At 43.5% G+C, this 144,179-nt stretch overlaps 2 protein-coding genes, 1 long non-coding RNA gene, 1 other non-coding gene and 1 pseudogene across 4 annotated transcripts in view; 3 read left to right on the top strand and 2 right to left on the bottom strand.

The window, feature by feature from the left end:
• SACM1L (SAC1 like phosphatidylinositide phosphatase) overlaps positions 1-47,667 on the bottom strand; it is a 60,105-nt gene extending 12,438 nt beyond the window's left edge. The window contains exons 1-13 of the mRNA XM_012470772.3: positions 47,566-47,667; positions 28,819-28,916; positions 27,201-27,275; positions 25,776-25,903; positions 23,407-23,556; positions 19,348-19,407; positions 18,471-18,504; positions 13,401-13,502; positions 11,170-11,255; positions 10,230-10,316; positions 9,642-9,710; positions 1,958-2,037; positions 1,119-1,217 (exon numbers count right to left, since the gene is read on the bottom strand). Coding sequence (XP_012326195.1) covers positions 1,119-1,217; positions 1,958-2,037; positions 9,642-9,710; positions 10,230-10,316; positions 11,170-11,255; positions 13,401-13,502; positions 18,471-18,504; positions 19,348-19,407; positions 23,407-23,556; positions 25,776-25,903; positions 27,201-27,275; positions 28,819-28,916; positions 47,566-47,597 — 1,100 coding nt within the window. The 5' untranslated portion in view covers positions 47,598-47,667. The remainder of the gene's footprint in view (positions 1-1,118; positions 1,218-1,957; positions 2,038-9,641; positions 9,711-10,229; positions 10,317-11,169; positions 11,256-13,400; positions 13,503-18,470; positions 18,505-19,347; positions 19,408-23,406; positions 23,557-25,775; positions 25,904-27,200; positions 27,276-28,818; positions 28,917-47,565) is intronic.
• Positions 47,668-47,890: 223 nt separating this feature from the next.
• Positions 47,891-48,897, top strand: LOC110569360 (uncharacterized). The gene is made up of 2 exons (XR_002479472.2): positions 47,891-48,043; positions 48,691-48,897. It is a non-coding gene; the product is annotated as an uncharacterized LOC110569360 (long non-coding RNA).
• Positions 47,992-48,064, top strand: TRNAR-ACG (transfer RNA arginine (anticodon ACG)). The gene has a single exon. It is a non-coding gene; the product is annotated as a tRNA-Arg (tRNA).
• A 6,469-nt stretch (positions 48,898-55,366) lies between the features above and the next one.
• On the bottom strand, positions 55,367-143,745 carry LIMD1 (LIM domain containing 1). Its single transcript, XM_012470771.3, has 8 exons — positions 141,886-143,745; positions 101,375-101,476; positions 70,196-70,263; positions 67,575-67,637; positions 63,094-63,224; positions 62,391-62,442; positions 61,490-61,558; positions 55,367-59,703 (listed from the first exon to the last, which is right to left on the bottom strand). The coding sequence occupies exons 1-8, from the start codon at positions 143,291-143,293 to the stop codon at positions 59,566-59,568; spliced, it is 2,031 nt and encodes a 676-aa protein (XP_012326194.2). The 5' UTR covers positions 143,294-143,745; the 3' UTR covers positions 55,367-59,565.
• On the top strand, positions 86,109-86,805 carry LOC105729830 (large ribosomal subunit protein uL6-like; annotated as a pseudogene).
• Positions 143,746-144,179: the final 434 nt, after the last annotated feature.

The raw sequence follows: 144,179 nt of genomic DNA, 5'->3' as shown, positions 1-144,179 counted from the left end.
AGTCACCAGTGAAAGCTCTGCTCTCCCTGTGGATCACAGTGAACGGCAACGAACACACTCTGGAGTCAACCCTCCTTTCTTACACTCTTGTACAGCCGCAGTTAATGGGCGAACCCAAGGAACTACCTCCTCCAACAACATGCCAGGCCCAGCCAATGCTTTCTCTAATTGCCCAACAACAGTAGGTCAATTTCCGTTCTGTGTTCATGACAAAACCTCACAGAAAAAAAAAGCAGATTTAAATAACTGTAGTTGATTACCTAATGTATATAAAAAGATATTTTTGAAAACTGAGCAAATGTCTATCAAAGAGGTTTTACTATATTATTGTGTAACTAAAATTTAAAAGTACATTTGGGTTGCCGGGTTTAGAACTATCACACACAGGCAGAAGAAAATGATAGTATGGTTTACAGATTTCTTCTTCTGGCTTTAAAATCGGTCAAGACTGACACACATCGAGTACAGTAAACCTGAACCAATATGAAAAATAATACAGTACTGCAAAGACATTCAGACCTTTTGATCCATTAATACTACTCCGAAAATTTTTTTTAAAGAAATCAATTTAACAGATGTAAAACAGATATAGTGATTTGTGGCACTACAATCTTTCATGACAGAAAGAGGAAATGAAATAATCCAGATGCTCGGTGTGAAGAAAAGCACTTCCTTAGAACTATGTTATGACAAAACAGAATACAGAAAAGCCATTAAACACCATTATTACAAACACTGCACAGGTTAGCAACAAAGTACCTGTGACAGAATGTCTAGTGGAAACAACATAAGTAGTAAACCAAGTTCGATTATATAAAAAATTGTAAATGTATGGTAGATATTTTATAAAAATATGAAAATACCTGGCCTTAGGTCATTTTTAAGAATTTAAGAAATATTTTAAGAATTTTTAAAGAATATTTTAAGAACTTAAGAATAATTTAAGAATATTTTAAGTCTCATCTTTCCAGTAAAGAAATTAAAAATAATCAAATAGTACAGACAAGCACTGACAATCCAGTGAACTGTATTTGTAAGTCTGCTAGACTATGCATAATAAATATGACTGATATATATACCTCTTCTCTCTACCTTCATAAGGCAATAACATAGCTTACCTTAATTCATCTTGCATTTCTGCTACCTGATCCAATAAAATACTTAGTCGATCCCATCTCATATTTTTACATTCCTTATGGAAGTCAAAGGCAATGTATCTATCGAAAGAAAAGATATTCAGAAATTGACCAGAGATCATTCATTTTCCTTCTATTAATAATACCTTCATAAGCTGATTTTCCCCTTTATATCAGTGCATATATATTTCTTGAGAAGACTGGAGCTTCCTTCACTCTGGGTTTATCACTATACATATACTACACACATGTACATGCATGCATGCACCTGTGCGCACGCGCGCGCGCACACACACACACACACACCTCTTCTTATGCTCATACCTATCAGAGGAAAAAAACATATATATGATATGTATGGTGATATATATATATGTATACATGAAAATACATGCATTTATCTATCCTCACATGTTCTTCTGGAGCCCTCAGCAAGGAGCAGAGGAGAAGCACAACAAATGCTAGTGAAGTAAGCTCAAGTACAGCAATCAGGTATGCAGTGCAAACAGGCCTAGTCCACATTCCTCAAGACACTTCCAGTGGCAAAGCATTATCTATGGAAACTCTCTGGGGCACAAAGCCTCAATGAGGAAATCTTAATCAGACACTAAATTTAAATTAAAATTTGACTGAAAAGAAGTTATTCTACAATGTACATTATGCTAGAGAAATTTCAAGCCAACAAAATATCTTGCTTTGATCAACTACTGAAAAAAGTGCAAGCTGAAATATATATGTCTAGTGAGCTCTATATAATCATGCACATATTTAAGTACACATCTGATCTGAAAAGACCTGCAACAGATTTCTAGTGAGGTTACCTCATCAATCCACTTCCCAAAGAAGACACCATTGTTGCAAATGCCTGTTCAAGTGGCTTCTCTGAGCCCTTCTGGTTAATCTGTAAAAAATTTCAAACACCATAGTTTTCAGTTTATTTCAAAGGAGAGAATGACATCAGAAAAAGGCAAACTAGGAAATTCTATGCTCTCATTCTCCCACATAAACATCAAAAAACACCCAGAAGCTAGCTGAGCCAACTTTGTAGCAGCTCTGAAAAATGATAAAAGGTTTTGTAACCCACCCAAGCACCCAATAAAGAAAAAGTCATTTTCAAATGGTGGGAAAGTTTTGTGGCATTTACCTTGTCCTTGACCCAGCCCCTCCACAGAGTGGTTACAACCTGTCTTACACGGGAATAACATGGTTCTTAGTTCCCCTCATCAAACTAGAAGAGACAGACCAGACCTTATCCGCAAATAAGTGTGTACATCTGCTAAAGGACTAACTCACTTGTGTCTGTCCCATATAACTCTGAACACAGGCAGTAAAAATGGTGACCACTGCTTGTAAAAGCTGCAAGAGGATCATAAACCAATAGATGCCTGGGGCAAAAAATTATGGATGGAGACATACAACAGACCACCTAAAGACTGGAGAAGATCGTGATATTCTTTGGGAAATTAGGACATTCCAAAACAGCCATGTATATGAAGGAGTTTTGATGGCCACCCATATAACCAGGTAAGATGCAGGCTCAGAAGAGTCCTGAGAAGACAAGCCTTCACCTCAGACTGATGCCTAGACTCACAGCCTGGCTAATTTGTAAAGGACTGCCCCAGCACAGAGCTTTTGCCAAAACTGTTTTTGAGTTTGGAAAAAGTCTCAAAATAAATGGATTAGTATAGTCTTTAACAATCAAACAAAATTTAAAAACCCACCAAACCCTAGGGGAAAAGGAGACTCTGACTTCCAGAGTTATGATATTATAATAAACAAACATACAATTTAAAAAAAAAACACAGGTACACAAAGAAACAGAAAAACATGGCTCATTCAATGGAACATAAGAAATTGACAGAAACTGTCCCTGTGGAAGCCAAGACATTAGACTTATTGACAAAGACTTTAAAGCAACTGTCTTAAATACACTCAAAAGAGCTAAGGAGAAATGCAAACAAAGAGATAAAAGAAATCAGAAAAACAATATATAAACAAAATGAGGATATCAACAAAAAAAATTTATTATAAGAAGCCAAAAAACAATTCTGGAGCTAAAGAGTACAAAAACTGAAATAAAATATTTTGCACTATGGGAATTCCAGGAATAAAGAAGCAGAGAAATTATCTGAAGAAAACAAAAAATAGCCAAAACCTTCCCAAATGTGATAAAACATACCAATCTGCAAATCCAAGAAGTGCTCTGAACTCTAAGGAGACCCACACCAAAAACATTATAATCATCACATAGTTGAAAAATAAAAACAGAATCTTGAAAAGCAGCAAGAGAGAGGAGACTCATTACACACAAGAGATTCTCAATGGGATTATCCGCCAGTTTTTTATCAGAAATCTTGGAGGCTGGAAGACAGTGGGATCATATATTTTAAATGCTGGAAGAAGAAAAACTGTCAGCCAAGAATTCTATAGCTGGCAAAATGGCCTTTAAAAATGAAGGAAAAATTAAGACATTCCTAGAGAAACAAAACCTGAGGTAGTTCATTATCATTAAACCTGAACTATAAGTAATGCTAAAGGGAGGTCCTTCAGGTTGAAATGAAAGGATGTTACACAGTAATTTGAAGCCATACAGGGATAAAAAAATTTCCAAAACGCCGGGCGCGGTGGCTCACACTTGTAATCCCAGAACTTAGAGGCCGAGATAGGTGGATCACCTGAGGTCAGGAGTTTGAGACCAGCCTGAAGCAGGACAATCACCTGAGCTCAGGAGGCAAAAGTTGCAGTGAGCCCAGATCATGCCACTGTACTCCAGCCTGGGTAACAGAATGAGACTCTGTCTCAAAAAAAAAAAAAAAAAAAAAAATCCAATAAAGGTAAAGACAAGGGCAAATATAAAAGCCAGTATTACTGAAATCTTAATCTGTAACTCCACTTTTTATTTCTACAGGTTTAAGTCAAATGTGGTCAGGAATGGTGGCTCACATCTGTAATCTGAGCGCTTTGGTAGGCTGAGGCAAGAGGATGGCTTGAGGCCAGAATTTCAAGACCAGTCTGGGCAACATAGTGAGTGAGACCCCATCTTTATAAAAAACACAAAAAAAATTAGCAGAGCATGATGGCATGTGCCTGTAGTCCTAGCTGCTCAGAAGCTAAAGGGGGAGGATTCCTTTAGCCCAAGAGTTCAAGATTACACTGAGCTGTGATTGTGCCATTGCATGCAAGGCTGGGCAACAGAGCAAGACCTTTTCTCTGAAAAATAAATACATACATACAAAAATAAAAGCCAACTGCATAAAAATAATTATATATTGATGTTACTGGAAACAATATACAAAGATGCAATTTGTAATGTTAATAACATAAGAAGGAAGCATGAAGGCTTTACAGGAGTAGAGTTTTCGTATACCTCTGGTATCAATTCAAATTAGATACTTATAACATTAGGATGTTATATGTAATCCTCATGGTAACCACAAAGAAAACATCCATAGAATATAAATAAATGAAAATGAGAAGGTGGCTGGGCGCAATGGCTCACACCTGTAATCCCAGCACTTTCGGAGGCCAAGGCAGGTGGATCATGAGTCAGAAGATCAAGACCATCCTGGCTAACACGGTGAAACCCTATCACTACTAAAAATACAAAAAAGTAGCTGGGCATGGTGGTGGGTGTCTGTAATGCCAGCTACTCGGGAGGCTGAGGCAGGAGAATCGCTGGAACCTGGGAGGTGGAGGTTGCAGTGAGTCAAGATAGCACCACTACACTCCAGCCTGGGTGACAAAGTGAGACTCCATCTCAAAAAAAAAAAGAAAAGAAAATGAAAAGGTACTCAAAATGTTATCACTACCCCAAAAAAAAAAAAAAATCAACTAAGCACAACGAGAGACAGTAATGGAGGAAATAAGGAACAAAAATCTATAAGACAGGCAGAAAACAAATAGCAGAAGTAAATTCTTATCAGTAATTACTTTAAATGTAAATGGATTAATTCTCTAATAAAAATAAATAGACTGGTAAAATGACAAAAATATGATCTAACTACATGCTGTCTCTAAGAGATTCATTTTACATCTAAAGACACATATAGGTTGAAAGAAAAAGGATGAAAAAAGATATTTTGTGCAAATAGTAATCAAAAAAGAGCTGGAATAACTATATTAGTATCAGACAAAATATACTCTAAGTGAAACAATGTTACAAGAGACAAAGAGCATTATTTATTGATAAAATGGTCAATATTCCAAGAAGATACAATTATAAACATATATGCAACAAACCATGACAGCCTGAAAATATAATGAAGCACACAGACAAAACTGAAGGGAGAAAGAGAAAATTATGTAATAGTAGAAAACTTCAATAGCCCACTTCCAATAATAGACAGAAAAGTCAGACAGAGACAAATAAGAAAATAGAGAATTTAAACACCAACATAAGCCAATCAGACCTAACAGACATATACACATTACTCTACCCAACAACAGCAGAATACACATTTTTTATAAGTACACATGTAATATTTTCTAAGACAAACTATATTCCAGGCCACAAAAGAAGTTTTAACACATTTAAAAATACTCAAATCACATTAAGTATATATTCTGATCACAATAGAAGGAAGCTAAAAATCAAGAATAGAAGGAAAACTAGAAATTTCACAAATATGTGGAAAAAAAAACATACTAAACCACTGGTTCAAAGAAGAAATCCCAAAAAGAGAAATCAGAAAATACCTGAGACAAATGAAAACAGTAACACAATATACCAAACATATGAAATAAAGCAAAAGCAGTGCTGAGGAAAAGCTGTCGCTGTAAATACATACATTAAAAAAGAAAACCTCAAAGCAATAACCTAATTTTACACTTTAAGAAACAAGAAAAAGAAGAACAAACTAAACCCAAAGTTACCAGAGGAAATAAGAAAAATCAGAGTAGAGATAAATAAAATAGGAAATATAAAAACAGTCTATAAAACTAAAAGTTGGACTTTGAAAAGATCAACAAAATTAACAAACTTCTAGCTAGAATGACCAAAACAAAACAAAAGACTCAAATTACTAAAACCAGAAATGACAGTGTGGATATTACTACAAATCTCTTGAGAAATAGAAAGGATTTAAGAGAATACTATGAGCAACTATATGCCAGCAAGTTGGATAAGCCAGACTGGCAAATTCCTAGAGACACATAATCTGCCAAAACTGAATCATGAAAAAATAGAAAATCTAAATAGACCAATAAATAGTAAGGAGATCCAATCAGTAATGAAAACAAACAAACAGAAAAAAAAAGTCTCCTAACAAAGAAAGTCTGTACTAGATGGCTTTACTAGTGAACTCACTAGTGAATTCTACCAAAATTTAAAGAAGAATTAACACCAGTCTTCCTTAAACTCTTGCAAAAAGCTGAAGAAGAGAGAACACTTTCTAACTTATTCTATAAAGATAAGATTATCTTGACCTCAAAACCAAACAAAGATACTACAAGAAAACTACAGGCCAATATCCCTCATGAATATTAATGTAAAGATCTCCAACCAAACACTAGCAAACCCCCTCTATACTATAAATACAAAAATTAGCTGGGTGTGGTGGAGTGCGCCTGTAGTCCCAGCTACTCGGGAGGCTCAGGGAGGAGAATTGCTTGAACCTGGGAGGTGGAGGCTGCAGTGAGCTGAGATCACACCACTGCACTCCAGCCTGGTGCCTGGCAACAGAGCAAGACTGTCTCAAAAAAAAAAAAAATAATAATAATAATGTATATACCATGACCAAAAAGATTTATTCCCACAATGTAAGGCTGGTTCAATATACAACAATCAATCAGTATAATACACCACATTAGTGGAATGAAGGAAAAAAAAACAAAATGAGCACCTCAATTGATACAGAAAAGTATTTGACAAAATGTAACTCCCTTTCTTGATAAAAACACTCAACTGAATAACTTAGAAAAAGAAGAAAAGTTCCTCAACATAAAGGCCATTATGTGAAAAACCCACTAATATCATATTTAATGACGAAAGACTAAAAGCTTTTCTCCTAAGAAAAGGAATAAAACAAGGATGCTTGCTTTCACAATTTCTGTTCAATATAGTATCAGTAGTTCTAGCAACAGCAATTAGGCAAGAAAAAATAAATAAAAGTCATCCAAATCAGAAAGGAAGTGTAAGCTTATCTCTGTTCACAGGTGACACGATCTTATATATAGAAAATCCTAAAAATTCTGCAAAATAGCTGTTGGAGATAATAAATTCAATAAAGTTGCAGCATACAAAAATCAAGACACAATAATCAGTTGCATTTCTATATACTAAAAATGAAATATCCAAAAGGAAAAGTACAAAAACAATTTCATTTACAATAGCAAAAAAAAAACAAAAAACCACCACTCAGGCGTACAGAAAATACTCAAATATAAATTTAAACAAGGAAGTGAAATGCATGTACACTGGAAACTACAAAATAATGCTCAAAGAAATTTTTTAAAACATAAATAAATGAAATGACATCTGCATTGATGACCGATGGACTGACAAACAGTATTATTAAGATGACAGTACTACTCAAAGCAATCAATCTACAGATTCAATGCAATTGCTACTAAAATCCCAAAGGCATTTTTTTCAGAAATAGAAAAACCAAGTCTAAAATTCATAAGCAATCTCAAGGGATCTCAAGTAGCCAAAACAATCTTGAAAAAGGAGAAGGAAGGTTGGAATTCTCACACTTCCTGATTTTAAAACTTACTACACAAAGCTGTAGTAACCAAAATAGTGTCATCCTGTCATAAGGACAGGCACAGAGAGCAATGGAGTAGAACAGAGCCTCAAAATAAGACCCTGCAGATATATTCAATTGATTATTTATAAGGGTGCCAGACTATTCAATAGGAAAAGAATAGTCTTTTTTACAAATAGTTCTGGGAAAACTGGAAATCCACACGCAAAACAATGAAGCTGGACCCTTACCTATATCATATACAAAAATTAACTCATGTGCATTGTTAAGAAGTAATACACACACAAAACAAAAATTAACTTGAAAGATACAAAAAAACAAACTGTAAAATCTAAAACTATTAAGACTCTCAGAAAGAATATATAGGAGTAACTTTATGTTATTGGACTTGGTGACAATTTCTTGAATATGACACTAAGAGCAGAGGCAACAAAAGAAAAACTAGATAAGCTGGTCTTAAACATTTTGTATACCAAGGACATTGTCAACCAAGTAAAAAGTCAACCCAAAGAGTGGGAGAAAATATTTGTAAAGCACCTATCTGCTAAGAGATTAATATCCAGATTTCATATTAATAACTACAACTCAAACAACAAACAACCTGATTAAAAGATGGGCAAAGGGGGGGTAGACATTTCTCTAAAGATACACAAATGGCCAATGAGCACATGAAAAGAAGCTCAAAATCATACAAATTATGAGAGAAATGTGAATCAACATCAGTAGACACCACTCCACACCCATCAGGATGGCTATAATTAAAAACATACACACATACACAGAACAGAAAATAACTGTCAACAAGGATATGAAGAAACTGGAACTCTGGTGTATTGCTGGTGGGAATGCAAAATGGTGCAGTCGCTATGGCAAACAGTATGGTGGTTCCTCAAAGAGTTAAACATAGAATCACCATATGATCCAGCAATTCTACTTCTAGGTATAAGCCTAAAAGAACTGAAAACAGGGACTCAATCAAATACCTGCACAACACCAATGTTCATAGAAACATTATTTGTAATAGTCAAAAAATGAAAACAAGCCAAATGTCCATCAATAGATGAATGGATAAAAAAATGTGGTGTGTATGTATGTGTGTGTATATACATATACAATGGAATATTATTCAGGAAAAAAAAAAAAGAATGGGGCAGGGCGCAGTAGCTCATGCCTGTAATCCCAGCACTTTGGGAGGCCAAGGCGGGCAGATCACCTGAGGTTGGGAGTTCAAGACTAGTCTGACCAACATGGAGAAACCCCGTCTCTACTAAAAATACAAAATTGGCCAGGCATAGTGGTGCATGCCTGTAGTCCCAGCTACTCGGGAGGCTGAGGCAAGAGAATCACTTGAACCTGGGAGGCAGAGGTAGCGCTGAGCAGAAATCGTGCCATTGCACTCCAGCCTGGGCAACAAGAGTGAAACTCTGTCTTAAAAAAAAAATAAAAAAGGAATGAAATTCTATACATGCTACAAGATGGATGAACCTTAAAAACACTAAAAAAAGACAAATAATGTATTATTCCACTTACATGGGGTACTTAGAATAGACAAATTCAGAGAGACAGAAGTAAAATAATTACCAGGGGCTGTGGGGAGAGAGGTAATAGGAAGTTAACTGGGTAGAATTTTCCTGGTACGATGAAAAGCTGTAGAAACAAACAGTGATGATGGAATATTATTCAGTTCACATTATGAACTACTTAATGCCACTGAGCTGCACACTTAAAAATGGTTAAAATAGTAAATTTTCTGTCAAGAAAGAGTTAAGTTTTTTTTGTTTTTCTCCCCTAAGAAACATACCAGATTGATTATGACTTGTTTTCCATAAATAATTACTTGGGAATCAAAATGCCTTTGGAAACCATCCATCTAGAAGGAAAAAAGTTACATATTTTACTGGAGTACATTATGTAATTTATAAACATAATTTAAATATTTATAATATTTTAAAAGGACCTCCTTAAATGTCTTATTTCTATATTCAAAAGAATGATGGGAGGATGTGGACTATGTCTTCTAAATATTCTAAACGCCATCTAGTAATCATAAGCTATTTTACTCTGAGCTGCAACACTACCACTTTAATTCTGAATACAATCTCAGTGGAATATATTAAGTACTCTAAAAAGCATAAAGTTACAAATCTTACTGAGATCTCTCAAATCCTTACTTGCCATGCCATTCAATCACAATTTGTTTTCCTATATTTCTAACATGTCACCTACACACCTTTCAGTTTAGGGGTTTACTATGTGCCAGAATCAAAAAGAAGGGCCTCAAAGATGCTGAAGGCTGACTTATGGGGAATAAATACATTCTTTATATGCAAATTATAATGCTTTTAAGCTTCTACTTTTAGCCAACAAAAAAGGCATGCAAGATACACACATGATTTGCTACTTTGCTGATCTGTGGCCGTGGTTTGTACTTGAGGTTTGGTCTTTGGGACCAGAAAACAGGTATTGATCCTCGAGTCTAAAAGAAAAGACAGAAATGTGAAAAGAAACATAAACATACTTGTTTTTATCACCTTACTTACTGTCAGGGGTATACATATTAATGATTATGCAAGGAAAAATTTTTATCACCTTACTTACTATCAGGGGTATACATATTAATGACTATGCAAGAAAAAAAATACCAACTATTTTAAAAGTCCATGTTAAAAAAAAAAGTCCACGTGCATCTGCTCCTAAAGTTCTTACTTTATGAGAAAACACTTAGAGTTTTTTCTCCTTCTAGTTTTATATAAATAAATTCTTTATTTCCTTGAAATTCTAAATTTATCTATGAGTAAAACTTAACAGATTACCTCTGTTAATTTGGCATTACGAAAAAATTAGAAAATTGCTTTATTCATTTTCAAATGCAAATGTTTATGAACAGATGAATATATCTGGCCACTAACGCTCTGAAGCAGCAAGCAGTCCACAACTCCAAAGGCAACAGAAGGTTGCAGGCGCAACAGAAGAGACATCTCACAGTGGCCAGCAACGACAATCATAAGCCATCAGCTTGTCCTATCATCACTACCTTGAATACGTGTAAAGGGTTCAATAGACGGATGGCTCCATTTCCATAACTCTCTTTGCAACTCCTACCCTACCCTCTCCTCTAGGGATTTAATATAAGGGCAGGAAATGGCAGCAGGTTAGTGCCAGATTAATGGGTTTTCCTTTTTTGGGGTGAACTTTTTCTACACTGTAGATAAAAATATTACATAAGAGCAGAGGGGAAGGGAAAACAGGGAAATTTCAACATGACAGAAAATTACAATCCAAGCAGAAAAGGCCAACTCGCTGACTGCTTAACAGACATAACAACTTGCCTGTACAAATGACGCTTTGCTCCCATTGTAGTGCACAATTTGTTCTGTTTCTACAAAGTTAGCTGCGTGGCCTTCAGAATCAATTCCTAAATTGAAAAAAATTTAAGAATTAATTATATTTATTATGTAAGAAACAAATTAGAAACCCACTAATTCAGGTTAACTTGGAGAGAATTAAGTCAGTTCAAATTAGTGGAAAGTCATTATGAAAATATAATTCCAACAAATTCATTATACATGATCAGAAAACTAACAGAAGCTCAGTCACTTTAAACAGGCTTAAAGAGGAGTATTAAAAGCCTATTAATAAACAGATGAAGTTGGTTGCTCTTAAATACATTGATTGTTACTACATACAAAATTCCTCTAAAATAGTTTCTCAAACTTGAGACATCTTTTAAAGAAAAAAACAAAAAACTTCTCAAGGACCCCTGAGTAAATGTTTTAGATCCTAATTTGAAAAGTACTAGTCTGAAAGGTAAAACTATCAATTTAGGTAATCATATTTAGTGACAACACAATACTCAATGTAAATATAAGCCAGTTTATTAATAATATTTTGTTATAATAATGCAAATGGTCTCCAGCAGATGCTTAAACTGATTTTAATTATCTAAATAAAAACACAAAACTGTATGTGATCCTCTTTAACTTCATGAATATGCTTACAAAACCTAGTTTGAAAAGCAGTGTTTGGATTCTTGATACTGTTTAGTTCTTTCAAATATTTGAAGCATGCCTTTAAAAATTTGTTTACATAATCTATTTTTACTAAGAAAAGCTTGCTAAGCAAAGGCAACTTTCAAGCTAGTCCCTGACCCAAATTACCAAATAATCAGAAAGAAATCAATGGATTTTTAACTGTGCCAAATATTTCCTAACATCCTTTCTGACATGTTTCTCACATATAACATGAAGAAGAATACTGTAAAGTATCACTGTTTTTGTTAACATATCACCAGAAGGGGCCAAAATTATTGAGCCAAATCAGCAATGACATGACTCCTTAATACTCTATGAGATTACTTTTCAGAAGCACAGGTTATGCTTGCTTCCTTTCGTAATTCCCGCTAAGTAACAATATCCAATTATTTTTAAAAGTGAGAGAGTCAGAGTTAGACAGTATGTGTTTGTGTGTATAAAAGAAAGATCTTTATGAAAATATTTGCAAAATATATTAAGAAAAAAAGGGAACCAAGGTGCAGAAAAATGTTCATAGAATATAATCACTGTCTAAAAAAGGAGGAGGAGGAGGACACATACCTGTATTAGCATAAAAATTATCCAGAAAGATAAACAAGAAACTAACATCTGATTAACTGGTAAGGGGGTAAGAACCGAGCAGATGAGGTCAGAAATGAGAAATATTTTTTATTGAATTAAAAAAAATACTTTTTGATATTTGAAATATGTAAATGCATTACTTGTTAAAAAAACTTAACCAAAAACTATGTTCCCATCCAAGAAAACCTAGTTATAAGGGAGTTGCTAACTTTAATTTTGGTTTGTGATACTGGCCAGTTCACTCACTCAATGTTATTCTTCCTCTGCTAGGAGAGAGATTAACCAAGTAATTTCTACAATTTTCTGGCCCCATGCTACAATTTATTTAATGGCTAATATATTAAATATTAAATAGTTATATTATTAATTATATTAAATAAAATATGCTGATATATTCTGGTTAAAAAAATAGAAAGGTTGGAGAAACTCCTTTTCACAATGACAGTCAGCTTTAACACATTTTTATACATTGAATACAGCTTTACTATATTTTTAAAGTTTAGTTTAGCAAAATAAGCAGGTTGCTAGTACAAAGCCTAGAAAACAAAAGGTCAAAATGTAAATGTTTACAAAGTTGAAGGCATAAAGCCAAATGACTAGCTTCATGCATGCAGAAAACCTAAAACCAATACAAGAAAATACTTTAAGTTACTGAAAACTACACTGAGTTCAGCTGTACTTTCAGACATCCAGCAAACAACATGATCAGTTCCTCTTCAAGCAGTAAGAAGCAGCCTACAAGTATTACACTAACAGTTGCAATATAATTACAGTAGCCGGAGTAAAGCACAGAAGACCTACCTAATTATTATAATGAAGCAGGAGATAAATACTTAGCAAGGCTATCAAACGATAATGAAAACAAATAAAATACAAAAGGTTACATTTATGTCACCATAAGACAAAATATTACAGATATGATCCATGCTGATAAAAATTAATCTCACCTCTTACATAATAGCGTACACCAGCTCTGAAACAACTCCTCCTCGAGATGAGAATCCAATCAAAATATTTTCCATTAATAGAACATGAATGCATGGCAATAACTTAATCACATTAAGAAAAATATAACATATAATAGAAATCATATGCACTGTTTCTAGATTTAGTCTGAATCTACCTATCCTAGTAAGAATGGTCTTTAAGAGAAAAAAACTGACAGAGTATACAAATCTTCATGAATATTCATGAGCTGTTAGTACTATAATCTTCAATTGTGAAGTTCTGTCAAGTTAATAACCCTATGACATATAAGTAGTGTGTTTAAGAAGTTCACTATGGTGTTCCTATTTAAATAATATGCTTCTCTTTTCCTGATATCCTCAATCACTTTCTAAAAGCAAAGAATTATTAACCACATCATTGCAAAACCTACTTTGAATGAAGAACATAAATTTAAAATAGATTAACTTTCAAATAAGAAACAAAAAAAGGGAGGAGGCTAGGCTACTGCAGTTAAGGAAAAAAAAAAACCAGAAATACATGAAACATAATTACAAATTAGCCATAACCGCTGGTAAGCATATGAAGATTCACAGATCAAAGTGAATTAAACAAAGGTTATCTAGAAATGGAAATTTTCACTCTGTCTTTTCCTTGAAATAGAAAAGGTGAACCTCAATATAAAAGACTGTATCGGCCGGGCGCGGTGGCTCAAGCCTGTAATCCCAGCACTTTGGGAGGCCGAGGCGGGTGGATCACGAGGTCGAGAGATCGAGACCATCCTGGTCAACATTGTGAAACCCCGTCTCTATTAATACAAAAAAATTAGCTGGGCACGGTGGCGCGTGCCTGTAATCCCAGCTACTCAGGAGGCTGAGGCAGGAGAATTGCCTGAACCCAGGAGGCGGAGGTTGCGGTGAGCCGAGATCGCGCCATTGCACTCCAGCCTGGGTAACAAGAGCGAGACTCCGTCTCAAAAAAAAAAAAAAAAAAAAAAGACTGTATCTCCCCAAAAGGTTTTTTAAATATAAAGTTATTTCCCTTATTACTGATAATAGTATATGCTATATGACACTTCCTACACCATTCAGTAATAGAAACAAACAGTCACATACCTAGAAATCCTAAAGGCTGATCTCTCCACTTCATTACCAGAGTAAAGGGTTGCAAAAGCCTTTGGAACTGACATACCTCTTATATTAAATGTTTTTACTATGAAATACAATAAAAGTAAAGTATAATGTATGCAACTATTTACAACAGTTACATACCCATTTAGTATGGGGAGTTGATAGTAAATGGGCAAGAATTTCTTACTGGAGTGATGGAAACATGATGCTGGTTATACAACACTGTGAAAGAAATTAATGTCACTCATTGAACTGCATGTCTAAAAATTATTAATAAGGCAAACTGCATATTAAATATATTTGATCATAATTTTAAAAATTACACAGACACACACCCCTTTGTACCTACCGGCACGTTTGAAGCACCTCTCCATGTGGCTCCCTTACTCCCCTCTAAGAAGTAACTACTATCCACTCAGCTCATCATTCCCTTGTCTTTCTAGTTTTGCCACTAAACAACTTATTTAGTCTGAAAAGTTTTGAACCTTTTTTTTTTTAATGTAACAGGAATTAAACTGTATGCATTCTTTCAGTTTTATTTTCTCATCATTATATTCATGTGGTTCATTTGCTGCTGCTATGGCTGTATAATATTCCACTATATGATTACAGTTACTTATCCATTCTAATGTCCATTCCAGCTTTACTATTATAAACAGTGTTGCAACAAACATCTTTGTACAGAATAAGCAGAAGTGGCTCTAAGGAGCAGTACTACTGGGTTAGAGAGTCTATTCCTCATCTGGTATTATTAGGAAATTCCATATTGTTTCAAGAGTTACTTTGGCTTCTCACCTTACCAAAACTTGATATTGTCTGCTTTAAAAAAAAAATTTATTTATTTATTTTGAGAGAGAGGCTCTTGCTGTGTTACTCAGGCTGGAGTGCAGTGGCACCATCATGGCTCACTGCAGCCTCAAACTCCTGGGCCCAAGCCATCCTACCGCCTTGGCCTCCCAGGCAGCTGAGACTATAGGCACATGCCACCGTGCCCGGCTAATTTACTGTCCACTTTTTTAATGTCTACCACGCTGGTTGGGGAAGAAGGGGGGCATGACAGAAAGACACGTTTTATTGTTTCAATGGCCTTACTTTTTCTCCTTCCACATTTGTTTGGGTTTGGTTGTGGTATTTTCCATATGCAACACTTTTTCTTAATGTGCATCCATTATAAAGCATAACAACATAATACAATAAATATGTGTGAACCTACCATCCAACTTCAAAACAGTACCAAAACCCTGAATCTATTTATCTGCTCCTTCCCTATTCTATCCAACTGTGTTCTCACCCAGGAGTAACTATTTACTCCCTTACTCGCCCAAATTATCTATCTTGAGCCAAGGCACAAAAATGAGTGGGACAGATGAGCCTATTCTAGAGCCCAAATCTAGCAGAGAAAATGACTGACTGCTTTACGAATCCTGTTCCTCTGACTGCAAGACAAAAATACATACACACTTTAGAGAATCCAGAAAGCATGGAAGGAACAAGAGTAAAATAAAAACTGAATCCCATCAGCATGAGGTAACTTTTAAAATGGGAGTGTATTTACTTCTAGTCTTTTATCAATGAGTTACTCCCAGGGCCATCCACACCTTCTCTCCAGGATGCCCATTTCACATACTCCCCTCAACCTGCAACATTCCCCCCTCATCACACTCACAGCCCATTATGTCACTTTCTATGTCACTGTAAAATAAAAGCCCCCCACAGGCTCCCATCACATTTACACACCCACCAGCATCCACATCCATCTATTTGCTTCTCTTCTACAGTGGCAGGTGAGCAGTCCACACCAGGCCCTCTACCTGTGCACTAATCCCCACCCCCCTCACGCATTCTTGGACATCACTCTAGCATGCATCTTTACCAATTTTTCCCTTCTTCAAAATCTTTTGAGTTGAGGTCTTGCTCTGTCACCCAGGCTAGAGTACAGTGGTGTGATCATAGCTCACTGCAGCTTCAAAATGGGGTCAAGTGAGCCTCCTGAGTAGGTGGGCATGCCTAGGTTTTAATTTTTAAAAAATCTATAGACAGGGTCTTACTATGTTCTCCAGGCTGGTCCTAAACTCCTGGCCTCAAATGATCCTCCTGCCTCAGCCTTCCCAGGCACTGGGATTACAGGGATGAGCCACTAGGCCTGGCCCTACCACATTTAAAGTAAAAGTCACAGTCCTTCCCATGGCTTATAAGGCCCTGAGTCCTCTGGGCTGAACTACTTCTCTGAACACAGCTCCCGCCTCTCCCTGTCCACTCTCTATTCCAGTCATGTTCCTGTCTTGGGGTCATTTTACTTATTAATGTCTCTGTATGTGTGTGAAACATATAACTACTTCTAGTCAACAAACTACATGAAAGAAAAGCTCATTTAAAGCTTTTAATTTAAAGGTAAATGAGTAAGCTGCTTCTAAAATTGCCTAGAAAAAAAAAGGTTCTATAATCTCAATATTATTTGTCCATTCACAGTCTCATTTTGAAAAACAAACAAAAAACACCAAAGTTGGCCCAAATCACTTAAGGCATTAAATAAGAATGAACACATTTATTCTAATTTTAGCCTTAGGAGAACTTGGAAAGCTCAGAGTGAAGGGTGGGGAAGCAAAAACAAATAAGCTTTTATCCTGAAATTTTCTAATTTTTATTCCCCCACAACTGTGGAACGTGTTTCCTCCTTTACTTTTTGGGTTTTCTTTAAGTATAACAAGTATAATAATTTAGCGAAATCATATTAACAAAATGAACCAATAAACAATAGACTTGTATTGATAAGCTTCTTAGGTGTGCTTGATAGAAAGATGTCATCACCATGTTCTTCAGGGCAGAATCCTGATTAGTCATGCATCACTGAACAGGGGTACACTCTGAGAAATGGATCGTTATGCAGTTTTATACATTATAGTGTACTTACACAAACCTAGATGGCACAGCCTACTACAAACCTAGGCTACACTGTATAGCCCATTGTTCCTTAGCTACAAACCTGTAGAGCATGTTACTATACTAAATATTGTAGGCAATTGTAACACAATGATATTTGTGTATCTCAACATAGCTAAACATAGAAAAGGTACAGTACAAATACGGTATTATAATCTTATAGGACCACCATCATACATGTGGTCTGTCATGTACTAAAATGTCATTATGTGGCACATAACTAGATAGGCACTCATCAGCATCTATTGTGCTTATCCTTTAAGAGCCAGCTCACTTGGCTGCCTTACTTTTATGATGATGTCTATGATACAGATTTGTTTTTAAAATGAACCTACCATTAAATAATCAATACTCATTTTGTAACTGTACTCTGATTTCATCCCTAGGCATTATTCTTTGTACTCCACCTTTCTCATCGATCTGTCACTACTTCAAATGACAAATAAAATTTTTAATGGTAATTCTCCTCTCCAAGTTGTTACCCACATCAGTGTCTGAGTCTCACTTTTTTTGACCCTGTCGCCCAGGCTGGAGTGTAGTGGTGTCATCATAGCTCACTGCAGCCTCAAATTCCTGGGCTCAAGTTATCCTCCCACCTCAGCCTCCTGAGTAACTGGGACTAGAGGTACGAGCCACCGAGCCTGGCCTAAGTCTAAATTTTTAAATTATATACTAAGGAAGGTTTTCAACACCCAGGTCCAAACTACTTATGTGTAATTTACTGAGACAAGATAACATCAAATAAAGGCAAAATACAGTATACGTATTCCTTCTCTTTAAACAAACAGCTCCAGAAACCTTGAACAGAGAGAGAATCACATTGTCTGAAAGGTTCATTCTTAAAAAAACAAAATAGCAATGAGTTTGATTTTCTTATCAACAGCAATTTCTATTAATTCTGAAATACTCTCCTTATGGAATATTTGAGACTATCTCTAAATCTGCCTTATAATAAAATTTAAATAAAGGGATCTAGAAACTAAAAATAACATGTAAGGATACAGCCATGCAACACTGGAAGGGCAAACCGATGAACCTGAAATGAAGATATATATTTAGAATAAGTATACTTTAAAAATAAATAGGCATTATATAAAAATATTTACACAAAGGGAAGTAATATACAAACATAAAGTAGTAAATGTATGGGTAATATAATTTTTTAAAAAATTCTCTAATGTAACATTAAGTATGCATTACAATCATTTGAGCTTGAATATTCAAAGATTTTGGAACACTAATAAAGCTACATGAAGTTACAGAATGTTTACCTCCTTTTCAGTCTTTGCCTACAACAACTTCACTCCTCCAGGGAAAAGATATCCCATGCTAATTGTTTGCAGCTCAAACTACTTTTCCAAAAAAAGCATAGCAAATGACAAGAAATAAAGCAATTAGACACATCTATTTACCTAGATTCAATAATATATCATGTTTTCCTAGCTGGGCCTCCCTGTTTATACCTCTTATGTGTAGACAAAGGACAGAAGAAGGTGATGCCTGTGCATGTGTCTCCTGGGTAACTGAAGGGAGTCTCATCCCCAAAGGATGACAACAGAGTTCTCCCCTTGGCCAGGGAACTTAACCCTGGCCCCTCATTTCTCCATTATTCATGTACCAAGACCCACCGTACCTCTCCTAGTTAGATAAAGCTGTGTGTTTTTACTTAAGGCTTCTACAGAAGATCAGAGTAAAATAATTGGGCTTCAACCTAGAATGATGTAACAGGGAAGATCTGATCAAAGTTTGTAAGTTATAAACAGAGTTAAATTAGAAATGTTTCTCAAAATACTTGGTGATTAGGAAGTCATTTTATAACATACATTGAATTAAACCTTGGACTGTAAAAATTAAGCAGATTTTATTTAGTATACGTTACCTCTGGCTGTGCAGAAAGTTCTCTTAGAAGATGACCATTCCATACAAACCGCTGATCTGCCTGAGAGAAGTTTTAAAATTTACTAAAATATCTCCTGCCAAGCTTGTTTTCTACAGAAAAAAAACTGTTATCAATCAATGTCTCCATCTGATGGCTAGAAGCAGGTTTGACAGGCCTCAAACAAAATACATCTCCCCCTCAAATCTGTACCTCCTGTGGGCATTCCTGTCTCATTGTCTCAGGCCAGGCAGAAATCTGGGAGAAGTCTTAGGGCATTTCTTTCCCTTACACTTACTTAATTGTCAAGTACTAGTTCTCCTTCAAAATCCATCTTTTTTACATTTCTATTCCTACCATCCTTGACCAACATTTGACTCTAGCCTAACTACTAAAACAGCCTCCCTTGCATCCAGTTTAGGTGTTAACCCTCCCTACCCGTTTGTCCGCAACACTGCCAGAAGGAGTTCTCTAACATGTCCTGTCTCCTATCTGTTTAAAATTCTTCAATGACTGTCATCTAAAGAACCAAATCTCTGCATGGCCTAATCAGTCCTAGGATCTGGAAACCCCTAATTAACTCTCTGATCTCATCTCTGGCCACTCTGACTTTTATACATACAGAAGCAGCTCCCTCAACAATCTATATTTGATCAACTCTACTTAGGGCCAGGGGTGGTGGCTCACGCCTGTAATCCTAGCACTTTGAAAGGCCAAGGCAGGCAGATCACATTGAGACTTAGGAGTTCGAGACCAGCAAGGCCAACATGGCAAAACTCGGTCTCTACTAAAAGTACAAAAATTAGTTGGGCGTGGTGGCACGTGTCTGTCATCCCAGTTACTTGGGGAGGCTAAGGCACAAGAATCACTTGAGGCCAGGCACGGTGGCTCACGCCTGTAATCCTAGCACTTTGGGAGGCTGAGGCAGGCAGATCACGAGGTCAGGAGATCGAGACCATCCTGGCCAACATGGTGAAACCCCGTCCCTACTAAAACACAAAAAATTAGCCAGGCATGGTAGTGCACACCTGTAGTCTCAGCTACTTGGGGGGCTGAGGCAGGTGAATTGCTTGAACCTGGGAGGCAGAGGTTACAGTGAACCGAGATCACGCCACTGCATTCCAGACTGTGTGACAGAGCAAGACTGTCTCAGAAAAGAAGAAACAAAATAATTGACTCTACTCAGTAGATAATCAATTCTATTTATGAAGTATACCAATTGAACCACCCCACACTCCCAACTATAAAAGTCACAAGGAATGGCTTTTGCACTTGGCCACAACCAGCTGAATCTCACTTCCTGAGATTCAAGTGTGTGTTTCTGAGTGGTTTGTGCCAGTCATTCTTATTATTCATCATTATATAGTTTAACTAAATATTTTATAAACCAATGTAATAAGACTAAAAACAGACTGCTGTTTCTATAAAGTTAAATAATTTGGAATCTAACTTGATAAGTGGCAAGTTGCTAAAATAAAACTGCTGTTGAATTCGGAGTGGGAGTGGCAACTAAAAAAATATAAGAATCTACAGGATTCTGCACACAGATTTTTCCGTAAGTGTCAAAATCTTTAAAGTGGCCCAAAAGGGAAAGCCTTATGGATGTAATTTACACAAGGAAGACAATTCAGAATCAAGGAACCAAAAACAAAGAAAATCCTATGGCTGTATATAAAAACATTGACCAATGTAAAATTTTATGTTTTAAGTTAAAATGTTTAGGTATAGGCCGGGCGCGGTGGCTCAAGCCTGTAATCCCAGCACTTTGGGAGGCCGAGGCGGGTGGATCACGAGGTCAAGAGATCGAGACCATCCTGGTCAACATGGTGAAACCCCGTCTCTACTAATACAAAAAATTAGCTGGGCACGGTGGCGCGTGTCTGTAATCCCAGCTACTCAGGAGGCTGAGGCAGGAGAATTGCCTGAACCCAGGAGGCGGAGATTGCGGTGAGCCGAGATCGCGCCATTGCGCTCCAGCCTGGGTATCAAGAGCGAAACTCCGTCTCAAAAAAAAAAAAAAAAAAAAAAAAAAAATGTTTAGGTATACATGTTCCATTTATCACTTTTATGATTCCCTAGGTTAACTTTTTTTTCTTAGGCAGAGTTTTGCTGTTGCCCAGGCTGGAGTGCAGAGGCGTGATGACAGCTCACTGCAGCCTCTATCTCAAGTGATCCTCCCACCTCAGCCTCCCTAGTAGCTGGGATTACAGGTGCATGCCATCACATCTGATAAATTTGTAATTTTTTGTAGCGATGTGGTCTCCCTATGTTGCACAGGCTGGTCTCAAACTCTTGGACTCAAGCAATCCTTCTGCCTCAGCCATGCAAAGTGTTGAGATTACAGGTATGAGCCACCACACCTGGCTAACTGACTTTCTGATTAGCTGACAAAAAATTCCCATCTCATCCCAACAGATGGGATGGCTTTTTCTTCAGCTTAGCCTCTGCCACCACCTCTGCCTGGCACCCTCCCTGGTCCACTGTCACCTGACCAACAAATCTTCAAGTCTCAGCTCAAAACCTTCCTGTGTAAAGTTACTGTCCTCTGTAGATACCTTTCTTTATAAAGTTGTCCCTGACACCCCGAGGCAAAGACCCTCATTCCTTCAGGATCCCACCTCACTTTGGTACATTATCTCAATTATAGCAACCATTCTCTGACTACTGCTTCCCCAGCAGACTGTAGGCTCCCAAAGACAGGGTCCCCAGCCTCATTCTGGGTCCCCAGAGGCTAATATAGTACCTGGTACAGGGCTGACATTGTAGAGATGTTTCATAAACAAATGGAGAATGTAAAAACTGCTTTTAAAAGCAACAGTCTCTTTGCAGTTAAAAGCCAAGTTTCTTGATTGCTTAGCCTGCACCTAAACTTCCATCTAAGCCTACATGCAATTTTACTAGAGTGTTAAATCTTGGCCCCAAAAAAAAAACAGTCAACTAAATTACTAATTTAGGTTGAACTACTTGAAATTACCCATTATTATTGGTCAAAAATGGTCAATTACCAGCAACTTCATATTGTCTAATCTAATAGGTAACATGCAGCGACCTTTTAAATTCTGTCTTCTCATTAAACATCTAAGGTATGCCAAAAAAAATTAAGGCAGCAATTATCCAGGGTCCTCAACAAAAGAAACTTTAAGTTGAGACCATCTGCAACCTAATTTTAAAGACATATTCATTATATATTAAAAAAAAAAAAAAAAAAGCAGACTGGGCAGGCACAGTGGTGGCTCATGCCTATAATCCCAGCACTTGGGGAGGATGAGGTGGGCGGATCACTTGAGGCCAAAAGTTCAAGACCAGCCTGGGCAACATGGCAAAACCACATCTCTACTAAAAATACTATAAATTAGCCAAGCATGTTAGCACATGCCTGTAATTGCAGCTACTTATGAGGCTGAGACATGAGAATCGCTTGAACCCAGGAAGCAAAGGTTGTAGTTAGCTGAGATCATGCCACTGCACTCCAGCCTGGGTGACAGAGCGAGACTCTGTCTCAAAGAAAAAGAAAGCAAAATTAAAAAATCTTAAACAGACATTTTCCATGTTCTTAGTGACTTGTTACTTTTTTAGTTATAAAAATTATAAATAACCAACACTACAGAAGAAATATCAACTGTTAGAACACGAATTTTATAAGCCTAATTATACTGCCAATGTAACTGCCACACTATAGAACACTGAGACTTAAGAAATTACAAATTAATGCAATGCTAGTTTGAAGATTTGACATTCGAGAGTTAGCACTTGGTAGCCTGGTAATATTTATGCAGAAATACAAATTCTGAAAGATTTTCCTGTAATAACGTACGAATGTGTTTACACAAAGACTTCTGAATATCTACAGCAGTGGGTCTCAATTCTGGCTGTATACATATACAGATTCCAGGACTCTCATGCTGGGATTGTGATGTATATTTAAAATAGGGTATGTTTTCAAAGCCTCATACGTGATTCTAATATAGCCAGGACTGAGAAAAATATGAATTTTTATGCATGAAATAGAGACATGTCCCTTTTACAATCCTAAAAATAAAAACAATTGAAGATTAAGCTTACTCTTTCCAAGAGACTCATTTCTTGGAATTCTGGACTAGTGTTGGATAGCCGCTGCAAAGTATGGGTCAAATCATATGTTGTCGAAAAGTAAAATCCATCCACATTCAAGACATGGTTTAGCATTGCTAGGAAGGTTTTATTATCCTGTAACTGTAAACAAAGAAAAATCAGTATAGCTTATAACTGAAAAGGAATCTGAATAAAAATAAAAACCTTTAAGCCCAGCCTCGTTAAAGACTACTGGCATAAGAACTGGGTCAGCAAGAGGGATGTTCACCATTTCCCTGGGACATAGGACAGTTCCTGACACACAGAAGACAGACACTCAATAAACACTGTAGGGTACTATTAGGTAACTTGATTAGGTAGGACCCCCTCCCCTTCACAAATTTTATTCTAAAGGGCAGAAGAGTGGTTTTAACAAAACATCACCTTTGGTTATGACCTACTGTGTGCCAAATATTTTCCAAAGATTCTCTAATCCTCACAACAGTCCTGCAAAGTTAGCATAGCTACACTCAACTGACAAATAAAACACATAAATTTATGAAGGGCCCAATAACAGAGATATAGCAAATAACAAGATACTAACATCAACCTCATTCTCAAGAAACTTCCCTGGTTTGGGATGGATGAGAAGTAAAATGGAATTGTTTTTCTTTAAAACAAAGATTAAAAAGTCAAGTAAAAGCAATATTTATCTTTATTTTTGGATAATCATTTTAACTAGCTTTCCCAATGAATACCAAGATTGACATTTGTCTTTATCCTTGTTTTAAAAAACAATTGTTAATGTTTAGTAACGTTTAATGATTACCAAATGATTAACCTGTTAATCCACATGTTACAAATCTACATATACAAAATTTTTGACTTGTGCTCAGACATGTTTTTAAAATTAGCTACACAGCTTGACAACAAAGTACAACAATCAAGAAGAAATTGTCTAAATAAATATGACTGGTCTATTAAATGAATACAGCCATTTTTATTTCTTTAAAATATGGCTAGCAGAGAATAAATATATTGATATATATTTCTTGAGATATATATATAAAAGAAATTCTAAAGTATATATATTTATATAAATACATATATAATAGAAAATATATTATGTTCTTATACATATCAACAGTCAGTTGTAAAAACTGATTGTTCCAAGACCTTTAAAAATTTTTTATCAAAACATTAAAAACTCTATTGTAAGTTACAGATATAACTTATATAGTTGTAAGTTATAGATAATAACTTGTAAGTTATAGATATAGTAAATTATAAGTATAAAGAAATGAATGAATTATAAAACTAATATTTAGCACACTGTAATTTAAAACATTAGAAACACTAAGAATGAAAAATATTTTATTTCTTTGTAAAAAAATATATCAAGAGACTTGAACACTGCTTGCCTTCTTGTCATATAACCTAAGATACAGAATAGGTCTTCTATCCCTGGTGCCTTGTCATACACCTTCCTAAGTCTAAACCAACTTCTGACATTGTATCCTTTGCACTTTCAATGTTGTGAAATATCTCCAAGGTTTCCTTTAATGGGAAGTTTTTGCAGGCATCACTTCCTCCGGGATACTGCCATCCTTTTCATCACAGCCACTCCATCATTAATGTTGATAAGTTCGCCTGCACTAAGACCTCTACAGTCCCTTGAACGGTGATAGTGTCAGCGTTCCCATGGTCAGCTACTTCTTCTATGCTCCATTTATGTTCAATTTCAATTTCTCTTCCAAAGTTGTTGCTTTTTGTTTCTTTGCACCTTCATCTTTGGTGGGTTAATTCTTCAGTTAATATATTGTAGTAACTGAAATTTAAGCCATGTTGTTTGGGGATTGGTGTCAACTAAACCATGGTTACTTAAATCTGTGCATACAGCAACAGTGCAAAAGGAAAACTGCCTGAAAGTGTATATACACATTTCATAAACACACATACATGCTTACATTCACATGTGGTAAAAATAAACAAAACCTCCCTGGGAAAGAAGGGAATGAGTTAAGAGGAGTAGAACTTCAAAGGTATTTATATTTTATTTCTTTACAAAGAGGATATGAAGTTAAATCTAGTGTTGAGTACATGTGCATTTTCTGTTTTCCCTTTTCTCTCCACATTAAATTTCATAATTTAAGAATTGAATCTCTTAAAAAAAAAAAAAAAAAAAAACAAGAGCAACAAAATTATCTGAATGATTTAAAAAATATTTTTTTATGCCTGGGTAGAAAAGTAGATAGAGTGAACTCTACAGGTTGTTTAAATAATTATAGCATTCTCTGTATTCCATAATACCCTTGACCTCCTCTACCCATTCCATGCTACTGCTTTGGGCTTTGCAATTAGTAACAATTTCCAGTTCTTACCTGAATATCAGTTAAGTGCAACATTGTCTTCTTATAAGAAAGGACATCAAAATCTGTTGCTTTCCAGATTACATGATTGAAAAATTCACCTACTTTTGTCTTTTTGGTAATGACTATAAGATAATTACCTGCAAAAAGCAAGCCAAACACACATAATTATAAAAACAGTAACTCTAAAGGTAGAAATTGGAGTCCTTATTGTTTAACTTTAAAGACTAGTAGAATAAGACTATATTGTGCCACTCAGATAAAAAGGTCCATTTTTAAAGCAACCTTACAATTTATGACTAGAAAGACCAGAATATTATTTAGAAAAATTCTTACTGAAAGGTCACATTTTTCTCAAAAAAGATAAAAGCAAATGCTTTTCATAATCAGAGGATTTGTCATAGTAAATAGAAAGCAGAGAAAGAAAATACTTCTTTCTCTCTTTCAATACCCCCAAGGCATATAGGCCTCTGCTAATCACTTCCCAGCAGGTAGTTTAAAGCATCAAGTCATGAGATCTGACACTACAGGGCAATGTCCCTTCTACACCACTCCTAAGTTCTTCATGTAACTCTAAATGGTAGAGAAATGTGCTGGGGCAGTATACCTAACTGGCTGCCGCAATATTACAAGGATAAGTGGTCAGGAATCAAGGAGTCATCACAACATTATGCACAATACACCAATCCTGACCTTGCCACCTCCTCACTCCCACAAATATATAAAACAGAGTAACCCTTTCCTACTCAATTAATTCTTCAGGTCTGTTCAACACTCTACCCACAAGTGCCCTCTCTGGAAGTTTTCCCACGTACATGTCTCTCTCCTAGAACTTGTCACACAGTACTGCAGTAATTCACTATTTACACGCCTCTCTCATTGGACTGTGAACTGCAGGGCAAAATGGACTTTCATCCTTTATAACTCAGCATCTAGCATGGTGCCTGAAACAACAGGAACTTCAAACAAGCTCAATGAAATTAAATCTAAACAAAAAGCACCTTCTTAACAAGTCAGAACCAAGTAATATCCGCTAACGTGCACTATGCCCTATTAGCACAGGGCTGAAGGTGTAGAATACCCTGGTCCATTGATGCATTAAAAATTGTGTTTACATACTCGGAATTTGTGAAAAATATCTAGCTAAGGATTTCAACTCTAACTGAAACACAACAAAATACAAAACCTTTTTTAAAAAAAAAAAAAAAAAAATTTTTTTAAAAAACCTTTTTTTTTAAAATACGAAACCTCATGCTGATAAATTTTACCATTTGGGGAGTATTTCTTTCAAAAGTTAATGACAAATACTTAACCAAGAGATTTAATGCCTAAAACATGATAGAAAGTATTACTTCATCATATGCTCACTCTAATATTGTCAATTTAACTACCTTGTTTAATTACCTTCTTTGCCCATCTTAGCTTATTTTCTCTTACCTGCCACCAGATGGATTGTGCCCAGTATACCAAATATTGGTCTTGTGACAGCTGAAGGAGGAACATCTTTCTTGACTTGAAAAGAAAGAAAGAAAAATCACATACAAAAAGCTTACCAACAGACACAAATTTAGTCTGATTTCAATAGTTACTTCAACTAAATCAATTTGCATGATTTGTTCTAAGAAAAGCAACATTCCTCAACTTAAATGCACTATTCATAGAGCTGTAAGTTATGTAAACTGGAGAGTAACAGCAATGAAACTGTGATAACTCCTAGAATATATGTTAGGTTCTTTAATGGAAGAAAAAAACCATCCTATTAGAAATGGCATAGTCTGCATTCCCAATGATGAAAAGAAATTGGCTAAGAAACTGTCAGCAAGTCAGTCTCAACACTGACTTTGCATGGAAGTATTTCATTGTATGTCTTACTGATGACTGTTTGGCATCATTATCTTTACATTCAAACTATTCATGACTTTTAACTTTTCAGTCTATTCAAATGGGTCTGCAATCTCAACCTACAAATAAAATGTTACTAAAAGATCAAGAACAACTGAAAACATACCCATGTTAAAGCTCTTGAAAGACACTAGGTTATATCAACATGGTATAAAGAAGTAGTATAATTTAAACTTTAGGAGAAGTGTACTAACACTGGTTAAAAACAATCAGCTATCTTGCAACAAGCAGCCACCAAGCAACAGACAAATAGGAAATCTCAAATTATCATACTAAAACAGAGCTCTATTTCCATTTGATCAAAGACAAACTATATGTAGTACCTATCAGAATGACCACATAATCAAAAAACAGAAATTTTATAGCCATAATTTTCTTACACCCCATTATTCCACAGAACATATTTTCATATTTCACTTTATCCACTGAAAGGCTATTTACCAAATGTCTACTCTATGGTTATTCAAATATTATACTTTAAGAAGAAAACAAATATAAAACTCTGGAGGTAAATTAGAATCTTTAAACAAACAAAATATGAAATTCCAAATATTATAACACACGGTACATTAATTTGTCACCAAAGTTATTTCATATTTATCTATTCAGAAGTCAGGCTGTTCCACACAAGTGAAAAAAAGTTTGTTTTCCACATCCCAGAAAAGCAAAACCAAAATATAACTGGATAGGTAGATAAAACTTAGAAACATCATTTGCCTAAGAACACCTACAAGTTTTAGTCAGTGACACATATTTTATTTTTCATTTATTAAATTATCTAAACCAATCCTGTTAAAATACAGTTAAGGGAAAAAATAAATAAATATTATGTTTTTAAATCCTTACAGACAGTAAAATGCTATCTAAAATTTTCAAGATCAGTTCTCCTTTCACAAAGGAAATAACATAAAATTGAAGCACAAAAATTACAGGTTGGTGCAAAAGTAATTGCGGTTTTTGCCATTACTTTTCACGGCCAAAAACCGCAGTTACTTTTGCACCAACCTATAAATAAGGTAGCAAGAATTAAAATTTTAATAGGAATGCACTCAGAGATCCACATATTGACATACCTCTGATCTATGTTTTTTGATTATTGTCATTTATGTATAAAATCTTTCTCCCCAAACTTCTAAATCTGGCTGTAAAATACCTGCAAGGGTAACCTCTGTGGATACACGGTCAATGATGAGTACATCATCTGCTCCATCATCACAAGCTTCCACATAAAATTTTTCAGGAGTGATATGCCTAAGAAGAAATGTAAAACATAAATAACTAAACCAAATGAAATGAAGACTCCTAAAAAACTACTTATTATAACAATTACGGAGTAGAACTTTGACATCATTTTCCCAGCTTCCCAACAGATGAAGCTGTTAAGTTTGCTGTCCTTATGAGTTCACGGCAACTCTTTTCACTTGTATATTTGATGCTGACAAGGTTTTGATTTGCTACGAAACCATCAATTTAACTTACACAAAAATATCACAATCAAACCTAGTTTATAATATTCAACAGGGTACAGAAGGCAACATAGCATAGTAGGAACACTCTAAAGAACCAGACCACCAGTACTGTGTGACCTTAGGCAAGTTACTCATTCTCTCTGAGCCTCTTATTCCCTTAACTGTAAAATAACGGTAATACCAGATTCATCACGCAGCATCATGTGAATTAAATGAGCTAATCTTTGATAAGCACTTTGAACGTCTGACACATAGTAAGCAAGCAGTATCAGCTAAAAATAATAAGAAATGCATTTTAAATAAAATATTTCCAGGAAATTTTAAAAAATAAACTACTTTAACATTCAGGTGGGGTGGTTTTTTTTGTAGAAACCCACATATATGTTCCTGAAAAAAATCTTCTCATTCTGCAAAATAAAAAAGGAGGTAGAAATAGGGTTGAGAGAGACTACTTAAAATTTATGCAACTTTGTAATTAAAGTCTAACAAAAGTTAACAGTTGGTTTCTCAAGAGATAAACAGTTCAGGCAAGCAACTCAGCGTGGTCAGGGACTAACTCAGGATATAGTAAATATTAACAAAATAAAATGCGTTTGAATTTGCAGGCACTAAAATGATGAAGACTGAAGTAGACAGAACTCCAAGCCACTGATTGAGAGTGTTGTGAAGGTAGGCACAGGGGAAGATATGACCTTTCAGAAGCTGAGCAAGGATAGGAGGGGAGGCTGAGTCCAAGAACTATTTCTTTTTCCACAAACTAATCTTTATTGTTCATAAACAAGACTTAAAAGAATTTCCATCTGTTCTATCTGTGCAGCAGCCAATCTGAGGGTTTTTTCCTTTCCTTTTTAATTTTACTCCCACTTGCCTATGAAAAACCTTATTCAAACCCACACAACCATCATGGACATCATTTTCTATTTACCAATTGTGTATAAGCTATTTGGTATTATAGAAAAATGTCCTGTAGCAAAATAAACTGCATTGACTATTTTTGACTGTAAGTTCTCTGAGGAATAATCAATCCTTAATTATCCAAATATAATTGACAACCTTTTACTGTTCATCTGTAACTAACTAAACCTTAGGCTAGTTTCCTTCATTTGGGGGGATATGCTAAGTGAAAGAAAATCAGTACAACAAAGAAAGCAAATCTGCTTCAAATACAGCAATCTTCAATTCAACCTAAATATAACAGTTCATTCTTTTTATTACTGAATAGCATTCCACTGTATGGATATATCATCATTTGTCCATCCATTCATTTGTTAATGGCTATTTGAGTAACTTCTGGTTTTGGGTTACTACGAACAAAGGAAAGGTTCTAGGAATATTTTTGCAAAAAGTCTTAAGGCACATGTTCATGTATCTTGTATCCTGGTTAACTCCCTAAAAGTGAAACAGCTGGATCATATGGCATATATATGTTTAACTTGTGGAGGAAGTGAGAAAAAGGAGGGATTATAGCCATGAGGAAACGTTTCAGGGTGACGAATACATTCACTATTATAATACTGGCAATGGTTTCATGGGTGTAAATGTCAAAATTTATCAAACTGTACACTTGAGATGTGTGTACTTTATTGTATGTCAACTAAACTTCAATAAAGCTATAAAAATAAAACAAAGTGAGAGGTCCTAAAACAAAAGAAATATAAAGAACTTCCAGTCATCTAGTCTTACACCATTTTTTAAAAATCCAATATTTCAGGCCATAACTACAAAAGATGTTTTATGGAAGCATAAGTTGTATTCCAAGTGTAAGTCAGTGACATGTACTGACAGGCTACCACTTACTAAGCATTACACAAGCACCAGGACCATGTGGCAGGTGACGAATACATTCCAGGGACAACTGAGCCAGGAAGTTTAGAGGTTTGGGGACTCACTGATAGTACACATGAAATTGGGATTCAAACCAGTTTTGTAAAAGGATAAAAGTTATAATTTTTTTCACCATACTATATTACTAGAATTTGAAGACATCATCCTTTGGTAGGCTGGCACAGATACATTGTTGTGTTCAAAACAGTCCCTGGTTAGGGGAAAAAAAAAAAAACACTTAAAGAAATGTTTAAAAACCCTGGTTTAATAAAATTTAAAGAGTTTCCATTTAAAAGAATTTTTTAAAAGTTTTGTCACCTCGACACCCAAACACTAAGGCATCTAAAATTTCATTCAAGGAAAGGATTTCATTCCTTGCTGCCAGTCTCAGCTTTCTCTTCATTAAAAAGAGATAGAGGCTGGGTGTGGTGGCTCATGCCTGTAATCCCAGCACTTTGGGAGTCTCAGGCAGGTGGATCATTTGCTGTCAGGAGTTCAAGACCAGCCTGGCCAACATGGTGAAACCCTGTCTCTACTAAAAATACAAAAATTAGCCAGCCATGATGGTGCGTGCCTGCAGTCCCAGCTGCTCAGGAGGCTGAGGCATGAGAATCGCTTAAGCCCAGGAGGCAGAGGTTGCAGTGAGTGGAGATGGCGCCACTGCACTCCAGCCTGGGCAACAGAATGAGATTCTGTCTCAAAAACATAATAATTAAAATAAAAAGAGATAGAACTGATAGGTGAGGGTGGATGATAGAATACACATGATATGCTCAGCACTACGAGGGGATTCCATGAAATATAGGCATTATTTAAATTTTACTAAATGGTTTCAGACCACTGGGTTTTAATGTTGTTTTTTTACACTTCCACCATCTTTAGTCTCTTGACAAAGCCATCACCACTGCTCCTATTTGGCTGCTTTACTTTTACATCTAGGACAAAGTTACAGGTTTCAGATAGGAAGGTGACACAGTTTTGATCACAGAGTAAAGTCCATGACCTTTATTACATCCATTTTCTTCATAATACTCAGAGGCCTAGTCTCATCCGGTCGCCCAGGCTGGAGTGCAGTGGTGCCATCTCGGCTCACTGTAAACTCTGCCTTCTGGGTCCAAATGATTCTCCTGCCTCAGCCTCCCAAGCAGCTGGTATTACAGGAGCCTGCCATCACGCCCAGCTAATTTTCGTATTTTTAGTAGAGACGGCGTTTCATCATGTTGGCAAGGCTGGTCTAGAACTACTGACCTCATTGTCTGCCCGCCTCGGCCTCCCAAAGAGCTAGGATCACAGGTATGAGCCATTGCACCCGGCCAGGCCTACATCTTTTAAGTTCAAAGCTGCATTTTGGAGGACAGAGTTGCCATAATTTATGTCTCCACATAAAGGGTGTGTTATCTCTTCAATAACTAATGCTACTTTTAATATAAAAAGATGATTATTCACCAATCTCAGAAATCAAATTCCTCCACTTTTTTTTATATTAGGCACAAAAACACAAAGTTTGAATCTAAATAAACAGCTAACAGAGAAATGCATATTGCGTGCTCTGGAGAGCATACCCCTTCTACACTCTGACCACCTATATTTACATAAATGCATTTAAACTCCTTACCTGTAAGACCTTTAAAATGAAAATTATTTGGACAAAAATCAATGAACTGAAAAGTCACACTTGTTTCAACATACAAGGCTGGGGATATAACCTAATAGGTACATTTCAGTCAGCAATAAAGTATTTATTATAAAATCAAGTGTTTATAAGACCACTTACATACTGTATTAGAGTAAAAAAAATTTTTTTAATTAAAAAAAAAAAGCACGAAGTCATATGCACACACAGAAAAAAAACTACCTCCATTAGAAGCAATTACAAGTTTTTCTTGGCTGGGCACAGTAGCTCACGCCTGTAACCCAGCACTTTGGGAGGTGGAGGTGGGCAGATCATTTGAGGTCAGGAGTTCAAGACCACCCTGGTTGACACGGTGAAACCCTGTCTCTACTAAAAATACAAAAATTAGCTAGGCGTGGTGGTGCATGCCTGTAATCTCCACTACTTGCTAGGCTGAGGCAGGAGAATTGCTTGAACCCAGGAGATGGAAGCTGAAGGGAGCCAAAATCACACCACTGCACTCCAGCCTAGGTGACAGAGCAAGACTCCATCTCAAAAAAAAAAAAAAAAAAAAGATTTTCTCAATTTGGCATTTAAATTTAAAACTGATTTGGAAGTGTGTGAGATTAAAACATACATCTTAGATTAGGACTTCAAATAATTTACCAGATATATATATCCAGCTATAGAACTAGGCCTTTAGTAATTGTTACATTCCTAATAATCACAGTCAAAGTTTATGACTTTACTATGTGCTCAGAATCCCTAAAATTACAAAGTTAGATAATGAACCTTATTTTAAAAAGAAATATATGATACCCCCTAATCTGGATAGACACATTTGAAATAAGACAACAAATTAAAATTTTAATTGAGGTACAATGAAATGAATTTCTACAGTGAAAACCCTCCACAGAAGCCTTGATCTTCTCTCAGAAGATGGAATCTGGGGAGTATTAACAGGTGGGTGCAGGCTGTAGACAGATACTAGCTACTTAAATGCAGGTTTGGAAAAGAAAAGTGCTTGGAAATAGACTAATTAACTCGGATACCACAGAACTGAATTGTCTACGAGGTGAGAGTCAACAAAATAAGCAGATTCCAGTAGCAGAATGCTGAGATGCTTCAAGAACTAGAGGGAAAAGGCAATAAGAACTAGTCGGAGGAGATGTGTGGAATAAGGGGTTGCAGGGGTGGGATCGGGCAAGTAAGGTAGTGACACTGACTTAAAAAGGGATGTAAAGGCAGTTCGAAGTTTCTATCAGAACACCACCCAAACCCAGACTTTCCAGACACCTGTCCTCCTTGACTCAGGGATTTAATATTTAGAACAGTTCGATAAGACAGTCTATGGATTCCAGACACCAGGCACAGCTGAGTACTAGGTGAGAGTGTCAAGTGAAGTCTGAAGACAGAGAAGGTCTGCTTACAAACTGGTAAAACCCCTCCAACCTGCTTCCTCTGCCAGGCTCCCACAATGCTGGTGCCAAGCTTAAATCATCCTGCCCCCCAACCCTGCCCACAACTCCCATGCGAGTTTTTAAGACTGTGTCTGAAGAAACTGATTGGTCCAAGGTCAGGTGACGTGGCTCACACCTATAATCCCAGCACTTTGAGAGGCCAAGGCCGGCAGAGCACTTGAGCCAAGGAGTTCAAGACCAGCCTGGGCAACGAATCAAGACTCCATCGCTACAAAAAATGCAAAAATCAGCCCAGTGTGGTAGCTCGTGCCTGTATTCCAAGTTACTCAGGAGGCTGAGGTAGGACTGCTTGAGGCCAGGAGGTGGAGGATACAGTGAGCCGTGATCACACTACTGCATTCCAGACTGGGCAACAGAGCTGTCAAAAAAGAAAGGAAAGGGGAAAGGAAAAAACAAAGAAAAAGAAAAGAGGGAAGAAACTGGCCCAAGAGAAAAACATTAGAAACTGCTGACATTTAGGGGTCAGCAATGAATTTCCACACAATCACTCTACAGTGAGGGCCATCAGTTGACATAGTACCTCATTCTTAAAAATGAAATGACAACCAAGGATCAACCAGGTATTTGAAAAAAGGATTTATCACAGAAGACAGACCAAAACAAGCAGAAAAAAATAACTTTGGGCAAATAAAGTATGCTGAAAACAGAATAAAACTCCAAAACACATTTATAATTGATAGCCTCAGAAGATACTGCATTCATGAAACAAGAAGAGGGTAAAAGCATGCATTAACATGTTCTTGGACTGATCATAGAAATAATATTTTGAAAATTTAACAGAAGGATTAGAAGATAAAATCGAAGTACTCTCCTTAAGAGGCTAAAAAGAAATGCAAAGTAGGATGCCATAGGAAGGAAAGAGAGGAAGGAAAGGAAAGAAGGAGAGAAAGAAGGAGGGAGAGGAGGGAAAAATGGGAGAAAAAAGGGGGGAAAAGTAAGAAAATAGTACAATCCAGGATGTTCAGCATCCATGCAGCAGGAATTCCAGAAGAATATATAAGAAAAAAAGGAAGAAATTATCAAAGAATACAAAACAAACAAACAACAACAAAAAACCCCACTCAGACCAAAAAAGACCCACTAAATAAATGGAAAGACATATATGAAGGCATATTAAACATAGAATTTCAAAACACTACAAAGGGACAATTCTAGTTTCCCTCCACCCAGAAAAAATTAAAGTAAAAGAAGCAGTGAAGTATTCAACAGCCACTATATTAGATTATTCAACAGCAAGGCAACAGCAAGATCTTTAAAATTCTGAAGGATAATAATTTCCAATTGAGAATGTTATAGCTAGTCATACTTACCAAAAAAGTGTGAGGGCAGAATGAAAATTTTCAGATATACATTCTCAAAAGTTACATTTCACTTTTTCTTAGAAGGGAGGAAAGGTGTGTTCCACCAAAATAAAAGTAAACCTAACAAAGTTAGATTTGAAATCCAAAATAGGAGGTAAAAGGAATTCTCATCATGATGGTGATGAGAGGTCCCAAGACAATAGCTACACAACAGGGCTAAAGAATAACCAGCCCAGATTAAAAGCAGGAGGAGAGAGGGCTCCTAAGGGTAAGCCTCAGAGAAGAAAATGAATCGATAGCCAACTGACATGTTTCAGAGGAATTATGTTGCTCTTTCAGAGAAATTGAAGACTGATTTGCAACAGGTACATATTAAAAAGTCAAGCAAATAAAAAGAACTAAGGCAGTTTTTAATTCTAGGAAAAACAAAACATTTTTATAAGGAAATGTAATTATGATACACCATGAGGCTTCATTTGAACCACAGCGACATAATCGTAACATTGGGAACACTGACTATCTTACTATAACTATATGGAGAAAAAAAGAAAAGAGAGGCACAAAAGCGAAATCCTCATCTTCTGCAATAGGAAGTCATCAGATTACTAAAACTGATAAAAATGAGGAAACAGCAATATAAGCATTTTTATAAATATGGAGTAAAATACAAGAAGTCACTTAAAAAGTAGATGCCTGTTATTAAAAGCTTTGTATACTACTTACTTTTAAACCACATACATAAGATTGAAATAAAAATAAGGTTTAAAAAATGTATTATAGGCCGGATGTGGTGGCTCATGCTAGTAATCCCAGCACTTTGGGAGGCCAAGGTGGGTGGATCACAATGTCAGGAGATTGAGACCATCCTGGCCAACATGGTGAAATGCCATCTCTACTAAAATACGCACACACACAAATTAGCCAGGTGTGGTGGCGTGAGCCTGTAGTCCCAACTACTCAGGAGGCTGAGGCAGGGGAATCACTTGAACCCGGGAGGCCAAGCCTGAAGTAAGCCAAGATTGTACCACTGCACTCCAGACTGATGACAGAGCAAGACTCCATCTCAAAAGAAAATAACAAAAAGTATAACAAAATATAAAAATAAGAGTAATTATGAATCAAGGTAGGGATGTCTTGCTCAAAAGTTCTGAGGCCTTTGCTTAATCTCTCTCAGAGAGATGCTGCTGGAATCTAAGTTGCTGATGCTATCACCAGCCTATTCTGATAATGTCACTGAAAGTGGGAGCTCTAGGCTTAAGAATTGGAGCAATGAAAACATGAACAGTGACTGCCAGGGAATTAACATCTCTAGGGATGGTAATTATAAGTAATGACTCACAATTCTGTTAATCGTAACAGCAGGTATCATCCCAACTCACAGGCACCTATATATATATGCCCTTACTGTTATCTTCCTCTCATTTCCCACCACTCTTGTATTGGTCTTAATACTGATCTGAAGCCTAATTGTTTTATGTAGTAAATTTTATTCTACATGTTTTATGCTTCCTAGGCTTCATTTCAAAAGCCAGTGAAATTAACTTTAACTCTCTAGCACTTGCGGTCAAAAACAATTGAGTAAACATTCACTGGTGAAATTTTTGCTGGTGTGTATTGTTTTATCACTATTTTTGTGTTTAAATCTTCACCGAACAAGATATAGCATTACTTATTTTATGAAACAGATTTCAGAAGACAAGATTCTATCCAAGAAGATTATTTGGTCAAGCTATACTGTTGATAACAGATCTCTAAGGTTCAAAGTAATACTGTATACTAAAAAGGGTTCTGGTCCTACATAAACTATCTGGTGAGGTGATCAGACTCCAATTCACCAGTAACTCTAAATGAACAAGAATCCTACTAAGTTTCTGTCAAGACAAGAAGATTCGATATCTACCCAGAGTTCTGGTTCCCGTTAATAAGACACAAACTATGGAAGATATATCAAAATAGTGTAATACTTGTATAGTAATTGCTTCTATTTTGACTACCTTCATTCAGCTGGTTAATTTGCTTTTAAGAATTACTGTCCAAGCATAGGATAAAAAAGAAAAAGTGGCTGGATACAGTGGCTCATGCCTGTAATCCCAGCACTTTGGGAGGCTGAGGTAGGAGGACTGCTTGAGCCCAGGAATTTGAGAGCAGCTTGGGCAACATGGCAAAACCCTGTTTCTACAAAATATACAAAAATTAGCCAGGTGTGGTGGCATGCACCTGTGGCCTCAGCTACTCAAGAGGCTGAGGTGAGAGCATCATCTGAACCTGAAACACAGAGGCTAACCTGAACCTGGGAGGCAGAGGCTGCTGTGAGCTGAGATCGTACCACTGCACTCCAGCCTGGGCAAAAGAGCAAGACCCTGTCACAAAAAAAAGAAAAGGAAAGGGAAAAGGGTAAAGTGATCAGGGACCAGGACAGGACAGGACAGGACAGGACAGGACAGGACAAGACAAGACAAGACAAGACAAGGCAGGATTGTTTGTGGCCAGGAGTTTAAGACTGGCCTGGTCAACACAGCCAGATCTCATCTCTACAAAAAATGTTGAAACAAAAGAAGGAACCAACAGTTAAGTTGCTTCATCCTTTTTGATTGTCGTGAATAATGCTGCTATGAACATGAGTATACAAATCTCTCTTTGAGAGCTTACTTTCAATTATTTTGAGTATCCCAGAAGTAGAATTGGGACTACAAGCTAAATTCAACTAAGGCAGTCCTGGCTATTATGCTTAATACAAATGCATTTAATCTTACAGTCACCTGGGATTCAACAGCTCTTAAGAGAGCTTTTAAAAAATTAGCCTTGTTAAATTTTAAGAAAAGCAATATAATTATAATATTAACATCAAATATTTTTATTTTCCTTCAGTGTTGGCATTGTGATTTTCCAGTGTCTGAAAACATTTATTTCCCATGTCACATTCACATCTTATTTCAGGCAACAACTGACCTCTTTAAAATCCTGTCAAATCAATGAGTAAAACTGGCCTACTTCAAAAATATTACTACTTACTAACCTCACACCCATTAAAATGAATATTATCTAGAAGAAAAAGAAAAAGAAAAAAAAAACCAGGATAGAAAATAACAAGTGTTGGCTAGAATGTCGAGAAATTGGAATCCTGGTGCTTTGTAGGTGGGAATTTAAAATGGTGTAGCCACTATGGGAAAACAGTATGGTGGCCCTCTAAAAATTAAAAATAGAATTCCAACATGACCCAACAATTCCACTTCTGGGCATATACTCCAAATAATTGAAAGTAGGGTTTCAGAAAGATGTTTGTATACTCACATTCATATTAGCATTACTCACAAACACCAAAAAGGTAAAAGCAATCTATGTGTCCAACAAATGAGCAAACAAAATATGGTACATACATATGATGGAACATTATTCAGCCTTAAAAAGGAAATTCTGACACATGCTACAAAATGGATAAACCTTAAGGACATTATGCTAAGTGAAATAAACCAGTCACAGAAGGACAAATACTCTATAATTCTACTTCATGAGGCATCTAGAGTAGTCAAGTTTATAGTAACAGCAAGGCCAGGCGCGGTGGCTCAAGCCTGTAATCCCAGCACTTTGGGAGGCCGAGGTGGGTGGATCACGAGGTCAAGAGATCGAGACCATCCTGGTCAACATGGTCTCTACTAAAAATACAAAAAATTAGCTGGGCATAGTGGCGTGTGCCTGTAATCCCAGCTACTCGGGAGGCTGAGGCAGGAGAATTACTTGAACCCAGGAGGCGGAGGTTGCGGTGAGCCGAGATCGCGCCATTGCACTCCAGCCTGGGTAACAAGAGCAAAACTCCGTCTCAAAAAAAAAAATATATATATATATAGTAACAGCAAGTAGAATGGTGGTTGTTAGGGACTGGGAGGATACAGAAATGGGGAGTTGTTTAATGGGTACAGGATGAAAAGAGTTTTGGTGATGGATGGTGACAGTGGTTGTACAACAACGTTAATGTCCTTATTGCCCCTGACTTGTATGCTTAAAAATGGTTAAGAGAGGGGAGAGAGATCCAAGATGGCCGATTACTAGCAGCTCAGGATTGTAGCTCCCAGTGAAAGCACAGAGAACGAGAGGACGCCACACTTTCAGACGAATATTTGTTGCTCATGGACCAGGAGATTCCCACCGGAGGAGCCCCATGGGTCACCAGCGCGACTCTTGTGGCCACTGTGGTGGTTTTGCCGGCGCCGCACAGTGGTTCTTGGTGCAGAGTGAGCAGGACTGGGTCCCCTTTTGGTCAACGTTTGGAGCTCTGGGGAAGGCAGAGTCGCCTGTTCGGCTGATTGAAAGAGGGACTCAAGAAGGAAGCCAGACCAGAGATTCCCGGGCAGAAAAGCACCATCGATCTTAAAGCCGCTGTTTTAGCCGGCGCAGTGGGTTGCTCAGATTCCGGCACTGGGAATCAACAAGTTGGACGTCCACTCAGAAACCTAATTTGAAAGTCAGTAATTACAAAGATGACAGGTGGATAAATTCACAATGATGGGACGAAACCAGCATAAAAAGGCTGAGAATACCCAAAATCAGAATGCCTCTCCCTCTACAGGGGATCACAGTTCCTCATCAACAAGGGATCAAGGCCTGATGGAGAACAAGTGCGTTCCAATAACAGAATTAGGCTTCAGAAAGTGGATAATAAGAAACTTCTGTGAATTAACAGAACATGTCCTAGCCCAATGTAAAGAAACTAAGAACCTTGAAAAAAGGTTTGACAAAATCCTAGAGAATAGACAATTTAGAGAGGAATATAAGTGAATTAATGGAACTGAAGAATACAATACAAGAACTCCAAGAAGTATGCACAGGTTTTAACAGTTGAATTGATCAAGCAGAAGAAAGGATATCAGAGGTCGAAGACCAACTTAATGAAATGAAACAAGAAGACAAGATTAGAGAAGAAAGAGTAAAAAGGAATGAGCAAAGTCTCCAAGAAATATGGACTATGTGAAAAGACCTAATTTACATTTGATAGGTATACCTGAATGTCATGAAGAGAATGAATCCAAGCTGGAAAATATTCTTCAGGATATTATTCAGGAAAACTTTCCTAACCTAGTAAGGCAAGACAATACTCAACTCCAGATAATACAGAGAACACCACAAAGTTATTCCTCAAGTAGAGCAACCCCCAAGACACATAATCGTTAGATTCACCAGGGTTGAAATAAAGGAGAAAATTCTAAGGGCAGCTAGAGAGAAAAGTCAGGTTACCCATAAAGGGAAGCCTATCAGACTCACAGCAGATCTCTCAACAGAAACCCTACAAACTAGGAGAGTGGGGGTCAATATTAAATAGCCTCAAAGAAAAGAATTTTCAACACAGAATCTCATATCCAGCCAAACTAAGCTTTATAAATGAAGGAAAAATAAAATCTTTTGCAAACAAGCAAGCACTCAGAGATTTCATCACCACCAGGCCTGCTTTGCAAGAGCTTCTGAAAGAAGCACTATACACAGAAAGGAACAACCAGTATCGGTCATCCCAAAAACTTACCAAAAGGTAAAGAGTATCTCCACAATGAAGAATCTACATCAACTAATGGGCAAAATAGCCAGCTAGCATTAAACGACAATATTAAACTCACAAATATCAAGATTAATCCCAAATTTAAATGGATTAAATGCCCTAATCAAAGACACAGACAGGCAAAATGAATAAAAAGTCAAAACCCATCGGTACGCTGTATCCAGATCCATCACATAAGCAAGGACACACAAAGACTCAAAACAAACGGTTGGTGGAAGGCTTACCAATCAAATGGAGAGAAAACAAAACAAAACAAAACAAAAAAACAGGAGTTGTAACTTTCGTCTCTCACAAAATATACTTTAACAGTAACAAAGACTAAAAGAAACAAAGAAGGACATTACATAATGGTAAAAGGATCAATACCACAACAGGAGTCAATGATCATAAATATATATGCACCCAATATAGGAACACCCAGATACATAAGACAAGTTCTTAATGACTTATAAAGAGACTTGGACACCTGGACAATAATAGCAGGAGACTTTGACACCATATTGCTAATATTCAACAGATCAACGAGATAGAAAATTAACAGGGACATCTATGATTTGAACTCAGACCTGGAACAAGTAAACTCAGTGAATATTTATAGAATTATTTACCCCAAGTCCACAGAACATACATTTTTCTCAGTATCACATTACACCTATTTTGAAAGTGACCACATAATTGGAAGTAAATCACTCTTCAGTATTTGCATAGCATTTCACAGACTTAATGAAATATTGGTTGGCTGTTTGTTTTTTTCTTCTCTTATTCCTTCCTGTCTCCGCTGTTAAGCACAATTATGGGCAAAAAAGAGGTTTTTAACACCTATTTTTAGATTGCATTCCAGCCTGGGCAATAGAGCAAGACTCCTGTTCTCTCTCCCTCTTTCTCTTTCTTTCAAAAAAAAAAAAAAATCTGCCAGGCACCATGGCTCACACCAGTAATCCCAGCACTTTGGGAGGACAAGGCAGGCAGATCACCTGAGGTCGGGAGTTCGAGACCAGCCTGACCAAATAAAAAAAAAAGAGAGTAACTTTTATGTTTTATTTTATAGCAATTTTTAAAAATAATGAAACCACTATTTGCATAGGAGCATGGTGATTGTCATGTTATAAAACCATAGCAAGAACATATTCCCTCAAAAATCTTACATAAAGAATTTGGCCAGGGGTGGTGCCTCAAGCCTGTAATCCCAGCACTTTGGGAGGCCAAGGCGGGTGGATCATTTCAGGTCAGGAGTTCAAGACCAGCCTGGTCAACATGGTGAAACCCTGTCTCTACTAACAATACAAAAATTAGCCAAGCCTAGTAAGTAGCACACGCCTGTAGTCCCAGCTACTCAGGAGGCTGAGGCACAAGAATCACTTGAACCTGGAAGGCGGAGGTTGTGGTGAGCCAGGATCGCGCACCGGGAACTTGAGCTTAAAACAAGCACAGCGGTCGGGCGTGGTGGCTCACACCTGGAATCCCTGCACTTTGGGAAGCCAAGGCAGGTGGATCACCTGAGGTCAGGAGTTTGAGACCAACCCGGCCAACATGATGAAACCCCATCTCTACTAAAAATAAAAAAAATTAACCGGGCGTGGGGGCGAGTGCCTGTAATCCCAGCTACTGGGGAGGCCTGAGGCAGGAGAATCACTTGAACCCGGGAGCCAGAGGTTGCAGTGAGCTGAGATAGTACCATTGCACTCCAGCCTGGGCAACAAGAGTGAAACTCCATCTCGAAAAAGACAAAAAAAACAAAAAACAAAAAAACCAAGCATACCAAGTCATTTGATGTAGCCTAGTACTAACCTCGGCTAGCCAGGTTAGCTTAGGTAAGCCTGAACTAGCCTGAACTCCCAGTTAACTAATGCTTTGGATACAAACCCCACATTGTCTGTGCCAAAACTCATGAGGATAATCTTAGCTGCCCTACACCCTTCCCTCCACAGAGAGAGTCCTGTGAACTATACGAATGTTCATTGCACTGAACAGACTACATGTGTTTTTATCACAAATTATCTTAGGTTGTTACATCTGTTCTCAAGGTTGGATCATATCTGCCCTGACTGATGACCTCAGTTATGAGACTTAAGAAAGGCAACTTCCTTAGGAAACAGTATTCTTCAGAAGCCTGCTGCAGCCTGATTCAGTATCTAAAGGATTCCCTGCCTTACACCTAGTTTCAACTGATCTTTTAAAAAAAAAAAAAAAAAGAAGAAAAAACCGCTTTAAATGTTTCCAATAATGCGTTTCCATTCTAATTATTTTGCAATTTCAAATGTATCACTGTCTGACATTATCCATACCTATACAAATGACTTAAAAAGAAAAATGGAGCCGTAACAGGATATTTAGAACTGCCTGGAAGTTTAAAAAGTATGAATCTTAAATTCTGAGCAAATCAATATATTTCCCATATTAAAAATTCATATGGATATGTCAAATATTTGATTGTAAGTGACTCATTTCAATACCTGGCATATCTAAGGACTAAGGCGAGAGCAATCTGATAAGAGAAAAAAAGGTAATACGGATAATGCAATGGAATGGAAAGATCACTGGACTCTGGACCAGCTGTATTCCAAGGCCAGCTCTACCATGGCTCGGCTGTATGACCTGACTTTGTGGCCAAGGGCAATTATTAGACTGTTTTAAACAATGACAGAGAATACATATCAACCTATGACCTCACAGAGGTACTAGGAAGACAATAACATACATGAAATCACTTTTAAGCTGCTATTTCTTCAAAAGGATACATTCCAAGTTATCCTAGACTGTGTTCTTTTTGAAGTGCTAGTCAGTGGTCTATACTGGAAAGTTCCTTTCATTTACTCAGTTGATTCACTGAGGAGCTGCTCTGCACAAGGCTCTATGCTAGGTACTGAGGACTAGAGAAGAAAATGTTAAGGTGTAAACTGGTTGGAGAAACAGTACAGCCATGTCCCATGTAACAGTGCTTTGGTCAACGACAGACTACATACACGACGGTGGTCCTATAAGCTTATAATACTGTATTTTTACTGTGCCTTTTCTTATTTATATATGTATACATACACAAATCTTTACCATTGTGTTGCAATTGCCTGCAGTATTCTGTACAGTAACATGCTGTACAGGTTTGTAGCTTAGGAACAATAGGCTATTCCATAAAGCCTAGGTGTGTAGTAGGCTGTACCATCTAGGTTTGTGTAATTATATTCTGATGTCTGTACAAAGAAATTGCCTAACATATTTCTCAGAATGTATCTCTGTCGGTAAGCATCCCATGACTGTGTACATAAAGATTTCATTTCTAGATAATAAAATGAGTGGTTCAAACAGTACTATGGATTGATCATTCTAGCTTTCCGTCCTCTTGTCCATGAGGAAGTAAATGCACTGTAAACTGATCCTAAGAGACAGAATGTATAAATCACGTAAACATTTAGTGTCTAATCCCTATTATAATAATTTTTCATTTCTGGCTTTGTGTTACCAGAACTCAGTGAAGGAAAAGATGTGGAAAGAAAAGGTTTCCCCAAGAAGGTACCTACGAGGTACACTAAGTACTTCATCTAAACTCTCTTTGGGCCCGACATGGTGGCTCAAGCCTGTAATTCCAGCACTTGGGGAGGTCAAGGTGGATGGATCACTTGAGACCAGGAGATCAGGTTTTGGCAACATGGTGAAACCAAAAAACACACAAAATCAGCCAGGCATGGTGATGCGCACCTGTAGTCCCAGAGGTTTGGGGGGCTGAGGCGGGAGGATCACTTGAGCCTGGGAGGTTGAGGCTGCAGTGAGCTGAGCTAATGCCACTGCACTCCAGCCTGGGTGACAAAGTGAGACCCTGTCTCACAAAAAAAATAAAAATAAAAAACTCTGTCAAACCTTACAATAATCCTAAGTATCAACATTCCCATTTTACAGATTGAAACACCAATTCAGAAGGATTAAGTACTATGCCCAGGACAAGCAGTCAAGTTAATATATGAATCCATATCCATTCTGACTAAAAAAACCCTGAGATCTCTTGGCTCTATCATGGATGTGATCAGTATATAAAGAGAGCAGAGAGGAAGGCATTCTGGGTAGAAGGATCAAAATAATGCCCAAGTTTGAAGCTAGAAGAGGATGACCTAAGTTTTGCAGAAGTGGGGAAAAGGCTCTGGGCAGTTACAGGAAATAAAATTAGGTGACTATAAAGAGGCTAGAATATACAGATGGCTAAGAAATATAAGCTTGAGTCTATAGGTCAGTAAGATGGAACTGGAAATTTTAAGCAGGAAAGTAGAGGATAAAACCAGAGCATTAAAAAGGTGAAATTCAACAGGGCAGAGATGGACTGAAAAAAATGTGTAGCATAATGCAGAGAGTATTATTTAAAATCCCAAGTAGAACAGGTGTGGTGGTGTGCATCTGTAGTACTAGCTCCTCGGGAGGCTGAGGTGGGAGGCTTGCTTGAGACCAGGAGTTCGAGGCTGCAGTGAGCTACGATCAAACCACTATAATCCAGTCTGGGCAACAGAATGAGACCCCATCTCTTTAAAAACCAAATGAAACAAAAGGAAAAAACAAACACTTCAACATTCCAGTAAATCCTTTAGCAATACTTTTGTAATAAAATAATCAAACTATCTCTTTTGCATTGATATTTCTTAAAACACATCTCTAGACACATTTTTAAAAATGGCTAGAATCCCCTACCAGTTCTTGCACAGAAACCAATTTCACTTCTAAATGCATACAAAAAAAGAGTACTCCTTAGGGCACGAGCCACATTTTAAAACCTTCAACAGTAGCCTCAGAACAGGAATGGCCAAAAAGAAGGAATAAAAATGGAGATTCTAAGTCATAAATCCCTTGATAAAATTGCAAAAAAGTTGTATCTTCACATTTACAGAAACACTCAAAACTTTATTGTTTCAGGGGGCAAAAAGTTAGGACTGACAAATGAGAGAATGACTTTCACATAACCCCAGTTTGACTCTATCACCCAAATAATTTAAGAGCTTCCACTTCTCACAAAAATCAATATAAAACATCGTTCTTAGTACTTAAGAGACAAATTTCCTTTCTCTTTTATGTGTATAGAGGTCTTTGGTTTGTCTGTTTTAAGGTCTGAACTGGTTAAATTTAGTGTCCTGGCAGCTGAAAAACAATCATCATAACTCTGAAGTTCTCCATCCTATTCAATCTTTGCCACAGGAAAATTCAACTGCATCCTGTAACCTAATGCTAAGCTGCATCGAGCCAAGGCACCATATTGCTTAAACACATTTGAGACCTGGTGTAGGATCACATTAAACCCTTCAGTGCCTATCAGATAGACAATAACCTAATTAGCTGGCAGACCACATGTGACAATGGCCTGGCCAGAAACATAGTGGAAGACATTTCCTTCAACTCTTTCACAAGGACAAGGTGAGCACTTTGCCAAGGGGAATTGGGAGAAAATACGGAAAGGTGGAGAGGAAAATGTGGAGGGAAGCGTGCATATGCAACTAGGGTTTTCAAACAACATTACAGTAAACAGAAATGGCAAAGGTGGTGGACTGTAGAAAAAGCAATCATCATCTTTCCTGCAACACATACAACGTGAAATAGATGACCTCTCTCTGAATTTTGCACATCTAACTTTCCGCTGAACCTTGCAGAAAGTTATTAGTGAGCTTGAGGTTTGAGGAGCATAAGAAGTGCCCAAACCACATTTTGATGTCATTTCCCCGCAAAGGAAATGTGCTATCTATGCCTAAGTGCCAAGATATTTTAGCCTATATAGGGATACATAACCTTCTTAAAAATTACATTTGTTTCTCCTACCAGATATTCCCAGCCTGTGGCCACCAGATTTTCAAACAGCCTAGGGGTAAAGCATTAAACACGAAGTTGAGTAGAACAAAATTACTCGGACAAGAAAAGTGTAGATGCTAATGGGTAACACCAAGGGAAATAAACACGTGTTGTTCTTTAATCCAAGACAAGCCAAAGCCCTTAAAAACACCGATTTTATAACTCTTAACCAGAGCCTCTCTCTCAAAGACTCAAGAACTTGGATTTACCGAAAAGTCAATTTGCAGTGCCCAAATTCTCGAGATTAGCCTCTGGCTGTCGACACAGACTTAAGAACCTGCCTTAGGCTGGAGCTGTATAAAATTTAAACCAAAGTAAACTACTTCAGGTCCTTAAGAGTACTGACTGTAAATGTTTTCTGCACCCTCAAGACTGGTCAGGCAGGCTTCGGTGGCCCAGATAGGCTGTAACCAAAACAAAAATTTGTTGATTTGTGTGTAGACTCTAAAATGCTGCTGTAGGTCCGTTAAGTAAGAGAAAACTCTTTTTCTCTGCTAAGTCATACAGATAAATTTAGTCGCCAGCTCTCCATAGAAAGTGGGGCACAAGCGTGCCCGGAAGGGCCGCATCACAACGCCGACCCCGGCTCGTTGGAGGCCAGTTTGCCGCTTCTCTCTCCAGCCGTGGGCGCTGGGGCAGAGCACGGTGGAGAAAAGTCGGGCAGCCCCTGGTTCCCGGCCCATGGCTGCTCGGGTGAGGCCTAGGAGAGGCCGGGCCGGACAAGGAAGGCCGGTAAGTGCGAGGAGCTCCCACACCCTATCTGCCGCCCGGGACTCAGGAGCCCTCCCCGAGACCGGAGCCCACACCTGCCGCCCCGCCCGCCACCCCTCAGGACTCCGGCCCGCGGGACTCACAGCTTCAGCTGCTCGTAGACCGCCGCCGCCATCCTGCACAACCACCTCCTTCCTTCGCTCTCCGCCCGCCCCGCCCCGCGCCGCCACCTCGGCTGCAGCGCTACCGGTCACCCTGGCACGGCGGCCGCAGCGACCAGCCTCGTCCCACCCCTTTCCCCGCCCCGCAGAGAGCCGGCCTGAACGGGTGGCGGTGGAGGACAAACTAGTGCGCGAGCTAGAACACGCGAAAGAGGCCGCCAACACGGCGGGTTGAAGTGCGACGAAAAGCGCCGTGACGTACCCGCTGCGGATTGGCGGAGCGGGTTGGGGGACAGGCGGAGCTGCGGGAGCTGTGGCGCAGGGGTAAAATGGATCGCCGGTGCCCGGAAGCCTGTTCAAACTGTGTAGCGAGTGATCAGCCATCACGGAAGAAGCCTAACTAACTCGGGGCCAGTGGCGCAATGGATAACGCGTCTGACTACGGATCAGAAGATTCTAGGTTCGACTCCTGGCTGGCTCGCGATGCTTATTTTGCCACACTGGGCCTATGTATTACAAGACTTTGGAAAGGTGCATAGGTAGAATGTGAAAGTTAAATGTCTCAAATTTGGATGCTACTTTGCTGATAATGTCATCCTTTAAATTATGTTAGGAACCTGGATTTGTCAGAGGTGATTTGCAAACTGCAGAGCGCCCTATTCTTAATGATGCACCTGAGAAGTCTGTAAATGGGGTATATTTAGATAAACGCACCTGGGAAAGTGGCCGTTTGGAGTGGGGAACAATGTGGTTGGAGGTTAGCTACCGGATGACGCAAAAGCGCATTTAAGGCAGCAGTTCTGTCCTTTCTCCGCCATGGAGTAGAAACCCCCATAGTGATGAGAAGCGGCGCTGTCCCAGTTTACCAGGATGGCGTGGGCTTTGGATCTAACCAGCAGCGAAGAAAACCTGCGCTGCGCGCGGTAGTTGTGGGAGTGGGGGGACGGGGTCCGCAAAGCGTCAGAATCTGCAGCAGCCCTGGCCTTTATGAGCTCCAGCTCCGAAGTCAATCCGGCCCCCAAATTCCATTGGGAAAAACCCTAAGACACGGGTGTCTTTGCAGTAAGAAGTCCTCAGGTAATCTAGTATATTACCCTCATTGTACAGATGTGCGACTTGGACACCTGAGAAGGCGCAAAACGTCTGCGGCCTAAAGGGGACTCGAACCCGGGGATTATATGAGTCATCGTACGCTGTCCATTAACCAGTCACTCAATCGATCAATTAATTTCCCCAACGTAACGTTTTCCCCTGATAAAATTATAGAGTTTTAAAATATAGAAATTATTGAGAATAAAAATAATGCGACTCCCACCCCAGTATCATTACTATTAATTTTTTTCCTTAAAGCTTTTTTTTTCTTCTATACTTTTTAATATGGGTATACCTGCACATGTGTTTTTCCAAATTGGGGTTGTATGGAAATGGGTTTCTCATTTTGTCCGCTTACCTTTTTGTCTGAGATTTAAGGTCATTAAATATTATTTGAAGATATTCCATCAGACAGCTAGATATTTTAAGCATAACCCTTATGCTAGGAATTTGGGTTGTTGCCAGTTTAACACTTAGAAAAAATGATGCTGCCTAGGAGTTCAAGACCAGCCTGGGCAACATAGCGAGACCTCGTCTCTACTAAACAAACAAACAAACAAATAAATAAATTTTAATTAACCAGGCATGGTGATGTGCACCTGTAGTCCTCACTACTCAGGAGGCTGAGGTGTGCGGATCACTTCAGCCTTGGAGGTGGAGGCTGCAGTGAGCTGTGATCATGCCACTGCACTCCAGCCTGAGCGACAGAAAGAGACCCTGTGTTGGATTATTTCTATGTCTTACAAATTGCTAGAGGTGGAACAACCAGGTGGACATCTGTAAAGTACATTTTATGGACATTTTTAAGACTTTTGTTACTTTCAAACTGCCCTCCAAAAAATTAAACCTAAACACACTTCCATCAACAGCATCTGTTTCCCTGTTTCTGTGCATGCTAACCAACACTGTATATTATAAATTTAATCATAACTTATTTGCAATTTTCATAATTGAAATATGGAACTTCCTTTTACATGTACTTCTTAATATATGTTTTCTCTTGATGTATTGAATTTTTTCTTACAAATTTGATTTTTTAATATATTAAGGATATTAACTATTAAATACATTGCAGTCTTTTTTCCAGCTTATCATTTACCTTTTTTTTAATATATATAATTTTTTTTTTTTTTTAAATACAGGGTTTCACCATGTTAGTCAGACTGGTCTTGAACTCCAGACATCAGGTGATCCACCCACCTTGGCCTCCAGAGTGCTTGGATTACAGGCATGAACCACCACGCCCAGCCTCATTTACCTTTTCAATTTTTTTTTTTAAGACGTAGTCTCTCTTGGTAGCCAGGCTGAAGTGCAGTGGGGCGATCTCAGCTCGCTGCAACCTGTCTCCCGGGTTCAAGCAGTTCTTCTGCCTCAGCCTCCCGAGTAGCTGGGATTACAGACATGCACCACCAAACCCAGCTAATTTTTGTATTTTTAGTAGAGACGGGGTTTCACCATGCTGGCAGGATGGTCTCCATCTCCTGACCTCATGATCTGCCCGCCTCGGCCTCGCAAAGTGCTGGGATTACAGGTGTCCGCCACCGCCTCTGGCTCCTTTTCAATATTTTTTAACAGCCGAGCGTGGTGGCTCATCCCTATAATACCAGCACTTTGGGAGGCCAAGGCAGACAGATCACTTGAGGTCATGAGTTCGACACCAGCCTGGTCAACATGGTGAAACCCTCTCTTTACTAAAAATACAAAAATTATCCAGGCCTGGTGGTGAATGCCTATAGTCCCAGCTACTTAAGAGGCTGAGGCAGGAGAATTGCTTGAACCTGGGAGCTGGAGGCTGAAGTTGGCTGAGATCGCGTCACTGTGCTCCAGTCTGGCCTTGTAGTAATTTTCACTTTTATATATTCAAATTTACTAATATTTGGTTTCTTCTATTACATTTTTTAATGTTTTGTGCTTATGTTGTTTTTACCATTTACTTTAATCCATCTGTTATTTATTTTGTTGTCACTTACCATGATGTAAAGATCAATTAATCTTAAGACCTGACACACTTTACTGAGCAATTACTTCATGTCAGGAACTGCTCTAATTCCCTCACTTGGATGAATTCAGTCATTCCTTGCAACAGTAAATTCAGTTGTTCTCCTCATTTTTACAGATGAGGGAACTAAATTGGCTTAAGGTCATTGAGCAATTGAGTTATGAAGCCTGAGATAGAACCTGAGTCTGGGCTCTTGACCCTATGGCTGTCCTGCCCCGTGGGCTCCCTTTACCCCAGAAGACACCACATGAGTGGGTTCAAGGACAATTCCCTGTCTGGGCATGGATGGCAGTCCCATATACTACTTACCCTCACCCCTATGAATCAGCAACAACAAGACCCCATTTCTTGTCCTGATGATGCTTTTACTCACCAGCTCTGGGCTCTTGGTCACTTCCTCTCCTTTAATAAAACAACTGTTTGAGTTGCAGCCGGTCTTGTAGGCTTTAGGGAAAAAAAATGCTTCCTTCTGAGCAGCCATCACCCATCGTCATGTAGAAGGAACTAAGAGAGGCAAAGTTTGACATTTCTTCACCAATTGGGAACCATAAACCAAGGCCTTTGTGACGTTCAAAGAGACTGAAAACCAGAACATAATCTGGCAGAAACAAGCATTCTTCTGGGGTTTTTAAAGGCCAAACAAGCCAAAATCAGATTCTAAGGAAACCAATGTTCAGGATAAGGAACCAGCCAATGATGGGTAATATAAATTCATATCTTTAGCCAAGTTCTTTCTATAGTAAAATTGTTACATAATTTTTTACAAAATCTACCAGAGGCCTTCCCATGGAGAAAGTCCAAGCTGCAGCTGAAGCTTGTTGGCAGATGAGGCCTTCCCATGGAGGGAGTCCAAGCTGCAGATGAAGCTTGTTGGCAGATGAGGCCTTCCCATGGAGGGAGTCCAAGCTGTAGATGAAGTTTGTTGGCACATCTAAATGATCTCTACAACCTACTTTTAGGGCCAGCTCCCACTCATAGACCTTTTAATATGAAGAGATTATTTAGGCAGATGGTGAGGGTAGAGTTCTTGGTAAGGCTTTTCTTGTAATAAAAAGCAGCCCCCAAACCATTTTTTTCTAACAGAATGCAGCCTGAAAAGTCAAGCTGCAAGCATAAATAAGCAAGCTAGAAGCTTGCGTACGTGAATGCCGGCGGCTGCACCTGGAAGCCAGGTCCATCTGATAGGGAAGATTTCTCCTCCCTTCTGTTTGTTGCCAGGTGCGCAGGTGTCATGGCACCAGCCAGGTGAAAATCCCCATCTGCATAATAAAAGATCAAGGTGGACTGCCAGTTTCTTCGAGAGCTATGCAAGTAGAACACCTGGTCAAACCAATCCTCTGGGCCCTATACAAATCAAAACACCGCCTCCTCAAACCCCAGACTGCTTCCCGTTGGGAATGGGGAGATCCCTTTGGAGCCTTCCTCCCTCTGCATGGGGGAGCTGTTCTCTTTTTTCTTCCTATTAAACTTTCTGCTCCTTAACCCACCCATATATCTGTGTCCTTAATCTTCTTGGCATGAAACAAACCTCGAGTTATTTCCCCAAAAGACGGGGGCGAATCACTTTGATCCATTTTGTCTGTCATGGAGTCGGCTTCCCACCGAGTTTTCAAATTGGGTGTCCCCTCACTTTCACTCCAACACAGGCCTGCTGTGGATTAGGTCTCATGGGCAACACAGGGTCCAGAACCACCTGTCCTTGAGGGCTAGGACTAGTTTGAGAGACATGTGTGTAACCAAATGTGGCAGTCCCTGAGGCTGTCTTATACACCTGGACGTATCCATAGCCAGGGATTCTCCTAAAAGTGTCACATATGTAGGGCTGTTGCCTACCTGGGAACGTCTAACCAAATCTCTCTGACCAAAACCGACCGGGTATGACCGAATTTTTTTTACATCTAGAGTACAAGGTCTCAATCATGTTTGTGTAGGAAGCATTTCTGTTTTCAATCCAGGGAAAAATGCCAACCCCACTTTCAGGGATTCTTGAAGAAAAGACACCCAATAACCTAGGAATATTCTTTCATTTCTTCAAAAAAACGTGTGTTGGCGTCTGTAGTAAGCTGACTGATGGTCCTCCTGTTACTGGTGGAGGGTCTCCAGGTTTTGGCATCTTGAACAAGTAAATGGACAAAACGCACAAACAAAGCAAGGAAAGAATGAGGCAACAAAAGCAGAGACTGAAAAACGGAAGTACGCTCCGCAGGGTGGGAGCAGCCCAAGCAGCTCAAGAGCCCAGTTACAGAATTTTCTGGGGTTTAAATATCCTCTAGAGGTTTCCCATTGGTTACTCGGTGTACACCCTACCTAATGAAGTAGGGGTCCAAGATCAGTCTGACTGGTTGTGGGAGGGGACCAATTAGAGACTGAACCGAAGTTACAAAGTTACACCACCCCATGCAAACATCTGACTGGTTGCTGAAAGCAAGCAATCAGAGGCTGAAGTGAAGCTTCAAAGTTATACCCCTATGTAAATGGAGACTTGGCCCAGGACCAGTCTGATTGGTTGTGGGAGGGGAATCAATCAGAGGTACTTTCAATTTTCACCTACCATGCAGAAAACGGGCAGGAAGGTGGGAAGAGTCGCAAAGGAAGTAGCCTCTGGTCCTTTTGTTACTTGCGCGTGGAAAGATGGAGTTTTCCTTTTGACTTAGCTCTAGGAAGTCAGCCTGAATTGGCCTTAGCTTCCCTGCCTCCAGACCTTATCTCCTGCTTCACTCCCCTTCACAGATGTCCCTGTCCTCATCACCAGAACCTGTGAATATCTTATTCTGCAAGGTAAAAGGGGCTTTGCAGATGTGATTAAGAATCACAAAATGGGAGATTATTCTGGATTATCTAGATGGGCATAATCACAAGCATCCTTATAAGGAGGCAGGAAGGGTCAGAGAGGAGGTGTGACAATGGAAGTAGCCAGAATGATGCAGCCACAAGCCAAGGAAAATGGGCAACCTCTAGAAGTGAAAAAGGGGCAAGGAATGGGCAGTCCCCTATAGTGCCTCCGGAAGCAATGTGCTTCTGCCAACAACCTTGATTTTGGCTTGTATCCAGGATGACAGAATGATATATTTGTGTTGTTTCAAGCCACTGAGGTTGTGGAAATTTGTTAGAGTGGCCATAGGAAACCAATACAGACTTCAACAGAGCAGTAGTGAGCTTCTCCTCATATCCTCCTGTGGTTTTTTGACTATGTAGTTTTGATGAAGTATACTGACAGACAAGTTACTGCCTCCCAGCAACCATAGTAGAGTGGTCAAGAGAGCGCCCTTGGAATGAGATGGCCCGGTATGGAATCCTGGCTGTATTGAGTACTTACTGTTTACTTCACCCTTCTGTGTCTCAGCTGTCTATCAAATGAGGGATGGTAAAGAACATACAGTACTTGGAATAACATCTGCTATGTGATGAGCACATGGGAAATGTCAGTTACTACAGCTGCTACTGCTTCATCATAGCACTTAGCACCAGACCAGATACCCCACTGCCCAGTCCCACATGACCCCCATGCCCAAGGCTCTTACAATTATGCCATCTCCTCCCAACCCCTAGTGCTGGGATCCCTTGCGGGCAGCTGGAAAGGGGCCATGGGTTGGGAATATTCATATCACAGATATCAGCAAACACTCCATTCCAGGGCTTTATAATTTTTTGCCCCATAGGGCTGGTTTGCCAGCACATCATAACCCCAGACCACCTTTTACCCTGATTGCACCTTCACTCCTTGTACCATCATACTGGTAAAATCAGACTAATCATTCTCTCATCACTTGAAAAAAAAAGATTTTATTCTGGTGTAAGGTGCCACTCTCAGCTTTCCCGAGTCCTTGGCACGTCAGACCTGGTAGCCACAAGGACTAACCTGGAGCCTAAAACAAACTCTCTCCCCACCCTAAGGATTCTAACCACACACTTGGCCCCATCATTCTACAAGTCCTGTCTTCCTGCATGTGGCTGTCTCAGACCTGAGGGATCACTCACCTTGAGGATTCTTTGGCCATAACCTCAGAAGAAAAGAAAAATCAGTAACATTCACAAAATAGACGAAGTGACCTTACAAGTCACTACATCAGGACCTTACAAGTCTCAATCTTAAAGGTCCAGTAAAAGAAACTGCTGATTCTTGGGATACGATTCTCCAAGGCCTCCCACGTGTGTATATATCTGGTAAGAATAGGCACCAATTGCCAGGTTCCAGACTATTTTTTCAAGGTTGTTTATATAGTGAACAGTCTTGGATGTTAGAGATAGTGTCTGTCTCTGGAGCAAAAGTCAGGCAAGCTTACTGCCTATTATCAAATACCAGGGCTCCCTAAGCATGGGGGTTCCTCTTGTAACACAGCTCACTGCATATGCAGGGATCACCCGGCCCTCCTCATGGGGCACTGCAGGAATTGGGGCTCAGGGAACCAGGGCAAGTGCTGATAATCTGGCCACTGCTATTGCTATAATAAAGTGTCCTTTGTCTCTACCTATGAGTCTCATAACTTCTGCCAGGATCCATGAACCCATGGCGTGCTCACTTTATTAGCTTGCAAGTGGGGTAAAACCTCATACCCTTCGCAGGTTTGATACCCATATGGTACTTTTAGGAATCCAGAGGTACTTTTAGGAATCCAGAGGTCTAAAGAAGACAAAGTCCAGGCAGCAAAAAGCATTGTTTGCCGACTCCACACACAGAAAAGACCCAGGAAATACAATGTTCAAGGAGCACTTTAATAGTCAACAAATTGATGCAGTTTTACTGTCACAATACTTTGAATAATTTTATAGTAACAGTAAAATTCTGAATCATTTTATAGTAAAAGAAAAGACACAGAGGAAAATAATTTCCTTGTACAATGAAATTTTCATACACTATATGGACATTTCCCACATCTGTCAAGTTTTGGCTCAGAATAAAAGATAGCTAATATATTTTACTCTTTTTTTTTTTTTTTTTTGAGATGGCATTTCACTCTGTTGCCCTGGCCGGAGTGCAATGGCATGATATCTGCTCACTGCAACCTCTGCCTCCCAGGTTCAAGCAGTTCTTCTGCCTCAGCCTTCCAAGTAGCCGGGATTACAGGTGTGCACCACCATGCCTGGCTAATTTTGTATTTTTAGTAGAGATGGGATTTTACCATGTTGGTCAGGCTGGTCTCTAACTCCTGACTTCAAGTGATCTGCCCACCTCGGCCTCTCAAAGTGCTGAGATTACAGGCATGAGCCACCTCACCCAGCTTTTTCTGTTGCTTTTAAAAGTTACTTCAAATAGTAAATAAGAAATTAGGACTGATTCTTGGCATAAAGGAGAGTACAGAAAACAACTGTGCCAGGTGCAGTGGCTAACGGCCATAATCCCAACACTTTGGGAGGCGGAAGCAGGCAGATCACTTGAGCCCAGGAGTTCGAGACCAGCCTGGGCAACATAGTGATACTCCATCCCTATTACAAATACAAAAATTATCAGTTGTGGTCATATGCAGCTCTGGTCCCAGCTACTTGGGAGGCTGAGGTGGGAGGATCACTTGAACCCAGTAGATGGAGGCTGCAGTGAGCTGAGATCACACCACTGCACTCCAGCCTGGGCAACAGAGTGAGACCCTGTCTTAAAAAAAAAAAAAAAATTGGTTTCCTGGCAGAGAGTTTTAACAAGTGCATTAAGCAGTAACAGTTTGTGGTCTTGTGCTCAATTCTCACATGATCTTTGCAAGCATCCCAGCAGCCATCATAGCTCTACTTTCACATGCAAGGGACACGGCACATAGCGGCAGCCTGGAAAGGACTGCAAAGGAGTGTGAATTCCAAACATTCTCTCAAGCCCTAACATTTCTGTTCTTCATTTTGTGTGACTCAAGCCATGGAAACAAGGCGATGATGGCGCTTGAGGGTGATCAGAACTCCTCAATCATTCCATCAGTCACCCAGGACTCAACAGCAGAACCTCAGAGGACTCCGCTGACAGAGGTGTTCACTCGAGCACTAACCACAGAGAAATGGGAAGTGCCATCCTGCTGCCATAAGCAGCCGATGGCCGGTTAGGACTAAATGCCCTTCTGGGGTGAGATGAACCAAGACGGCAGATGGGGGAATATCAGTGAGAGACAGAGAATAGGAATGGATCCTTATATTGCAGATCAAACTGGGTTATTGTCTCTTCTCAAACCAGCCAGGCAGTTTCTGAATGTCCCAAGATAGGGGTAGGGGAAGAGAAAAAAAAAAAGACAAAACAGGAGACAGTGGGTAAAAAAAAAACCTAAAAGGCACAATGAGGCAAAGGCGCAAGATGGAGGCTGGCTTTGGGATCTGAAATCAGGCCACAATCCTCCTTGTTTTACCTACAGTCCAAGAACTGTCAAACAGAAAACCCAGAAGGGCTGTTCATTCTAAATTTTAAAATCTTTTCTTCCTGGCCTACCAAGTCCTTGTGTTTTCTTTCTAGGCACCCATAAATACAACCCCATTACAGTGCTGTTTGGCTAATAATTTATAGGACATTTAAAATACCAGGTAGGTGAACATCTCTTCATGACTTTTGTGCAAGGCCCTGAAGCGGGGGTGGTGGGGACAACTTATTGGAGATTCCTACGTGGCACCTTCCAGGGAAACTGACAACGAGAGAAATCTGTCGCTAGGATTTCTAGGACATCTGGAAATTCCCTTATTGTTCTTTCTCAACAATATAAAATGGTATATTTGCAAACCTATCGGAATCACCTCAATCTAGGCCACTTAAAAATTTTCACTAAATAATGTAATCACAGATTTTTTAACTAATTACTCAATTTGCAAACAAATGCCAGCTACGTCTGGTGGTAGTTCAACTGCAATTTTCTTCACTCTGTAGGTCTTGAACGTGCCGTGAAGGTGTGTCAGTAAGGCCAACGTTCTTAGGTTGACAGAGGCAGGTTAACACATTGGCTGGCTTCATTTACCCCCTGCCATGCCCACACTGAGCTGGATGACTTGATGGGAAGAGAGGGTCCCTGCTTCAGGGTTCACTTCCCCAGCCCCAGCATTCTTGGGTTTTCAGGAGGCTCAGCCTGTGAAAAAGAACCAATAAAGGTGCACACCCTGGCTGAAGTGGCATCTGGCCAAAGAATTCCAACAGAATGAATTTCATCAAAATGGAAAAGATCATCCATGGCACCAATTCTGTGCTTCTTACAGGCAATGATTACCAAATGAGTCAAAACATGGCCTAGAAGCGGAGCTGGGTCCTGTGAAAAGCCTGAGTTCACACGTGCTGGGGCTCCACTGACCGCCGTCTGCAGCCCAGCACCCAGTCCTCTTGCTCTGGGTATGAGGTGAGGAGGCGGAGTGCACATGCCACCTCCTGTGTCCCGGGCCTGGCTGGCAGTGGTAAAATGGGCTGCCTTTCTTACGCAGCTTCTTCTAATCGAAATACCAACGAGTATTGACCTCTGGCCTCAGGAATGTGACTTGCAGCGCAAATTTTACCTCTTCAGTGCAGAGGGTGATCTTGAAATCTTGCCAGTATGTGGCCCTCCCTCAGCTCCTGCCACCCTGGGGAGCCAGGATGCTGAAATGCATCAGGCAAAAGTGCTGAATCTGATCTATTCCCTGCTGACCTTTAGTTACGATCGCACTGCCCTGACCAGCTGGAGTTTGGCCTGTGTGAAGCTAGTGATTTCCAACACACCAAAGAAGGTATCTGAGTCCCGTGTGAAAGCCAGATTCCTCCTGAATCTGTGATTTGGTGAAGCTCTGTCTGTGAGGTATTTTTTTGTGTGTGGAAGACTGAAAGTGAAAGGAAACAACTAAAAAAATTAGACGAAAGCAGTGTACCTTATACTGGTTTCTTCAAACATAATGCCTGTGCCAAGAACTGGGCAGGAGAGAAACCAACGAAATGAATATAATAACTTATCCGGAGGTGCTCCCTCCCACGCTGGCTTAGAGATCTCGCACACACAAAAACTCTCCTTGTCTATGTGGTGCTGTCTTTCAGTATGCGGGCAGTTCTTCCCAAAAGCCCGTCATTAAATAAGCTACAAACAGGTGCAAGCGATGTACCTGCATGGGTTCCTGAGACTTGCCTTGCAGAAGTGACTCTAAGTCACTGACTCTTGAGATCGCCAGAGCAAAACAGCGCAAACAGGTGGGCAGAAACAAAAACAAACAAAAAAAAATCCTGGTGCCTGCACCAAGTTCTTCTCCCAAAGCATGTTGTACTCACACAGGGCAAATTTCTGTCGGGGCCTCAGCTGCCTTTAGGAGAGTAAGGGTTTGCAGGGGCACAGGGAATGCTGTCAGTGTCTAAGGAGGAAACGCTGCCTCACTTATTTTAAATCTTTCCTCTGGTTTTCTAAGCAAATTCTTCTTGGGATACAAAGCACATATTAGAGCTTCCTTCTTGCCTTAATGCAATTAAATTTGCAGCCATTCTGCAGAAGAACCGAAGCTCTTGGGTGAAAAGACGCCTTAAATTATGTCACGATATGTATGGGGGGAGGGGCATTTGGGTACAGGTATTTTCCTGAAGGAAGAGAAAGGGCTGAATGTGTTGGCAGCCGAGCTGTCCCTTCAAGGGGATGTTGTGAAACAAGCTCAACAAAAACCTCTCCCTCTGAAGCATGAAATGTTCCCAGCGGGGACAGGATTCCTTTGTTGCAGTGATGTAACCTTATGTCGTATGCTACGCACATCTGGAGCGTTTTCCTGAGTAACCTGAGGAAAATGTGGCAACAGAGAAAAGCACTTGGAAAACACATGTAGCAGGCAGGTAGTGTTCACCTCCCTGGTTAAAGGAAAGGCACCCCACACATACAGGAACTCTCCCTCCCGCCCCTCCTCTTTCCCTACCCCACTTCCACCCCAGGGGCCACCGGAAGCAGCAGCAGCAACGCTGGCTCCTCATCCCCTGCCGTGATGCCTGCAAGAGGCTCTGGCTAGAAGTGGTGCTGGTGAAGGGCTGTGGACGAGGTTCTCTTCTCCAGCCTCTTCACGTGGCAGGAGTGACAGAACAGGTGATCCTCCAGCGGATAACAGCGATGGCCATCTTCATCATTGAGCTCCAGACCACAGTCCTGGGGAGAGGCAGACATGTCCAGGGGAAGCAAAACAAAACAGACTGCAAGACTGACATGAAGGCCACCATCCCCAAAATCAGCAGAGGGTGCTGTGTGTTTCTGTACAGGCAGGAAACGCTGGTGCAGAAACACAGCTCCTGGCCAGTGGAGGCCTGTCCAACACAGGAGACACAGCCACACAGCACTTGCTGTGAACCACTTAAGATGTGCTGTAGTGTAAATGCACACCAGATTCCTAAGACTTAGGGCAAAAAGAGGATGTGAAAATATCTCATGGCAAAAAGGAATGAGATCATGTCGCTTCCAGGGACATGGATGAAGCTGGAAGCCATCATCCTCAGCAAACTAACACAGGAACAGAAAAATAAACACTGTATGTTCTCACTCATAAGTGAGAACACACAGACACAGAGAGGGAAATAACACACACCAGGGCTTGTGGCGGGGGGAATGAGGGGAGGGAACTTAGAGGATGGGACAATAGATGTAGCAAACCACCATGGCACACATACACTTATGTAACAAACCTACAGGTTCTGTACACGTATCTCATTTTTTTTAGACGAATAAATTGTGGAATTACAAAAAAAAATCTCATGGGTATTTTTTTTATGCTGATTACATGTTCAAAAGATAACATTTAGAATTTTTTTTCTGTTTTTTTGAGACAGAGTCTCCCTCTGTCACTGAAGCTAGAGTGTAGTGGTGTGATCTCGGCTCACTGCAACCTCCACCTCCCGGGTTCAAGCAATTCTCCTGCCTCAGTCTCCTGAGTAGCTGGGATTACATACATGCCACCATGCCTGGCTAATTTTTGTATTTTTACTAGAGATGGAGTTTCACCATGTTGGCCAGGCTGGTCTTGAACTCCTGACCTCAAGCGATCTGCCAGCCTTGGCCTCCCAAAGTGCTGGGATTGCAGGCATGAGCCATCGTGCCCAGCCCCTTATATTTGTTTTGGACAGCACTGGTCTAGAAAATGTAGAGAGACCTGTCGAGCAAATGTCCTCACCTTTTTCTCCTGCAGTGGTGACCTGGGGCACCTGAGGTCCCAGCAGCAATGATTCCCACACATTTCTTCAGTGTTGGCAGTAGGACCAGTCTATATGAAGGACACCCCCGTTCTCTCTACCAACAAAGTCACCAAACGAATCTGATATCCTTCTATGGGTGAATTCACTTAATTGTGGCTGAAATTCCATGGTCACCCTTCACAAGGGCTGGTGAGGGGTGACCCCTAGCTTTCCTGACAGTCATGAGGTACTGGTGCTCCTTCATCCTGGCTTGGGACACAGGGCAGGAAGGGGCAGGCGGACCCCACCCACCTTCACACCACTCAGCTGTCATGCCTGTTTCCAAGAGGGGCTTCATGATTTCCAGGGCTCCGCTGAAAGGGGTTTCTGGCAGCTAGAACAGCCTGCAGGCTGGAGGGGAGGGAGTCTCTTCCCCAAATCGCACTCCTGCCTGACAGTGTGGCCTCCAGACAGGACCTGAAACCCATGCTTTCGACGACCCTCCTAGCTCTGCAGCTTCGGGGAGAGCAGCTCCAACAGCTGCAGGACTTGATAGTTCTGAACGTGCAGAAGAAAGACCTTTCTACCTTGAGCATTGCCATCATCTCCTACCTCCTCCAAGAACCAGCCTTCACCCCACTTCCTACAGCAGCTCTAGAGGGCTGACCCTTGCCAGAATCTTGTTGACCACCTCCTGCCCCAGTCAATGCAGAATGCTTTTCTTTTGGATGTCTACGACGGGCTCTGGGGCTGGGTGGGGAGGCACCTACCTCACAGTGGTAACACTCCACGTGGTAGTCTCTGTCCATGGACACAACACGGATGGTCTCGTCTGAGCCCTGGGACCAAAGAAAAGCAAGAACACGCAGGAGAGGCCTGTGAGGGGGCCTGTCGGACTTGATGTACTGCAGCGTGGGGAGGGAAGAGGGTTTGGGGGTAGTAGGTAGGTGGCCCTGGGAGGAGACTGTAAATCAGCAGTACTTGTCGGAGAAAGAATACATTTAAGCTGACGAGAGGAGAAGTGGGAGGGACAGAAGCCCTTCCTTCTGGAATGTCAGAGTCAACAATGAAAGAAAGACTTACATGGACATTTATTTTTAAAAATGAATAAAAGACAAGCCTCTCTGCTCATCTGCTAATCTAAGAATTAGTATCAAGTGAAGGAGTCTGACCTGATTACGGGGAAAAATCGGCATGAGAAGGGTACTGGGCTGGGGAAGCCAGGCAACAAGGAAGGGTGAGGACACCACTTATCTGAGAGGTGAGGTACAGTCTGTCTGTTTGTTTGAGACAAGGTCTTGCTCTGTCACCCAGGCTGGAATGCAGTGGCACCATCATAGCTCGATGCAGCGTCACACTCTTGGGCCCAAGGAGCTAGGACTACAGGCACATGCCACCACGCTTGGCTAATTTATAACAATTTTTTTGTAGAGATGAGATCTTCCTATGTTGCCCAGGCTGGTCCTAAACGCTAGGCCTCAAGAAATGTTCCTGCCTGGGCCTCCTAAAGTGCTGGGATTACAGGCATGAGCCACCGCACCCAGGCCAGAGTTGAGATTTTTAAAAGGATACCTTAAAAGATGTAAGGACAGGACACAGATCTTGTAAATGATCCCGGGAGATATTCAGGTCTTAGATGCCCCTGGGAGCATGTCTGGAAAGGCATCTTACCTCAGGTGGAAGGATGGGAAGCCCGCAGGCTGCACACTTGGGGGCCAGCACCCTGCGGGGAGAAACAAAGCAGCAGTAAAATGCACACAGTGTTGTTTCTGGGAGCAAAGCCCAGAGTAAGACTTGCACCTGGAGCCCACACGGAGCCTTCCTCCATGCCGCCTCCTGCCCGACACGCTCCTCCCTCATAAACGACTGGAACCTGGCTCACTTTGTGGAAGATGCCTTAGTACTGCTTAAGGACTGTTCCCTGGCTGCAACGAGGACACTGGCTGCCTCTCACTCTTCTGGGGACAGCACTAACTGTTTACGCCCCTCACGCTGCCTAGCACAGGCCCAGGCAAACCAAGGGTGGTGGAAACCGGCACTGCATGGGGGCCTCGTGAAGTTAGGTCCCGCTGCCGCCACAGGGCTTGGTGGATTCCTCCCGAGGCCTAGCCAGGAATATGATTATAAGTATTGTTTTTAGCACTTTGTTTTTTTTTTTTTTTCACTACACATGATTCTTTAACCCGTTCCTGTCATCACTGGCATCAACCAACCTCCCAAGGTCCCTGCTGCACCCCTCAAGACCATCAAGCCTTTGCTGGACTGTGATCTCAGGGTGGCTGGCAAACACGGTTCTGTCAGTTTCCATCGCTCACTCTGCTGAGATCAGCCTGGCCCACACGAATGGGTCCTGTCTGCTCCCGTCTCTTCTTACTTGTGGTAATCTCGGACACAGTAGATCTTGTTCTCTGAGTCTACGGTGAAGGGCACTCCATCCAAACACTCATTACAGATGACACAGCGGAAACAGCCTGGGTGGTAGGACTTCCCCAGGGCCTGAAGGATCTGGAGGAGAGGCCAAGTCTCAGTGGGGATTATAGGGAAGGATGGTGGAAGGGGAGAGAAACACATCAGGCCTAAGGATGATATGAGCAATCACACAGCATGAAGTACACTTACCCCCGAGTTTAACCCAGGAGAAGAACAAGAGGTGATGGGGGTGGGAAAGGCAAATCTGTTTAGATGAATACACAGGAAGAGACCACAAAGGGACCCTGTTCCTGCAGCCTCTCACAAGGTCTCTGAGCTGGGAGGGAAAGAGGGCTTCTTTCCAACCCTCACCCAGAGCAGGACACTCATGCATAGCTCTTTCCTAGAAAGAGATGCTGAGGGAGGGCTGGGCCAATCCCAGGGCCAGGACCCACCACGGAGAAGTGGGAAATGATACGAAGCAAGACCACAGAAGGATCCATCCTTCCAGATTTGGGAAGCAGCAAGTACTTGGAAAAATGAAAAGAAATTCCATGTGGAAATGGAAGAGCTCAAAAGAAACTCCTTCACTGCTGCCTCTTGGGTGTCCCTTCTATGCAGCTTTGACTCTGGAGCATGATAATCTAGAAGTTCTCACTCAACCTGATGACCTCAAATCCAAGTGTAATAAGTAAAGTTTCTCTGTTGTTGTTTTTAAACACAATGGAGGGAAAGCCCCACAAACCTTCTTCCTCTCAGTGTCATTTGATCTGAATCTGGATGGGATACCTGGAACTGCCAGAGCCAACATGAAACCAGGACAGACCCGAGACATGGAGAGCAGGAAAGAGAAGGGATGGAAAGAACACCCTTGGTGAGGTCTGTAAGTAACTGAATTAACTCATCATGGAACCGCGTACCTCCAGGCCTCTTTTTAGGTGAGATAAAATATTCCTATTAAGTCAGTGGTCCTCGATGTGTGGCCCCTGGACCTTCAGCATGAGCATCACCTGGGAACTTGTTAATAATGCACATTTGTGGACCCCACCCCAGATTTTTTGGATCAGAAACTTGGGGGGTAAGGCCCAGCAGTTGTATTTTAACAGGGTGATTTTGATATCTATGTTAAAGTTGGAGGATCATTGGTTTAGCTTGAATTGAGTCTGGTTTTTTTCCTATAATTTGCAGTTGAAAGTGTCTTTGCTGACTTAATAGGAGATGCATTTCTGCAATTACCTGTGCCATGAAACTTAGCGCAAACAACTGAACTACAGAATCAACACGAGTAAGGTCACACTGAAACATGCGTCTGCAAAGAACGTACAGAACGGTCATCAGCATCCAGCAGTGGGAGCCACACGGAAAGCCTTCAAACAGGCTGAAGAAAGGGGATTTGGGATTTAGGGAAGCCTTGTCAGTATACTGTGAGACCCGGGGGAAAGATACGCTGTGTTCCAGCGCCTTCCCCTGGAAGCCTCAGGCGGATAACTCCACATTGCACAAGCTCCAGCCAAGAAGGCAAGAGGAGGGTGTCGTGCTATTCCAGCTTTCCTCTGAAAGCTCAGCTTTCAAGCTTCCTCATTCCCTCTTGGGTTTCACTAACCTTTGAGGCCCCTCTCAATCTGCAGTAAGGCAAAACAGGAAGAGCAACTGGCTGGGCTTCCAAACCCATTTGGCAATTTGGACCTTGGAATGCATTTCCCCCAAGATTAACACTCTCTTGGCAGACAGAGATCCTTAAATTAATTTAATCCACATTGTGCCTAAGATAAGACTGGAAAAAGATGCCACTTTGCTGCATTGTGACTAGCTGTAATACTTTTTTATGTGAGGCTATGCCTGGTTCTAACCTGCAAGCCCAGAATGTACCCCTCCATTAACAAAAGGGGATACAGAGAGACAATTTACACAATAGTTAGACAGCTGAGGTTCTGTCTAGACATTCACTAAAAGTTTTCAAGTCCTAGAGAAGATTTGAAAGACTGAAGATTCAATTTCATACTATCCCATATGGTAGAGATCTCACATCAAGAGGTGGAGACTATTTCTCTCTCCCCCTGAATCAGAACTGGCTTTGTGACTTTCTTTAATTAACAGAAAGTGGAAGAAACAATGTTCTGAGATTTCTGAGTCAAAGGCTTAAGAAGACTGGCAGCTTCCACTTCCTATCTCTTGCTCTAAGCAAGTCTGAACTAGACTACTGAATGATTAGAGGCTACAGGGAGAGGGGACTAGAGGGTGAGAGGTCATCTTGGATGTTCCAGTTTAACGGTGCTACCAGCCGAACAAAGTTAAGTACGAGACCCTTGCCAATGCCACACAAAGCAGAAGAATTGCCCTGCGGTACCCTGACCTAATTCCTGACCCACAGCATGATAAATAAGAAATCACTATTGTTTTAAACTGCTAAGTCTTGGGGTGGTTTGTCATGCAGCAATAGATAAATGACATACCCTGGGTTATCCAAAGAAGTCTTAGGATTACTAGAACTAAGAATAGGGTATAATCATACTCATTAATTTGGACCATGTTGACTTCATATGCAGTAGGTTTGTCAGAAGGACATTAAAAACAAGGGCAAATTCTGCTGAAGAAATAGAGCCCTACAGAGTCTAGAAGATACCTGGGAAGGAGGGGTAAGCATATGCAGCTTCTGCCTACCTCCTGCTGCGAGCATGGGGGAAGGGCCATGTTTCCCAGGGAGGTCTTGGCTACCAATGAGGACACGGCTCTAATAAGGCTAAGACCTCTACTGAGGTCTGTCAAAGCCTGGGTGATAGCAGATATTTATCATGAATAGGGAGGGCTCTGGGTCACTGATGTTGTATAAATGTTAGCATATGACCAGCAGAAATGAGTGTTTATGTCCATCAAAGACATGTGCAAAAGTGTTCACAGCAGCTTCATGCATAAATAGCAATAAACTAGAAACCAGCAAATCCCCATCAACATGAAAAGGCAGAAGTTGTGCTATATCCATACAATGGAATTCCACTTAGCAATAAAAATCAATCAACTACCAATACAGGTAACAGCATGGATGAATCTCAAAAACATATATGTAAGACAGACCTGAAAGAGTCTATACTATATGTTTCTATTTATATGAAGTTCCAAAACCAGCAAAATGAACTTCTGGCAATAGAAGTTGGAGTAGTGGTTGCCTTTGTGAGAGTAGGGTCTTGAGTGGGAAGAGACAAGAAGGAACTTTCTGGAGTTTGGGAAGTGGCCTACATCTTGATTTGGGTGGTGGTTACGGGGGTATATGCACGTGTGAAAACACGTTCAGTTAAGATTTGTATCTTTTACACTTCAGAATTGTATCTTTTATTCTATGAGTTATTTCTCAATAAAAAGGTAAAATTAAAAATACTCATGATTAAAAATTCTCTTCTCTAGAATGAAATTAATGAGTCAGCTTAGAGAGGGATTTGATTCTTTCCAACTGAAAGTATGTTATATAATCATTTCCTCTGATCAATATATTAAAGAATTTCTTAAAGTCTGGTTTCCAAAGGTGAACAATTTGATCTTGTATTCATTAACTTCACAACCTAACCCTCTAGGGAAAAACTGTCCCCACTGAAGACCTGAAGCCCAAGATAACTGCAGACAGCCAGTGGCTGAGCAAGGAATGGAATGTTTAAAACGTGGTCCTGGCTCTGCTGTCTCAGAACTAAATGACAAGCCCCAAAAACTCATCTTAGTAATGGTGTGAGCTGGGCAGAACACAGGGAGAAAAAAACTTTGCTCCTCTGGCTTTCTGCATTTGACTCCAAGGTAGCTGAGGTTTCTGCAGTAAAAACAGACCATACTTGGCATCTCACCTGGGATGCCAGAAGGATCACAGAGAAGCCAGAGGGAGGCCAGTGTGATCCAAACAACCCAGAGGAGGAGAAAGCATTATTGGAAACATGACATCCTGTGCTCTAGATGGTTAAAGATGTCAACTCCAATAAAAGCCAAAAACTTGGGTTCTATTTGATCAAGCAAGCTGCACTTCATAAGAACTTTTTTTTTTTTTTTTATGAGACGGAGTCTCGCTCTGTTGCCCAGGCTGAAGTGCAGTGAGGTGATCTCAGCTCACTGCCACCTCTTCTTCCCAGGTTCAAGCAATTCTTCTGCCTCAGCCTCCTGAGTAGCTGGGACTACAGGCGTGCACCACCACACCCAGCTAAGTTTTGTATTTTTAGTAGAGACGGGGTTTCACCATAATGGCCAGGCTGGTCTCAAACTCCTGACCTCGTGATCCGCCCACCTTAGCCTCCCAAAGTGCTGGGATTACAGGCGTGAGCCACTGCACCCGGCCAGGACTTCTTTTAATAAAACCAGCCATAACTGCAAATCAAGATAAGAAACACTGTCCTCAATTATTAATTTCTTTTTTCTCTAAATGCCTCCTGCTCTACCCGAGACGCTGTTCTCTTTTTTGGCTAACCTACTCACCATGTCCATGATCAGATGTCCACAAAGAAAACACCTGTCAGCCGACTGCTGGAAACCAGAGTACTGCAGAAGAAAGAGAAAAGAAAGTTAAACCCAGACTGGGAAGATGAATCAGCCACTTCCCCGTCAGCCAAGAGGATTATAAGGAATTTCTCAGAAAGATGTGTCACTCTGTGCAGAATTCTGTCATTCCCCAAGTACAACACAGCTGTGGGCTGAGTCATAGAATATTCTCTGCCACAAAAGCCATCACGAATACTAGTACCACTCACTCTAACAATGACTGTGTCTGGGCACCCACAGCGTGCCAGGCTGTATGTAAGGAACTGTATATAGAGATGCTTTAATCCCACCTCGGTGGTTCTCAAAGAGCAGTTCCCTGGCATCAGTTGAAAACTGTAAAAAATGCAAATCCTTGGGCTCTACTCCAGACCTACTGATTTAGAAACTCAGGGGGTGGGTTCTGGCAATCCGTCTTTTCACAAGGCTTTCAGGGGATTCTGATGCATTCTCAAACCTCCACTCTGATGCTTACGACAGTTCTGCAAGGTCTATATGATTATGCAGAATCCTCAAATAGAAGCAGAGGGCAGCTCAGAGAGGTTAAGTGACCTTTTCAAGGTCACATAGCCAACAAAGGGTAAGGAAAGGAATCACATTCAACTCTGGTTCTGGCTAAAAAGCTAATGTCTTTTATAGTTAGCTTCCAAGAAACTTGATAAGTATCTATTTTACCTTATCTTACCTAAACACGCGCACACACACACAGTCTTGAAAGACAAGAGGCACTCTCTTCAGAAAACATACTAGATGATCCTACACACTAGACTAGAAGTTTGGGTGTTACAAACGCAACTTAACCGGGGGAACCCTAATGAAAGAATGTGGGAAAAACAAAAAAGGGAAACTTTCTGCCACTCTACACCATGTGATGGAGGTTTCTGTTGTCTGACACCTACGCCCCATTCTGGGGGTAATAATTCTTTAATTTTCACTTGGGATCCAGCCCCCAGCCCCACACCATGTGGCTCCCATCACTCATGCGGGCTGGCTCCATGCCGGGCCCAGGCAGGGCATCGACAGACCTGGCCCATCAGAGCCTTACATTCCTTCAGCACTGACAGTTTTTCCAGGGGTGGGCATGTGGCCCAGTAAGAGCCAATGAGACTCCAGGAGATGTCTGTGGAGGATTCCGAAGGAGGGACTGGAATTCTTGCCCGTCGGATGTGAAACTGAGCGTATATAAACTCTGCGGTCCAGCCAACTTCTGGCCATCATACAGGACTTTTTGGTACTGAGACACAGGGCCAAACACTGTAGAGAAAATGACTCCTGAGGCACTGCTGGAATAATCTCCTTTATACTTAAGACTGTTTGGGTTTGCTTGTCTGTTTCTGGCCAACAGGAGTCAAAATGAATCAACTTTTCAGTGAAGACCAAATAGAGCTTTTCTCCAAGGGAAGGCAGGGAGAAGCTGGCCCTGAGCCCATTTCTGCATCTCACATTCCTCATCCCTGAGATGACAGGGTCAGTTCGACCACCATCTACCAAGCACCCACTCTGTGCATGGCACTGTGTTAGCATCTGCAGGTGTGAAGGTGAAGATGCACATTCTTGACACCCTGGGAGCTTTCAGTCAATGAAGGACACTTGTAAACAGACACACTGCTCAGGGCTAGCAGCCCTGCCAGGGCAGGCCCTGGGCGTGGTGGCAGCACAGAGGAGCTCCTCCATTGTGGGAGCAGGAGGGACAGGAATGCTGTTGGGGGGATCTGGGCAAATAAAGGGCCAAGACGTTGCAAGCGGGAAATGGTCCAAGCAAAGGTACGACGGCATGAGGCTGCACAGGAGTGGGCGGCGGGGGGTCCAGACCTCGGAGGGTTTCTAAGTGTGCTTTGTACCCTGCAGATGCTGGGACCACGCAGGCCAGGTTTACGCCCTATGAGGCCTCCTGAGGTGGGTGTGTGGAGCCGGTTAAGCTAGCCTGGCTGAGCCATGCTGGAGGTGTGAACGGAGGCAGAACTGTGGAAGACATGGCAGCACAGGGTTCCACGCCTGGCTGTATTCAAGGAGGTGGGGCTGAGGACAAACCTAGGATGCAATTCTCGGAGATCAGGACGCAAGGCATGGTAAGATTTTCTGCTTCACACCAGTGTGGCGAGGGGCTGGTATTTGAGGGGCTGGGAGACAGCCCAGGGGACATATCCAGGGGGCAGTGGGATGCCAGCAGCTGGCCTCAGACATGCAGCAGGATGAGAGCTCAGGTCTGGGGGCCACTGGCACATGGATGGACTTCCAGTCCATGGGAGAAGCTAGATTCCCAGAGAGAGCAGGATGAGAAGAAAAGAGCCTGGGTCCCAGTCCAGAGGTTTAAGAGGAGGAGTCCAGGGTGGTGGAAGACACAGAACAGCAGAAAGCAGCAAGAGGACAGGCCAGGTGACCCCACGGTTCCTTCAAAGCACAAGGCTGTGTGGCTGGCATTGGCTCAGGAACACGGCCACCCCCATGCATCTACAGAAGGAAAGGCACAGCTCCTCTACATGCTGGCCCAGGTACCCCCAGGCCCCTGCCCTCTGACCCTGGCCAGGACATGCAAGGGGAGGCGTGGGTGATACACTCACCAGGAAGTCTTCTTCACAAAACACTTTGCCGTTGACAAAATAAAAGGCTTTTCCTCTCAGCTTCCGGCCTAAGGAAAAAAACACAAAGACAGGGTAAAAAAAAGAAAAATTTTAATATGCAGTGAAAAAAGTGAAAGTGAAAGCAAAATCTTTAGGCAGAAATAAACACGTAAAAACCGCCAACTGTCAACAACACTTTCCAGTTCCTAAATGATGCCATGGCCCTCAGCGAGAGGCAGGCAGGCTGAGGCCGGGAGGAAGGGTGCCCTGGCAGGTGCTATTTGGCAAAAAGACTCAAGGGCTGACTTGGAAGTCATCCTACGCTCACCTTCCAGCGCCTCTTCTCTGCTTGGAAAGACGCCAGCAAAGCATTTGGTGGCAGGATGGCAGAGGCACACACAAGAGGGTGTCCGGACAACAGTCTCTCGTGAAGACACAGTTTCCCACAGGTATTTAGGACAGTCACTTTGGACATGTGCTCCAGGACTGTTGTGACCGCCTACCAGGAGAGTCCTATACATTGGTTAACTATTTTTTCCTATCTTTTTCTTATGTGAACTGTAGAAAACACACATCGTGGGAAGGATATTTTGTTTTCTCTTGATCTAAAATGGGTAGGCGGGAGTGGGAGAAATTCAAAGCACCCCAATTCCTTGGATGGAACTCTTGTTTCCGTAAGGCTAAAACAGGCAAACGTCCTTTATCAGGTTCTCTCATCTCGTATAGAACACAATGGGGCTGCGAGCTCAAGTTTGGCAGAGGCATCATTAGGGTGTCCCTGGATTCCCTACTCAGCGGTATTCACAGACCTGAGGGCATTTCCAGTGCCAGGCTCAACACATACTCAACAGGCAATGTAGGGGTTTCAGAAACTGAATGATCTCTCCGCAGAAATTTAAACCAAGCCCTTTGGGGCCAGGGTCCACAACATGAATGCAAAATCACCGATGTCACAAACAGTGCCTGAGACACAGAGAAACCCTCCAGACAAACACTGGCTGCCCTCGCCTGGCGACGCTCACAGGAGGCAAAGCAGTGCAAGGCAGGTAGCGACCAGACTGTCAGTGAATACTCTTCAGCCTTCAGAGAGGACCCAGAAAGCATCGATGCAGAAGACAAGACATAAAAAAGGGAGTAACTTTAACTACAAATATAGAAACCTCTAGATGGATGAAAGCCCTAAGTATCTAGTATAAGAAACTACAAGCTTTTCAAATTTTCTTCTATTTTGTGATAGTTTATGTATTTTATTTTTATTGTAAGAAAAGAAAGTCTGACTTTGGCATGGAGAAGGATTTCGTAGGTAAGATATAAAAAGCACATCGCATAAAGCTCGACTGATCAATAGACATCAAAAATGTAAACTTCTGTACAAGAAAAAAGGGTTTAAAAGATGAAACTGCTGAAAAGCCAGCCTGCTCCCCAGCAGGGAGGCAGAGGAGAGGGTCCCAGGACAGGGCTTGAGTGGAGACGGAGGAGGCATAAGTGCTCAGCTGTCCTGGCTGCAGGTGAGACGTGGAGGTGGGAATGGAGGCACTGAAGAGGCAAGAGGCTAAGGCTAGGAAAGGAATCAGGGGGACGCTCGGCTGACAACCCACTTTCATGCCTCTGTGCTTTGCTTAACTAGATGGCCCTTTCCTCAGGCCTGACCAGACCATTCTGATATAGTTTGGATATTTGTCCCCATCCAAGTCTCATGTTGAAATGCAATCTCCAATGCTGGAGGAGGGGCCTGGCGGGAGGTGATTGGATCATGGAGTGGTTTCTCATGGTTTAGCACCATCTCCCTTGGTGGTGTCATGGTGATAGTGAGATCTGGTTGTTTACGAGGGTGCAGCACCTTCCACTCTCCCTCCTGTTCCAGCCGTGTGAGGTGATTGCTCTCCCTTTGCCTTCCACCATGACTGTAAGTTTCCTGAGGCCTCCCCAGAAGCCAAGCAGATGCCAGCATATGCTTCCTATACAGCCTACAGAACCATGAGCCAGTTAAACCTCTTTTCTTTATAAATTACCCAGTCTCAGGCATTTCTTCATGGCAATGCAAGGACAGACTAGTGCATCTTCTTTGCTGTGGTGGTCGCTGCTGCCAGGCCTACTGTTGTCTGAGTGTTTCCCTAGCCCTCCTGTTAGTTCCTGTAGGACTTGCTAATACTGAGGATATGCTACATTCCGTGAGGATATAGCTAAGTCAGCTTCATACTTGGAGGCGAGGGCTTGGCAATACTCTGGAGTGCAGTAAATATTGAGTTAAAGAAAAAAGGAAGAGTAAGCCATGGATCAGAAGCTGGCCAGAGTACATATCATATGGTATTAGTATCTGGCCAGGCACAGTGGCTCACGACTATAATCCCAGCACTTTGGGAGACTGACATGGGAGGATCGCTTGAGGTCAGGAGTTTGAGACCAGCCTGGCTAACATGGTGAAATCTTATCTCTACAAAAAATACAAAAAGTAGCCGGGCATAGTGCCATGCACCTGTAGTCCCAGCTACTCGAGAGTCTGAAGCAAGAGAATCACTTGAACTGAGGAGGTAGAGATTGCAATGAGTCAAGACTGGGCAACAGAGCAAGACTCTGTCTCAAAAATAAACAAATAAAATAAATTAAAATGGTATTAGTATCTAAGATACAAAGAACACCAAAGAATCAATATGAAAAAGATAAATGAGCAATGGGGAAAATGAGCAAAGGGCAGGAAGAGAAAGCACACAGAATAAAAAACCTGTTAAACCTCAGGCAATAACCAGAATTATTAACCATAACTCAATATCTACAAAATAATAAAAAGATGTTCAATCCTATCAACAGTCAGGATAACACAAACTAAAACCACAATGAGATTCTATCTCGCTTTCACAGATTGGCAAAAATTACTAAATTTAATAGCATGTCTTGGAAGGTGTGGGACAAGAGGAGCCCTTTCACACTGGTGGGTGTCAGCTGGGATGACTACTTGGGAACAATCTGTCAAGGGCCAATAGATCTAAAAATGCACATAATCCACAACACACTTCTTCTAAGATTGCCCCTTGAGAAGATCACCCAAATATGCACGAGGACAGACATGTATGAATGTTCACGGCAACGTTGTTACGGAAAAATTAGAAGCCTCCTCAGTGTTCACTAGATAGGAGAATCAATAAATAAACAGAGGAAGAAACTAGAGCCATATTTACTAGATGTGATACCAGACAGCAATAAAGGACTAGATCTATGTATGTCATTATTAATTGAACTGAACACCAGTGCAAATAAGGCAGAATGCCCAAAGATACAGCAATGACGGTCTATATGTAACTTTGAGAGTGTGCGCATGCACACACATACACAAACTAATACTGCATGTTTTTTTTTTTGAGATGGAGTCTCGCTCTGTTGCCCAGGCTGGAGTGCAGTGGCATGATCTTGGTTCACTCAATCTCCGCCTCCTGGGTTCAAGCGATTCTCCTGCCTCAGCCTCCTGAGCAGCGAGGGATTACAGGCGCTTGCCACCATGCCAGGCTAATTTTTGTATTTTTAGTAGAGATGGGGTTTCACCATCTCTACTAAACACCTGCTGCAATTACAGGTGTGAGCCACCACGCCTGGCCACAAACTAGTACTGTATGTCTTTTATTGATAGTATATATGGTCACAGTAGGAAAATTTCATAATAGCAGCTGCCCTAGGGAAGGAAGGGAGAGGATGGGAAGAGGAATCAAGATGATTTCAATTTTTATATAATGTTTCATTTCCTTTATAAAAAAGACAGAACCAAAACTACAATGTAAAAATGTGTGTGCATTCTGAGTGATAGGATTATTTCCTACAGCACTTTCCAGTAAGTTTTAAAATAAACACACACACACATGCACACACACACATTTAGGTGAAATACCATAAACCAAAGGGCAATAACAAACTAGAGCAACCATCTATACTATATGATAGAAAAGGATTTAACTCTAACATGAAAATAACTCAAGTAACAGCCCTGTATAAAAAACGGAAAAAGAACAGGCAAACCGCAAAAGAAGTATGAGTCACCAATAACTATAAAATAGAATCTTTAGCTTTTCTTATGATTTAAAAAATATTGCTGCCAGGCACAGCGGCTCACACCTGTAATTCCAACACTTCGGAAGGCCAAGGCAGGAGGATCACTTGAACCCAGGAGTTTAAGACCAGCCTAGGCAACACAGCAAGATCTGATCTCTACAAATAATTAAAAAAATCACCTAGGTGTAGTGGTGCATGCCTGTAGTCCCAGCTACTTAGGAGACTGAGCCAGGAGGATCACTTGTGCCTAGAGGTTGAGGCTGCAGTGAGCTGAAAGCGCACCTGTGCACTCCAGCCTGGACGACAGAGTGAGATTCTGTCTCTCCAAAAACAAACAAACAAAACCTTATGCTTTACCTATCAGACTAGCAAGGCTTAGAAAGAATGATAACCCAGTGTTAGTAATGACACAGACAAACAGATACTTGTTCACACTCTGCAAGGGAGAGCAGAAGCTGAAACAAGCTCTTAGGAGAGAAATTTGGCATTAAATGTCAGTGGAATATAGAAAGTTCCGATATTTTCTCCCTAAAAATTCTACTTCAGGAATTTATCCTAAAGAAATCATCATCTCAGCTTTATTTATAATAGCTTGCTAAAAATGAGCATCAAATGTCCAATTCCTATTAAATAAGTCATGACCTATATACACGTTGGAATACAATGCAGCCATAAAAAGATTGTGTTTTCAAAAAAAGATTGACAGGGAAACATATAAAATACGTTTAAAGGAAGTATCCAAGTGTGTGTGTTACAGTTATGAACACTCACATACATGATCGCAAAATTATGTGTACATTCATACGCATAAGATGCATACCAAATTTTAAGTCACTATCTTCGAGTGAAAGAAACAGGTGATTTTCAATTACTGTTTTTTCCTGCCATAATTATGCATCATTTTTATAACCTGAAACAAAGTTTAATGAAGTAGGGGAATGTTGGGGCGGGGTGCGGAGGAGGCAATGGACCTATGCAGAAGGCCACAACTCTTTAGGCCTCCAAAGTGGCTCTCTTGTCCTCCCTCAGTTACTGCTGCCCTCTCTCCTAGCAGGTCCCCAACTTTGAATGTTCACAGTATTTTCTGACTCTGCTAAACTAGGGTACCAAGAATGTTTACCTACAGCTGGATGATCTCAGGGACCATTAGAATTCCCTTGACAGCCATGAAAATTAATTTCAGTTATTTTACTTAAACTTTCGTCTCTATAAAGGGACTCCAAAGGACTGCAAGTTTTAGAAAAGAAAATGAGAACTAACTAGAGTATCTTTCCCATGTTCTTCCCACATCAGACACCTACAGCTCATCTGCTGTCCTCTGTCCCTCACCAGGAACAAGCTGACAAGGACACAAACAGCCCACCTGGCCAGGTGCGGTGGCTCACGCCTGTGATCCCAGCACTCTAGGAGGCTGAGGCAGGTGGACCACTTGAGGTCAGGAGCTCGAGACCAGCCTGGCCAACATGGCGAAACCCCATCTCTACTAAAAATACAAAAATTAGCTTGGTGTTGTGGCCCGTGCCTGTAATCCCAACTACTTAGGAGGCTGAGGTAGGAGAATCGCTTGAACCAGGGAGGTGGAGGCTGCAGTGAGCTAAGATTGCACTATTCCACTCCAGGCTGGATGACAGGGCGAGACTCGGTCTCAAAAAAAAAACACACACAAAAAACAAAAAACAGCCCACGTAGGAGAAGATGCTCAACCAGGAAGCAAAACAATTCATACTGTCTAATCACAAACAAAGTCCAAATCTTTATTTGTCGAGTTCCCCAGTTTGGGTGCTTCCTTCTCAGAATTCCTGCAAGGTAAACTCACTTCTGATGAGAGGAAAGGAGGTGGGGCTGCAGTTGTGGATGGGGCCCCTAGAGGGCGCGAGGAGGTCACCAGGAAACAGCACAGGACTTTCAGATCTTGGGCTTCTGACCAATGTATGGAGAACACAGCAAACAGCACTCTGGTTCCAGGAATGGGGTTAGCAAGTTCTGAGGAATCTGAGCTGGAAATCGATGTTTTGTGTAACGGGGCGAAGACCACCTCTATTCCAAAAATCCCAGAGGAAGATCATCAAACATGCAGAAGCACTGAACAACAAAGATTTTTAAGTGTTTGTGACTGTTGTCACTGCATATTTTCATAAGCTACTGCTGAGAGTGTAAGATGATAAACTCTCCCTGCAAGAGAAATTTTAAAATGTTTATGTCTGACTCAGTGAGGTTATCTGAGACTTAGCTTTGGGAAAGAATTTTAAAAAGTGAATAAATATTTACTTAGATCCAAATTGGCAGTCTTCGAGGAATGGTTACATAAACCAGAGTACATCTAAATGATGAAATGTTACATAGCTATCTAAAATATCATTTAAATAGTGTTTTAGTCATATTGGAAAATGCTTATGCTACAGAAGGATAGCATATATGTGTTTTGGGGTTTTTTGAGATGGAGCCCGACTCTGTCACCCATGCTGGAGTGCAGTGGCACAATCTCAGCTCACTGCACCCTCAGCTTCCCGGGCTCAATGAATCCTCCCACTTCAGCCTCCTGAGCAGGTAGCACTACAGATGTGCACCACCATAACTGCCTCATTTTTGTATTTTTCTAAAGACAGGGTTTTGCCATGTTGCCTAAGGCTGGTCAACAACTCCTGGGATCAAGTGATCAGCCCACTTCCGCCCTCCAAAATTCTAGAATTACAGGTGTGAGCCACTGCACTCAGCATGAAAATATATTAATAAGTGAAAAAAGCAAACTTGACAAGTGTATTTATAGTTCAATTCCATTTCAGTAATTTGCACACACCACTGATATGCAAAAGGAAAAAAACAAACAGTGGGTAACACTGGTAGAACAGTGAAACATCACTTTCTACTTTACATACGTCAATATTTTAGATTTTCTTTCTAGTATTAGGTAGAGTATGAGAGAGAAATTTCACTTTCGTACTTCATACATTTCTGTATTAAATGTTTCTAGAATTATATATAATATGAAAAACAATACTTTTAATTTTAAAGGAAAACCCTTATGTTATAATGTGAAAAGTAAAAAAGCAAGATTTTAAAATTGTGCATCTCAACTATATAAAGAAGAAATTCAAAGAAAAAAGACTGGAAAGGAAATCTGCCCATGAGTGGCAGTGCCTCTGAGTGGACATATGTAGAATCTGCATGGTGAGGCCAGGTGCACAGGCTTATGCCTGTAATCCGAGCAGTTCGGGAGGTCGAGGCGGGCGGATCACCTGAGGTCGGGAGTTGGAGACCAGCCTGACCAACATGGAGAAACCCCGTCTCCACTGAAAATACAAAATTAGCCAGGCATGGTGGCACATGTCTGTATTCCCAGATACTTGGGAGGCTGAAGCAGGAGAATTGCTTGAACCTGGGAGGTGGAGGTTTCGGTGAGCCAAGACTGCACCATTGCACTCCAGCCTGGGCAACAAGAGTGAAACTCTTATCTTAAAAAAAAAAAAAAAAAAAAATCTGCATGGTGGAGGGGATGGTTTACTTGCTAATTGTTTGCTTCTATATATTCTATATACTTTCCCAAACATTTACCAATGAGCAACGTTGCTCTGATCATCATTTTAAACATGTCCAGCTGGCGAGATAAGTCCTCTTGCTGCCAGCTCCCACAGCTGAGAATTCCCATGTCCAGACACAGAAGGCCAGTACAGGGGATTAAGGGACTATGTCTGATTTTCCTTTATTCCAAATCTTAAAAAACTGAGACTCCTCCACTGACCTAAGAGGGTGGGGCTTAGTTTGCTCTCAAGGACTCACACTTCATTTTTCACTTCTGTTTTGAAAGACCACCTGAGTTTAGAAACTGGATAGTGTATCAAAATGTATTTGTTTGTATTCTGAGTGGGAGAAAAGCCAAACATCTAGTGACTGTCTTCTGCGGTCCAGGTACTATGTTTAGGGCTTTCACACATATTTTTAAATGCTTGAAAACTTTGCCATGCAGGTTATTGCATCCCCCTACCTTCCGACCCTGTACTGCCACGTGCCTTTGACAGAAGAAACCCACAAAGCCATTTCCTACTCAAAGCCATCACCTCCTCCAGGTTTCAGTGAGCATGGAAAGGGTTCACAAAAATTAGGCAGAAATAACACATATCACCTGTGAATGTCATGGGGCAGTGCAAGGATACAGGAATTATTTTTGGGAATCACTCGAAATCACACCCAAGGATTACTCCTAACTTTCTGGAATAAATATATGATACTTATGAGTTACACATTACCATTTTCATTTCATAAGTGAGGAAGTTAAGGCTCAGAGAGGCTTACCCAGGTAGTAAGTGGACAGGATGGGAACTCAGATTTGTCTGACTCTGAAGTCTGTGCTTGTTCCATTGCACCACGAGGCCATCAGCAATATTTAATGCTTGTTGGATGCATACCTGTATACAGAATCCAGTTTCTAGCAGGGCTTTTTCTTCTCTCTCTCTCTTTTTCTTTCTTTCTTGGAATGGAGCAGGGCTTTCTTTCTTTCTTTTTTTTTTTGAGACGGAGTTTCGCTCTTGTTACCCAGGCTGGAGTGCAATGGCGCGATCTCGGCTCACTGCAAAGGGCTTTCTTTTCTTTTCTTTTTCCTTCCAAGGTCTTTTTCCTTCCTCTCTCCCTTCCTTCCTTCCTTCCTTCCCTCCCTCCTTCCTTCCTTCCTATGGAGCAGCCCTCCCACCACCGCCCCCCTCGACCCACTCTCACTCTCTCTTTCTTTCTTTCATCTTGCTCTGTTGCCCAGGCTGGAATGCAGTGGTGCAATAATAGCTCACTGCAGCCTCGAACTCCTGGCCTCTGCAATCATGCCACCTTGGCCTCCCAAAGTGTTGGGATTACAGGTGTGAGCTACCACACCTGGCAAGAAAAGGGTATTTTCATTCAAGCATTTTCTAGGTACTAAGCCTTTTATTTACCTCGTGTCTCACTTAAGTGTCATGAACAATTCTGTAAAAACTCCCTGTGATGACAGGCATTTGGATGTAACTTGATAGGTAACCTTCCACTTAGAGACAGGCTAAAGTTTGTATCTTCGGAGAAAGGGCGTTGCTGAGAGCAAGGCCAGGTAGGAAACAGCAAGCTGAGAAACAGGGAGGTAAAAAAGGTATTCTCCAAGCTAAATCACCCCAGATCTGGTCAATGGAACAGATGCCAACTAACCTGAAAATTCCTGGAATCCCTGCCATTCTCCTGAAAGTTCCAATCAATAGTAGGATCCAGAATCCTCTTCATTGACCTTTAAGCTAGAGCACCCAACCGCCACTAGGTGGTGCTAAACCACAGCCAGGACAAGGACAGATTGAGGCAGCACAACTTATTCCAAGCTGGCCAGCCCTAGAGGCCTGCTTGGGTCATTTCATTAATCTCGCAATAATGTGCCCTGACGTCTGGGCAGTTGAAACTCACTTACTGCGTTATGGTAGAGTTTTACTGAAGCTTTTTGGATTTTTTTTTTGCTAACGGAGAAACAAAAGCTAAAGAGGTAAATTTACCTATGTAGCTAAAAGTTAAATAAATAGAAGAGTTGAGATTTGAACCCAGGTCTCTCTTGTGCAAAGTTAACACTCTTTCCACCACACTATACTGTCCCCCTCGTTGTCTGTTCCAAAAGGAGTATCTCTCAGACTAAGGGAATGTCTTAGTCATTTAAGTTGTTAGAACAAAATACCATAAACTGCGGAGCTTAAACAACAGACATTTATTTCTCCCAGCTCTGGAGTTGGAAGTCCAACATCAGGGTGCCAGTAGGGTGAGGTTCTTGGTGAGGGTCCAATTCCTGATTTACAGATGGCTGTCTTCTTGCTGTGTTCCCACGTGGTGGAAAGGGAACTCACTAAATCTCTGAGCTCTTCTTATAAATCCACTAATCCTATTCATGAAGTCTCCACCCTCATACTTAATCACCTCCCAAAGACTCCACCTCCAGATACTATCACATTGGGATTAGGGTTTCAATACAGGGATTTTGGGGCGCTAGAAATGTTCAGTCCATTGCAGGAAAGAAGATGGATTTCCTGGCATTCCCAGTAAAACCTCTCTCTGCTCCCTTGAGCACTGTCCTCACTGACTTGCTATGGCGGCTCATACTTAGAGGTGTAATGCCAGGGAGCTGCTGTGGCTATGGCGGAGGTAATGAGGACAGAGGACAAAATGGGACAGCCAAGGGATAAACACCAAAGACTTCAGTGGTTCTCAAACCTTAGCACGCTTCAGAACCACCAGGTGGGTTTGTTAAAACACAGATTTCTGATTTAGTAAGTGTGGGAAGGGGTCCGAGCCTCTGAATTTCTAGTAAGTTCCCTAGTCACGTTGATGGTGCTAGTCCAGAGACCACACTTTGAGAACCACCAAGTCAGGCTATGCCTCAGGCTTGTCTCTGAACCGACACTGCCATTTGATGCTGTTCATCTTAGTCAAAAATGCTAAGACCTAAACCATCCCTGGATAATCAGCATCAAACACAACGCTGGGGTGGGAGTGTCAGTGCTACATCTTTAAAATTCTGGTTTCAGAATCGTCTTGCTTCCAGCAGAGGAATTCACTGCACTAGGAAAGAGTCGATGACAGTCACACTAAATATACACTCAATAGACCATTTTTACGGTTTTAGAATACAGTAGTCAAAATGCTATTTTCCTATTACATCAGCCGTTTATAAAATATTGACCGATAGGCCGGGCGTGGTGGCTCACACCTGTTAACCCAGCACTTTGAGAGGCCAAGGCAGGCAGATCACTTGAGGTCAGGAGATCGAGACCACCTTGGCCAACAACATGGTGAAACCCCATCTCTACGAAAAATGCATAAATTAGCCGGGTGTGGTGGTATGAGCCTGTAATCCCAGCTACTCAGGAGGCTGATGCAGAATTGCTTGAACCTGGGTGGCAGAGGTTGCAGTGAGCCAAGATCAGGCCACTGCACTCCAGCCGGGGTGACAGAGTAAGACCTTGTCTCAAAAAAAAAAAAAAAAATTGACTGATAAACGTACAGACTTACAGAGAATCCACTTGAAAAAGACACTTCCCATAGATGTGGTGAATTTTTTTTTTTGAGACCGGGTCTTATTCTGTCACCGAGGCTGGAGTGCAGTGGTGTGATCTCCTTCTGGGCTAGGACAATCCTCCCACCTCAGCCTCCTGAGTAGCTGGGAACACATGCAGATGCCACCACGCCTGGCTAACTTTGTGTGTGTGTGTGTGTGTGTGTTTGTGTGTGTGTGTTTTGTTTTTTTTTTTTTGAGACGGAGTTTCACTCTTGTTGCCCAGGCTGGAGTACAATGGTGAGATCTTGACTCACCGCAACCTTCACCTCCCAGGTTTGAGTGATTCTCCTGCCTCAGCCTTCTGAGTAGCTGGGATTACAGGCATGCACCACCACGTCCAGCTAATTTTGTATTTTTGGTAGAGACGGGGTTTCACCATGTTGTCCAGGCTGGTCTCGAAATCCGGAGCTCAATCTATCCACCTACCTTGGCCTCCCACAGTGCTGGGATTACAGGCGTGAGCCACCATGCAGGCCGTGAATGAATATTTTATATTTGCCTTTAGGGTATCTTCAGTTGAAAAGAGAAAAATGCATCTGATAAAGCCGGTGTAGTTTAGCAAATGAAAACAAGAGTTAGGGACATCATAAAGAGAGGTCAGCCATTTAATCTGACAGAACTAAAACCTGCAATGCTACTCACCATTCCTCCTTCCCTATAAAATAGAAATGAGCTATAACCTATTCTGGAAACATAATTGGTCCTTAACGGTAAGACTCCACCACAAATTTCAGTTCCAAAATATCTCTCTGAAAAGTAAAAATGCAAGAGTTTCCCAACAATGAGAAGAGTTCCCGAGAAAAGCAAGTAAAAATTAGCAGTCACTTGGATTTTCTGATTGTACTGTCGCAGTTAGCAACTTCTACCTGCACTGCCCATGGTGGCCACCAGCCACATGTGGTTATTTACATGTAAGTTTAAATTGATTAAGATAACACTGGAAACTTAGCACCAGTACTTGAACGAGTATATCTTGTGTACTTGATGGCCACTTGTGACTAAGTCAGCTTTAGAATATCTGCATCGTCACACAAAATTCTACCCAATCTACTTCTACTTCAAACAGCTTTTCTAGAATATAGGTTAATTTTTTTTTTTTTTTTTTTTTGAGACAGTCTTGCTCTGTCACTCAGGTTGGAGTACAGGAGTGCAATCTTGGCTCACAGCAACCTCTACTATCTGGGCTAAAGCCATCCTCCTGCCTCAGCCTCCTGAGTAGCTGGGACTACAGGCATGCACCCTCACTCCCAGGCCATTTTTGTATTTTTAGTAGAGATGAGGTTTCACCATGTTGACCATACTGGTCTCAAATTCCTGAACTCAGGTGATCCACCTGCCTCAGCCGAAGTGCTAGGATTACAGGAACCGGCCAGCACACCCGGCCCCAGAATAGGTTAATTCTTAAAAGATATTGCTAAAAACAAATCACTTTGGTTTGGCTCAAGCAAAAGAGAGATTCAGCCTCAATTTTGCAGGCTTGCCCGGCCTCAGTAAGCCAAGGAGCAATGCGGAAAGGGACAAAGTAGAAAAGCACTCAGGCGTGGGGTCCAAACTGGCCTTCGTTTCTTTCCTGAAAATGAGACCCTGGCTGTCACCCAAACCCTTCAGGTTCCCTGGTGAGGATAAAAGTAGGATCACAGTGGGGAAGGCAGCCCAGCGCAGCTCAAACCAGGTATCTGCTGTGACTGCTGCCAGCATCCCGTCTTGACCTTCCATTTCCTCAAACGACACCCACCAGAGCTAAAAATCACAACCCTCTCTCCCTCCTCATTCAAATCCCCCACGTCACTCTTTCCTTCTCAGTTTAGCTGTGGCAAAGAGCTAGGTTTGGGGGGCTTTTGTTTTTTTATTTTTGTCCATCAGACTTATTATCTTGTAAAATACAATAACATAGAAAAAATAACAGAAAATCCAAGCCCCAATTGTAGTTATCATCCAATTCAACTGACACAAAGCCACTCTGTGAAACTCTTAGGAAGGTCTCTAAACGTTCTCATCTGTTTCCCGGCCCTTCCCGGTGCTGGCCAAGAACCGTGCTCTGAGCAGCATGGTCTCTAAACATTCTCATCTGTTTCCCGGCCCTTCCTGGTGCTGGCCAAGAACCGTGCTCTGAGCAGCATGGTCTCTAAACATTCTCATCTCTTTCCCGGCCCTTCCGGGTGCTGGCCAAGGACCGTGCTCTGAGCAATGTGGTCTCTAAACATTCTCATCTCTTTCCCGGCCCTTCCCGGTGCTGGCCAAGAACCATGCTCTGAGCAGCGTGGCCTCACGCTCCAATTCTCTTCTCATGCGCCCCTCCAAAGTCTTTCTTTGTCTTATAGTTAGTTTTCCATTTCCCCTATTCCAGGCTATTATCGTCTGGTTCAAAGATGACAACACTGCAGAGAGAGACAGCTCAGAGATGTGCAGAGGGGCTCCTTTAAGTATTAAGCAGAGCGCTGATTTCCTCACTTGCCTGGGGGGAAACTAACCAAAGTCAGAGGAAAAACATGTGAAGGATTAGCAAGAACCGTGCCTGGCACCCACAAAAGCTGGAAACAGAGCCCATTCCCACCAGCCTGAGAATGAGGAATCATAGAGCCCTAGACTGAGCTCCGCTCTGAATTCCTCTAATAAATCATAAAAGCAAGACTGGAAAGGATCACTGCTCCTAAATAATTTAGCTGCATCCCAGAACAATGCTCAGAAGATTTAAAGAACACAAAATATCCAAGACTCAATAAGGTAAAGTTTACAACGTCTGGCAGCCAATCAAATATTCCCAGGCATGCAAAGAGGCAGGAAAGCACAACCCACAGGGAAGAGAATAATCAATCTATGGAAACGAACCCTGAGCAGACACAGATATTAGAATTAGCAGAGAAGGACATTAAAAGTTATTGTTTCTACATTCAATATGTTGGAAATGTCAAGGAGCAACGTGGAAAATATTTAAAAGGCCCAAACTGAACTGTTAGAGATGAAAACCAAAAATGTCTAAGATAAAGAATACATTGGCTGGCCCAGCATGGTGGCTCTCGCCTGTAATCCCAGCACTTAGGGAGGCCAAGGAAGGCGTATCACTTGAGGCCAGGAGTTTGAGATCAGTCTGGCCAACACGGTAAAACCCCATCGCTACTAAAAATACAAAACTTAGCCAGGCATGGTGGCTCATGCCTGTAATCTTGGCTACTCAGGAGGCTGATGCACAAGAATCGCTGGAACTGGGAGGTGGAGGTTGCAGTGAGATGACATTGCACCACTGCATTCCAGCCTGGGCAACAGAACAAGACTCTGCCTCAATAAATAAATAAGTAAATAAAAGGCCAGGCGTGGAGGCTCAGGCCTGTAATCCTAGCACTTCGGGAGGCCGAGGCGGGTGGATCACCAAAGGTCAGGAGTTCGAGACTAGCCTGGCCAACATGGCGAAACCCTGTCTCTACTAAAAATACAAACATTAGCCGGGCCTGGTGCTGTGAGCCTGTAATCCCAGCTACTCAGGTGGCTGAGGAAGGAGAATTGCTTGGGAGATGGAGGTTGCAGTGAACCGAGATCACGCCACTGCACTCCAGCCTGTGTGATGGGAGCGAGACTCCATTGCAAAATAAACAAATAAATAATAAATAAATAAATTAATATTTTTTTTTAATTTTAGAAAAGAGAATACATTGGATGGGATTCATGGCAGATTACATATTCCAAGAGAAAATATTAGTGAATTTAAGGTATAGCAATAGAAAATGTCCAAAATGAAATGAGATGAAAAGAATTTTTAAAATAATGAAAAGAGCATAAGTGAGCGTGGGACAACTTCAAGATGCCTAAGATTGGAGTCACTGGAGTCCCTGGGAGGTGGGGAGGAATGTGAAGAAATGGATTTGATGAAGACTACAAATCCACAGATCCAAGAAGCTCAACAAACTCCCAAGCACAAGAAACATGAAAAGTACACCAACGGACATCATAATCAAATTTCTCAAAATCAATGGTAAAATCTTAAAAGCAACCAGAGCGGGGGAAAACACGTTACATACCGAGAAAGATAAAGATGTCAGATTTCTCATTAAAAATAAAATAAATGAGAAAATAGTAAAAAACAGACAAATAAATAAATAAGGAACTCAAAAGAGTATCAAGCTAGAATTCTATATCCAGCAAAATATATTTTAAAATAAAAAGTGAAAGAAAGATGAATTCAGACATACAAAAGTTTAAAGAATTCATCACCAGATCAGCATGTGAAAAAGGAAAAGAGTTAAGAGAAGTCCTTCAAGCAGAAGGAAAAATGGTACCAGATAAAAACCTGAATCTAAACAAAGGGATGAAGAGGAGCAGAAATGGTAAATGCGTGCACAAGAGAGACTTTTTTCTTATTAGTTAAATCTCTTTAAAACTTTTAGAAGAAAACATGGACATGAATCTTCGTGACATTGTGTTAGCCAATGTTTTCCTACAAAAAGCACCGAAAACACAGGTAACAAAAGAAAAAAAGTACATAATTATACTGTATCAAGATTTAAAACCTCTGTGCTGTAAACAATACCATCAACAAAGTGAAATGACAGTCCACAGAATGAAAGAAAATATTTGCAAATCCTATATCTGACAGGAGATTTATATGTAAAATATATAAAGAACTATTTAGACTCAATAATAAAAAGACAATCCAATTAAAAATGAGCAGGGAATTGAGAAGACTTTTTTCCAAATAAGACATACAAATGGCCAACAAATGCATGAAAAGATGCTCAACATCACCAGTCACCAGGAAAATGCAAATTGAAACCACAATCAGATCCAACTTCACACCAAATAGGATAGTTAGAATCAAAAAACTAGATAAGGCCGCGTTTACTGCGAGAATGAAGACCATTCTCAGCAATCAGACTGTCGACATTCCAGAAGATGTCGACATTACTCTGAAGGGACGCACAGTTATCGTGAAGGGCCCCAGAGGAACCCTGTGGAGGGACTTCAATCACATCAATGTAGAACTCAGTCTTCTTGGAAAGAAAAAAAAGAGGCTCTGGGCTGACAAATGGTGGGGTAACTGAAAGGAACTGGCTACGGTTCGGACTATTTGTAGTCATGTACAGAACGTGATCAAGGGTGTCACGCTGGGCTTCCGTTACAAGATGAGGTCTGTGTATGCTCACTTCCCCATCAACGTCGTTATCCAGGAGAATGGGTCTCTTGTTGAAATCTGAAATTTCTTGGGTGAAAAATACATCCACAGGGTTCGAATGAGACCAGGTGTTGCTTGTTCAGTATCTCAAGCCCAGAAAGATGAATTAATCCTTGAAGGAAATGACATTGAGCTTGTTTCAAATTCAGCGGCTTTGATTCAGCAAGCTACAACAGTTAAAAACAAGGATATCCGGAAATTTTTGGATGGTATCTATGTCTCTGAAAAAGGAACTGTTCAGCAGGCTGATGAGTAAGACCTTAGAGTTGTCCAGCTACAGAAACAAGATGCCTATCATAGCTAAGACCTACTTGTGATACTTAAATGATGCAATAAAAGACCTATTAATTTGGAAAAAAAAAACTAGATAAGCACAAGTGTTGGCAAGGATGTGGAAATACTGGAACCCTCATACATTTCTGGTGGAAATGTAAAATGGTGCAGCTTCTTTGAAAAACAGGTCCTCAAAAGGTTAAAAATAGTTACCAGCAATTTCACTCCTGTTCTACCCAAGAGAACAGAAATAATATGTTCACATAAACACCTGTCTAGGAATGTTCATAGCAACAGTGTAACAGCCGAAAATAAAAACAAGGGTCCATCAACTGCTGAATGGATAAACAAAACATGGTACATTTGTACAAGGGAATACTATTCAGCCATAAAAAGGAATGAGATACTGATTTCATGCTACAACGTGGATGAACCTAGAATGCATGCTAAGTGAAAAAAGCCAGAAACAGAAGATCATATATCATATATCATATTATTCCATTCATATGAAATATCAGCATAGGCAAATCTATAGGGATGGGAAATAGATTAGTGGTTGCTCAGGGATGAGGGAAGGCAGGTGGGGAGGTGAAGTGATGAGTGCCAGGTAATGGAGAAGTGTCACCTTTATTTATTCCAACATTTATTCTGTGTTCAGAATTATACTAAAGGTGCTGAAGGGTTACAAGGAGTAAAATCATGATTAGTTAAACCCTGTCCCTATGATCCTGAAACTGATCATCTGAGGGAGACAGAGATCCCTGCAAACAGTTTCAATCTAATCATAATTTAAAACACCATAAGAGAGGCAAATGAACAAAGTGCATGTGGGACCCAAGATCAGAGGAGTCACAATGGAAACGGCAGTGGAAGACACTGAACCGAGAGTGATATTCACCTGGGTGGTGATTAAGGGAAAGGGTGACAAAGTACAGGAGCAGAAAAGGGCAGGTGATATTCAGTGTGGCCAGGGGCTTCACGGCTTCAGGGCTTCGGGGCTTCAGGGCTTCAGGAGGTTGTGGGGCAGCAGGGGAGGGAGGTAGTTGGAACGAAAGAAGACAGGAAAGAAGTTAGAACTAATTTTAAGGAATGTCTTAAACACCAAAGCAAAAGAACTGGACTACAATGTTAAGGCAAAAAGTAGCTGAAAGTCTCAGAGCTGGGGAGTGGTCTCCTCACTGCTGTGCCCAGAGACCAGGGTAGATGGAGGGACAGGTGGGCAGGGAAGCAGACAGGACCAGGGACCAGACTGGAGGTGACAGCAGTGATCCACGCAAGAGACAGAGACGGTCTGCCCACAACAGGGCATCTGAGACCCTGCTGGCATCAAAATGCCACCAATGGCGGCCACTGCAGGGCTGCTGCTGGTGTGGAGACGCAGCTGTCACCCTGCCCCTGACCACAAAAAAGGGACTGCACCCTCTGGACAAGCATTGGATTTGCCAGACCCCTAGACTGACCTGTTGGATTTGCCAGACCCCCAGGCTGACCATCTGGTCCTTGAAAACCTGGCCACAGGATCCACACCCAGCCAGCCTCAGAACTCCTAGGAAGAGTATGGGAGCTCCCATGGTAAGAGTTCTCTTCTTCTTTAAACTTGAACTGGCAGGAAGGTTATGTCGACTTTGAGTCATCAAATCAACAGGATCTTACACAGCAGACGGTTATGAAGACTATGGAGCAGTGAGGGAAAAGACATATGATATATTTCTAAGTGGAAAAAGCAGGGCATAAAAGCAAACACACTGTGATGAAAACCAGGCAAAAATGTCTCTGTAGGTGCAGCATATACTTTTGGGGGCTCTCTCTGGTACTGAATTATATAGGTGATTTTTTTCTCCCATATACATTTTTTGACAATGTGACTATATTGACTTGGTGACGTAAAAATTATCAAAACCAATAAATTTCATGAGTAATTTCCTACTAATAAGTGAACACTGGCTAAGAAGATTTAGAAGCTGGGCACTGTGGCTCGCACTTGTAATTCCAGCACTTTAGGAGGCCAAGGTGGGAGGATCACTTGAGCCCAGGAGTTTGAGATCAATCTGGGCAACATAGTAGGACTCCATCTCTACAAAAATTAATTTAAAAAAAATTAGCTAGGCATGGTGTGTGCCTATAGTCCTAGTTACTCAGAGACCGAGGTGCCAGGATCGCTTGAGCTCCTGAGGTGGAGGTTGCAGTGAGCAACGATTGTGCCACTGCACTCTAGCCTGGGTGACAGAGTGAGACTCTGTCTTAAAAAAAAAAAAAAAGATTTAGGAACTAGAGGCTTTATATGTAGTTCAATACAGTAGCCATAGCTGCATGTGGCTACTAAAATAAATTTAAACTTCAATTAATTAAAATGAAATCAAATGGAAAATGCAGTTCTCTAGTCACACTAGCCACATTTCAAGTGCTCAAGAGCGCCAAGTATCCAGCAGCTGCTGTGTTGGATGGTTCAGGTCTACAGATCAGGAGAGAGGCCAGACGACTGAAGTCCAAATGAAGGTCAAGTGGGCTGGTGGTGAGGCCCACTGCAGGGCTACGGCCAAGTTCCCAGCGAACTTCACCACTTACCCTAGGATGCTCCCCCTGTACACACAGATCCCAGAAATCAGGATCTCTGCAGGCAGAGCCAGAGGTCGGCACTGCCACAGGCTCCTGTGACTGTGACTGAGGCACAGTGAAGGGTGAAGGCTGTGGATGTGGTGGCAGGCACATTCGCAGTGGCCACCTGCCCCTGGGCACGAACCCACTTCCCCACTCACCAGCTGGGCAACCGCTCTGAGACCCCATGACCTCTAGTGTCAGATGAGTATGGCTGGAAGGCAAGCAAGGGACGCGAGAAGACAGAGCCAATAAACGCTCCAGACAGCAGCCAGCATTACACTGGCGTTACAGGCACGGATGCACTGATGGGCACCTATGGGTGCAAACAATACTGTTGGTGAAAGGAGAAGAGAGAAGGAGGGAAGGGAGAGGGAAGGAGAAGGAAGCTGAAGGGACCAGAGCCAGGGACAGAAATGTGAGAACAGCTGAGAGACACATGGAAGAAGGGACACGCTCAGTGAGATGAGAGGGCCACAGAAACCTGAGGAGTGCCTATGATGCCGGAATACTGTCAGGGTAAAAGAGCCTGGGTAGTACAGCCTGGGTGAAAGAGCTTACTCCTTAACCCGGGACTCTGGCTCTGAGATGAGGCACTGTGGTATAATATCTTCCTGCTAATTATGGTGTGATGTTCCTGGTGTATTGGAGTCCTCTTCATTCTCCTCTTAGAGTTGAGAAGACAGGTGACACCCTGGGCACCACCAAGTATCACCCTTGGTCTGGGACTACCACAGGGGAAAGGTACAGACTTCCAACGAAAAGCACACACATGCAGTATCAGGTGTTTAGGATGCAGACGTGGCCACATAAGGTACAGGTTACACCAGTTAACCTCTACAGCATAGTGCAAAACCCCTCAGACTCTGTTCATGTGATAGGAACAAAGGAATCTGACGGTCTCTGCTGTCAGGGACTTTGTGGCCTCTGATTGGACCAGCAAAGTCTGACCTGGGAAACCAGGTTTGGTCGCAGTTCCGGTGCACTGGCAGAACTAGGCCTGTGGGAGACGGACACAAGTGACCCTTTGATAACCAAAGTAAGGCGCCCCTCCACTCTCTTCTGACCCTGGCGGCCCCCTGCCCAGCTCCGGCCTATTCTGGCTGCTTCCTGATCCTTCCCGCGCCCACTGATCTCTAGCATCTGCCCACTCTTCCTTTCTCACATTCCTGATCTTCAGCTTTTTCCTTAGGGCTGGCTGACTCATTCAGCTCACACAGAACTGCTGAATATGATGAGCAATATTGGGACAATTCAACAGCTCAGAAATTCAGGGATCAAAGCCCTTAGTCCATTTCTCTGCCATGAGTGCATTCCTCCCACTATTGAATTCTACCTCCCCTATTTCCCAGTCCCAGGGCACTCCCTGTACTCACAACTCCAGGGTAGCCAAAAACCCAGTCTCTGCTGTCACACAACCCCAAGGCAGCTGCTGAACCTGAAAAGTCAAGGTAAGGCCCCACAGCTAGAGCCCGGCTCCTGCCTTTGGCAAATACTCTAAGCAAAGGTAATTTAATACAGTGGCTAACAGCAAGGGCTGTGGATCCACGGGTCTTGGGTTCAAGTGCCAGCCACACCACTTAACAGTGACGTAACCAACCACAAACTAAAACTCTCCAAGCCTCAATCTGTACATCTTGAGAGTAATAATAACAACAATGAATGCTGAACTCACTGAATTGTCACAGGATTTAGTGAGCCACCACGGGTGGAGGAAAGCTAGGTGGTACTGGGCCCACAGTAAGCTAGAAAGCTCACCTATACATTATCTGTAAATATCGCGGTGACTGTTTCACAGAAGCAGGCCTGCACGAATGGAAGGAAGACCTCCCTAGTTCAGGCTTGACTGATTCAAAATGTGTAAGCATTTTGAGAGGCTGGGGTTGATGAGGTCATTTACAAAGTCAACAAAAATGGGACAGGATTTCAGATGCAGTATTTAAGACTTTGTAAGAAAAACAAAATAGCTGACAAGAACCTTCCAGTACTTCAGAGGTGAGCTTACTGGTGACTCCATCACCAGGCACTCATTCATTCGCTAAGAACCTCTGTTCCACAGCACTAGGCTTGGACCTAATTGTTTTATTTATCTCAAGTAACAAATCAGCCTTTCGTGAGCATTCAAGATGCAGGCTTTTTACTAAGAAAGGCTTTCTTCCAAATGAGTCTCAAAAAGTGAGATTTTACTATAAATCCCATTCACAATCTTCAACAGGCATGGACACTTGGTTTTTGGAAGGTGAAATAAGCAACAGTACACACTCTTAGTTTGGCTTTTTCTCCCCACTCAGGCATGGCTGGCAGGTCACAGTGCATCCTGCACCCAGGCATATAAACAGTAGGTCACACCACTGCAATTCACTCTGGCCTTGACTTACACATCCCAGCACCATCCCAGGTGGACCCTGTCTGACCCTCTGCAGCCTTCCACTGAGCTCAGGCCTGCACTGGGCATAATTTCCATCAGCTGTGGGACTGGCTGCTCTCCAACTTCCACCCCCAATGTGGGCACCCCGATGCTCCATGGGCTTCTGGCAGGGAGACTGTATTTACCTGATCCATCATTTTCCATCTCATATTGTCAAACTAATAAAAATGATAACACTGACGTGGCAAACAGGTTTCACCTGACTCTAGGATAAAGTTTGTTTATGAAATGAATGTCTTACTTTTTAAACCTCAATCTGCCTGGAGTGAAGACAGAGGACTTTGCCTACTTCTCCTCCCTCATAGACCATTCTTTTTTTTTGAGACAAGTCTCGCTCTGTCACCCAGGATGGAGTGCAATAGCGCAATCTTGGCTCACTGCAACCTCTGCCTCCTAGGTTCAAGCAATTCTCCTGCCTCAGCCTCCCAAATAGCTGGGATTACAGGCACCTGCCACCACACCTGGTTAATTTTTGTATTTTCAGTAGATAGGGTTTTGCCATGTTGCCCTGGCTGGTCTCAAACTCCTGACCTCAAGTGATCCGCCCGCCTTGGCCTCCCAAAGTGCTGGGATTGCAGGCTGAGCCACTGCACCTGGCCTCCAGACTATTCTTGAAGGTGCCGAGAAGTCCACTCAACCCCACAAGCCAGCATGTTGTTCCTCCTCTCATGCCACCGCTTCTGAGGCACAGGTGGGCACCAGCCTCCCTCAGACAGGCCACTTGACACGTAAGTGGACACAGCTGCCAACAAAGGCCACTCCTGCCCTCTCAACGGACCTCCTTCCCACTCCAGGGTGTGCCAACAGAATCCTGAGAGCATCCAGTGCCAGTGGGGGGCACGGCCGCCTGGGGTGGGCAGAGCCTGAGTGGGGAGGAGGGAGACCCACAGCACTCATCTCCACAGAAACCAAACATGCCCAGCCCAAGGAGCACAGCAAGAAAGAAGGGAACTTGAACAAACCACACACATGCCCACACCACACCCTGATGCTTACTGCTGGAATGAACACCAAGAAAACAATCTTGCAGAGGGAAGGAAAGATGCCACGAAGATACTGGCAGGAGCTGTGCGTAGCAACCCGCAAACCAGCCACTAGCTGTGGCACGACTCAGCCGATCACCATGTAACTTAAAATTATGATGAACTATGACATGATGTGAAATTGAAAAGGTTACGACACTGTTTATATACTATGATCACAACTCTAAAAAATGTGAATAAATTTGGAGAAAAACTGGAAAGGAAAACATAAAACTGACAGTAGCTAAGCTACAATGCTAACATCACAGGTTTCTGTCTTTAAAATTTTCTTTTCAGTGGCCAGATGTAGTGGCTCATGCCTGTAATCTCAGCACTTTGGGAGGCTGAGGCAGAAAGACCGCTTGAGCCCAGGAGTTCAAGAACAGCCTGGGCAACAAAGCAAGACCCTGTCTCTACAAAAAATAATAAAAAATAGCCGGGCATGGAGGTGCATGTCTGTAATCTAGCTACTCAGGAGGCTGAGGTAGGAGGATCGCCTGAGCCCAGGAGATCAAGGCTGCAGTGAACGGTGATCACACCATTGCACTCCAGCTTGGGCAACAGAGCAAGACCCTGTCTCAAAAAAAAAAAAAAAAAGATAAAGTATTCTCACACCTTTTCCCATCACTGCTTCAAACATTCACACAGCTTTTCCCATTGCTGCTTCTTATCAGCAGATGGGGAAATGTGCATATCTGTGTAAGGGAACTTGCCACAGTGCCTGGGGGAACTTGCACGTATCCATGTACACAAAGGTTTGCCTGAATCTTGCTGGAACACCTTGTAGGCTTCCAGAACACAAAAGGATGCACGCCCATCTCTCATTCACCTCCCTATTCCCCCAGGAGTCTGTCACCAGACAGTGTCTTTCTCTTTCTTTTTTTTGAGACAGAGTTTTGCTCTTGTTGCCCAGGCTGGAGTGCAATGGTGTGATCTAGGTTCACTGCAACCTCCACCTCCCAGGTTCAAGTGATTCTCCTTCCTCTGCCTCCTGAGTAGCTGGGACTACAGGCATGTGCCACCACGCCCAGCTAATTCTGTATTTTTAGTAGAGATGCGGTTTCTCCATGTTGGTCAGGCTGGTTTTGAACTCCCGACCTCAGGTGATCTGCCCACCTCGGCCTCCCAAAGTGCTGGGATTACAGGCCTGAGCCATGGTGCCCGGCCCAGACAGTGTCTTATCTCTACTGAGGTATGGGGATTTCTGCCTGCCCCTTAGAACAGAGCTGTAGGCTCTGAGACCACTTAGCTTCAGTCTAAAATTGCTTCTCGAAATCCCACTTGTGTTGCAGTCATCGGCCCCTTTTGCTTCAAAGTCATCCTCTTCAGTTTATAGGACAAGGACCCAGGAAGATGGTATCTTTGACATATTCTTTTTGTTGCCTATGTAAGTAATAAACTGCCTGAAGAAAAAGTGGCTTGTATCTTCACTGAACTAGTCAGGCCTGGCCTTGCCCTGTAAGTGTGAGCTTGACGGTATCCCAACACCATGTTTTAACACAGTATATCAATGGACCTCAAGAAGTGTGTGTGTATACCGACAGATACATCCATATGCCATAAATATATAAAATCTAGCTTTACATATTATATCTAGTGTTTCAAACTAGATCATTTTCATAAATGAAATGGAAAAATAGAAAAGATATATATACATATATGTTCAGAAATATATACACTAACCAGACTCTATCAATAACCAAAATAAGGTAAAGAACAAAGAAAACACCATTCTTTTTGCTTGAGCAGGTGGAAATAAATCAGAGGAGGGAGAACCAGAAAAACAGGGAAGTACAGCTGAACCTAGATTCAAGAGGCCTGGATTCTGTACCAGCTCCATAGCCAGGTTTTTGACCTTGAGAAATTCTCTTTCCCTGTCTGCCCCCATTCTCTCTTCTAAGAAGGAGGTGATGCCCTGGATGTGCCCAGACGCTCAGCTGTGCCATCTCCATGGTGCTGAGGCTCACAGAGACACACTCAGGATCTGCAGAGCCAAGACACAGAGCTCCCGGGCACCTCCTTCTGCTGAAAGCTGAGGTAAAGGGCAGCAATCAGGTAATTGAACAAAGGCAAGTTACCCTCAGTGTCTAAGAGAACCTGCTCAGACACATGTCCAGTCTCCAACACTCCACCTGCTCCTTGCAACTGAGGAGGAAGTGGGACATTCACACAGCAGGAATGTGTGCAGCCCCAGGGCAAACAGCAATGTCCCTGCACTCACTTTTTGACAAAATCCGAATCTTCACTCCTTCAGCAACTCTGTTCCAGGGCCTGGTTTGTTGGCAATGGAGCCACAGAGTGCGGTTCACAGTCTATGAAATAATAACACCAACAAGGGTCGGGTGTGGTAGCTTGTGCTTGTAATTCCAGCACTTTGGGAAGCCAAGGCAGATGGATCACCTGAGGTCAGGAGTTCAAGACCAGCCTGGCCAACATGGTGAAACCCTGTCTCTACGAAAAATACAAAAATTAGCCAGGCCTGGTGGTGTATGCCTGTAGTCCCAGCTACTCAGGAGGCTGAGGCAGGAGAATCGCTTGAACCCAGGAGGCGGAGGTTGCAGTGAGCCAAGATCGTGCCACTGCCCTCCAGCCTGGGTGACAGAGTGAGATCCAGCTAAAAAAAAAACAAAACCAACAACAACAACAAGAAAGCAGAGTGCACCAAATTCAGGAGATGAGGTCCCTTCCTGCTAAGGAAACAAGGAAGGCTTCTTAGAAGAGGAGGCATTTGAGCTGAGTCATAAGACTGGATTAAGTATTAAGTGAATGGGGAGAGGCTATTCTGGAGAACAATGTGATCAGAGGCATGGAAGTGAAAAAGAGAAATTTAGTTTGACTAGAATAGGAAGCAGGAAGTGATAAGACAGGGACAAGACCACAAAGGCCTTCAATGCTAGACCAATCAAAAACCCAACCAGGTCTGTCTTCCTAAGTGTCTGTGCTTGTCCTTAAGTGTCTGTGCTTGTGCTTGAAGAAAGATAAACTCTATCCATTAAGAAACAGACAGCTACTCAAGCAGCCATGGGTGGAACCCACAGACTCATTTGCAATGGGCTGAACGTCTATGTCCCCCTAAAATTCCTACGTTAAGGTGATGGGATTAGGAGGTAGGGCCTTTGGGAGGTGATTCTCATGAGGTGGAACCCTCAGGAATGGGATTAGTGCCCTTATAAAGAAGATCCCAGAGAGCTCCCCTTCCACCATATGAGTACCCAGGAAGTAGGCCCTCAGCAGACACCTAATCAGCCAGCACCTTGATCTTGGACTTTCCAGCCTCTAAACTGAAATAAATAAATTTCTATTGTTTATAAACCAACCAGTGTATAGTACTTTGTTATAACAGTCCAAACAGACTAAGACACCCATCAATTGGTTTTCCCTCACCAACAGCTTCCCTAATTCAAATGTAGTTTTAGTAGGCTTGAGGTGGAAAGCGGACTCTGCATAATATTTATTTTCTTTTTCCTGAAAAACAGAGTAAGTATTGAGAAACCATTGCAGGAGTCAAAGGAGTAAAGGAAGATCTGATACAAGCAGCCAACAAACATGAAAAAATGCTCGAGGGCCAGCTGTGGTGGATCATGCCAGTAATCCCAGCCCTGTGGGAGGCTGAGGTGGGAAGATCACCTGAAGTCAGGAGTTCAAGACCAGCCTGCGCAACACAGCGAGACCTCTGTCTCTACAAAAAATTTAAAACATAGGGAGAGAGATCCAAGATGGCTGATGATTAGCAGCTCGGGCACGTACCTCCCAGTGAAAGCGCAAAGAACGAGAGGACGCCACACTTTCAGACGAACATTAGTTGCTCACGGACCAGGAGATTCCCAGTGGAGGAGCTCCACGGGTCGCCAGGGCGACTCTTGTGGCCGGCGTGGCGGTTTTGCTGGTGCCTTAGCACGCCAGTTCTTGGTGCAGAGTCCGGATATTCCCGGGCAGAAAAGCACCATCAATCTTAACACCGCTCTTTTGGCCGGCTCAGTGGATTGCTCAGATTTCGGCACTGGGAATCAACAAGTTGGACGTCAGAGACCCAGTTAGAAAGTCGGTAATTATAAAGACGACAGACGGACAAATATATAATGAAGGGAAGAAACCAGCGTAAAAAGGTAGAGAATACTCAAAATCAGAATGCCTCTCCCTCTACAGGGGATTGCAATTCCTCATCAGTAACGGAACAAGGCTTAATAGATTACACCGGTATTCCAATAACAGAAGCAGGTTTCCAAACGTGGGTGATAAGAAACTTCTGTGAATTAAAAGAACTTATTCTAACCCAATGCAAAGAAACTAAGAACCTTGAAAAAAGGTTTAACGAAATGTTAATGAGAATGGACAATTTAGAGAAGAATATAAGTGAATTGATGGAGCTGAAAAACACAACACGAGAACTTCGCGAAGCATGCACAAGTTTAAACAGTCGAATTGATCAAGCGGAAGGAAGGATATCAGAAGTCGAGGACCAACTCAGTGAAATGAAACGAGAAGACAAAAATGCAGAAAAAAGGATGAAAAGGAATGAGCAAAGTCTCCAGGAAATATGGGACTATGTGAAAAGACCTAATTTACGTTTGATAGGTGTACCTGAATGTGATGAAGAGAATGAATCCAAGTTGGAAAATACTCTTCAGGATATCATTCAGGAAAATTTTCCCAACCTGGCAAGGCAGGGTAATATTCAACTCCAGGTAATACAGAGAACACCACAAAGATATTCTTCAAGAAGACCAACCCCAAGGCACATAATTGCCAGATTTATTAGGGTTGAAATGAAGGAGAAAATACTAAGGGCAGCTAGAGAGAAAGTTCAGGTTACCCATAAAGGGAAACCTATCAGACTTACAGCAGATCTCTCAGCAGAAACCCTACAAGCCAGAAAAGAGTGGGGACCAATATTTAACATCCTTAAAGAAAAGAACTTTCAACCCAGAATTTCCTATCCAGCCAAACTAAGCTTTATAATAGAAGGAAAAATTAAATCCTTTGCGAACAAACAAGTACTTAGAGAGTTCACCACCACCAGGCCTGCTTTACAAGAGCTTCTGAAAGAAGCACTATACATATAAAGGAACAACCAATATCAGCCTTTCCAAAAATATATCAAAAAGCAAAGAACTTTAACACAATAAAAAATTCACATCAACTAATGGGCAAAACAGCCAGCTAGCATCAAATGCTGGTATTAAACTTACATATATTTTAATTGGATAAAAAGCCAAAACCCATCGGTATGCTGCATCCGGGCCCATCTTACATGAAACAATACACAAAGACTCAGAGAGAAGGAGGAAGATTTACCAATTGAACAGAGAGTAAAAATAAACTAATAAACAAAAAGCAGGAGATGCAATTCTCACCTCTGATAAAGTAGACTTTAAAGCAACAAAGATCAAAAGAGGCGAGGAATGATATTACATAATGGCAAAAGGATCAATGCAACAAGAAGAGCTAACGATTCTATAGATCAACGAGATAGAAAATTAACAAGGATATTCAGAACTTGAACTCAGACCCGGAACAAGTAAACTTAATAAATATTTATAGTACTCTCCACTTCAAATACACAAAACATACATTACCACCTCACACCTATTCCAAAGGTGACTATATAATTGGAAGTAAATCACTCCTCAGTAATCGCATAGCATTTCATAGGTTTAAATTAAATATTGGTTGGCTGTTTGTTTGTTATCTTCTTCCCTTACTCCTTCCTGATTACATCATTAAGTATAATTATCAGTATAAAAGAGGTTTTCAATACCCATTACTAAATTGCATTCTAGCCTGGGCAAGAAAGCAATACTCCCATTCTCTCTCCCTCTTTCTTTTCCTTCTCCCTCCTCCCCATTCTCTCTCTCTCTTTCTCTTCCTTTTTTCTCCTTCCTATTCTCTCTCTCTCTTTCTCTAAAAAAAAAAAAATAATAAAAAAAAAAAAAAAAAAAAAAAATTTAAAACATTAGCTGGGCACGGTGGCACATGCCTGCAGTCCCAACTACTCAGAAGCTGAGGCAGAAGGGTTGCTTGAGCTCAGGAGTTCAAGGCTGCAATGAGCTACAATTACATCACTGCACTCCAGCCTGGATGACAGAGTGAGATCCCATCTCAAAACAAGACAAAACAAAACAAGCCTCCACATCATTAATCACTAAAGAAATGCAACTTAAAACCACAATGAGATACCATCTCATGCGAGTCAGAATGGTCATTATTAAAAAGGCCAAAAGTAGATATTGGTAAGGCTGTAGAGAAAAGGCAATGCTTATATACAGTTGGTGGGAGTGTATCAGCCACGGCGGAAAGCAAGTTTGGAGATTTCTCAAAGAACTAAAAGTGGAGCTACCATTTGACCCAACAATTGCATTACTGGATATATATGCAAAGAAAAGTAAATCTTCTACCAAAAAGATACCTGCAGTTGCATGTTTATCACAGCACTATTTGCAACGGCAAAGACATGGAATCAACTTAGGTGCCCATCAGCAGTGGACTGAATAAAGAAGATGTGGTACATATACGCCACGAAATACTACACAGCCATAAAAAAATGACATCATGTCCTTTGCAGCAACATAGATGCACCCAGAGGCCATAATCCTAAGTGAATTAACACAGAAACAGAAAACCAAATGTTGCATATTCCCACTTAGAAGTGGGAGCTAAACTTTGGGTACACACAGACGGAACAATAGATACTGGAGACTCCAAAAAGTGGGAAAAAGAGGAGCGGGGAAAGGGCTAAAAAACTTTCTACTGGCTAATATATTCACTGTCTGGGTGACAGGACCAGTAGAAGCTCAAACTTCAGGTTCACACAGTATACCTGCACCTCCTGAATCTAAAATTAAAATTACAATTTAACTACATAAATAGATAAAGGAGGGCTTAAACACAACTCCCATATAGATAAAACACAAACATCTGCCCAAGACTTTATTTAACTCATCAATTAATAAAGGAACCAATAAGTGTTATAATTGGGCAAATTCAAATAACCATAGGCCATCAGGAATGTTGAAATCGATTGGCTCAATAGATTAAAAAACTGGTCAATCTCCACAGGGCAACAATCATCACCTGCACCTCCACCAGACACAGTTTGCACTGCTACAGACAAGAATCATGTGTGTTACCATCAATATTCTACAACTTACAGAGTGCAACACATCTCAACGACAAGGAAAGGCCAAGAGACCCAAAGAATTCGATAACCAGACCACACCTAGATTTCCACTGTGGGTGTTCACTAGGCTTTTTGATCCATCTCAAAGTCTTTCCCAGTTTTTCCCTACATGGGTGAACACTGATCAATGTGTAGACTATAAACTCTCAGGCATGCGTTTCAGGGGAAATTGCAGTGAGGACTAAAGCCTGAGGTTTAGAACTCAGGCATTTGCCTGGACCGTCAAGGCTCAGCAGGTTAGGAGGCCACCAGTTAACCATGTCTACTAGTTAACTTTATAATAATTAGGATCTCTGGCTGTGAGCAAGTTCCTCCCCTTCTCTTCTCCAGGAGAATCCAAAATGAGGAGTCCCAAACCAGTGGTGGTCAGCCCTGACCATACCCTGGAAGTATCTGAGAAACTGTGAAAAAATACACTTGCTCCACTCTAGAAATATCAAGGGTGATGCCCTGGCCCTACCCTTGATTAGCAGAATCAGAGCTAAATCCTAATCAGACAGGATTAGCTAGGAATCTCAATAATCTGATTCTGCTAATCAGGGTAGGGCCAGGGCATCACTGGATTTTAAAGTCTCCACAGGTGATTCTAATGAGCAGCCAGGCTTGCAAACCACGAGGCCAGATGGTAAGAAAGATCCCTTCGTCCCTGACACACTAAGACTCTGCTGTAACATTCCCTTTTAGTATTGGATTGAGAATATCAGCAGGACATTTTCCAAAAATACTCCTCAAAATTAATCTTTGGCAGAGACCAGAAAACACATATAATCCATAACATCGTCAGACGTGGCAAACATGCAGTGTGTTAGAATCTTCCACTGGGAGCGGCTGCCAGACTCCTGATGGGCTGCTTGAATTATAATGCATGTACTGGAGTCCAAAGATGCCCACAGGTGTGTGCCAGGTAGGCACCAGCACCCGGGTGTCGTGCACACATACCTTATGCTCATACAGCAGCCTCCAAAGCAAAGACTGGGTAGGGAAAGTGGTTACAGAGTAATAAAGGACCTCCACCCCCATCACCACCACCTCACACTGGGGTAGCTGACTGACTAATCTCTTTTTGTTGGCTGGTCCTCACAGTGGGAGAGAGAACTGACAAATAGGGTAGACATGGTGAATCCCAGCACTTCCTCCCAAATCTTTTGAAATCTCTTCTTACATATTACAAACCTGATGTGACTAGGGATCACTCTGAACTCATTCAATTTATCACCAGAATCACAGGCAATCTTTGGTATTAAGTCACCGTGCCCTGATCAGCCTCTGATGGTGGTAAGAAACCCTGCCGTAAAAGACACTGTCTGGCTTTTCTGTGGGGCTGAGGAGGGCCATGGACCAACTCTCTCCAGAGAGATGATCTTCCCTCTCCTCCATTTCTCAGTCCCCACGTTCCTTACCCATCCCTACACACCCAACGCCCACACCCACACTTACTGCAAGCTGCACAGGTGAAGCATGTGTCATGGTAGAGGTTCCCCATGGCCTGGCAGGCCTGGCCAGCCCCAAACACCCCTTTGCTGCATTTCACACAGGATCCTACAAGGACAAGAGAAACATCAGTGAGTCAGGAGGGAACCAGCATAAACAGTCATAAAAAAGCGAATGAACAAAGCACAATCCCATCCCTTCCCATGGCCAGCCCATCACCAAATCCAGTGGATGACTTATTTGAAGTGTCTTTCTCTCCCTTTCCCTCTGTCACTCTTCTAACTATCAGTCCTTCCAACTACAGAAAACAAGTACTAGGCTAGACTTCAGGTCCCACTTCCCTGCCCCACGCTGTCCACCACACTGCTATGTTAATGTTCAGAATACCTGGCCTTGGTCAACTTCCTCCCCGCTCACCCAAAGCTTCTGAAGGTTTATAAGACAGTTGAGAAAAATTGCACTATCACGATAATATGCCAAACATGCAGGCTGGGCAACTCCTTTTTTTTTTTTTTTTTTTGAGACGGGGGTCTCAATATGTTGCCCAGACTGGTCTGGAACTCCTAGGCTCAAGTGATCCTCCTGCCTCAGCCTCCCAAAGTGCTGGGATTACAGGTGTGAGCCACTATGCCTGGCCAGACAATTCCAACTAAATTATTTCCTTTAATTTTCAATGGGAACCACTAACTAGGATTTATTAACCTCAATATTTACAAAAAGTATGTCACACCCCAAGCCCCAGGTTTGTCAGACTGCAAGCAAGCGCTCTTCCCTGCCCTTCCACCTGCAGCCCCTCACCTCTTAACAAATCCCACAGGGTCTTAGCTCAGCCTTTGCTGACGGGCCCCTACCTAGCATACTCCACTCCTGCCTTTCTGTTCACTCAAGTCCTGAGACTTCCCTCTCAGCCTGCTCCACAACTCCTTCCTCAGCCTCTCCAGCTCTCTTACTCTGGAGGCAACAGGACGAACCAGAAATTTAAAGAGCCGGTCAAGTGTGGTGGCTCATGCCTGTAATCCCAGTGCTTTGGAAGGCCAAGGCGGGAGGATTGCTTGAGGCCAGGAGTTCAACACCACCAGCCTGGGCAACATAGGGAGACCACCCATCTCTAAAAAGGATGAAAGAAAAGAAGGAAAGATGGAAGGATGGAAAGATGGATGGGAGAAAGGAAGGGAGGGAGGGAGGGAGAGAGGGAGGGAGGGAGGAAAAGATGAGAGGGGAGGGGAGGAGAAACATTTTTTTGAGATGGAGTATCACTCTGTCGCCCTGGCTGGAGTGCAGTGGTGCAATCTTGGCTCACTGCAACCTCTACCTCCCGGGTTCAAATGATTCTCCTGCCTCCCCCTTCCAAGAAGCTGGGAACACAGGCATGCACCACTAAGCCCAACTAAATTTTCTATTTTTAGTAGAGATGGGGTTTCACCATGTTGGCCAGGCCTCCTGTACTTTGGGTTAATGGTGACTGGTTCTCTGAGTGTCCCTTTCTTAATTAGGAAATAGAGATTCATTCCATCTGTCCTGCATGTTCCCAGGAGCAGCAATTTAAAAAGGTTGGTTTGTAAACCAAAAAGTTCTAACAAGTTCATCTGCCTCAACTACAAAGTGCTTACTGGGAGACCTGGGCTAGAACAGCTCCACGATTTACTAGCTATGTGACTAGGGCAGACTAATTAAACTCCGATGCTGGGCTAGAAAATGGGGACAACCGGCTGGGCATGGTGGCTCACGCCTGTAATCCCAGCACTTTGGGAGGCCGAGGTGGGCAGATCACAAGGTCAAGAGATCGAGACCATCCTGGTCAACATGGTAAAACCCCATCTCTACTAAAATACAAAAATTAGCTGGGTGTGGTGGTGCGCGCCTATAGTCCCAGCTACTTGGAAGGCTGAGGCAGGAGAATTGCTTGAACCAGGGAGGTGGAGGTTGCAGCGAGCCGAGATACTCCAGCCTGGTGCCTGGCACAGAGCAAGACACTGTCTCAAAAAAAAAAAAAAAGAAAATGGGGACAACAGTGGCCCCCACATAGGGTTACTGTGAGAGAACATGTGCGAAGTCCTTAGTGCAAGGCCCCACACTTGGGAAATGCTCAATTAACAGGCAAATCATAAGAACAACAGTCACGTTACTGCCTCCTGGAAGAAGTGACTTCAGCATAAAAAGAGGATCTAAGAAGTTTTGGGCCTCGGCCGGGCACGGTGGCTCATGCCTGTAATCCCAGAACTTTGGGAGGATGAGGCGGGCAGACTGCCTGAGGTCAGGAGTTAGGGACCAGCCTGGCCACCATGGTGAAACCCCATCTCTACTAAAAATACAAAAATTAGCTGGGCATGGTGGCAGGTGCCTGTAATCTCAGCTACTTGGGAGACTGAGGCAGGAGAATCGCTTGAACCCAGAAGGGGGAGGTTGCAGTGAGCCAAGATTGCACCACTGTACTCCAGCCTGGGTGACAAGAGCAAAACTTCAACTTAAAAAAAATTATAAAGCCGGGCGCAGTGGCTCACGCCTGTAATCCCAGCACTTTGGGAGGCCGAGGCGGGTGGATCACGAGGTCAAGAGATCGAGACCATCCTGGTCAACATGGTGAAACCCCGTCTCTACTAAAAATACAAAAATTAGCTGGGCATGGTGGCGCGTGCCTGTAATCCCAGCTACTCAGGAGGCTGAGGCAGGAGAATTGCCTGAACCCAGGAGGCGGAGGTTGCGGTGAGCCGAGATCGAGCCATTGCACTCCAGCCTGGGTAACAAGAGTGAAACTCCGTCTCAAAAAAAAATAAATAAATAAGTAATAATAATAATAAAGTTCTGGGCCTCCCAGGATCTCACATGGGGTCTGTGAATAAGATAGAGGTCTCTCAGAACCCTGAGAGCAGCAGCCCAGGCTCCGGGCCCATCCACATCGAGGAGGACTTGGAGTCTCCCTTCCAACGAACTCCCCCATTACAGTCAAATGAAAGCTAGCACAATTATGTAAACAATGCACAAGATGAAAAAAGATTCACGTAGGAATACATTAAAATATAAACAGTGGTTTCTTCACGCTGTAAAACTGTAGCTGGCTTTATTTCTTTACATCTTCTGTAGGTTTTTTTTCACAAGACAGCAGACATTACTTTAGAGATTTTAAGAAGTCGTCTCAAAAAAGTGTTTGAATATGTTCAAACATACTATATAATGTTAAAATTTTTGAAAATCCACTTCACAGATTTTGTAAATAAAATTGCTCCCCTAGCACCCAGCGGTAGCCAGCTGGCATCCTTTGGTCAGTGGGAGCTCAGGCATCCTTTTCTAACTGTAGTTCCAATCTGCCAGGCTGTTCTCAGGCTGCAAATCCCTAGCCTTCTGCCCGCAGGGTAGAAAGCCCTGTGTTTCAGAGTTCATATCATTTCAAATTGATAAACTGCATCACCATCAAAGGAAGTCCAAGCTAACACATCCTTCGTGAAATTCCCCCACACCAGCAGGTTTAAGGAGAAAGTCCCTCTTCCAACACCAGGAAGCAGGGTGAAGCAGTCTGTAGGAAACAGACAAGAAACTGACCATTGGGGAAATTCATTTGTAGAAAGCTCAAGCGGGCACAAGTATTGGTTATTTGCAGTTCTTCCTCTGTTTCAACATTATAAATATTTTCAAACATGCAGAAAAGTTGAAAGAATTATAGAGAGAATACTCATACACTCACCATCCCAATTCTATAATTAACGTTTTGCTATCCATTCCTCAATCAATCCAACAAGTCATCCTATTCTTGATGCACTTCAAAGTTGCAGGCAGCAACCTCACCCCAAACACTTCCGCCTCCACATCATTAACTAGAGTTCATTATTTATTTGCTTAGGCTTATTTTTTTCCAGGTAAAATTCACAAACAGTGAGACACGAAAAGTGTAAGTCTACCATTCAATGAGTTTTGACAAATGATCTATGTAATACAAACCCAAATCAAAATATAGAATATTTCCAACACCCCCAAAAAGTTCCTGCATGTCTCCTCCCTTCCATCTTCTCTGTAATGGCTATGAAATGCATGTGTGTGTTCCTGTGGGTGGGAGATGGTGGTGGGGGGGTGGGGGGTGGGGATGAGATTACTGGACTGCTGGCATTTCTGTGCTTAACAAGCAGGAAAGTCAACACGGAGCTCCCATCACTATGAAATTGAACGCATCAAGTAATTCAGAGGCATCAGCATTTCTTTCTGTCTAATGATTTTTACATACAACTTAGGTACCTTATGCTCTCAAGGTAGAAAATACAGTTTAGGGCAAACTGCATTCCTTTGCTGGCACACATGCAGCTGGGGGGGGCGCCCACCTAGCAGCAAAGCATAAATACAACAGGGTTCAGCCGTTAGCACTCATCTTTAAAGCTCCTTTAAGCAGGCTCATCACTCTGGGAAGCAGTGGTGTGCATGGCTGCTGCTAGGGGCCCGTGGGCAGTGGCCACTGGAGCAGGCCAGGCCAGGTGGGCCTCTAGTATTAGCGATGGGGCAAATGTGGACGTGACGGTGGTAGTGCATCCACCACTTGGCACAGCACCTACCATGCTATGGTGAGTTGCTGGTTACCTGGGCATTTGCCTGCCTCTCCTAGTGAATTGAAAGTGCCTTCAGAGTAGGGGCCATGTCTTAATTGTGGCCTCCGTAAGTGCTCAAGGAAACGAGTGTGTTGAATCACATTCCACGTAGTTCCCTGCACAGTTCTTTCCTCTTCCCTCCTTCCCTGGCGCCCGCTTTCTTGTATATTGGGCACACATTTCTGTTCCCCCATGAGCACTTAAATTATTGAGGCCCAGGGTCTTATTCATCTCTGAACATCCCCAGCCACAGACAAAGTGCACTTAGTATCCCCTCAGCAGACCTAAACACAGAGAAATGGGTTCTACAGACATCTACTGGGCACTGGGTATGACATAATTCAAACGTGATGATGGGGGAGAAATTTTTCCGCAAAATGCTGAATATGAGACAATGGCAAAATGTAAAGGTATGAGTTAGGTTATTGTTTGGTAATGCCGAGGTCCACGTCCAGATTACCCATCCTAAGTCCCCTGGTGGACCTAACTCTAAGCCTTTAAAATGCGCAACAAAAACTAGATTGTCAGGCATCAACCAAAGCACACTCGAAGCAGGCTGCACGATTTGTCAAAGCAGTGCACTCGTGAATATAATTCTGCTCACAAACATGGTGTAAAACCACTCTCAAACGCTGTGGCCTCTTTGTTTTTCATCCCCTGTAAAATGCTGGCTACAAAGAGCAGAGGGGCACAGGGACTCAGCAGCTTAGCATGGCATGCCCACCCTTTCCACCACCCACAGCATGAACACATGAAGAGGACTTCCTGCAAGACGTCCTTGGTGAGCTCACCAAAAAGGAAAGGTGAAATGAATCGCACGTGTGTCAGTGCAATGCTGCCGGCCCAGACGGCAGAAGCAAACGCATCTTGTTAGGGTTTGGGGAATGAAATCCAGCACCCTCTCCTACCCCTGCTCATAAGGTGTGGATGCTCTGACAACAGCCAGGGGCCCCCTGGCCTTCCTGCCACTTTATCTCTCAACAGCAGGGCTTCCTCCCCTCTCTCTGCACCCTGCTCAGCTATACTCTCTTCTGGTTTCCTCTCTCTGAGGCCTGTGACCCTCTGCCTTCAGCTGTCCCTCACTTTCTGTTCCTGCAGCTGAACCCTTCGGGCTGCTGACATCCTTTCTCTCCACTGTGACCACCTGGCACAGATACAAAACGAGGAAGGAAGCCACCTGTGTTCGAAACCATCAGTCACAGAGTGAGGAAGACCCCATAAGAAGCCAAGTAGGTAGGAAAAGATTTCATCCTTGGGCTAAATGGATCTAAAAGTACTTCCTAGACAGAAAAGGTAGGGAAAGCAATAAAGCAAATTTCATATTCTAGGATATCACGTGTCTACTATTGGCCAGACCCTGGACTTGGGGATTTCAATCAGTGAAGGAGCTGCTGCCACCTCCTGTCTAAAACCCAAGGTCCAGAAAGGTCCTGTCACTTGCTGAAGGCTGCACAGTGGGTAGGTCTGAGAGAGGGATCTGAGCCACAGTTCCAACTCAAAGGTCTCATTATGACTATCTGGTTGGCAGTTGTGGCTATTCCTGACACAGATGCCCCCCACCCCCCATCATGATGGGAGCTCCTTCCACACCCCACTACACACCACCTGCTCAGGGATTCAGACCCCAGACAGGCCTTGTCCCAATCTCCTACTGCCCACCCTGACCCACCTCCCATTCTACCTTGTCCCTCGCACACACGACCATCTTTCTACCTGGAACCTCAATCACAAGGCCTCTCCCCGGTAGACGGGTGACCTGCAGCTCCTCCTGCCCATCTGTGAGGGGCCCCACAGCTGCATGCCTTCTGACTTTCCTTCAGGAAACCATTCATTCCCCCCACGAACACTTCCCTCTCACTCATTTGGAGCTAGCCCCTCTCTAGATGCTGGCTATGAGGTGGGGAGCAGGGTGACTGCACCATGGCCCTGCCCTTGTAGATACCAGACCCTGCCACCGCTGGTGATGAGCTGCCCAATCTCATCTGCACTGTACGTGCACTAAGTGGTCCAGGCTGAGGAGAGGCTCAGGCTCAACAAGAAAAAGGGTAGGCTCTTAGCCTCCCTGGGCTTTGCCAGGCCGCCCATGCCACAAGATGTTACAGAAATACCCAACAGAGGAAAGAAAAAATGTCACTGCATGTTACTATAACAACCAAGCTCAAAATCAGAAGGGAAGTGAGAGGAATAAGGAATACACTTGTAGGAGAAGAGAGGAAGGGATGGGCATTTTCCCCCTGCAATTAGACTTACTGCCCCTTTAACCCATTCTCCAAATTGTAGCCCAAGTGATCTTTTTATAAAACAGCTTTAATGAGGTATAAGTAGCATACAGTAAGCTGTACCTATTTAAAGGGTGCAATTTGGTATTGAAATGGGAAAAGTTCCCTTGTCCCCCTCACAGGGTGTGTGATGGGGTGTGGCTCGCTTCTTCAGTGCCCCACCGCTCAAACTTCTAGGGGAGTGTACAGATGGGCAGGCTGTGGGGCTCTGACCCCATGGCTGCGTCTGCAAGGACAGAGAGATTTCTGTATGCTGGGGTTTCTTGCCTTGGTGTACCGGAAGAACTGGATCACACGTGGGCTTGGAGAATGAGTGCAAGGTTTTATTGAGTGGAAGTATCTCTTAGCAGATTGGGGAGCCAGAAGAGAAATGATTTTCCCCTGGAATCAGGCTGACTGGCAGCCCAGGCTCTCCTCCGACCGCCCCCATCAAACTCTGCCTCGTTCTGCTGATGGCCTGCCAGTGTCTGCTGGTTTGCTCCCACCATCCTCTTGACGTCCAGCCGCTTGTATCTTCTTCTGCTGATGTGTTCCTCGCACCGTCCAGCAACTTCTGTCTCTGCCTGGCTAGGGTCTCGAGATTTTATAGGCCCAGGATGGGAGCATGGCAGGCCGGGATGGTCTTAGAAAATGCAACATTTGGGTGTGAAGGCAGAAGTTCCTGTCCTCTCCTAGGTCTATGAGCCTAGAGCCCAAGCCAGGGACCATGCACTCCTCTACCCAGCACTTCCCTTCCCTGGTTCCGTATCAGTATGTTGTGACATTTCTATACACCTGTGAAATCATCACCACAATCAAGACAATGATCAAATCTGCTGCCCCAGAGATTCCCCATGTCCTTGTGCCATTTGCAATCTCTCCCCACTTCTTCTTCCTCTCCCCAGGCAACCACTGATCTGCTTTCTGTCATCACAGATTAGCTTGTATTTTCCAGTTTATATAAATGGAATCTGGAGTATGTATTCTTCTGTATCTGGTTTCTTTCACTCAATATAAATGATTTTGAGATTCACGCATATTGTTACATGCAGCAGGAGCTCATTCTTTGTTATTGCCAAGTGGCATTCCACTGTGTGGATGTATTAGTTTATCCATTTGCTTGTTGATGCACAAGTTGTTTCCAGTTTGAGGCTATTACAAATAAAGACGCCATCAACATTTGTGTACAAGAGTTTGTAATGGACATACATTTGCTTTTCTCTTGAGTAAAGGCTTAGGAGTGAAACGGCTGGGTCTTATAGTAGGTGGATATTAACTGTTTAAAAAATTGCCAAACTGCTTTCTGAAGAAGTTCTATCATTTTACACTCCTACCAGCAGTTCATTAGAGTTCCAAATTCTCCACATCCTTGCCAACACTTGGCATGAATAGTCTTTTGAATGTTATTCATTCTATTGCAATAGGTTATACAGTAGCATCTCATTGTGGTTTTAATCTGCATCTCCCTAGTAACTGGGGTTGTATTGTAATAGGTTATACAGTAGCATCTCATTGTGGTTTTAATCTGCATCTCCCTAGTAACTGGGGTTGTATTGCAATAGGTTATACAGTAGCATCTCATTGTGGCTTTAATCTGCATCTCCCTAGTAACTGAGGTTGTACTGTAATAGGTTATACAGTAGCATCTCAGTGTGGTTTTAATCTGCATCTCCCTAGTAACTGGGGTTGTATTGTAATAGGTTATACAGTAGCATCTCATTGTGGTTTTAATCTGCATCTCCCTAGTAACTGGGGTTGTATTGTAATAGGTTATACAGTAGCATCTCATTGTGGTTTTAATCTGCATCTCCCTAGTAACTGGGGTTGTATTGTAATAGGTTATACAGTAGCATCTCATTGTGGTTTTAATCTGCATCTCCCTAGTAACTGGGGTTGTATTGTAATAGGTTATACAGTAGCATCTCATTGTGGTTTTAATCTGCATCTCCCTAGTAACTGGGGTTGTATTGTAATAGGTTATACAGTAGCATCTCATTGTGGTTTTAATCTGCATCTCCCTAGTAACTGGGGTTGTATTGTAATAGGTTATACAGTAGCATCTCATTGTGGTTTTAATCTGCATCTCCCTAGTAACTGGGGTTGTACTGTAATAGGTTATACAGTAGCATCTCATTGTGGCTTTAACCTGCATCTCTCTAGTAACTGGGGTTGTATTGTAATAGGTTATACAGTAGCATCTCATTGTGGCTTTAACCTGCATCTCTCTAGTAACTGGGGTTGTATTGTAATAGGTTATACAGTAGCATCTCATTGTGGTTTTAACCTGTATCTCTCTAGTAACTGGGGTTGTATTGTAATAGGTTATACAGTAGCATCTCATTGTGGTTTTAACCTGCATCTCCCTAGTAACTGGGGTTGTATTGTAATAGGTTATACAGTAGCATCTCATTGTGGCTTTAACCTGCATCTCTCTAGTAACTGGGGTTGTATTGTAATAGGTTATACAGTAGCATCTCATTGTGGTTTTAACCTGCATCTCTCTAGTAACTGGGGTTGTATTGTAATAGGTTATACAGTAGCATCTCATTGTGGTTTTAACCTGCATCTCTCTAGTAACTGGGGTTGTATTGTAATAGGTTATACAGTAGCATCTCATTGTGGTTTTAACCTGCATCTCCCTAGTAACTGGGGTTGTATTGTAATAGGTTATACAGTAGCATCTCATTGTGGTTTTAATCTGCATCTCCCTAGTAACTGGGGTTGTATTGCAACAGGTTATACAGTAGCATCTCATTGTGGTTTTAATCTGTATCTCCCTAGTAACTGAGGTTGTATTGTAATAGGTTATACAGTAGCATCTCATTGTGGCTTTAATCTGCATCTCTCTAGTAACTGGGGTGGTATGGAAGCATCTTTTCACGTGCTTATTTGCCATCCTTTTTTTCTTTAGTGAGGCATCTAAATCTTTTGCCTATTTTTTTTTTTTTTTTTTTGTTATAAGAACTCCTTATACATTCTGGATACAAGTTCTTTATCAGATACAGCTCCACAAAGATTTTGCTAGAGTCCTACAAACTAGCTGCTTTGGTCCCCTTAGACTCTCAGTCCTTTTCAACTCAGGGAGTCCATCAGGTTCTGCCTCTCTTCTCTCACCCTGTGCCAAGACTTGGAAATTCTCTCAAGGCAATAAGCTGGGGCAATCACTGGGCTCACCTCATTTGCTTCCTATCTCTCAAGAATCACCTTCTTTGCCTGATGTCTAGTGTCTTGAAAACCTTTGGTTCATATATTCTTTTTTTTTTTTGAGATGGAGTCTTGCTCTGTCACCCAGGCTGGAGTGCAGCGGCAGAGTCTTCACTCACTGAACCTCTGCCTCCCAGGTTCAAGTGATTCTCCTGTGTCAGCCTCCAGAGTAGCTGGGATAGCTGGGACTACAGGTGTGTGACACCACACCCGGCTAATTTTTGTATTATTCGTAGAAATGGGGTTTTGGCATGTTGGCCAAGCTGGTATCGAACTCCTGACCTCAAGTGATCTGCCCACCTAGGCTTCCCAAAGTGCTGGGATTACAGGCATGAGCCACTATACCCAGCCTTTTTTTTTTTTTTTTTTTGGTTGTTTTAGGCAGGAGGTTAATGCAGTCCCTGATGCTCCATCTTTAGAATGAGCTTTTATTTTTTATAAAAAAGAGATGGGTTCTCCCTATGTTGACCAAGTTGGTCTTGAACTCCTGGCTTTAAGTGATCCTCCCATCTTAGCCTCCCAAAGTGCTGGGATTATAGGCGTGAGCCACCACACCCAGCCCAGAATGGCCATTTATTAAACATCAAAAGTCCCAAGCACAGTGCTAGACAGTTTATACGTGTTTCTTCATTTAACAACAATCCTGTAAAACATCGTCACTTTATGCATGAAGAAAGTGAAGTTCAAAGATTAAATCTAAAGCATAAAGTCAGGCTGACTTATCTGTGTCCTTTCCAGTGAATCCAGCTGCACTTATAAAAGGAAATAAAGGAGTACAGAGGAAGAAAAGGTCCAGGGGCTCTGCTTATCACCAAAACTTAGTATTTTCATGGTTTTGGGGCACCAGTGAGTCCCCAAATCCTAGCTCAGTGATAGGAACATAGCTCCTCCTTGGCTGCAGCTAGGAGATGAAGGCCAGGCCCACCCCTATGCACACAGAAATGTGGCCCTTGGAACCCTGGGCATGGAGGGACCCCAGAAGAAGCTGTTCATGTGCCCAGGTTCTCTGTTTCAGGGACACCAAAGGAGCTGGGGGAGCACAGTGGGTTTTTGAAAGATCGTTAATAGTCAATAGACCAATAGACTGAGGTGGGAATTCTTTTTTTAAAAGAAAGACATTTATCATTTTGGCTTATTTCCTTCTGGCATTTTTTCAATGAATTGACTTTTTTTTTTTTTTTTTAGCAATTCTAGGTTCACAGCAAAATTGAGCAAAAGGTACAGAGAATTTCCACATATCCCCTTCCCCACACATCCACAGCCCCCCTCCCTATCAGCAGCCTCCACCAGAGTGGTACACTCGTCACAACTGAGGAACCTACTTGGCACATCATTATCACCCAAAGTCCACAGTTCATGTGACGGTTCACGCTGGCTGCTGTACATTCTATGGGTGTGGACAAGTGTATGGCATGTATCTACCATTACAGTAGCACACAGACTAATTTCACTGCCCTAAAAATCCCCTAGGCTCCACCTATTCATCCGTTCCTCCTCAAAACCCCTGGCAACCATTGATCCTTTTATTTTCTCCATAGTTCCGCCTTTTCCAGAATGTCATATCGTTGGAATCATATACTATGCAGCCTTTTCAGATTGGCTTCTCTCACTAACTAATATGCATTTACGGTTTCTCCATGTCTTTTCATGGCTCAATAGCTCATTTCTTCTTAGTGCTAAATAATATGCCGTTGTCTGGATATACAACCATTTATTGATACATTCATCTTGCCAAGTTTTGTCCATTATGACTAAGCTTCTGTAAACATCCGTGTGCAGGTTTTTGTGTGGACATAAATTTTCAACTCATTTGGGTTAATACCAAGGACTGTGACTGGTGGATTGTACAACAAGAATAGGTTCAGTTTTGTAAGAAGCTGCCAAACTGTCTTCCAAAATGTCTATATAAGATTCTTTAAAAAAATCATAATATTCTCACAGGAAAGGGCAAAAATGAGAGACACTTTCCTGTTTTAAAAGCTGTGCAGCAGGAGGCAATGAGCCACCAAGCATTACTCAAACGTTTCTCCTACCTCTCTTCTGTGGTTTATGGTTTTATACCAGGTAGGGTTAGCAGTATATGTCTCCTCATATTGGTCAAACAAGTAAGCTTGCTGAGCGTAGGGCTCTGGTTGTATATTTTAGTAGCCCTGTGTCTTAATCCATTTCATGCTGCTATATTGGAATACCCGAGACTGGAATGGAAATTCTTAATCCATTTCATGCTGCTATATTGGAATACCCGAGACTGAGTAATTTATAAAGAGTAGAGATTTACTTCTTACAGTTCTAGAGGCTGGGAAGTCCAAGGATGAGGGGCCCGTATCTGCCAAGGGTGAAAGCACAGGCAAGAGAGGGCAAGGAAGGGGGCTAAATCCATCCTTTTACCAGGAACCCACTCCAGAGGTAACAGCATTAATCCATTTACAAGTGCAGAGCCTTCAGGACTAATCATCTCTTTTTTTTTTTTTTTTTTTTTTTTTGACAGAGTCTCGCTCCATCTCCCAGGCTGGAGTGCAGTGGTGCGATCTCACCTCACTGCAGCCTCTCCCTCCCGGGTTCAAGCAATTGTCCTGTCGCCTCTCAAGTAGCTAGGACTACAGGCACCCGCCACCACACTTGGCTGCTTTTTGTATTTTTGGTAGAGACAGGGTTTCACCTTGTTAGTCAGGCTGGTCTCGAACTCCTGACCTCAGGTTATCTACCTGCCTCGGCCTCCCAAAGTGTTGGGATTACAGGTGTGAGCCACCGCCCCCGGCCCATGACTAATCACCCTTAAAGGTCCCACACTCAACACTGTTGTGTTGGGGATTCAGTTTCCAACACTTGAACTTTGGGGGGCACATTCAAACCCAAAGGAACTCACAAACAAGAAATTCTGAGTGCTTCAAACAGTAGATGCCTAATAAGCACTGAACACGTTCAAAAACCACAGTCGGGGGAAGGGGCTTTAGGTAAGTGAAGGCACAGAGACACGAAAGGCAGAGGCAGATACACAACTGTGTTCAACGTTTATTTGCCATCTACTGGGTATGAGGCACTCGTCATTTCTTGTTTGTTTAGGGTCCCTATTAATGGCATTAGTGAGCTACAAATCAGGCTGACCTAACTTTCTCTGTGCACAACAGTGGTTCTCAAATGGTTTAAACGGGTAGAAACTTTAATTTTAAAAAGTTTCAATGGAACCTCAACTATATATAACACACACAAGAGAAACCACCCTACGGTTTAGGGTGGGACAGAGCCCACTCTGCCTCCTAGACTGGCCTGGTCCACTGCAGTGGTTCCAGGAAGATTAATTGAAAACCATTAGCACACAGCAAAACTGATCAACTGCAGATACAGCCCTGCCTGGCCTGGGCAGCGCCCCATGTGAAATAAGTTACCCCAAATTGATATTAAATCACATTCTGCACATCCAAAGCCAAAAAACAATTTGGTTTAGGGCCACAGCACCTACTCTACTCCCCCAGCAAAGGCAGGATTTATACACACACAAAAAGGAAGATAGCAAAGCACCCTTAGCAAGACAGTTAGCTAGAAGAGAATTCCTGCCTCCTTCCTGCCCACAGCCAGGCTGAGGACACAGCCACCAGGGTGATGACCAAGTCAGTATCTCCTGTTATGATGGAAAGGTTTTAAATAAAAAGGCTCCACCAGGCTAGCCAATGAATGTGACCCTGCTCCCATCCCCATCTCACATCTCGACTTTGTTCTGTGCCACTTCCTTCTCAGGGAAGAAGGGAGGCCTCACAGAGCAGTGCCCCCACCACAGCACCAGACATCATGCAACGTCACAGAGCCATGAACCACCTACTGTGTGCTGAAAGGGGTTGGGGCAAGCATCAGGGCATCCAGTCAGGGTCTGTAGGGATGCTAGAAGGATATGCCTCGAACATAATTTTATGAGTTATCCCAGGCAGAGTTTGAGCAAGGCTCTTTCTTGGCCAAAGGTTGCTGCCTGTGCACCTGGAAAGCTCTGGGCATCAGCAGGTTCTGAAGAGGAGCCAAGCCCTTGGGACAGAGCTAGACCAATGATCACAGCAGAAGTCTTCCCCTACCCATTCTAAAAGCTCACAAAAGATCCCCAGGGTGGCTGGTGCTGGGCTCCTGACTAACACGCCTATCAGATTCCTGCTTCTCAAGTCTGGCTGTACAGAATCAATATGTGAATGCCCAACACTACCTCCAGAGACAGGGTCCCGTTTTGGAGGTAGGGGCAAGGCTCTCCAGCTGACTCTAGTGTGCAGCCAGGGATGAGAACCACAGATGTAGATGATGCAAGACCCTGAATCCTACCTGGCACGCTGGGCATCCCCTGCCTCTGCCGTCTCTCCCACACACTCTGTACTTCTCACATCAATGGGTAAAGCCATCACCAAGCCACAAAGGAAGCATTTAAGACCATTCTGGGCTATGGGGTCATTGCGCCAGCCTACTTTCTTCATTCCGAAGTTGCCATTGAAACACACATGGCCTCAAAACCAACGATGGCCTTACTTCATCACAGTGGGAAAGGAAGTTTCTAATGCAATTTCCCAGTCACTGTGAGCTTGAGCTTGCCCTGCCAGACTGCTGCAGGTGTATTTTTGCCCAAGGACACTACTATTCCCCGGCCTAAATGATTCCTGGCCTCCACTCTACAGAGGAACAAGGAGCTCAAAGTACCCCTGAGCAAGTCCTGCACCCCACCCCCAACTCCTACATGAAGCTCTCCTGCAGCCATCGCCAGGGCAGCCCCACCCCACGGCTTCTGGTTATATCCTTCTCTCTGGCCTTCCTTTTTCCTCACGAGGGTCTTCACTTCGAGTCTCTCCACACAGAGGCTGAGGAGCTTTCTCAACTCTAATACAAAATAGGAATGGCCAAGCCGCATTTAAAAAGATGTTCCTTGCTAGGAGTCACAGGCAAAGAGGTGATGTCACTTGTCACTAACCTGATTGACAAAGATGGAAAATAAGGATGATAATAGTGTCACTAAGGTGTAGAGAAAAGGGCCCTCTCATACACTCTTAGTGGAAGCATAAATGTGGACAACCTTTCTGGAGGTCAGTTTGGCATGATGCATTGAAAACCTTTAAAAGGCCGGGTGCAGTGGCTCACGCCTATAATCCCAGCACTTCGGGAGGCAAAGGAGGGAGGATCACCTGAGGTTGGGAGTTCGAGACCAGCCTGGCCAACATGGTGAAATCCATCTCTACTAAAAATTTAAAAATTAGCCGGTGCACTGGTCACGCCTGTAGTCCCAGCTACTTGGGAGGCTGAGGCAGGAGAATTGCTTGAACCCGGGAGGCAGAGGTTGCAGTGAGCCGAGATCATGCCACTGCACTCCAGCCTGGGCGACAGAGCGAGACTCTGTCTCAAAAAAAAAAAAAAAACCTTTAAAAAAGTTCACATTATTTGACCCCATACAGTAGTCCTCCCTTTCCTCGGTCTCAGTCAACCATGGTGAAAACATAGGTGAGTATAGTGCAGTACGACATTTTGAAAGAGAAAGACCACATTCACATAATTTTTATTATAGTATACTGCTATAATTGTCATTCATCTCTTACTGTGCCTAATTTGTAAATTAAACTTTATCACAGGTCTGTGTGTATAGGAAAAGTCATAGTGTGTATAGGGTTCAGTACTACCCACCGTTTGAGGCATCCACGGGGAGTCTTAGACCAGATCCCCCACACATGAGGGGGAACTACTGTAATTTAACAGAAGTTTTCCTAAGGAAAAAAAATGAAAAATTCTCCCCGAAATAGATGTGCACAGAGACAGCAAGTAGATTTCTGGTTGCCCAGGGCTGGCGGAGAGGGGAGTAGGGAGTGACGGCTAGTGGGAGTAGGGTTTCTTTTCTGGGATAATAAAAATGTTCTAAAATTAGAGAGTGGTGATAGTTGCACAACTCTGTCAATATACTAAAAACCACTAAATTGCACAATTTCTCTTTTTATTTTGAGAAGGAGTCTCACTCTGTCGCCAGGCTGGAGTGCAGTGGCATGATCTCAGCTCACTGCAACTTCCGACTCCCTGGTTCAAGCGATTCTCCTGCCTCACCCTCCCAAGTAGCCTGGATTACAGGCACACGCCACCACACCCCACTAGTTTTTGTATTTTTAGTAGAGACAGGGTTTTACCATGTTGGCCGGGATGGTCTCGATCTCCTGACCTCATGATCCACCCACCTTGGTCTCCCAAAGTGCTGGAATTACAAGTGTGAGCCACCATGCCTGGCCTGAATTGCACAATTTCGAATGACGGATTTATGGTAACATGAAGTATATCTGCTATTAAATGCTGTTTAAAAAAGAACGTGCAAGAGTACTCAGCAAAATATCAAACACTTAAATATGAAAAATGGAAAACATAAATATCCAATGCAGAGGTAAAGTTAAGTAAATACTACATAACTTTTAAAAATCATATTCTAGAGTAGCACTGCCTAATAGAAATGTTTCTATAACGATGAAAATGTTGGCCAGGTACAGTGGCTCACACCTATAATCTCTACACTTTGGGAAGTCAAGGTAGGAGAATCTCTTGAGCCTAAGAGTTCAAGACCAGCCTAGCAACAGAATAAGACACCTGTCTCTACAAAAAATAAAAAAGATTTTAAAAATTAGCCAGGTATGGTGGTACATGCCTGTAGACCCAGCTACTTGGGAGACTGAAGTGGAAGGACTGCTTGAGCCTGGGAGTTCATGGCTGCAGTGAGCCATGGTCATTCCACTGCAGTCCAGCCTGGCAACATAGCAAGACCCTGTCAAGAAAGAAAAGAAAGAAGAAAATGCTCTATTCTGTGATGTCCAATATGATAGCTCAAGTGGCTGCCGAGCATTTGAAATGTGGTTAGTGCAACAAAGTGAATTTTACATTTTATTTAATTTTAATGAATTTAAATTTTAAATAGTCACATGTTCTTTCTTCTTGTTTTGTTTACTTGTTTTCTGAGACAGTGTCTTGCTCTGTCACCTAGGCTGGAGTGCAGTGGTGCAATCATGGCAGCCTTGACTTCCCAAGCTCAAGTGATCCTCATACTTTGGACGCCAGAGTAGCTGGTACTACACGTGCACACCACCACTAGCTAGTTTTTTCTATTTTTTGTAGAGATAGGGTCTTGCTGTGTTGTCCAGGCTGGTCTCGAACTCCTGGACTCAAGTGATTCTCCCTCTTCAGCCTCCCAAAATGCTGGGATTACAGGTATGAGCCACTGCACCCAGCCTCACATGTTCTAGAGTATTATTTTATGATATGAAATGTCCATAATACAATGTTAAATGAGAAAAAAGAGAAGTGACCACCATACAGTACGTGCCACACTGTTCTCTATTTTATTTTGTTTTTTAAGTAAATACATGAAGACATAGCCGTAAGGATGGACACTAATTATTGTCCATGGTTACTGCCGAGAACTTTAGGTTATAAATAATTTTAATTTTCTTCTGCATTTTGTGACTATTTTATAATGAAGATATAGTACCTTCATAATCAGAAACAATTTTTAAATTTAAATAATGTATTTAAAACATATATTTATATTTACACCAGGCGTAATGGCTCACGCCTATAATCCCAGTACTTTGGGAGGCCAAGGCAGGTGGATCACCTGAGGTCAGGAGTTTGAGACCAGCCTGGCAAACATGGTGAAACCCCTTCTCTATTAAAACTACAAAAATTAGCTGGGCCTGGTGGCGCACGCTTGTAATCCTAGCTACTTAGGGGGCTGGGGCAGGGAATCACTTGAATCCAGGAAGTGGAGGTTGCAGATCCGACCTCAGGCACCATTGCAGCTTCCTCACCTACCAAATGGGCTGTGACAATAAACGTATCTCACAGGGCAGCGGTGAAGGTCAAGTGAGATCATGTAAGCGCCTACCCCTGCTCCTGGTACAGAGGTGCCCCATAAAAGTTCATTTCCTTCCCTCCCTTTCCAGGAAAGGTATTTTCCTCTTTAGTTTCCTTCCAGGCCTTAGGACAGTGAAGTCATAAAAATATAAAACCACTCTCCTCACAGACACCCACATTCCACACATTGCACTTCACAAAACCTCCTGAGTTCTTCCCCAGGCCCTGCCAGGCTCTTCAGACTGAGCTCTCTCCTTCCCTGCCCCACACTCCTCTCCGCTCCTCCACCAGGTAATGACCATACTGTATTGTAACTGTCCCCAAAGGGCAGCAGGGCCCGTGGGGACTCAGCCACCCTTTTGACCTGAGCAGGTGCCAAGCCCACAGGAGGCGCTCAGTAAACATCTACCAAGTGAGTGAAGGAATGAATCAATGACGCATGCAATCTGCCCTTAGCTTCTCTCCTTCTTGCAGCTCCCTGCTCCCATCTTCCCACTCAGCACACTTTCAACTACCCTCCTGGCTCCCTCTAACCACGGAAAACACAGACTCTGGCAGGTGGCTGAGCGTGTCCATGTGAAGCGGAGATGACTGCAGTGGCAAGAAAGGCTCGGAGGTCAGTGACCTTAGGCAGTGAGGTGCCCCACGACAGCCACGGCTGGCCCCACAGAACCAGAAAGGAACCAGAATGAAAATCCTTTCATTTTTCCAGAAAAAAATCGCTAAATTCTCCTCAGAAGTAACACAAAGTGGATTTTAGAGATGCTCTGAATCTGCATTCACCAAAGAGAAAGGAGGAAGGGTGTGCCAGAGAAGGAAAAGAGGCAGAGTGAAAATTGTTTGTGGAGCCTGTTAAAGCAGCAGGGAGGTTTTGCATTCTCTCCAATTTCCCAACAAACAGCCCTCCCCCTCCTCCTGCTCCCCAGAGAGTCAGAGGCAGGAGGCTTGGTTGCTGCCAGCCAGGCGAGGGACAGCCTCCAGCAGAGTCCACCTACCCATGCCTGTCTCCTTAGAACAAACAGAAAGTCTCGCAGGCACACTTTGTTCAGTTCTGCAGCTTACCAGGTGAGTGAACTTGTGGCTCTCTGAGTTAGTTTTCCCATCTTCAAACCAGAAGAGAAAATTAGTGGGCACTTGGCAGGGCTGCTGGGAGGAGGAGAGATGGAGCAGGTAGGCACCTGGCACAACTGTGCTTGAAAGGCAGTCGTGAGCCTGGTGTGAGAGGAATGGTGGGACACTGGGCAGAGTTCGTTCAATAAAATGGAGAGTGTAACATCGGTTCTGTGCCTGCCTGGGAGTGTAATGCAGGGCAAACCATCAGGGCCCTTTCTTAGAAAAGACAAAAACATTGCTTTTTAAGATTATCTTGGCCAGGCACAGTGGCTCACACCTGTAATCCCAGCCCTTTGGGAGGCCAAGGTGGGTGGATCACCTGACGTCAGGAGTTTGAGACTAGCCAGGACAACATGGTGAAACCCGATCTCTACTAAAAATGCAAACAAATAAATAAATAAGCCAGGTATGGTGGTGCATGCCTGTAGTCCTAGCTACTTGGGAGGCTGAGGCAGGAGAATCACTTGAACCGGGAGGCGGAGGTTGCAGTGAGCTCAGATCACACCACTGCACTCCAGCTTGGACAACAGAGCGAGACTCTGTCTCAAAAAAAAAAAAAAAAAAAAAAAAAGGCCAGGCACGGTGGCTCACACCTATAATCCCAGCACTTTGGGAGGCCAAGGCAGGTGGATCATGAAGTCAGGAGTTTGAGACCAGCCTGGCCAATATGGTGAAATCTCGTCTCTACTAAAACTACAAAAATTAGCTGGGTGTGGTACCACATGCCTATAATCCTAGCTACTCGGGAGGCTAAAATAGGAGAATCACCTGAACCCAGGAGGAGGAGGTTGCAGTGAGCTGAGATCGCACCACTGCACTCCAGCCTGGTCGACAGAGAGAGACTCCATCTCAAAAAAAAAAAAAAAAGACTATCTCATTGCAAATCTATAGAGTAAGTGACATTGCTACCTACAATGTACACACAGGCATGATTTTCTTGTCAATCTTGAAGAACCAAGACATCTTTCAGGGAGGGGCCTGAACAACCACCCTGTGCTTGTGCTGTGGAAAGAAATTGGAAGAGTGACGGGCTCACAGCCGAGAGGGGACCCAGGTACAGCACCACAGCAGGGACTGGGGGTGGGGATGGGGAAGGCAGGACCCCCAAGGCTACTTTCAGGACTTTGGCTCCAATTCTGTGGGTAAGGAAGAAGGGGTCGGGGACACTGAAGGATTATTTCCAAGCCCAGGAGGGATGTGACCCGGTTTTGTTTTTATAGGATCCATCTGCCTGCTGACTCAGTCAGATCTTTAGGAAGACCACTGGCTGGAGAAGAAAAACCTTCTAACAATCACAACTCGGTGACACTTTTCCAGCTATCCCTTGAGAGAGTGAGAGAGCAAGGAATAGAGGTTTGTCAGGAAGATGCTGGCAAGAGATCCTTGCTAGGGCAGGAGGAAGGGGGCCCAGTTGTAAATTCTGATTCCAAAATGACTCGTATCAAAATAGAACCTGGCCGTCCCTGAGAAACTGAGGTGACACAAGTCTCCCAGAAAGTTTCTTAAACCAAAGGGAGGCAGCATTGCCAACAAGTAGCAGAAAGGGAAAATGTTTCATTTGCTGGCTTCTGAACTGTTTTTAATTCAGGCTGGCAGAAGATGCTGCCCCAAAATATGCCACTTTGACATAAGATTACATTGAGCTAAAGACACTGAAAAACAGCAGATGCAACAAGGACATTTTCATCTTCAGAGGTGAAAACTCCCATGTAAAAGGTATCCCTCCCTATGGGCATAGAGTGTGGAATGACAGACATCGGAGGCTTAGAAAGGAAGAGGAGGAAGGTGAGCAATGGAGCGAGGGATGAGAAATTACTTTTTTTTTTTTTTGAGACAAGGTGTCAACCTAACCAGGTTGGAGTACACTGGCGTGACTATGGCTCACTGCAGCCTCGACTTTCCAGGCTAGGCAATCCTCCCACACCTCAGTCTCCCAAATAGCTGGGACCACAGGCACACACTACCTTGCCCGGCTAATTTTTCATATTTTTAGTAGAGATGGGGTTTTGCCATGTTGCCCAGGCAGCCTCAACTTCCCAGGCTCAAGCAATCCCCACTCCCCTCGCCTCCCAAAGTGCTGGGATTACTGCCCAGCCAGAAATTACTTAGTGGGTACAATTTACACTATTCAGGTGACGGTTACACTAAAAGGCCAGATTTCACCACTAGGCAATAAATACATGTAACAGAAGTGCACTTGTACACCTTAAATCCATGCAAAGAAAAAATAAAATAAAAGGTACTCTCCCTGTACAAGGAGAAAAGAAACACTCCTCAGCAGAGAAAATTCTGTGCAAACAGACCTGGTTAAAACAAGGCACACTTTCCCTTAGCCTCCCCACATGATTTGGTTACTTTCCCACAAGTGCCTCTCTTTGTTCAACCTCATATAAAACATGTAAGTTTTGCCACTGCTTGGGGTTGTCATTTGCTTATGAGGGCTCCTGCGTCACACAGAACAGTTATTAAATTTGTATGTTGTTCTATTTATCTGTGTCAATTTAGTTTTCAGGCCCCACCAGGACCCCAAGAGGGAAGAGAGTTCTGACTCTCCAACATCCTCTACTGGCCCGACTTTCGCTAAAGTTTCCAAATCTACGACAAAGTTAATTTTAATTCACTCAAATTATTTAAAATTAAATATCTATGTGTTAAAAAAAAAAAGTCTGTCCTAACAATGATTATCCCTACAGTAGGATAATGGGGGACTTTTCCAATTTTTTTTTCTATACTTTCTGACTTTTCTACAGTTAGTTTTTTCTAAGGTTTAAAAAATGGCAAAAAATACGGGATTTTTTTTTTTTTTTTTTTTTTTTTTTTTCTGAGACAGGGCCTCATTCTGTTGCCCAGACTGGAATACAGTGATGTGATCACGGCTCACTGCAGCTTTGACCTCCTGGGCTCACATGAGCCTCCCACCTCAGCCTCCCCAGCCTATAATCCTGGGATTATAGGCACGCACCATCACGCCCGGCTAATTTTTATATTTTTTGTAAAGATAAAGTTTCACCATGTTGCCCAGGCTAGTCTTGAACCCCTGAGCTCAAGCAATCTGCCTGCCTCGGCTCTCAAAGTGCTGTGATTACAAAGTATGTGAGCCACACCACCGAGTCAGATTTCTGTACTAGAGAAAGCTGGTATAAAAAAAAAGTTTTTTAAATCAAACTCTTAAGAGACCAAAGAAGGAAAGCAGAAAGAGACCAAAGAAAGATAGTGATGGGCTCACAGTCCAAGAAAGAAATAAAATATTTTGTGAAGAAAATATTTTAACAGAAGAAATTGGGAGGGTATCAGCCAAGCGCTGCCAGCTCAGAGAACAGGTGGCTTAGAAAACAAGTAAAGCAGGGCCCCCAAGAAATTCTAACACAGCTCGAGAATCAGAGGAACTTTCACACTGCTGTGGGAATGCTAAGTGGCACAGGCACTTTGGAAAAGTTTTCGGCAGTTGCTAAAAAAGTTATACATACACCTACTACGTGATCCAGCAATTCTACTCCTAGGTATTTACACAAGAGAAATGAAAGCCTGTGTCTATACAAAGATTTGTACATATGAGGTGCAGTGGCTCACACCTATAATTCCAACACTTTAGGAGGCCAAGGCAGGAGAATCACTTGAAGCCAGGAGTTCAAAACCAGCCTGGATAACATAGCGAGATCCCATATTTACAAAAGAAAAAAACAAACAACAAAAAACCCGGAAGACTTATACACAACCACAGCAGACTGATTCATAATAGCCAAAAATGAAAAAAAAAAAAACAAACCTCAGTAGGAAATGGAAAAACAAACTGTGGTGTATCCATACAATTGAATATTACTCAGCAGTACAACAAAAAAGCACAATTGATAATGCAACAGCATAGCTGACTTTCACAGATCTTATCTGAGTGAAATAAGCCAGACAAAAGAGTACTATAGCTGATTCTCGTTATTTGCAGTAGTTACGTTCTGTAAAATTTCCAAGAATACTGAATCAGTCAATACTGAACTACTGCTTCTGGCAGAAACACAGCGTTAGGTTTCTGAAAACTTCTGACCACAACATTTTCATCAACTGATTAATATATGACCTTGTTTTATGTGTTTCTGTTTAGAGACACCTTCCTTAGTATATACTGTTGATTCATTAACATCGAACCCTCAGCCAACAGCCCTGCAGCTCATGCCTGAACGAAGCTTCTCTAACACATATTCTCGTTGTAAAGCGCATCACAACCCTGTTGCTCTTAGGAACACTAGAAAGCACTCCAGCACTACGCTTGGGGGCCATTTGAAACAGCAAAATCACCAACAAAAACCACAAAAATGCAAAAACCATGGTACTAAATAGACCATGAAAAGGACACCTGTTTATGGTAGGAGCTGAAACAAGAAGGCGGGGCATTGCCTTGTAAGACTTCAGCTAGGAAGACAGGTGTCAGGGGACTCAGATTTTTCACCACTCTGTTACACCTGTGAATGATCACAAACGTGATATGAGTATTAATTTTGGGGTTACAAATAAATTTTAGCAAGAAAGCAGATTCACAAATACAGAATCTGTGAATAATGAGGATCAACTATATAAATACGATATGAATTCATTTATATTACATCTTAGGATGGGCAAAACTAATAAATGATAAAAAAAAAAAATCATGGTTGCCTGGAGGTGGGCACTTCTTTCCAACTGGAAAGAAGCATGACAGAACTTTCTGGGGATGGAACTGTTCTGTATCTTGATAGGAATGTGGGTCACACAGGTGCAGGCATCTGTCAAAACTCAAAATGAAGTATTCTGAGAACACTTTCTAGACACTCCTCCTATCAAGAAGTAAGAGTGTGGGATGGCTTGTGACTGCTTACAGTAATAGAGCACAGCAGAATGATACTAAGTGACTTCCATGGCTGCGTGAGAAAAAACCAGGCACTGGCAGGCACCGAGCCTGAGTATCCAATGCAGACATCAAGGAGCCTGCAAACGGCCAGGTACAGTGGCTCGTGCCTGTTATCCCAGCACTTTGGGAGGCTGAGGTGGGAGGATCACTTTAGACCAGCCTGGGCAACACAGTGAAACCCTGCCTTTACAAACATGAAAAAATTAGCCAGGCATGGTGATGCACATCTGTGGTCCCAGTTATTTGGGGGGCTGGGGTGGGAGGATTGCTTGAGCCCAGGAGGCCAAGGCTACAGTGAGCTAAGATGGTGCCACTGCACTCCAGCCTGGGTACAGAGTGAGAACCTGTCTTTAAAAAAGAGAGACAGAGAGTGAGAGAGGGAGCTTGCAAACCATGACAGAGCTGGGCCAAAACCATGCTTCCTCAACACCACCTCCTTTCTTCCTCCCCGCCCTCCTCACTGCCTGCCACCAACTTCACTTCCTCTGCTCTCTGGCTATAAATCTGGGCAGAGATGCCTCTCCCCACACCCCACACGCCCACCATCAGGCATGGGCAACCCAGAGAGGTGGCAGCTGTGGGCTGTCAGCAGAGGAGGGGCTGCCAGCCCTAGTCCATTCATGGGTTCTAACTGACCTCTGTGGCTGGCCAACAAAGGGCCTCTGTCTAAGTCCCTGCCACCTGTGAGCAAAGCCTCAGTGATGTCAGGACAAGCCTCAGACAAACAGGCCTTTGCAAGCTGCCTGGAAAGCCACCTCCCAGCCTGCCCTTGTGATGGCTGCAGGCCTACTGGGAGGCCCATACCCAGGCAAGGGCTCCAGAGCCTAGACAGAGGAACAGGACACAGGCAGCCCAGTAGCCTGTGGCCCCTGATGAGCCAAATCCCAAACAGCTTTCCTCCTACCTCTTGGGACAGGAAACACCATCACACATTTCTCTACCTCCCTTGAGGGGATGGGCTATCTCTTTGGCTCTCTGCCTATACTTGCTAAACTCAGTATATTTTTAAGACGCCAGAAAACTGGCTAAGCTGCAATGACCACCTGCTCCATCACACGCCCTGTGCAGACAGCAGCTTCAGAACCAGAGCCCCCTTCTCCTCTGGGAATGGATTTGTTCTAAGGCTGTGTAGGAGCAGCCTGCCAGGCATTTGGCCTCAGTGGGCTCACTTAGTGTCTGGCAATCACGAAATCAGCCTCCCTTGAACAAATTATGATCTTTTGGTTTAAGCACCTGTGGTTCTGAACAAATCGATTGGGCCTGGCTTTCAGATGGGACAAGGTAAAGACGCTTCTCTGCTTTTGAGAAAATGACAACAGCAAGAGAGTGTATACAGCAAACCACCATGTGTCACAGCCTGTTCTAAGTGCTTTGGAAGGCACAGCCCTGCCCAACAGAAAAATATGCAAGCTACGTGCGATTTTACGTTTTCAAGTAAGGAAGTAAAACACTTAGGAAGTAAAAACAGATGAAACTAATTTGAATAATGTTTTACTTAGGCCGATATATTCAAGTCTCATTTCAACATAGACTCAATATAAAGATATTAATAAGCCACTTTTTCCATACCAAGTCTTCAAAATACAGATGTGCTTCAAAAGCATATCTCAATTTAGAAAAGCCACCTTTTGAAGTGCTTCACAGCTGCACCTGCCTAGTCTCCCATGCTGGACAATTTAGATCAGACACTAGCTGATTCAGTCCTCACAACCATAGGCACATTTTACTGATGGGGAAACTGAGGCACAGGGATGTTGAACAGCCTGTCCAAGGTCTCTCAGCTGTTGGCAGAGCTGGGGGATGGGGGAGGAGGCAGATTCAAAGCCCATGTGCTTATGAGGCTTTTCATTCCCACTAATAGCTCCTCAAATCCTGGTTTGGTGTAACATGAATGTCTTCTCAGATGACACCATGCATGCCTGCCAGCATCTCTCCCTGATCCCTGCTAAACCTGCCCAGGCCTTTGGTGAGTTGGCCCCTGGAACTCTCTCTGTAAGTTTCTACCCAGACAAAACATAGTATCCTAACCCTTTCTGGCCCCTCTAGTCCTCAGCTACCAAAGGCACCTCCTACCCACCTGTGGGCATTCATCTGAGTAACTCTGGTCAGTGTGAGGGATGTGGACAGTAGCCCCGTGCCCCTGCCTCCCTAGCACGTGAGTGTGGGGTATGGATTGATGCCAGAGTGTGTCCCAGCTCAAAGCACTGACACTCAGGAGGAAGTCAGGGAATATCTGCTCCCCACATCTGGCCCGAGTATTCACATATTCATTCAAGAAGTCTTTTTTCTTTTTCCTTGAGACGGAATCTTGTTCTGTCGTCCAGGCTGGAGTGCAGTGGCATGATCTCGGCTCAGTGCAACCTCTGCCTCCTGGGTTCAAGCGATTCTCCTGCCTCAGCCTCCCGAGTAGCTGAGATTACAGGCACACGCCACCAAGCCCAGCTAATTTTTGTATTTTTAGTACAGGCAGTATTCCACCATGTTGGCCAGGCTGGTCTCAAACTCCTGGCCTCAGGTGGTCCACCCACCTCAGCCTCCCAAAGTGCTGGGATTACAGGCGTGAGCCACCATGCCGGCCTTTTTTTTTTTTTTTAAAGACAGGGTCTCATTCTGTCACCCAGGCTGGAGTGCAGTGACACAAACACAGCTCAATGCAGCCTCAACCTCCTGGGCTCAAGTGATCCTCCTGCCTCAGCCTCCCATGTACTTGAGACCCCAGGTGCATGTCCCCGTGCCTCCCTAGCTTTTTTATTTTTTGTAGAGATGGGGTCTCACTTTGTCACCCAGGCTGATTTTGAACTCCTGGGCTCAAGTGATCTTCCTGCCTCAGCCTCTCACGTAGCTGATATCACAGGTGCATGCCACCATGCCCCACTAACTTTTTTATTTTTTGTAGAGATGAGGGTCTCCCTTTGTTCCCAAGCTGGTCTCAAACTTCTGGGCTCAATCAATCTACCCACCTTGGCTTCCCAAAGTGCTAGGATTATGGGTGTGAGCCACTGTGCCTGGACATTCAAGAAGTTTTTATCGGGCACCTGCTGTATTCCAGGCACGTCCTTGGGCCCTGAGGATAAAACAGTGAACAAAATAGACAAAAACTACACTCCCATAGAGCTCAGATACAGCAGGAGGAGCTAAGCAATACCTGTGTGTGACAAAAGGAAGCCCTACTAGTCCTAATTCAGTCTCTTGTACATAGTAGGAGCTCAGTAATAGCTGCTGAATGAATGAGTTATCCTAGCTCAGAACTATTTTTTCTGGATGTGGTGATGCAAAGATAGGTCTGGGGCAGGAGCAAGTGAGGGCTGTGGAACCCAGCAGAAAAGCCAGTGACCCACTTGGGGTTCATGCCTACAACTCCAGCTTCAGGAATCTGGAGCTCCATCCACCAAGAAAACCAAGGAACCATCCAGAGCCAGGTGCGGTGGCACACACCTGTATCCCAGCTACCTGGGAGGATGAGGCAATAGGACTGTTTGAGCCCAGGAGCTTGAGGCAGTAGTGTACTATGATCATGCCTATGACATCAAGAGAGTCACCCAGGTTATGTGCTAACCGACTAAAATTCCTTTAACCTCAAAATGTAGTCAAGTCTCAAGTTTACCCCAAGGGACAGGGCTTCTCCAAGTTTACTGAATCTGGAGGTCCAGCACTTCCAACACTCAACTTCCACTCCACGCTTGGCCCTCCTCCCACAAACAATGTCACCCATATCCTCACCACATAAGTTCTCCCTTCAAAACGCTAACAGGTAATTAAGGTTTGATGAAAACCGGCACAGGCCATCACAGCTACCACCACGCACAAGTTATGCAGAAAATACGTATGTAGCATTCACTGTTTCTTAGCCACTACTGCTGAGTAAATGGTAGCACTGTCACCAAAATATTTCCCTTTTTTATTCTGATTGGGTAATATTATAAATACATACATGATTCAGTCATTCAACAAATATCTCATGAGTAACTTCTACAGACCAGGTCTTGTGCTTTCTATTTTGAATCTTATCGCTAATTCAGTGTTTGGTTTTATTTCTTCATTCTTCTTATTTCTTCTTCTTTTTGAGACCGAGTCTCACTCTGTCACCCAGGCTGGAGTGCAGTGGCACATCTCGGCTCACTGCAACCTCTGCTGCCCGAGTTCAAGCAATTCTCCTGCCTCAGCCTCCTGAGTAGCAGGGGTTACAGGCACGTGCCACCACACCTGGCTAATTTTTGTATTTTTAGTACAGACAGGGTTTTACCATGTTGGCCAAGCTGGTCTTGAACTCTTGACCTCAAGTGATCCACCCACCTCGGCCTCCAAAAGTGTGGGATTATAGGCGTGAGCCACCATGGCCAGCCTCATTCTCCTTACTTCTTAGAGACAGGGCCTCACTTGCTTCTGAACAAAGCTTGTCATTGCATATGTGGGGATTTTTTTGTTTTTTGGTTTTTTTGAGACAGAGTCTCACCCTGTTGCCAGGCTGGAGTGCAGTGGCGCAATCTCTACTCACTGCAACCTCCACCTCTGGGTTCCAGCGATTCTCCTGCCTCAGCCTCCTGAGTAGCTGGGATTACAGGCACCTGCCACACGCCTGGCTAATTTTTTTGTGTTTTTAGTACAGACACGGTTTCACTATGTTGGCCAGGCTGGTCTTGAACTCCTGACCTCTTGATCTGCAAACCTCGGTCTCCCAAAGTGCTGGGATTACAGGCGTGAGCCACTGTGCCCGGCCATGTGCACGTGTTTTTTACACCTTCCCTATCTCAGGCTTCTCCACTCTGTCAAGGGGCTTCTCTGCAAACAAATGAGGGAAAGCTTCCAAGTTCAACCAATGTACATGCCCATGACACCCCTGCCCACACACACTTGGTGTCTGAAGCACGTTCTCCCTCAAACCACTGTCACCCTCAGAGCCAAGAGTCTTCTCCCAGCCAATAGCCCTGAATCTAAAACTGGCTCTGAAGCTCAAAGCAAGGGTAAGGAAACAGAATTATAAGCAGCACAGGACCTCCAGTCCCCATAAGATGAGGAAACGGGGGGCAGAAAAGTGAAGCAGAAAAGTCAAGCTTACAGCCAGAAAGCAGCACAATCAGGCCTGCAATGCTATCCGCATTTATTATAAAGATAACTGTCAGCAAATGCCCTGGAACCCAGCCATGGCCAGCAGCTGAGTGGCCCTCCAATCCATCTCTTTCTAAATTTACTACCTTACTGCATCATCAGGAAGGAATGCAAACTGAGGTAGGGGGAGGGGAATAGGCGACATTTTGGCAGATGCAAAACCTCAGGGCCAGCCCTGACCATCACTTGAGCAAACACGGCCGCGACTTGGTTCCACCCTGCTGAAAGGAAATCCATCAACCCGGCTGACAGGGAGGTGCAGGAGAACAGGGAAGCTGCTGTTATTGTCAGAAGGGGCTTTGGGCAACAAAAAGCAAGTCTGCTCCTGCCTTCCCGCCTGAAATGACCGGCACAGGCCAGCCAGCCCAGGCCTGCTGGAATACGTGCTCACCCCCTGACTCGGGGCCTGCCCGCTAAGAGGGGTGCCTTCCCCACTAGGTCCTCTAAGTACCTCAGTCGCTATCCTTCCAGAACTAGCTGCAGGGTGGACTCACGCTAAATGCAAACTCCCTCCCTAGAATGACAGACAGCATGATGGCAGGCTTCCAGAACTTTTTGTATGCTACAAGAACATGTTTGTGGGGAGGGAGGTAGAGACCCCATCAGCTTTCAGTAACCGGGAGTAACCCGTCCTTGCTCCCCAGGGACACAGTGACAGTCACACAAGAAAGATGAGGAAGGAACTTGGCCAAGTTTAAACACATGGCTCTCAAAACTTAAAAATAACCTGGCTGTGGAGCCTAAGAACTCCCTTTGAAACACTCAAGCAGAAAGTCTCCTGCCTTCCAGTGTGACCCTGAGACCCTGTGTCCAGCTGGTTTCCCTGTAAGGGGAAAAATGGAAAACAAAAACTGGGGTGGATATAAATATTTGCTGGCAAATGCTACCCTGCTGCTGCCACGCCTTGGAAATTTTGGTGACCTGTTTTGTTTCAGGACAAGGTTTCTGTTCAGTTTGCCGGCTAAACTCTAACGACAGTGTCATCCAAAACGTGGTTCTAGTCCGGGCGTGGTGGCTCACACCTGGAATCCCAGCACTTTGGGAGGCCAAGGCGGGTGGATCATTTGAGGTTAGGAGTTCAAGACCAGCCTGGTCAACATGGTGAAAACCCGTTTCTACTAAAAATACAAAAATTAGCTGGCCGAGGTGGAGGTGCCTATAATCCTAGGTACTTGGGAAGCCGAGGCACGAGAATTGCTCGAACCTGGGAAGCGGAGGATGCGGTGAGCTGAGATATTGCCACCTCACTCCAGCCTGGGCAACAGAGTGAGACTCCGCCTCAAAAACAAACCAAAACAAAATTTGGCTGTAGCACCTCTGCACACAGCCTAGGGTTGCTACTGACCCTCAGACATGGCATCTTACTCACGTCCAGGGGAAGTACAGGCTGGCACATCCTTACCGATGCCTGCAGCACTTCGGAGTGTCACACAAGCACCCCTGAAGGCATGGTTCACTTGCCCTAACCCACGCCCCTTCAGAGGAACACGAGGCAGCCCATGTGCTCTGAGCCTCTGTGGCTCTGCCCACTGCCCTGCAGGGAGGCACCTATGCAGGCACAGGCTCCTGGACAGAAGAGGAAGCTGGAGACAGCCCCCCGTTGCAAGAGTGGGATCCAACTCTTCCAATTAGGTGGGGGTGCCTCCACGCTCTGCCTTCTTTGTTCCTCCTGGAATGGCCCTGCCTCCACCAGAGTACAAAAAGACCTCAGCCTTGACCTACCCACAGCCACAGTGGCTCCTGAATTTTCTCCTTTGTTAGAAGGGAGAGACTTCCAAGAGTTAAAAGGCCGCACAGCACAGTGGTCAAAGGCTCCAGCTCAGCAGCCAGACTCGGCAAAGCCACTTCATAAAAACACTAGGCAGGCCAGTTAACTTCTGTGTAGCTCTGTTTCCCCATCTGTGAAATGGGGATAAGAAAGTAGGGCTGCTGGGAGGATTAAACAATGCAATACAGGTGAGAAAAGCGTTAAGAAGTGCTGAGAAAAGTGCCTGGCACAGAAAAACTGCTAGACAAATTTTAGCAAAACTATCTCAGAGTCATAACCCCAGCTAAAAATCCCTTATTCCACCTTCACAGCCTAATGGAAGTCCCTCCACTCCTTTAACAGGCATCCATGGAACCCACAGCATGTGGGCACTGGGACAGTGATGGGAGACTGGCCAGACACTGCTGGGCCTGAGGCCACTGTCCTGTGGCAGATGACCAGGCCTGAGACCCAGCAACGCCCAGGGCGCCACAGAAGACCACAGAGAGGACTGGGTCACGCCAGTGCAAACAAGGACAGTGAGTGCCACAAACCGGAGATCCGAGCTGCCCCCTGTACTAAGGATGGCAAGTTTAATTGAAATGAGCACCTCAAAAAGCCTGCGGGGTTGGTGATAATACCAGTGGCTCGCCACATGTGGTTGTTTCCTAAAGGACATCTTTAGTCCTTTCTAATCCCACTTTAATTAGATGCACTCTTCCAAGCAAATTGGCCTCTAGCTCAGTCAATGATTCTACATTTGGCTAGAGATCGAAGAACCACCTTGCCTGATACATTCTACATCACCAACGGGCTCAGCCGCTACCTTGCACTGGATACTTTCTGCAGACACTCTTAACACTGATTATTCTAAGGATGGCAGGCACATGAGTGATTCATATTTCTTCTTTAATTGTATGTATTTTCCAAAATATCTAAAGTAAAAATGATTACCACTTACAATTGCAAATATAACCATAACTAAAAGTGAAAATTGTTTTTTAATTCTGTAGCGGTCTGGAAAGGGGCCGGGATGCCAGGCCGCTTGGCCTCTGCCTTTCCAGGCTCTCTGCCACTGCCAACAATAATGCTGCCAGTCCCTGTTACTTGGTTAGTTGAAATCCAGGCATCTAATTATACCCAACGCCACTGTCACAGGACTTTGGGCCGGGAAGGACCCTGAGAGGTCATCTTGGCTCAGCAGAGCTAGAGAGACTTACCCAAAATCACACCCCAAGCTGCTGGGGGGATCATGCCCAGAAGACCTGGTTTCCTGACTCCCAAATACGTGCCTTTCTTATATAGTTTTGTCTTCTATGTGACAGTCACAAATCAACAGATGTAAAGAAACATAACTTTTTTAAACCCCTGGCAAGAATGATTATGTCAAAATATCAGTTTCATGCTCTGGACTGTTAATGGAAAGAGCAGGAGGGCAGGATGGAAGAAACAAGACATTCTTTCCTGGTCACAAAGGAACAGAGCAGAAACATACCATCCCAAGGAGGGAGGACCCCAGAGAGAAAGTGTGACGGAACAGGCAGATGCCGTGGGAATCCATGTCGAGACGTGTCAGGGCTAGGTCTCCCAGCAGATCCGCCTGCTTGGAAGGGATTGGTGGCATTGGTGGCACAGCGCTGGCCAAAAAGACATCCGTTGGGAACCGCAAGGACAGGGACCTCAAGAGGCTCAGAGAAAACAAGGCTGGGATGATGGGGCAGAAGGGGCAAGGGGAGGCATAGGAGGGGCGGGTCAGAGTGAGGGCCTCCAAGGTCACAGTGAGAGGAGTGTGACTCCATTGCACTGGCTGTCCTTCCCCACGGCCCTCAACCCAGTGCTGAGGGCACAGCGTGACCTGACGGGTATGCATCATTGACCTGCTGACTGAGCAAAAAGATGAACCTATCTAAATGCAGTTTGGGAGCTTCCTCACATCTCCCCCTGGAAAACGCTGAAGAGAAGTGCTGTGGAGAGAGATGGCATGCAGGGACGGGCTGAGGCACACGATGTAGTCACATCCCTTCAGAGAACACAAAGGACCAAGATGGTATCCAGTCCTTGACCACTGACCACACAGGAGCCACCACTGTTACAGGGCGAGCTTAGCAGCCCAGGAGGGCATGCAGTGGAGCTGGCCCTGGGCAGACGGCACCAACTCCTTGCTGTCCCCAGCCCAAGCTTCACCCAGGTGAGCCACACGATCTCCATTCATCCATCCCTAAACATGCTATAATGCGTTTTTACATTTTTCAAGGTTTTAAAAGTTACTTCAAATCCCATGTTTGCATAAAAGCTCATTTTTGCTATTAGAAATCAGGCAGCTGATCCTTAGATGCTGGTGGTGACTGCACAGGGCACAGGAGCTTCCTGGGTGATGGTCGTGCTCTGTCTTGATCTGGGTGTTGGTTACACAGATAGGCTCACTTTGTGAACATCTATGATATGTGTACATTACATATCAATTAAAGGTTAAGAATACATGTCTTCCTGACTTAGGAAGATTGCCTGTTCCATTAAAAAAATGCATGAGCTGGGCACGGTGGCTCATGCCTGTAATCCCAGCACTTTGGGAGGCTGAAGTGGGAGATCACTGGAGGTGGGGAGTTCAAAACCAGCCTAAGCGATATGGTGAGACTCTGCTGCAATTTTTTTTTTTTTTTTTTTTTGAGATGGAGTCTCCCTCTGTTGCCAAGCTGGAGTGTAGTGGCGTGATCTGAACTCACTGAAACCTCTGCCTCCCGGGTTCAAGCAATTCTCATGCCTCAGCATCCCGAGTAGCTGTGACTACAGGCGCACACCCACGTCCAGCTAATTTTTTTGTATTTTTACTAGAGATGGGGTTTTACCATGTTGGTCAGAATGGTCTCAATCTCCCGACCTTGTGATCTGCCCACCTCAGCCTCCCAAAGTGCTAGGATTATAGGTATGAGCCACTGTGCCTAGCCAATTTTTTAGAAGAATGCACACAGGCTGCCCGATGTTTAAAGGACTGGGCATCCCCATATCCCAGGGTGTGCATCTGCAGGGAGAGACAGACAGACAGAATTGAAGTCTTGAATGTCAAATGTTACCAGCAGAATCAGAAGTTTATTTCCATGTCGATGGAAACCTGGATTCACTAGGTTCAAATTATGGCACGTCTCCAAAAGGCATTCTGGTGGCAGTCCCCAGGTAATCACATCTAGTCATGCCAGTCACTCAGAGCTACATGGCTGTTGAGCTTCTGTCACTTTCTTCCACGTAGATACTTGGTTTGGGTTTAATCAAATGCCTGATATGGGAGGGAGCTGGTTAGCCAGTGCCTCTGGGGAACACAGACAGACCTCTGTCCTAGAATTCTGGAGAGGCTGCTTGATTACAGGATTGGCCCATGTTGTTTCCCTTTATATAAAAATGCTCCATTTTTCGTCTAGGCTAGAATTAAGCACCATATTTTGAGCGTCCATTGCTAACAAAGTCAGATAAAAAGTAATTAAAAAGTCATGAAGATTAGCTGAGTGTGGTGGTGTATGCCTGTAATCCCAGCTACTTGGGAGGCTGAGGCAGGAGAATCACTTGAATCTGGGAGGCAGAAGTTACAGTGAGCTGAGATCGCGCCACTGCACTCCAATCTGGACAACAAGAGTGAAACTGTCTCAAAAAAAAAAAAAAGTCATGAAGGGCTGGGCGTGATGGCTCACACCTGTAATCCCAGCACTTTGGGAGGCCGAGGCTGGAAGATTACCTGAGGTCAGGAGTTCAAGACCAGCCTGGCCAACATGGCAAAGCCCTGTCTCTACTAAAAATACAAAAATGAGCCAGGCGAGGTGGCATGCGCCTATATTTCCAGCTACTCAGGAGGCTGAGGCAGGAGAATCACTTGAACTCCGGTGGCAGAGGTTGCAGTGAGCCAAGATTGCACCACTGCACTCCAGCCTGGGTGACAGAGCGAGACTCCATCTCAATTAAAAAAAAAAAAAGTTAAGTAGACGAGGAGCAGCTCAGTGTGCAAGAGACTGTCAGCTGGAAGGGCATCTATAGTCATATAGATAGGACACGTAGACGTGCAGATAGGACACCTGTAGTCATGCAGACAGGACATGTAGACACATAGACAGGCCACCTACATGTTCCTTGCTTGGACTGCTCATTTAACCCTGTGCATTGCCAGGAAATGAAATCAGGTGAGACAGGCTCCCTGGCCCTGGTCAGGGCAGGGCCTTTCCCAGGAGGAATTTTCAGGTTTGATTCCTGAAATCCTGGGTGCAGGTTTGATTCCTGCACCCAGGCTGCAGTTTTCTGGGTGAGGATACTGCTGAAAGGACATCCACCAAGGACGGAAAGTAGCTGGGACTACAGGTGTGCACCACCATGCCTGACCAAACACAATGCCGGCCTCTCCTTTCTCCGTACAGGTGAGGAGTAGACCTGTCCATCCACTTCCCGGCTTCAGGAGACCCTGGCACCTGCTTATTCTTGCCTTTCCCACCCCTCTGGTCCTAACAAAGTCTGGCAGAGCCTACTCCCCAAGCGAGCAGAAGGTGGCTCTCTCCTAGGTAGCCTTAACAGTGACTAATCACCCAGGCCCACCCACAGGAAGGAGGGTGAGCACAAGGTCCAGGGGACGCAAAAGTCCCGAAATGTGGGGGAAGAAGGCATGAGAAAGACAAGGAGCCCACAAATGCCCCCATAGCACTTGGGTGGAGAGTGAATCTGGAGGGGCAACAGAAGGCATCCACACACACGTGAGAGACCACCGAGTTCCACCATGCATGTGGTCAAAGCAGAGGGAGAACCCGACTGGTGCGGGAGCACTACTACTTGTACCCACGTGGTCCTGAGCAAGTCACTTAACCTCTCTGGACTCAGTTTCTCAATTATAAACAGAGAATAATGGGGCCCACATCAAAATTAGGTGTGCAGGTTAAATGCCAACAGTGTCCACGAAGCACTGAGTCCCAGTGCCTGGCACACAACAAGCACTTACACACAATAGCTATCATTAGAACCACAATGCCTGTCACATGCTCCTACCTGCCCCAAGAGTGGGGGCTATGGTGATGTAGCAAAGCCCCTTTGATGAAGGAGAGGACAGGGGAAGCATGGTTTCTGGGGTGCAGTAGGAGGGCAGCCCTCCTTTCAGTCTCTGGGGAGAATGCCCCAGCAGCACAGAGCTGCCTCGCCCAAAGTCACCATCTTCCTGGGCAGCCCACAGCCAATAGCTGATCCATGAGGGAGTGTGAAGGCTGGGCCATGTCAGGACAACTAGGATGACCCTAAAGGGCTTTTCCAGCTCCCAGGCTCCCTGTGGGGTCAGGCCCCGGCAGCTCAGCTCTCCTCTGCCCACTGCTGATTCTTTGTCCACCCTCCACAGTGGGGGACCCCAAAAGCGCCTTTCAATAAGCCCTTGCATAGTAAACTCTGTGTCAGTCAGCTTCTCAGGAAACCCAGCCTATGACAGGTTTATTTGTGGAGTCTTTTGTTTTTGTTTTGAGACAGGGTCTTGCTCTGTCATCTAGGCTGGAGAGCAGTGGCATGATCATAGCTCACTGCAGCCTCGACCTCCTGGGCTCAAGCAATCTTCTCAGCTCAGCCTCCCAAGTAGCTGGGACTACAGGTGTGCACCACCATGCCTGGCTAATTTTTGTGTTTATGTTTTTTTTGTAGAGATGGGGTGTCACTATGTTGCCCAGCTGGTCTTAAAGCAATTCTCCTGCCTCAGTCTCTTAAGTCGCTGGGATTGGGTGTGAGCTACCACACCCAGCTTGTGATCTTTTTTCTTAGAAAGGGAGAAGAGGACCAGCGTGAGGAAGATAGGTAGATCCCACGGAGGTGACGGTGGGACACAACCGACCAAGGCATGACACCCCACTTCTGCAGTGTCAGCAGTGGCACTAAAACAGAAGCCACACGGCACTGGGTGGTGTGGGCCAGGGGCAACGCCTAGGAAGACCAGAACCCAACAACATGGACAGAGAGACAAAGAGGCCACAGAGGGGGACTGGAGGAGGAAGTAGGCCCAGCAGAGTAGGGAAAGAGACACGCCTCTTTAGGATCTTGTTTTACTAAATCCACAAAGACCAGCCATGGAAAGTGCCAGGAGAGTTCCCAGTGCCAAGTTAATCAGTAACTGGACACTGGGCATCTTCAGACTCTAAGGGCTTACAAAGGTGACAAAGGGGATTCACAAGCTCTTCCCACACAGTCAAATACCCAAAGGGACACCTTCCTTATGACCCAGGAAGTGGTCCAGGCTAACCCAAACATCTACTTTGCTTTGCTTTTGGTCTTGAATGACATTGCCTCTCATGGGGAGTTGTCACTCTGACTCTTCTGAGCGCTCCTCCGCACCATTAAACATTCTTCCATTTGGAAGTAGAATCTAACCATTATTTAACAAATGTAGCACGTTGGGTAGACAAAATCTTTCCAGTAATATCAGATGTAGGGGAGGGAAAAGCGTCTGTTGTGGGGAGCCTCAGCTGTCCAGCCTCCAGGGCCTGGAGGAGTACACAGTCTATTCAAGGTCCCCGCACAGGGCCAGGCAAAGACTGCCAATGCTCAGACCAAAAGACTTCCTCCTCTGCCTCAAGGTAGGTCGAGAAAGAACAGATGGAAGCTCTGCCACCAAAGCGGGTGTGGGGCAAACCCTCTCCCACACAGCTGGCAGCTCGGCCCTGGCATCAGCTCTGCAGGGACCAACCAAGCCACACCTAAAGGACAGAAACCACCCAGCCCCACAGTCCCACTGCTGGGAGCTGATCCTGCAGCTACGCCTGCCCTGTGTAGATGGGTACATTCCAAAGGCCCATCAGAGAGGGCTGCTGAGGGGACCTGGGCACATGGCACAGCAGCCATGTGTACCCAACTCAACACACGCTGATGCAGAGCCGCTGCCGAGACGCTGTGTGGTGGGACAGCATGCCACTGCTGGGGCTGGCAGAAACACACACGTGCTCCTTACACCCAAGACACTCGACTAGACAGGCCGGGGAGGCTCGGTTTTCACTGTGCGTGCTTGCTTATCTGTGAAGTTTATATGAAAAATGAACAAAATACATGATTCCATTTCTACATGAAATTCCAGAATAGGTAACGCCATAGAGACAGCACATTGGTTGTTGCCAGAAGCCGGGGGGTGCGGGGGACACAGGGAGCAATTGCTTTTTGGGTATGGGGTTTCCTTTTGGGTTGATGAAAACATTTTGGAACCAGACAGAGGTGTTCATTGTACAACATTGTGAATGTATTAATATTAAACACCACTGAATTGTTCACTTCAAAATGGTTAATTTTATGTTATGTAAATTTCATCTTGATAAAAAATAAAAATAAATAAATAAAATAGTTTTCCACATCTCTGCTTGGGAGACAGTTTGGCAATGCTGGTTAGACGCATGGGCCCTGAGGCTGAACCGAACTGTCAGGCTCGAGTCCCAGCAGCACCCAATATGACCTTTGCCACCGCCAGTAAGTCATTTCATCTCCTTGAGCTTCCGTTTCCTCATCAGTAAAATGGGCATAACGGGAGAACCTGCTTCTGAGAATGCCGTGACCAGTCAATTCAATAGTCAGCATCAAGTGTTCAGTACGGTGCCCGGCACAGACCAGGCCTATGGGGCCTCTGTGCTTGCTGTCTGCCCTGCTGAGAACACCCTTTCCCTGGGCAAACACATGATCCAGTCTCCTGCCTTCTTTAAGCCTTTGCTCAAGTGCATCTTCTCGGTGGGACATTCCCTGATCACCCAATTTAGAACTGGAACTCTCTCTGCCACCCCCAGCCCCAGGGTTCCATCCCCCTCCTCTACCTTGTTTCCCTCCCTAGTGCTTGCTTATTTACTTCATTCATTCCTTGCCTCCTTCTACTGCACTGTTTGCTCCAAGGAGGCAGTGGTTCCTGTATCCTCAAGACCTGGAACAGAGCATGGCCTCAGGATAGGTGCTCGATAATTTTAATACATGCTGAATGGATGAGTAGCGGTAGCTAATACCACTGCTCTGATTCATGGAGTAAACTTGCATCCCAGGATAAATAAAACTGCTCTTTGTGTTGTCCAATGACCTTGAAATTTACAACTAAATAAAAGTTTAAATTAAAAGACTCACAGTATTTCCAGCTATTACTCCCAAAGGTGGGAATGTGCTAAGGAGAAAGATAGTTCACAGTGAGATGGTGCCATGTGCTTTAAAACAGGCCAGGCACAGTGGCTCACACCTGTAATTTCAGCACTTTGGGAGGCTGAGGCAGGAGGATCACTTGAGACCAGGAGTTCAAGACCAGACTTCCTATGGGCAACATAGGAAGGACCACCCACACACATACTTCCACGCCTCCCTCCTCCCCCGCTTCCTCCTGAGTAGTCCTAGCTACTCAGGAGGCTGAGGTAGGAAGATGCTGAGGTAGGAAGATGCCTAGACCCAGGAGGTCTACGCTGCACTGCACTCCAGCCTGGGCACCAAGGCAAGCCCCTGTCTCAAAAAATATATATATATATTTTAAAAAGTAAGCTGTAAACAGTCACCCTGACCTCAGCCTGCTGAGTATGGGGTGAGAACTGGCTCCCATGAGGCTCTCATGAGAAGCAAAACACAATGCTACCATAAGTTGCATATGTCTAGCAGCCCAGTGCCTTGGACCCTGGTCCCTCAAAGGACCTTGGGACACATGTTTGTTTACGGAGAATAAGCGTAGACTGACAGCAGTAAGCCAGCTGTCTTCCTCTCCCAGAGCCTTCCCTGCCCCTGCCCTCCATTCGGCAGAGCTGCCACCCCAGCGGGACTCAGGCTATGGGGAACTCGTGAGCTCAATTATCCAAAGTTAAAAAATGAAAAAGAAAAACCCCTCCGATTCTCTACAAATGGGCTGTCTTTCTAGTTAGCTTTCCTACGAGACAACTAATCATTACCCAACAGAAGGACACAGCTACCACCAAATCCCGTGTAAAGAAAAAAAAGTTGAAGCTAGCAGTCTCCAAGAGTTTGTGGTTTTAAAAAAGAGAATAAAACATCATGCAAGTTTGAGTAAAACCAGGAAGACGCATTTTCCATACTATTTCGTGCCACGGCTGTGGTACAACCTGGCTGTTGGCTGGTACCCGGGTGTGGGCTGGATTAGGAGGCACATGGTCCAGCAGGGTTCACATCTCACCGCACATCAGCATCACGGGTTGCTGGGTCCCATCCCACGGCTTCTGATTCAGTAGGTCTGGGGTGGGACCCAAGAATTTCCATTTCTAATTAGTTTCCAGGCGAAGGGATGCTGCTGATCCAGGGACTGCATGTAAGAATCACTGCTCTACAACAGTCTTTTATGGTAGTGTTTGACCTGCCTCAACTGCACACAAGTACACACAAACACACACACAGCAGTCAAGAGCTCCTGTCCCAACCACTAGTCCCTCAAACAGCCAGATCAACCAGATCTGCCCAACCAACTACAGACTGAATGCTCAGGGGTACCTGCCCTGAAAAAGCTGCCCCCATTCAAGTCACTGCAAGAGGATCTAAAGTCACACCCAAAACCTTTGAAATTCAAAGTTACAGCATTTCTCTTTTCTGAGAGCAGTCACGAGCAATCCCACCCTGCTGCACCCTTCACACATGGGTAAACCCCAGATGCAAGGTCCGCTTTCAGCCCCAGGATGCTTTTAAGTTTCTGAATCAGAAAAAGCAGCTGAAAGAGGAAGCCAAAGATGAAAAAATTAAAAATAGGCCACTCAAGGAGGGGTAGCTACAGTCTACAGCATCCCTGGGGGGGAGCATATTCCCCAATCTCAAGAACCCCATCACCCCACCATGGGCAACTCCACCAGCCTCTCACTCACCAAAGTAATCGGCCTTCGGGTGAGCATCCATCTCTCGCTCCAGACGTTGGGTGAGGGCTTCTAATTTCAACTCAGCAGCCGAGGGTCTCAGCTCAGGACTTGGGACGAGGGGCTGGCACGGCAGCCTTACCCTAGGTGAGTTGGGGCTCTCCAGGAGCACAGGTCCCAGGCTACTATCAGAGGACCAGCCCAGGGGACCCTCTTTACAAGATAACTCAGGCAGGGTGGACATCACTGGATGGACAAGGCTGGTGGAGCTGAGCTTGGGACCAGTGCCAAGGTTTGTGCAGCCAGGCTTCAGCCCCAGTCCAGGGACTGCACCCGATTGCGAACCGTCCAGGCCAGCAGGTGAGGATGACGGGGCAGAACTCGAAAGGTAAGATTTGGGCCCATCGTGGAACCAGTCCTGGGGGTCCACACTGGGTTTGGATATCACACTTGAAACCTCACCCCCTGGCCCCGAGTTTGTTCTTGGAAGACCTCCTTGCCTGGGGCAGCTCAGGGCCAGGGGTGCTGACACAGAAGGGGTCCTTGGCTGAGCAGGCCCCAGGGCTGAAGCTCCGTTCTCCAAGTTTGGGGAAGGCAAGCCAGGGCTCACTCGCTGGGAGGAGGCAGTGGACCAAAGGCCTGCTGGCTTCTCCATGCTGCGGCCACTAATGCCAGTATCCTGACCACGGAGGCTACCCTCAGAAGACCTGCTGGAGCTCAGGGAGAGCTGTTGCTGGTTTAGGGGATGGTCCCCGCAGGGTTTGGGCAGTGGTGGGTCACTCCCTGGGGGGCTAGGCCACCCACTCCCTACACCCAGGCCGACGCTAGGGGTCACTCCTGGTTTGTCACCCCACTTAGGGCTGGCCAAGCAGAGGTTGTCGTAATAGTCCCCATGAGTGAGGCAGGAAGGATCCTCGCAGGGGCCTGGCTGGTGGAAAGCAGACATCTCAGAACTGGCCGGGCTCTCCCTGGAACCACAGTCCTGGCTACCATGCCTTGTGCCATGCAGGTATGGCCTGGCTCTCTGCTCCTGCGGTGGGCATGGGGGCTGCCCAGCAGCGAGGGTGGTGGCTGCCCCAGGTGCCCCTGTCGAGGCAGCAAGAGGGGGCTTGGCAGCACCATCCACAGTCAGCTTGCTGCCCACACCAGCTTCCCGATGGGCTTGTGGGCCCAGTCGGCCCCCTCCATTGACAGGGCCTCTGCTCCCCCGGGGCAGGGTCTCCTCCTGCAGGAGCTGCTGCTGCTGCTGGAGGTGGATTTTGGTCATCTTGGTGGCGAACACCCTGCGAGTTTCCTCAAACTCGGGGTTGTTGCCTGCACCCTTGTCCACTCGGAAGAGCCCATCCTTGGAGGCCTCATACATGTTCAGGTCCTCGATGAATTTACTGGCCTCCAGGCCCAGATCATCATACTTATCCATGCTGCAGACAGGTGTCCGGCCTAGCCCAGGTGCCGGATGTGTGGGTGTTGAGGGCAGCGGGGAGATGCTGGTGAAGCGTGGGGGCTCAAGTCCGGCCCAGGACAGGTAAAGACTTCCACCTGCCCAGCGTGAGGGGCATGACCCCACGACTTAAGAGTCCAGCCGAAGTTGAGGCCACCACCCCAGCTGGACCAAGTTTGCTTCCCACACCCTTTCTCCTGGAGACGTCCTTGTGGGGGAGCTGGGGGCGCTTCGCTGTCCCGGGCCTGCTCAGTGGAGTTCTTTTCTCCTCTTCAAATCATAAAAGGAAAAAGAAAACAGCAAAAAAGTAAAATCACATCCTCCTTAGGCAACCAAACACGAAAACTCACAGCAAGGCAGCAGCCGACTGGGCCGGGTGAAGCTCATTCGGCCGGGAGTGCAGAGGCCGCGGGTCCGGCCCGGAGCAAAGGCGCGGCGGCAGAGGCGCAGGTACGTCCCGGGCGCTGGGTCCCCGAAGCTGCGATCCCGGCCGGCGCCAGGCGGGAGCGCGGTCCGGGGCGCGCGGGCGGCCGAGCCGCGGCAGGAAGTTCACGGCAGCTGGGGCGAGCGACCCATTGTCCGATGGCGGCGGCGGCTCGGCGCGCGCGGGCCGGAGGGCGGCGGGACGCGGAAGTGAGTGCGCCAGGCACAGTCCCTGCGGCTCGCTAGCCGCCTCTGCACGTCCCGAGCCCGCGCGAGGGCGGAGGGGGCGGAGGGGGCGGAGGGGGCGGAGGGGGCGGCCGAGGGGCGGGGACGGCGTGCGGGCGGGCGCCACGGGGCAGGCCTGCCCGCGGCAGCGTGGCTGGGCTTCCCGTCCCCCGGCCTGGCTGGAGAACCCCGAGGGGTGCCCCGCACATCCGTCCCG

Source organism: Aotus nancymaae, unplaced genomic scaffold, assembly GCF_030222135.1.
Source record: "Aotus nancymaae isolate 86718 unplaced genomic scaffold, 86718_ANA_hifiasm-v0.15.2.pri h1tg000067l, whole genome shotgun sequence".
NCBI lineage: Eukaryota > Metazoa > Chordata > Mammalia > Primates > Aotidae > Aotus > Aotus nancymaae.
This window is presented reverse-complemented; position numbering and strand designations above follow the sequence as displayed.

Coding starts and splice junctions, on each gene's coding strand:
- LIMD1 (XM_012470771.3), bottom strand. CDS start 143,293: ATGGATAAGTATGATGATCTGGGCCTGGAGGCCAGTAAATTCATCGAG. Junction 67,638..70,195: donor TTTGTGAAGAAGACTTCCTG/GTGAGTGTATCA, acceptor TTTCTTCTGCAG/TACTCTGGTTTCCAGCAGTC. Junction 62,443..63,093: donor TGTGTCCGAGATTACCACAA/GTAAGAAGAGAC, acceptor TTCTCCCCGCAG/GGTGCTGGCCCCCAAGTGTG.